This window comes from Ornithodoros turicata, chromosome 7 (assembly GCF_037126465.1).
Source record: "Ornithodoros turicata isolate Travis chromosome 7, ASM3712646v1, whole genome shotgun sequence".
Taxonomy (NCBI): domain Eukaryota; kingdom Metazoa; phylum Arthropoda; class Arachnida; order Ixodida; family Argasidae; genus Ornithodoros; species Ornithodoros turicata.
Genome location: NC_088207.1, coordinates 39,533,236 through 39,640,391, shown reverse-complemented (window position 1 = coordinate 39,640,391; position 107,156 = coordinate 39,533,236). Strand labels below are relative to the sequence as shown.

Sequence of the window (107,156 nt, the reverse complement as noted above, 5' to 3'; positions counted from 1 at the left end):
GCGGTGGAACCTATCTGCAATACTGTTGCAAACAGGGTGATACGCTGCCGTACGGAGACGGGTGGAGCCCAAGAGCTTCGTAAACGCCGTGAAGAGACGACTCTGAAACTGCGGGCCCCGGTCTGTGGCGGCTTCTTCGGGTACGCCAAAACGTGCAATGCATGCTGCCAAGAAAGTAGCAGCTACAGTCGAGGCCGTGCTGCCTTTTGTGCTTGGCCGTGCTTCATCTCTGGCCAGTGCGTGAAGCGATCAAGGCAGGGCAGAATATGACGGTTGCCATCGGAGTGTGGAACAGAACCAACAATGTCCACATGTTCTTTGGCAAATTGTGTAGTGGGTGGGATGAATGTGGGTAACGGCGAGATCGTATGACGACGGCAATTACTCAGTTGACAAGGCGCATAGAGCTCCGCACCCAGCGACGTATATCCTGCCGAACCCCTGGCCAGGCAAAACGGCCAGTGCCTAACTTGGTTGTAGCTTGGACGCCTGGGTGAGCGAGGCCGTGAATGTTGTTAAAACCAGGCCCGGCAAGAGGGGAGGGGTGCCGGGGATGGCGCCTCAGGGTCGGGGCCACTTCTGGGGCCCGCACGACCCAAGGCCTATCATATAGAGAAGATATATTGCCATCTTCGACTGGCAGCCACAGATCGCTCTAGAGAGCTCGGAGTTGTTTCTTTCTTCCACCTTCCTTCTTGCTCTAGCTCGGAGCGCTCTGGGCTTAGAGCGTTGGTACCGCCAGTCGAAGATAACATTAGACTATGTTATCGAGACGTCAGGAAGGTGCCCGGGCATGACCCATCCCCGGGGCCCGTAATTTTTGTTGCCGTAAGTAGTTTGAGGCTCTCGGTGTCGGACGTCCGCATGTGCTGTATTTCTATGTCGTTGTGCTGTGCTGCCGCCAAGCTCCCGAGGCTGACCATGGGCGTGTCCTCAATGGCATGGACCTTGGCTCCCTGCTGGAGGACGGCTCCTAAGTCCTGGTCTGATGCATCGACGAGGAGATGGGGGAGCGTCGTGGCGAAGGGCGGACCAGAAACGTTGCCTTTGCTATAGGGCCTGTTTGAGCGCGTCTAACGCCATTCGAAGGCTGTTTGTCCACGGCAACGACCGTGAAGGGGGCCGCGTGGACTTCATCAGTAGCTCTTCAAGAGGGATAAGCAGCGAAGCGCACGCCGGCACGAACCAGCGGTAAAAGTTCAGAAACCCCAGGAAACGGCACAGTTGACGCAGCGATTATGGAGAAAGTCCGTGATCTAGCCTCTCTGAGAGTGGAGAGATGCCATCTGATGACACGTGATGGCCAAGAAATTCGAAAGACAATTTACCAAACACTTCTGGACGTTAATTACGGTGCCGTGGCTTTCGAGGCGGCTGAATACAAGCCGCAGGTGTTGATAATGCTACGTCTCGGTGGTAATGAGAAGGTCGTCAATGTGTGTAGCACGGTGTCAATGAAGCGATGGAATGTCTGCGCAGCATTGCTCAAGCCGAAAGGCATGCGCTGAAACTCGAAATGCCGAATGGCGTAGTGATGTAAACAACGAGATTTGGCCGAGGCAGACCAACAATCAGGGACGGCACAGACAAGTAAGCCTCAAACGCCCAGAAATTAACGAATGCAAACAACTCAGGGAAAAGAGGTGCTGACGCCAGGAATCAGAAGAATCAGAAGACCCAGGTTCGATTCCTGGCGTCAGCACCTCTTTTCCCTGAGTTGTTTGCATGGCGTAGTGATTGCTGTTTTATGGAAGTCGTCCGTAGCCACAGCTATCTGATGGTACGCTTTCGTTAGGTCGACTTTACTGAAGGATTTTGCTCACTCGAGATTCGTTGTGAGGTCTTGGATGTTGGGTAGCCGATATCGGTCGGGCTTCAAGGCGTCAAGGTTCAAGATTCAAGGCTCGACAATCCCTACATGGACGCCAGTCGCCGGTCTTCTTGGGAACCATGTGGAAGTGGTTAAGCCTAATCGCTTGAAGACGGTCGTGCGATCCCCATTGCCATCATGTACATTCGCTGCGAGCAATTTTCCACTTTTCGGGTGCCAGACAACGGGGCTTGAAGTGAACCGGGGCACCAGACATCGGAATGTAGTGCAAGACGTTATTACGTACAGGCCTTGTCCAGTCTGGTGGCAATGAAAGGGAAGGAAATTCACGGAGCACCGCAGCAAAAGGGGATTGAAGGGACGAAAGTATCAAAATGGGGAAAGGAATGCGGGTGGTCGATCCTGTTCCCAAGGCGTGCAGTCTGGTTTGTGAGCATATCAGGGATTTCCGGTTGTCAATCAGTAGTCCGAAGTTTTGGAAGAAATTCACGCCGATGATGACGGTCGACAGCCGGTCACAGCCACATGACGGTCGACAGCCGCCACCTTGAAGATCCAAGGGAAAGGACGGCGTAACCCAAGATTTAATGTAAGCGACCGCTCCCCGCAGACGGCAGATAATGCCGCAGAGGCAGGTGAAATGCGATGTTGGTATAATATACAAGAGACGACCTGGGCTGCTAGGCGTAAGGGGGCCGCTCGTCACCTCTAGCGATACCCGGGGACGTTTCCCGGCCAGGAGCAAGGTATGGTGCGCAGCTTCAGGCTTGGGCGCCGAAAGATCAGTGGTACCAGCAGAATGGTGATGGGTTAGGCCGCGCCTGCGAATGGTCCAGGAAACGTTAATGACGTGAAGACGGGGAGAGGGCGTGAAGACGACGGGTTGTGACGCGGTGGCCGGTGTCGACAGGTCGCCGGGGAACGCCGGAGGCCACCAGCTCAGTTATGCTCTGAATATCAGCTGCCAGCGGCACTACTTTGTTATCCGAGTCCTTGGAGCGAGACAAACGCGACGGTACCGAAGTATGCATGGCCGGCATTGGAGAAGGCTCCAGGGACGAAGATGAATTGATGGCGTGCTCAGGCGGCTGAGCGTCCTCCATAGCAAGCAAGCTCAGCACTCAGGGAAATATTTGTTTGACGGTGGTGAACCGGGCAAGTTGGTATGGATCCATCGTAGTAAACTAGCACTAACGAACGAGGACTGACAGGGGAGAAGACAAACACTGTTCTAGCTCAACAACTCCTTGAGGAGCGTTTCAGCGAAAGTGGCCCTCCTGTCACCAAGAAGATTTTTAATGTGTCGCAGAAATTGCGAAGGCCGCCTGTCCCCCCAGATCTTTGGCGGACAGGATCTGCTGGTAACGACGGTCAAAGTAGTTGGTGGCTGGTTAGGAGGGTGGTAACACTGCGAAGAGCAGTAGACTGATTTACTGCGTGCGATGGTTGTCTCTACGTGCTCGCATAATTCGTCCCGCACACGTCGTCGGTAACGATGGTGCGCACTACAACGGTATCAGGATAATACCTCACCCAGCATATAGTCCAGACTCCGCGACCTATATGATTACCACCATTTCCGGTCCATGGCTCACTTCCTTCTTGGCAGATTATTCCTCAACCAAGGTAAGGTGGAAGCTGTGGTACTGGAGTCCTTTGTCGCTGTAAAACCAAACCCAAGTGGTATCAAGGCGGCGGGGTTCAAAGTTTGTCTCGGCGTTGACTACAAACCAACGAACATAATAGCATATAATGGAATTGTGCTTCGTTTTTCCTTCTATGTTCAGTTGCCTCCTCTACTACTATGATGATGGAACGTTGCATGGAACGGTGCTGGGTGAGGTAGTGGAATAAGCAATTAAATATAAAAGGACAAACACAACACAAGCCTCACAACGCCCAGTTGCATACCTGAATTGAATAATGGCAGTTATATGGCATATGGCCATATATGGCAGTTATATGACAGTTATGATGGCAAAGAAAAGGCAAGCAGTGGGGTTCCAACTCCACATCCTGCACCCCACAACCCACACCCGCATCTCTGGCCGGCAATTAGGGGGTATGGGGTCGCATCTCACTGCTGCTGCCTTTTCTTCAACTGCCGTCATTCAATTGAACATAATGGACTTCATTTCCAGCATTGATTACATGTGCTATTTCTATCGTAAAGGCGTACTACCACATCATCTCGAAGGTATAAGAATTTACGAGTCACTCCAGTATAGCTGCAAGCACTTCTACTTCATGACTCTGCCCGTCGCTGATTCTACAAATAATTCCGCTCTATGTCGCAACGTAGGGATCCCCCGGCCCCCGCTAGGCCCACACGCAATACCGACGTGGAAAATTGTTGTAATACCTTGCTCGGCATACCAAGACGACAGAACGGTGACCTCTCTTTACGTCAGAGGAAAAGTACTACAGCGGCATCTCCTTAACAGGGACTGGTCTAATAATTCATTGTCGAATACGGCACACTGTAGAAGTGATTACTCTCATACTATAAGACTATATATATTATAAGACATTATTCCTCCCACTTTACTCGACTTGCCAGAGTGAAACCCCGCCAGTTCCACATACTCGTGTGAAGCCTGTATACACTGCCGACGAATACTAAGAACAAATGGTACAAGGGATAGGAGGTATGTGGCCGCTTGAAATACGTGTCCGTGGAATGTTCCGGTTAGTGAGACGCAAATGGTGTCGAAATGGGGGAAGGGCTGCGCATGCGTTTCCTTGCCCACAGCGGCACTCATGTTCATGTCACGCTGTTATATAATAATAATTGATATCCCGAGAAAGGGAGAGCCTTCTAAACTATAGACCAGACTAGTGATATCCTACAGTGTTTTAGTTGAACACACAAACAAACAAACACTTGACTGAGTGCCAATGCTTCAGGTGAACAACAACAACATTCCCCTCTTGAGGTTGCAATTGGAATGCAGTCTACGACTCTGCGTGAGAGATCCCTTGCAGCAAAACACACGATGCGATCGGCTTATCGTGTTTTCGGAAGCGCTACCGTAAGCATTTTGGCATTTACTAAAACTCGCTATTGGATAAGTCGTGTAGCTCAACAGTAAACCAAAACTTTCCCTCTTCGCTTTGTCCTTTGGCGCCGCAGAACAGGTACACAGTGCTGACACCATCGATGGGGTACGACGACACCTCACTCTTGCGTTTGTCCTCTTTATGCGTACCTAGATATTGCTCACAATCCGTTACCGAATCCGAGCTACCGAAACTTACCTTAGCGAAACGAGCCCTGACTTCACCCCGTTCGTCTCCTGAAAGGTCTCCTGAAAGTCACTCAAGGTGGAACGGTGTCTGGGACAGTATACAGGCGCATATTGCCTACTGTTTTAAAAAGTAACTATATTTAGATTGCACTGCGTACATCTTCCAAGGTTATGCGAAAAACCCGTCGGAAAACGAGATGACGCCACTATATGTCCCTTGTCTTCAGAGCTCGTCTTTCTTTCTACTTGGGGTTTGCGTAATCACTTTCAAGAGGGATAGAGCCCAGAGACGACGTGAAGCGGCACAGGTGTCTTCCTCCTTGAATATGAAACAGCGCAACTCGCCAGTTCCTAACCGCCAACGACTACGTCATCCACGTTGTCTGTTTAATATTCCTTTTGGTATTGGCCCAGTAAGTCTCCTGGACAGTAACCCGCTGACTCGCAGATGATCACAGGTAGGCGCGTGTATCTTTTTTTTTATTTTCCAGTTTTTCTTTCTTTTTTCGCGATGGAAATGAATTATGGCAGTGTGTGCGATAAGCATCTCATGTAGTCAACAGAATCATAATGGTGCCATGGGAGGCTGAATGACTTCCTCAATGGTAAAAGAAAAGTCGCTTTTATACACTTTGTATTTTGCTGCCGTCGTCGGTAGTTGGTAACCTGTCCGCTTATTGATCGCGAAACTGCGGCTTCAATGACGTCAGTGAATTGGTGGCATGCTGCACGAGTTGCTTAGTCTTCCGGAAGTGACGCTAAAGACGCGGTGTCACGTGTCGAGGTCTGAGCGCAGGTATTTCGCCTCAGGTGAGGAAAAATTAATTCATGAATTAACCGCCGTTCATTGCTGTAGTTGTTCCGCGGCGTAAAACCCCCGAGTTATTGAAGCCGTTATGGATAGAGATTTCCGCAGGATTTTCGTACCAGGAGGCAATGACACTCGTATCGCTGCCGACCTTCCGCACTTTCTTTATACCTTTTTGGCAGCTATTTTGAGATATGTTGTGATATTAAAAAGGTCCAGTCCTTTTGTCTCCCTGGCACTAGGGGTTTATCGTTTTTAATTATGTTGTAATATTTTTGGGGGTTGTGGGGGATGCTCGTCATAGACGACCCCTTTTCGGAGGGTATATTACATACGTGAACCAGAGGAGGACCAGAGAGCAGGGTCCTAGAAGGCGCCAACGTCCACAAGGAACCTAAACCAGAACTGCGCACGTACGGCGCTGACAAAAAGTTTACAGAACACACGCATCGCCATTAAGGTATAATAAATAAAGCACCCAGAGACTTTAACGGGTCGACTCCTATGAATAGGTGTACGTGCCGCTTCCGTTCGTCGCCAGGGTGTCGCCGTCATAGAGGCAGTGACTATACGCTGCCGTGTCCAGTCCATTAGTCCAGTACTGTACCGAGGCTTCGTAAACCGTTGACCTGTCTCCTACTGAATCGAAATCAAACGGAAAATATTTTTCTTATAGACGAAATGTAGCGGTCTGAATCAAAACAAGATTGTGAAACGTCTACCGATCTGCGAAACGGTTCAGAACGCGCGATGTAGTGCTGTGGCGATTCCGCGATGCAGCGTGAGGTGATTGTTTCCTGACGTTTTTTAACACTTTTCCCAAAACATGGAGCGAACGTTTTTACGAACAGGATCATCGTTGGATTCCTGGGCAGCGCAGGTCAAGCCGTGATTCAACCGTGGGGTTACACAGTTGGTTTCTTAAGAGGGCTGTTTTTCGGTGCCTTCGAGGAATCCGTATTTTTGTCCTCTATCTACTCCGATCCACGCACTGTTCACCGATCAACGGAAGTCGCATAAGCGGTAAGCATCAGGCCACGTCAGTCAGACAGACAGAAAGGAGAACTGCGTGCTGCTGCAAGAGGTATACACAAAGGGGGGCAAGATAGCGGACGTTATTTCAGGAGTGAGGAACGCGTACTTTTTGTTAATTGTTACATCTACGCATTGGACAGAAGGCAGTGCTCGACCTTGCGTCCAATTTGGTCGCTTCCTCGTCACTGCCAATGCCGTTCCCTAATTGGCAGTCAAGGTCCACTCCTTCCGTTTAGAGAGTGCGACGTCACTCCTCGTGTATTTCAATTTACTTCATCATCTGCATGAAGAGATAACAAAAACGGGAGTGAACAACAACATGCGAGGTTCATTCAATTAATTTTCTCTGTGTCTGACTACATAACACTCCGTGCTGTGTATAGTGTACATCAGGGTGCGTCACGTATAACGTGTCATTTGACCTTTGTAAAAAAAAAGAACGGCTCAACAGAAAAATATGGGGTAAGCGGCTGCCTTTCGGCCATTCAATTTGCCACCTATTAAAAATGATTTTGCCGACTTTTAATTGAAATAAATTATTATTTTTTTATTTGAACTCGGAAATTTGCCTAGTCAATGTAACGTTTTTCTTGCTAAATCAGGTGGACCGTGGTTGAATTAGCCAAACCCACCGCAAAATACGTTACGTAGTACGGCGGTTATGTACAGAAAAGTCGTCCGAAAATTGAGGTTTAGTTGCGCATATTTCAGCGACGCACTAAGTCGGCCGCAAAACAGCGCCGTGATGAGGTATACCACTCTCCACCTGATAGACAGAGCAGCTGAAAAATAAGGGAAGGGTAGCGACAACGTAGTTTGCTGCTGTCTACGGATATTACACGTGGAGGTCACCGCCCTTGTTATCGCTCTGTCAGGTGGCGAGTGATATGCCCTCCTCACGCCGCTGTTTTGCGGCCGATTTAGTGCGTCGCTGACAAATGCGCAATTAAACCTCAATCTTCGGGAGACTTTTCTGGACATAACCGCCGTACTACGTAACGTATTTTGCGGTGGGTTTGGCTAATTCAACCACGGTCTATCTGATTTAGCAAGAAAAACGTTACATTGACTAGGCGAATTTCCCAGTTCAATTCGAGAAATTTAATTTACTTCAATTAAAAGGCGTCAAAAGTAATTTTAGTAGGTGGCAAATTGAATGGGTAGCCGCTTACCCCATATTTTTCTGTTGAGCCGTTTTTTTTTTTTTACAAAGGTCAAATGACACGTTAAGTGACGCACCCTGTATATACGGGTAAACAACTGTGGAAATACAAAGAGGTCTTCGTTTTTATCCACGTGCGAAGGAACACACTAATCATCATCATCGTCATTCAAATAAATTATTTTTATTCCTTCTTAGCACCGCGAATCAACTGTGGCTATGAGAGGCGTGCAGACGTGGACAGGTGGAGAGAGAACAGGAGGAAGCAACGGGAGGCGGTTGGTTCAGCCCGCGTCCCCGGCCAACTTCAGGGGAAGGGTGCCGACATCTATTAGGAAAGACTGCGAAAAATCCCAGGGAAAACCTCAGACAGCACAGCCGGTAGTGGGGTTCGACCCCACCACCTCCCAGAAGTACGGTAGTTCGATGCAATGTGTATCTTTGTCGAGCACTCTTCGCTCATTTGCCCGCTGCATGACACAGTTTCGCTGTTTCCGCTCAAATCCGACAATATCACGATGTCGAAGGAAGAAGCAGTTTGTGTGTGTCTTTGCTTGCGTAGTCACGTGTGTACCACGTGGTGCACGTGATACAGCGTGAGGCACTGGTAGCAGTGACATGACACGCTGACAGACATGACCGCTCCGAACTGAGCCACTCTCTGGAACCATAAACGTTGACATCCGCCATGTCTTACCATGTGGTAAGCAAGCTGTATAGTTGAGGGCATGCTGCGCTACAGCATTCAGCGTGACTAATTCAAAAAATTACCCTGCTTTACTGTGTCCTATTATGACCCGTTTTGCCCTGAAACAGCTTCAAATGTCCGTCGTTTATTATTAGGGTAACAGCTCATAGCGCATCTTGTTACATGATCGCAACCTTCTAGAGTTCGTTCTATTGACGCACGTCTACTGTATTCAGCACGGCTATACTGTGAGCACGAGTATGACCCGGTTGTCTCGACATTTTGCCAAACGAAAGATCAGGATAGATGCTTATGCAAATAAAGGGAAGATGGACAATATTTATGGATGACCTCTCACATAATAATTTCCCTTGCTTATTTAGCCTCTGGCTAAATTTTGGGTCTCCGTGCTGGTCCTGTTGACTCTACTTGGAAGCGGCTGTGCCCAAGGCAACCAGATCCAGCAGCTCCTCATTCAAATTTGCAGTGAGTCTTACAGAAACCTCTAAGTGTAGGATGTTCACTGATTCATATGAAAAAAAAAAAGTCAGCTTTGTCTTGCGCGCCGTATTAACTATGTTTCAAAGTCCCAGAACGAATTAACCCGTTACATGACCGCACGTTATCAACTGTATCCGTGCTTCGCACAGGCGAGAGAATGCTAGAGGTGTCCGAAGTCCTCATCGACTGTGCGGCAAGGGTGTACGGCGTCAAGGTTAGTCTGGTAACCTTTCCTGATTTAGTAAGATCTACATGTAATTTATAAGGTGCTACATGTGGGCAGCTGCTTGCAAATGAGGCGACGTCACAGCCAAGTGAAGTCCTCAACAGTTAAGGCACGTACAAGAACCTAGCACTCCTAAACCAAGAACCATATTTCGGTGTCTACATTTGACTTACTGAGACGCATTTGAAATGAGTTGGCTCATTTGCATATAAGTGGGATAAGATACACCGAAAGTTTACGGTTGAAGGATTTCGGATTTTGTGGGTTTATGGGTGCAAGTACAAGACACGTCCAAACATCTGCCCATGCGTACGTGGGAGAAGGACAAGGCGTTGTCTCTACAGCTAAAAAGCAGTAGCACAGAATTTACCTCAGGACCACTGCTGACTGGTCTGCGAGACTAGGCTGTAGTTGACAACTGCTTGCCGGCATCCAAGTGGATCTAACCTAAGGAAAGGGAAATCAACGTTATATTTGCAATACCGCCCCATGCTCCACTACTCTGTGGTGTAACTGTGAAGTTGGGTCACGTTAACTCTACGGCGCAGGATATCCACAGTAAACTGAGGGACTGCGTACTGGTGCACATAGGAGCCAAAAGTCCCGAGGCTGAAATCACCGTCACGCCTTCTGCAGTTCCAGAGCTGTGCAACATGACCAACGTCCATCACGAGGACAACGACGTGGACATTAAAGACGAAGAAATAGATAAAGTACGCACACGCATAGGGGTGATGAGACCCCCTGGTGGCGTAGTTGAGAGTGATAGCTTAGCTCCTCTAACGGCCTCAATGAAAGGCACCCATTTCCCGCAACTTTCTCTATAGGTCGTGCCGTACAGGGCTGGATCAACATTATACTGTGCCTTGGCGAATGTCAAGATTTCACCCAATGACCTACAGAGGGCGTACAACGTGAGTGGTGTTACATGCTTCGCTTACGTATGCATCACTAGTCACAGCACATATAACGGGTGCGCTGGAGAAGTGAAAATGTGGGGCGAGTCCGCATACACAGTCACTTTTCTTTGCGATGGTGAGCCCCACACGTCTTTGCCATGCACCGCTGGTACGGCACTTAACGACGTAGTAAAGGAGTAAGGGGAAGCATCGAATCTTTAGTCTCTTTGGTATTGAAGGCAGTGTTTTTAGTGCCCCTCACAACAAGACTCGGACACGAAAATTAAACTCTGGGGCCTATATATCTGAAACCTTTGCTGAAAACAAGAGACACAATTCATTTTGATGCAAACATCGCTACTGCTCAGTGGAGTTGTGGTACGAAAGCTTAATTGCTCCTCGATCATTCAAAACAGGGTGTCGAACCGAAACGTTTTTCGTTCAGGTTTTCGTTCCGGTTACATCATAAACGATCCGGTACCGGTTCTGCTCCGGAGCAAAAAAATAACGGTTCATACCGGTTTTTAACCGGTTCCGCTTCTGCTGGGAATATTCATCCCCACAAATAAAAAATCAACGTTACAAAATGTAAACCCGTTTATTCCGCATACATGGTATTTAATATTAATAGGCAGCTGTGAAATTGGTAGCTCCTGGTTCCTGTACGCTACTGTCTGTTCAAGTGGGCTTTCTCCTTTCTTGAAGCGCATGCTACAAACGGACTTGTTTGTCGTGATGTCATACGTAAAGTACTTTCTTGCTGGGTTGGAGCGATCGCGTCCCATCCGAATGTCTGTTGCTACTGTATAGCCAGCAAGCACCACCGAACGAGTACGACGCAAATCGAGGAACACCCTCTCTCACAAACGCGCTCGACGGCTCCGTTTTATTTTCTTCGTGTCCTGTCCACAAAAGAGTTGCCACTTCGCACGGGCTTGCCTCGCGTATACGTAAATGTATTCAACTTAGCTGCTCTCAAACAAGGGACGCGTTGCGCGACAATAGCGATAAAGAAGCCGTTATGCAGCCCCCTTGGGTCGCTGTTTAGTTGAGGGGAGTTTCGGGGATCAAATTAAAACGAACACTACGGCACATTGCTAGAGAGTCACATCTACCTCTAAGTGTGTGTGCGTGCGCGAACGATAAACCATTACAAAGGGAGCCTAAGGGTCATAGTATACCGACATACATTGCACCGTAACCGTAACCCTCGTATAGTATCCATGACATGACTTCAGAGCACACGACGTCTGTTTCATTCGCCTATCCGTAGTCCAAACCGGCGAAGTTTTTTCTTTGACCGAAAACCGTTAAATATATTTTTCGGTTTCCCTCCTGAGCGAAAAAAACGTATACGGTTTCGATTCCGTTCCGGTTCGCATCAAAATAGCGGTTTTTTTTTTCGGTTTTCGGTTCCGGTTTTCGGTTCGCTCCGACACCCTGATTCAAAACGTGATCTTCAAGACCCAAAAAGTGAACACGAAAGCCATCATGCACCCCAAGCGAGTGAACATGGTTGACAGTGTTCACCCGCAATGTTCAAGACTGTGACCGTAAGTAGTCCTTGTAGGCTTCGCATGGGCAGTTGTGACATAAATGCTGTATACAACTGCTGTAGTATACAGCTGTAGTATAAAACTCAAGAGTAATCTACTGTCAATCAGGGTTGCGGAGTTGCCACTCTGGAGTTGGAATGAATCCGGGATTATTTCAAATTTAGCGGACCCCGGAGTGGAATGGAATGGAATGGCAGAAACTGTCCTATAGGAATGAAATGGGAATGTAATTGGGCATTTTTCGCAGGAATGGAATGGGAATGGAATGGTCTTGGTGCCTCGGTGGTAGTTTTGGTTTCAACCCGCTGGTTTCTGCCCTTGCGCCCTTTGCATACACGCACCGCACCTGCACACGGTCAAGAGTGTGCTTTTTCCGTGCTGGGTAATGTCAGTCTCCTCTAACACTGCTGGGCTTGCCAATAATACGATTACCGGTCCCTTTTCTTTTATTGGTGGAACTAAAGGAATGGAATGGGTTTGCCAAGCCATTCCAGGAGTGGGAACTGACCAATGCCTTTTCATTCCCACGAATTGAAAGGAATGGAATTGGAATGGAATGGGGTTTCCCATTCTGCAACCCTGCTGTCAATGTGTCCTCTAAGGGTGACATTTTGATGCGCGAACAAAACTTTTTGTCCGTTGATAGATGTGCTTGGAACCTGCTAGAACCCCAAAGTGTTATAATGCGTGTAATGTGTCCCTGTAACTAATCCCTGTTAATGTTGCCATACTTATTTCTTCAAGACCAGGTTATAATTTGCAAGTAATATAATTCCCCATTTGTTCACCACGTGCCTGCAATATGTTTAGGTATCCGTTGCGGGTACATCCCACATCAGAAACTTATAACCCTTCCACGTTCGTTTCTCGTAGTATGAACACTGTTCCAATATCACTTCTTCTAACCATTAATTGCAGAAGAAAAATGTAACCTGTCATGTAATATCGTTTCATGTGTGACTATAATGTGCCCGATGACAGGATTCATCTACAAACACTCACTTGTGCGCGGCACAAAGATGCCGCACCACCTATAGACTGCCCCAGCACCTTTTTCTCCAAATTACATGCCTGCTTTTCATTAGGAAGGTACTGCCTTCCAGTTGTCGTATACTGAAGCACGTCAACTCCCGCTCTCTTTGTTCTCACAAATCATTCCTTTATTTCGGTGCATTTAAACATCCCTTCTCTCTGGATAGCGATCTAGTAGATATGCGTTTATGTAGACATAGACACACCTCTTCTGCGAAACCATGAAGATCACAAAAAGAGTTCTGTGGCGGGCTCTGGCGCTGGCGCGGCGACGTCTGTAGGCGGGGCCGGCGTGCAGTTTGTTGCGTCGCATTTATTAGAGAGGAAAACGCATGAAAAATTTTCGTAAAGATATTCGACTTTCATTCAAAATTATTTGTTTGAATTTTCTTCGTAATGACAGCTACTGACAAATTCGCTTCGACAAGGCGAATCAATTGCCGTCGTCATCGCCATTTGAGATTTGAACATGGCGAGCATGTTCAAGTTGTCGAGTCGAAGCCGCATGACGTGTTGTGTATGGTCGCATTTGTTCCCCATCGTCTTGCTACTCAACGTAAACTCACATTGAGTTGTTAGAGGTAAGCTCCGCTTTATCTTTTCCTTTATCTGCTTTTCTATTTAGTTTGCTGTTTCCTGATAAAGGCGCACGACGAGATCAAGCAAGGAAGTTTGGAGCTTCGCACAAACTTTGAAAAACGCGCGTGGCAGTTTTGTTTTACGCAGTACTATCAGCATGATACGACAACGTGTTTGCCGTTTCGTCGTCCGGCAATAGCCGCATGTCGTAATTTGTTTGTACACCGCGGAAGGGTTTGGCTGATAACAGACGCAGAGTATATGTCTGGGGCCTGCATCAAGATAGTACCGCACAGTGTTCAAGCAATTTGTGTTGTTGATTGGTTGAAGTGTCAAACAGGTGCAGAACACACCGAGAGTCTGCGTGGGCAGACAGTTATCTACCGCATGCATTAGCAGTGACGCAGTAATTCACTGACGCCGAAAGTTCACGACGTTTCCTAGGTAGGTGCTGTAATCAGGATTTTTCACAACCGGCCCGTCTGCTTCGTTTGCACTATGAAGTCATCCGTGAACGCTTCTTCGCTTGCTTGAGTTTTTATATATTTGCGGTCTTCCTTTTTTAACTTTTGTGTAAGTAGATGTTGTCCCGTGGGTATGTTTTCATACCTTCAGTAAGCACCTTGATGGGGTGGTTACAACAGTCCCCTGTGTTTTTTTTTTTTTTTTTTTTTTTTTTTTTAGCGCTAAAGCAGCCTGGGGCGCGTTGTTGGCGTTCGTGGGTGAGCGTCACCGTTGCTAGAGCAACGGCACGTCCGTGTGACACTCGTCGTCACGTGCAGCTAAAGCGGTGTTGGGCCACTTTCACTGAGTTCCACACCTTCGCTGCGCTCCTCGGTTACCGTCATCGGCGTGGGGGTGACAGACGACGGAATCTCATTCGTCGCCAGTAAGAGTCGCGAGAACTCAAACATGGCGGAGCTCTATGCATATTTAGCGGATGTGGGCATCGGTGAAGGTGATGCGGTTCGCGTATTTCGTCCACATACTTTCCTCTCAGGGCTCTGTTCCCTCATGTATGGCCATGCCGACACCTCCACCAGTGCTTAAGATGTTCGTTAGGCTTGCTGTTGCATTTCTGCGGACGCGTTACCTCCAGTTTTTTCATAAAACTTGCCACCCGGCTGCTGTTGTAACTATGCCGCCGAGGGAGTTTAGGCAGGAATCTATGTCCTCCTGTATCTGCCTCCTGTCTTCTTTGGTTTGCCCCCGCATGAGTTGGTTGTTGCAGAACTCCGGGTGCTGTACCAGGAAACTTATCAAGCGGCAGTAAAAAAACCTTCTTTTGAACTATTTTGTTTGTTGGAGATGCAGGAGCTGACAAGCGTCTAGCGATGTGCGTCGCAGCAGAGCGGCAGATCTAGCAGACGACACTTGAGGGTCTCTCATTGGCTGACTTATATTTATGAGCCAATTGTAGAACCATCTTCATGTGAGTGCATAAACGGCAACTTTATTCGATAAACAGAAGAATGACATTCCATGAAAGTACCGACATTTCTGTTATTGGAAAGATTTTTCATTTTCTGAAGCTGCAAATAGGCATGGTCATACCCTAACGGAAACCTAGCGCATCATGAGATTTATCTTATCACCTGTTGAAGACACATTGGGTCTGCTGGGAAGGGGAAGACCTTCCACAAGGGCGTTTTTATTTTCCGCGTGGGCCGCGAGTGACTGTGGATTTCATTGTCACCGCAGGCTACAGACTCTTTACTCAGGGAAAGGATTGCTACCACAGATCTACAATTTTGGGGAAAATAATTAATATATCCATATGCATAAAAAACAACAACAAAGAACTGGACACCTAAGTACCTCTGGGCTATACGAAAGAGGGTATAGTCATGTGCATACCATTGAAAGTCTAGCGCATACACTTGTATAGCGCGTTTTGTATTTCGACCAAGGCATTCTGGCGCCTTGAAATGTGTTCACTATAGCCATCGTGCCCAAAAGGACGTTTTAACAGAAAGAATGCGTTTACACATGGATCGATATTCGCTCTTCCTAAGGGAGGCTTTGGCACATCATGGCGTTCTCTTCCAGAGGAACCTGTGTATTGCCCTAAGAGTGATAAGTCCGTTGGCAGTATTATGAGATTTTATAGATGCCGCATGTGTGAAGCCTACGCTTATTGAAAACAGTGGAATCTGTAGTTCGGTATGAAACTTCCAAAACGCAGTGAAGGGTGATCCTTCTTGACTTTTTGCGCGCGCGCGGTTATGTTCTAAACAGGTGTGATCGGAAGTTCCGCGATACTTTCCGTCTTGCGCAACCATATAGTTCCTTGAGCCTTTCGTATACATCGAGGGCAATGTAACGATCCCTCCTGAATGTATGCATTTTCAAATACTTCGACTCCGCTTATGCGATGCGCACGGCAGCACACGGACTTGACGCAGTGACACCCGCTCATGGATCACCTCAGCACATATCACAAATACAACGACCTCTGCCTTCAAAGGGCTGCGCTTACACGATTTATGCAACGTTGCGTAATAAATAGCACCAAGCAAGGCCTAAATACGAGGCCTCGTATCGTAAGAATATATGAATAGGTGCTCAAGGAATGAGCGCCCTCCCGCGCGCGTCGCCGTTGTGCCAACGAGTTCAAAATCCTCCGTTTTTTGCGCTCCGCTATTGGTCCGCCATAAGGCCGACTGACGATCGATAGCAATCAGTAACTTTCTAGCGTCGTATCTATTGTCAATGTTTTATGTATACATGACATGTTCAAGTCTGATTTAACTTTTGTGGGCGTTCTGGTAAATTGAATTGAGCAGCGATGAGATAACGTTCAGCGAAAATATTTTGCATGACTGTATCTGACGGAGCTTCAATCCCAATTGTCATTTCAATGCTCATTTAATTCGCACGATGAGAACAGCGTACATTCTACAAGTGCTTGCATGACATCATACGAAATGAAAACTTCGTACCTCAGGGTAAAAAAGGTCCGACACGCAGTCACAAATCGCTGAACTATTAATGGTTTCTAAGATGAGGTGTTCTCCAATAGTGTAGAACCGGCGGCATTGGCGAGTTTATATTGTCAACTCATTGCTCGAAGATCCAAGGTCATGCTGAAGACTGGGAGTTGGTCGGTTCGAATCCAGCCACCGGCTGTCGGCACAGTACCCCACGAGGTCTACCTAGGACGCACCCTTCCTGCATTTCTCTCTCCACCCGTCCACCTCTGTACGCCGCCCAAAGCCTCAGTTTCACGGGAATTAAACATTTTGTGTAGCATATCTTCGTTGTATAGCTCCTTGCGTACCTAGATTTGAAATCAGTCCAGCTGCACATGCGAAAAAATAAATAAATAAATAAAGAGAACACCGAAGTAGACGGCTCAATTTAAGCTCAATTAAATATATTTTCTTTTTCAGGCATGCCAAAAGCACTTTCAGCGTATAGTTGGGGAGACTCATGGGCATGAAGACTAAATCCTACTTGCAACCCTACGCTTCTCCAGTTAATAAAGTACGCATCTCTGACATAATTGTGTGGATGTGTACTTGGCAGACACAACTCCGCGCCAAAATCATGCTTATTTTTTTTAAGTCTAGCAGTCGTATCAGTGGAGATAATACGAGCGTAACGAGCAACGCGAGTCAAAGGGTTACTAAAATAAAAGCGCAAGACAGAAAAAAAAAGAGAGAGAGAGAGAGAGAGAAGAAGGAAAGGAAACACACTGACGGAGAAGCGGGCAAGCAAATCCTCTGAGATGGTTTCTAACATATTTCTGTTTCTGTTACTTTTCCGACGTTCATGGAGCGACGAGTGGGTACCTCTTTCAGTTCGCTTCGGTGAAATAGTACACATTTCGTGGCTTAGAGCGGAGCTTATACATGAAAACGCGATTCAAGGAATGGGCGGCGTAAAGTCCCGGCGGCGCCATTAGTACTGCCTTCTCGTGGTTGTCACAGGAACTGTGTACGTGACTGCCGTTTGCAGAATTCCTTCATTTTCCCGTGTGTGTTTTCGTTCACTTTCATGTCCGTTCGTGTTCACGTCATGCACGTTCATTTTCTCCCACTCTGGAAGCGGTATAGAAAAGATATCGCGTCGGTCAGCACTCCTCACGTGAACAACTGTGCATATTGCACGCGGAAAAAACAGCACGTATATCCGGTGCTGTGCTCAGAGGACGAGGAGTCACGCAAAATGAATAAGCGAGCAAGCACCGTTAAACTTACATCTCGTTTTAGTCAAGTGTTAATTCCAATTCTTTACATCTGTGGCCCTCGCTCCCAAAACCGGACGCCCAATTAACCTGTAGAGATCGCTCCAAATTCGTATGGTAGACAAACCTTTATTCACTCGAAACCCTAACAAAAGGCCACGTCCCCCATGTGACCTGTTCTGTTCCAGGCACACGTCAGAATGTTCCCTGACAGTTTCTTGCTCGCGCACATCGTCGCCTTCAGTTCAGCGCGGCAGGTAACTGTCCCGACACCCCCCTTTCTTTGAGCACCGTGTCACTACCTTAGAGTTGTAAGTGATCGGGAGGTTTGACAAGTCGTCCACTTCTGGTCAGTGTTACTGAAGGGACGCCCGACTCCGAGGCGTTCCTTCCTTGGTTGTAGATGGCTCCGTGTCCGTCTGGTAGTTCCAGTTTCGGTACGTATGACATAAGACCGTGGTGCTGATGCGGCTGACACCACTGTCCCGTGCGCTGCTGCCCCGGTGAAGATCTTCACGCGCGTATTGGGCATCAGCGGTTCGTACTCCTTTACTCGCCGGCGCTTGTTGTAGTAATGAGCGTCCTTGGTCTTTTGTACTTCCAGACGTTTCCTATAATCCTTATCCCCCCTCGGCTGCAACTTGGCTGCTACCATAGGTACTGTGGGAGCTAACTAGCAGTCAGCCACACAGGAGGAAGCCCAGAGGTCAACTGTTTATTCTGCGGGCACGTAGCGCGTGCCCGCTGCTGCGGTAGTTATCGTCGTTGGTCCCCACAGGCACTCCCCTGCCTAGGCACAGCGGCAGCTGTGGTAATGCGAGCAGAGGCTATGAGCTATTGGAGAGGCTATAAGCAATTGGTGTATGTAGGGGAGTATGGCCAAGAGGACGCAGCATGATGTGGTCCAGGAAGGCAGGTGCGGGGCTGAAGGAGTCGTGAAAATGAATGCGTGCTGGCTCGATGAGTGGCATGAGAGGCCCTTGGCGGTGTGCGCCAGAAGGTATGCGGGGCCGTGAAGTGAGGAGGGAAACCGTGTTGGCTGCGCGTGGGTGGCGTTGTTCGCCGCGGTGGTGAGCTGCCGAGACGAGCGGGACCGCTCGGCGAGCACGAGGTTCTGGTGTCACGGCCGGCAGGTGATGGTAATGCGGGGTGTCTTGCGTGCGTACCTTCCAAGATAGTGTCTAGGCCTGATGACGTGCAGCTGACGACGATGGCTGCCGAAGGTGGAATTTGCGCATGGTGGTGGTGTGCCGTGCGGTGAGTGACCTGTGTTGCCGGGTGAAAAAGGCAGCTTCCTCCTGGGAATGACGTTGAGCGGGCCTGGGAAGCTCGGTGCAGAAGATGGAGAATTCAGGGTGGTAAGAAGGCCGAATAGTTCGAGGTGTTCGAATGTTCGGGTCACCAACTGTGGGAGCTAAGTAGCAGTCAGCCACACAGGAGGAATCCCAGAGATCAACTGTTTATTCTGCGGGCACGTAGCGCGTGCCTGCTGCTGCGGTAGTCGTCGTCGTTGGTCTCCACAGTACGTTGGTCTTCAACTTACGGCCCATCAATAGCTCTGCTGGGGAGTACCCCTCCTTTCCTGTGTTGCCCTGTGGGCTAAGAGAGCCACATGTATGTCGCTCGATTTTTAATGAGTTGCTTCGCTGTTTGAACCGTCCGTTCGGCCGCGCCGTTGCTCTGTGCGTAATACGGACTTGAAGTGATGTGTGTTATGTCCCACTGTTTTGTGAATGTCTTGAACTCTAGAGGTAAATTGAGGCCCGTTGTCTGGTCTGATAATATCGGGGGTCCCAAATCTTGCAAAGATCGGTTTCAGTCGACAGACAATGTCTTTTGTTGTCGTTTTGTGAAGCTTTACTAGTTCGAAGAATCGTGAGAAGTAATCCATACCACTAGGTAATTCTCTCCATTGAGGCAGAACAAGTCAGTTCCGATGACTTGCCATGGTCTCTGTGGCAGTGGAGTCTGTAGGAGTGGGGCTGGGTTCGGCTTCTTGTTCTCCTGGCATGTTGGACAATCTTGTACAAACTGCTGAACATGTCGTCCAATGTTTGGCCACCAGACCGATTCCCTTGCTCTGGCTCTACATCTAGTGACTCGTTGATGTCCTGTGTGGATGTTGCTGAGCACTTCATTGCGGAGGCTATGTGGTATGACTAGCTGGTTCCCTTTGAACAGGAGACCCTGAACTAGGGAGAGTTCCTCCTTTACCATTTCATAGCGGTGTAGTTCTGGAGGAAGTGTTCCTTCCTTGGGCCATTGCGTTGTAATGAAGTGCATTACTCTTGATAATGTGTAGTCATTCATAGACTGCCTCCTAATGCGGTTTGTCATACATTCTGATGCTGGAAGTAGTTCCAATGTGTTCCTAATGTTCCAAAGTACCTCATGTTCTTTTACTGTTTCGCCGAAGTCATGGGCTGGTGTGCTCAGTTCCGCCAGCGGCTTACGAGATAGCACGTCCGCTGTGTGGGTGTTCTTTCCTGGAACGTGACTCATAGTATAGTCGAACTCCAGTAGGCGCATACGAAAGCGTTGTAAACGAGGGCTTAACTCGTCTAGCCGTTTTGTGGTGAGTAGTGGTACGAGGGGTTTATGATCTGTCTCGATGTGGAACCGCGGACAGAGAAGATACGTTCGGAAATGTTCGGCCGCCCAAGTGAGTGCCAGCGTCTCCTTTTCAATCTGTGCATAGCGCTGTTCCGTTTCCGATAGTGTTTTTGAGGCGTATGCTACCGGACGTCGATGGCCATTGGTTTCCTGCAGAAGTACAGCGCCTAAACCGTATGCAGATGCATCGACTGACAATGTATGGTTGGCTCGTGGATCGTAGTGTGCTAAGACTGGAGTGGTAGTGAGCGCCTGTTTGATGCGCTGGAAGGCTTGGCTTTGGGCTTCTGCCCATATCCAGTCTGCGTCCTGTCGTAGAAGGTCTCTCAGTGGTTTTGTTTGTTCGGCTAGTCCCGGTAAGAACTTTGCGAGGTGGTTGATCATACCCAGGCACGAACGTAGTTCTGCTACGTTTTCCGGTGGCTGCATGCTTGTAATGGCCGTGAGCGTTGTGGGATCCACACTTACTCCCTGAGCTGAAACAACCTGGCCCAAGAATTTGATTTCGGGTTTCCGAATGGTGCGCTTGCTTGCATTCAGTGTGATACCTGCATCCTGCAGACGTTCTGGTACCCGCTTGAGGTTATCGTCATGCTCAAGCGGCGTTTTCCCGAAAACGATAACGTCGTCAAGGAGGCATGTCAAGCCAGGAAGCCCCTCCAGTACTCGGAGCATTTCCCGCTGAAAGAATTCCGGCGCTGTTGAAATTCCGAAAGGCAGCCTGAGAAATTGGAGGCGTCCGAAAGGCGTAAGGAATGTAGTATATTCCTGCGAGTCTTCGGTCAATGGCGCTTGCCAATATCCTGATCTGGCATCCAGCTTGCTGAATACCTTGGCTCCGGCCAGCTTTGCGAGACATTCTTCTACGGTGGGCATTTGAATTCGTTCGCGTACTACTTGTTTGTTGAGTTCACAGTAATCGACACAAATGCGCAGTTCGCCATTTTGTTTCTTCGCAACAGCCATTGATGCACACCATTGGGTTGCCTTAGTGATGCACCGGAATTAGTGCAATTCTGTACGACGTCTTCATGAGTCCTAGTCCTGACAGTAGTTTGGGGTACTCATCGAGGATGCTGTGCTCTGCTTGGCTGTTCTGTGAGGTTGTGACCTCGTGAAGATACTCTAGGATATGTAACGCCCTGATCGTTGGCCTTCCCAGAAGTGGTTCTCGTAATCCTTCAACGATGAACACATATTGTCCTTCGTAGTGTGTTCATACCATTTGATCGTCATGCAAGCTTCTCCTAGAAGCGATAAAACCCCGGTGCAGGGGACACAAAGAGACAACACAGACGAAGCACTGTGTGGTTTTATCGCTTTTAGATGTACATACCACCAAACAGCCCGGTTTTTATCGCTTTTTAACCTTCTCATAGAGTCTTGATGCGTGTTTCGCCAGGTCCCAGGAGGACTTTTGATGGCGGCTTCAGTTGAGTCATTTTGGTACTGTCATAGAGATGTGCTGGAAGGACTGACACATCGGCACCTGGGTCAACTTTGAATGTTTCTTCAGTCCCGTCAACCGTTGCTCTCACTGTCCACGGCTCCGTTCCTGTACCGAGTATTATCTGTCCTATATGTAGACTTCCCCAATGGTTGCGCTGCGCTGCTGTCTGGTGCCTATTGGTGTCGTCCGCTGTGATTGCGACTTGCACACAGAAGCAAAATGTCCAGTTTTGCCGCAGTTGTTGCATTGTTTACCGGACGCTGGGCACACATCTCTTTTCTGCGTCTGTACCAGCAGGATGGCCGAGTGGGCTAAGGCGTCCGCTCGTTGGTGGTAACCAAGGTCGTGCTCAAGACTGGGAGGTGATGGGTTCGAATCCTACCGCCGGCTGTGCTGTCTGAGGTTTTCCCTGGGTTTTCCGAAGACTTTCCAGACGAATGTCGGCAGAGTTCCCCCTGAAGTCGGCCCAGGACGCATACTAAACCCACTGTCCCCCACTCCTTCCTGCATCCTCTCTCCGTCTGTCCTCATCTGTACGTCGCTCATAGCCACAGTTGCTTCGCGGCGCTAACACCCAATAAAAAAAATTGTGCGCCTGTGCTGCACCGCATAGTCGTCGATTCTGTGGCGCATTTTTTCCTTTCTTGCGATCACGTTGACGTGCCTTGGTCGTTCGTACCTCTTCGACCCTTTCCTCCGCATCGCGGGACGAGCGCAAATCTCTCTGCTGCTGCTTTATCGTCTCCGAGTTTCTTGCAGCTGTTACAGCAATCTCTAAAGTGAGGTCTGGGTTAAGCTGAAGTCGCTCGGAAAGGTGCATATCCGCTGTCCTACGACGAGACGGTCCCGTATGAGTTGCTCTTTCAGTTCGCCGAACTGGCACGCTTCTGCCATCCTGTGAAGGTCCGTCATGAAAGATTCTACACTTTCATGTGGTTCCTGTCGTCGTTGATTAAACTTGGGTCATTCGTAGATGACGTTTGTGCGGGGCACGAAGTGCTTCTGAAATGCTGCCATAACTGCATCATAGCTCTTACTTTGTTCTTCAAGAATGTCTTCACTCTCGCGACCCATCGCGTATAGAAATGTGTTTACTTGTGTCTCCTGAGGGCGAAGATGTAGATCTGTATTGATGCGGTACCTTTGCCATCGCCGGAACCGGCCATCACAAACAGAACGAAGCAGTCCTGTGGACGTCCGCTGGATGTGCTCTATTTGACGGGTGGACGTCTACAGGGTGACCCAAAAAGATCCACGTGGCCGGAATTTCGGGATCCTCTGGATGTGTTAACATGATCCTGCCTGTTTGTCGAAGGAATGTGTATAGGACGCTACATCTGCGTGTAGCTACAGTGAATGGAACTTTTTTATTTGCTTTTTTTGAGAAATGAGCGCTTTTTTTCACACATTTAAAGGAGTACAGAGATCCATCCAAAATATTTTCATTTTAAATATCTGATGAACGTATATGCGTCGTTTTGCCGAACAGCACAAAAAGTTTTGATGCATCTAATTAAAGAAAGAAAAAAAACTTACACACAGCCGCGCTCATTCACTCTCGACTAGCCCTGCGGGTTGTAACGTGGAGGAGAAGGACGACTGATGACGGCATAACGTCTGCGCGGTCAGCGCCTGTCTTTTTCTTTTCGTGTGTGAGGGCTTTCTTCTTTTGTAGTCGGTAAACCTGGTTCCCTGGCGGGGGATTAGAAATTGAAAGGGTGACCGTGGTTCCTTCAGAAGTTCAGAGCCCTGAATGCTGACTAGGACACGATATACTCTGAACCAATCAGCGAGCGCGGACGGTGTAGCGTCAGTGCATGGTCACAGGCTAGTGCTGCTCTCCACCACCGTTGCGCACGGTCGCTTTTTCCGGCGTACTTTAAATTCAATTTCTGCGATAATTAAGACTTTGTGGTGTGAATTACTTCTCATGGCGCATTTTACTGGCCTACTTAACAGTTTTATAGAAAGAAACCAGGGTGTTAAAAATGACATACGTACTACATTAATTTTCTGTTTCTCTTCTTTGATCGATGTGCCATGTGTGGATGTTTCCATTCACGTGAAAACCCTCATGTTGGTGCTTGTTTCGCGCGGCGTAAGGCCAGGAATTATCATTGGTTGTTGCTCGTATTTCCCACAACGGACAATGAGCGCGGCGTTTTGAAGTGAAAAGAGAGAGAGAGAGAGAGCGAAATGTACAAGCTCCCCACTAAGACCAATCAGCTCACAAAGAAAGGCAGTGGCATCCCCAGGAGGCGCCCTCGTTCTATGCCATCAGTGCCACCTGTGGTGACAAGGATAAGTTGTTTCCAGCATTTATTACAGATATTTCGCAGTTTCCTGTAGTTATTTCATCAGGCATTGTACACATTCACTGAGGTAGGTCGAACAAGACAGAATTCACGCGATGACGTGCGAAATTGCCAACGTCGTCTTCTACGCTCGTAGAATATGCTGGAAAACTTTTCATCCGCCCGCCACCAGGGACGAAAGCCGACGCCAGTGTCGCAGTCCCAAACTCTAGCCGGACGTCCCTCACGAGCTCCTCGAGAGTCCTGTTCGCCTGCGAGTCAAAATGAAGGGTGGTCCACCGAGGGCGACGGTGGGGCGTTTATCTCTCTTTCGCAATAAATGCTCCATGTACCACCCCGTCAGGGACTCGATTCGGACAATTCTTGAAACAGTCGCTACGGGACATCCTGCGGGTATACGGCTGGGACGTCCATCCATGAAGCTCCAATCGTTTATGGACACCGGGATCTCTTTCGCACGCCCACAGGACAAAGTGTTGTATATATATGCTAATCCTTTTTTCGACCTTCACCTCCCGAAAAAAAAAAAAGAAACATAATAATAAACGAAATGGGAGTATCTTAGGATTAAGAAAAATTCACTGGACGATTACGACAGTCGATTTGCGAAATTTGAGCGCAGCCGTTGAGGTTGAGTTATGCACCAGTTTTTATTTTCCACACGTAGTACTCTCTTCAGGTAGCACTCCTATCCCAGTTCGTCAAGTCGTTGCCAACGTTGGTGAGGTACAGCCCGGTTATGTCTGTAGCGCGAATCAGTGCCACGTATACCAACTTTGCGGATGACTCTTGGCATAGGAGTACATGACATTTTCATAGGTGCCTCGCTGCGATTTGTGAATGGTGGTGGCACTCGCCTGCACAACGGGTCGCTGGCATCTCCACAGATATCTTCGCCTTCTTATCGATAACGCAGGTGACTGGTGCGCCTTTCGATAGGCATCCAATTTTGCTCAATGTCTCTGTTGGGCTCCCGTAACAGCCGCAATTTTGCGGCCGCCACGGTTGCAGTCGAAAGTTTGAAGCGAAGCTCACCGAACTGTAACCAGGTGCGTTTCGGCTTCCCAACCGAGCCCTCCTCCTCGCGCCGTACGCTTCACCTCTGCTTTCCTCCTCATGCCCTCCCGTACTTTCATCCTTAACTTCGCTCTGCCGGTTACAACGCCGGTCCACGAAAGAACAGGCGCCCGAGAGCTGTGCTCTAAAATGAGTAATGTACTAGGTTACTCCCCAGGTACTTACTTGAGGCTCCCCAATTCACGAGAAGGCCATGCCAGTGTGGTATAAAGGCAGTATTCCTGACCGATAATCAGAAGGGTCTAGGTTAGCGCTGCTTGGCTTTTTCGTTAATTACTTGTCGACTTTCCCCAAAGTACTTTAGATATACTGTACTGAAGTTACATGTCTGTTGTGGTATAGTAATCCTCAACTGAAACAGAAAAATATCCCCAGCATTTGGTCGGACAGCCGTCCCCAGAATTAGTTGGATGTCCAAATCTGGCAGGTGTAATCCCAGAGCTACTGAGGGTAGACACTTGAACTTTCATGTTTACCCTGCTGCTTTGCCACACAAATATGTCATTTTAGACACCTGTAAGCTTCACTCGAGCTGAAGCAAGGTATATAATTGAACACATAAATGCACAACATTGAAGGTCTGGAAAATTCTTTAAGTCACTTTATTTGTCAAGATTTTCGGAGACATGGAATTCAGGTCTCAGAACAATACAAACCAAAATGCTAAAACAAAGGAAAAAAAACCTATCACATCTTTCCTTTCTTAGCAATGAATGATGGTGCTTTTGTTTTCGTGTTCTCGATAACACATGACCATACTCCGATGTCTCATTTTTCAGTTTTAGTTCTTTTTTTTTTGCAGACTTCCAGTGACAGAATTGCAAATGACAAACCCTGACATTGCAAAAGGATGTGCGGTCTTACTACACACCAAAGTCCTAAAAAATGGTCACGAATACTGTTCAGTGTGCGTTTCACTCTCTCTCTCTTGCAACCTCGGGCCATGAAAGTTCACAGAAGTTGTCTTATTACATTCCATGAGCATATTCAATAAAAATGAAAAGGGTCTGAGTATTTGTCTGCGATCAAATACCAACACACACACACGCAGTGTCACGAGCATGGTATTTTATCTGAAGCCACACTTGTGCCATGTCCACATGCACTACTGCCACACCCTCCTGATTGTTGCGCTGAGTATAAGGCTGCCGTGAGAGTAAAACAGTGGCAACGCATCAAGCCAAAGACACCCTTAGGGTCGGTCGAGAAAACGCATACAATACTCGAGTGCCACACTGCAGAATCTGTCAACGAGTCCCAACCTGCAGTGCCCCTCCTAGCAAGACTGAAATCACGGCACATGAACAATGCACTGGGAGAATACTGATTATTGTACAAGACAATCTGGGTTGTACACCTGAATTGCAAATATACGATTCACTCTCTACTACGCACGTCCGACCATATGTTGTTCTCGTGCGTCCCCTTTCAATGTTGCTGGCCAGCTTAAAAAGCACAGTACTCTGGAGTAAACGTAGAGAAGTATCCCACATAAGTAACACGTCCACAACAAAAAACGAACTGCTGTAACTTTTTTTTTTTTGTAAAAATTCTGAGCATGCCAATATAATGGGATGTGCAAAATAAGTTAAATGCACATGATGAAATGCATGAGAATCTTAACAGAACGATGCATTATGGGCTGTGGGTATGTATGAAAATTCTGAGGGCATAAAAAACAACAATGTAAAAACAGTAAAACAAAACAAATACAGCCTCATAGCAAAGGCATTAAAAAAAGGGTGTCAAAAAAGTGGGGGGGGGGGGGAGGGCTCAGATCAAATCTCCTAATTTACAAACTTAGCCTTTTTACAATGAATCTAGACAAGTAACACAGCACTCACTTTCTTGAACACACAGAGACACACATCTTCGAAGAGCTTTCTTGTGCTTCAATGCAGTCAGGCTGAAACAGTCACTCAGAAACACAGCTCTTTCTAGACTCTTAGATGCTGTCACAGAACCAAATGGCAGAGTCACTTCCAGTTGTGGCACTTGATATCGAGTTTCATCACTTCACTGTGCAATATCGAGAAAAGTGTTCTCTGCAGACGATGGCAGCAGGTTTGGCTAATGCGGTTTCACCATGGCGGCATTTGCATCCGTCGGCAGCACAGAAATACGAAGGAAGGAAAACGTAATATCTTTTGTAGCATATAACGCCGAGTGTTTTTTTTCTTTTTTTTTTTCTGTCAAAGCGGTTTGTCTTTTTTTTGTGCCAGCAGCAAAGCAGAGCAGATGCTTCTAGGAGAGTTTAAGCAGATTCTTCGCTGATTACACAGAGAGACTGTGACAAAGTTCGGAGACGTGCATCAGAAAACTGCTACCACAAAAGGAAGCTGTACAAAAGAGATCTTGGTGTGCGGTCCCGTTCCATGAACAATTCTGGGCGAACACGTGCATGGAAAAAAATACTCCCATAGCTTTTTCGTCGGGTGGCAGATGCTCTGTACTGAATGAAAGCTGCAAGCTAACGCTAGATTCTGCCCCGAAATGCTCTAAACGCAAGCAAAGCAAATATAGACCACTCTAACAGCAAAGATACGTGTGAACACTTGCTAGCTACCAAAGTTCACCCTCACCGTGGGAACTGGGAAGAACAGTCAGAACTTGGCATCTCTGGAATAAACTGCTTTGTTTTTAAAAAAAGAAAAGAACAGACCTCCTCGCTGCCTTCTTCGTTTCTAATGACAGGGTGTACCGGATACTATTATTGCCTGCACCATTACCGCTTCCAGAAGAAAGAAAAAAAAAACAAAACAGTTTCTCGTACTGGAACTTTTGAAACAATTCCACGAAGCGAGATTGGGAGAGTAGTGATTGTACTTAGGAAACTTTATAGGAAGCAGCTTTTGCAAACAGAAGACAAGGAATGAACTGTGCCTGTTCAACAGCTGCCGCCCTGCTGAAGTTGATCTTGGACGACATGATCCTCGTGCGTCTTGGTTTCAGCTACGTGGTGCAATAAAAAATGGGAGATGTCACAAAATTCCTTAAAAGAGAGATAGGGTAAAAAATAAAATAACTGCTCAATAGAGACCTACTTCAAAATGAGACCAGATTATTAAACGCAGTCACTTTGTTTTCCAAGTACAACTGCAATAATGTTGGTAAAACTGGGGAGGGGGGGAGCAACCAAGAGCCAAAGTCGGGTCCCTTCGTCTAGCAGCTTCGAAACAAGGTAAAGCCTTATTTCTGAACCAGGGAATGAAAGAAAGGAGGGGGGGCGAACAACCACACACTTTGACAACCGATCCCCTCCCCCTAAAATTGTCCTCTGCACCAGGACTCTGAACAAACACGGATGACACTAAGAGGCAAAGAGATTGCTTTGCATATGGCTCTCCCAAACTGAACCAACAGGATGAACCTGGCAAGTGGCAGCGCGGGCACCACGGAAGCCTTCTCAGGTCCAGCTGTACGGCCCAGGCAAGTGGGCCTGTGAGTAGGTGGCAGGGCTCCCGGGAAGATAGTGGGACGCCGCTGTCGACGCTGCGTTGTGCGCGCTGCTCCCGAATCCGCCCGAAGTGATGCCAAAACTTGCCAGGGAGTGTTGGTATCCAAGAGATGCAAGTGGGTGAGGCAGGGAGAGAGGGGAGCCCAGAGACGGCAGTGGGCCCCCGCCCCCGCCACCCTGCTGCTGGGACGAGGAGGAAGGGGTGGCCCCTTGAGACTCGTCAGTGTGCTCGGAATGTGTGGTGGCGCCACCTCCGCCGCCCGGGCTGGGCGTGGATCCTCCGGAAGGCGGGTTCGAGTGGCTTTGATTGCCGTGGAAAGTGTCTCCGCTGTCAGAGTCCACGCTGTCGTGGTTCGGTGCATTCGACTGCTGCTGCCGTTGTTGTTGTTGTTGTTGCTGCTGCTGCTGCTCCTCTTGCTGTTGTTGCAGCTTGGCAGCTTGGCTCTCTGCTGTTTGCTGTTTGAATACAAAAAGAAAAGGTGAGGGGTGTGCCACAAAGAGGAAACTGAGGAACGAGACAGAGTGCATCGACAGTAATCTAAGTAATTATTTAAAAGCTTCTGACCGCATTTTTCATTCTCATCTTCTGTATAAGCTCCCATGTCTTTGTATCGACCCAGCTGCTGCCACATGGATCAGAAGGAGTCTGAAATCACATGTCCAGTTCACTGATATTAATTCAGTAGAAGTTACTGTACACAATGGTCATAATGTAGAATGAATTTCATGACACAATTTAAATTTTGCGCATGGCACTAGAGCTAGTGTTGCCATACTGTACGCCATCATGTGAATCCCCAGACGGCATTGTGTGAACAAAAACAACTGCTTGTTTTGACTGAACCCAGTTCAGTCACAGGTGAACAGGCGAGTCAACATTTCAGGCATCATGAAAGGAGGATAGGTTTAGTGGTACTTAACCTAGAGCTGTGTTCACCCATGGAGCTCATGGTCGGCTCTAACAGTATTTCATATTGTTACATAATGATTCTGACAACTGTGTTCATGAAAACTACTCTCCCATTGCAATGCCTGAAATGGCCTCATTGATTAATGGTTTTGCTGTCTAGAACCTAATCCTGTTCCTTGTTCCTTGCAGGAAAATAATATAACTTCATGAAAAGTTGTGCCTACTGCAACAAAAAAGCAGAGCTACCAGCTGCAAAAAATATGAGAGACCTGTTCTATTTTCAACTATTTACGAGGCATTTTACAAGTAGCAGGTATCACACCCCAATTCTACAGACCATGGAAAAAATCAGGATGTACAGCAAAGGTGTCTTTTCTGTTTAAGAGCAACACTATTCAGTGATATGTGATACGTTCCTTTTGATACCACATGGCTGAACAGCTTGATCCTACAGACTGAGAAGGTTTAGGCTTAATGTCATGTCAACACGGGTTACTAAGCTAAAATTCAGGCTCCAAGAACTTGTAGATATTTCAGATGAATTCATTAGTACCATTATGCGCCTGATCCAACAAATGCACACTCAGCACCTTAGAGCACCTCTGAAAATGAAGCTCACTCCCCCAATTGAAATGTGTGTTTCTTGTACAGCACTGTCACTCGAAACATAGGAACGTCACGACAGTAATGCCACTTAGAGCTAAATACAGTGGCAAACTTTACAGCAATACATCAATGGCAAAACAGAGCATACATTGCCTTCTTTCACAGGAAAGGTCACACCTGCACTGAATTCTCACACCCACTGCATACAGTAATCCACTAAATCTTGCAGTACATCTCGCACTTTGAGGCCCAACTATATCCTGAAATTTCGATCTGTAGCCCTGTGAAGTCCCTCTTGTTCTCCTTGGCCTAGATGCTTGGTCAAAATTAGATGTCACAAGATATATTCTGGCTGACACACCAGAAGTATGCTTTGTTGGGTGCTACTATTGTGTCAGGTGAAGGCGTCAGCAGTTTGCATGAAACCCACGCAGATAATTATGAGGATCTGGGTTCAACCACTACTGCAACTGTGCAACTACTCATCAACCACCATTCTATAATCAAAATATGGGAACACGCATTGTGAAGCTTATGGGTTGTGTTCATTCTGTGCTTCATTAGTCTAAAGTGCTCCTGCCTTACTAGACAGCACTTACTTGTTTTCTATTTTAGGATATAAGAGTAAAGAGAAGTGCAGTAACATGTATGAATAGGCTACTTCCCAGCAATAAGTTTTTACAGAAAGGAACAGATTGCCACCAATGCAATCCTACACTGTACAATGTCGGCGCTGCTGTCATGTCACATCTGCCGATAAAAGTTCCATTAACCAAGTTTGCCTTTGACATGCCCCATATGCAGGGTCTGACATGCAGGCTCTCTAGCGACCGAATGGGAAAGAAACGGAAGACCTTCGGGGCCTGGTGCGTAGAGGACGAAGCTCTAGAAGTTGCAAACAAGAAGGTATGCTACAAACGTCGACGAAGATACTAAGAAGAAACCATGTATGACGTTTTGGAGCACTGCGAAAGCCAGTTACCCAATGTACTCTCGACTGCCTCATTAAGCCTCTCATCTATCCCGAATACCATCGAAGTCATAAAGTCGGGGGTTGTCTTAGATTCGAATATCTGCGTCACAACGAAGTCAGGGGTGAGGCGGGCGACGGGGCCAGGCCAACAGCGCGACGCGACTGATACCACATGCTGCGGTTTTGTCAGCGCGAAACAAACTAAGCGATGCAAATACGGCAATATGTGAATGGCATGGAGACTGACTCCATTCACTGTCAAAGCGTTGTCACTCTGCTGCATTTGAATGCCACTGAATATGACGAGGCGGTTTCAAGTATCGGAAACAAATGTTAGAAGGTGGCTGAAGCAACAGGGAGAGGTCAAGAATCTCCCCAGCACAGTGAATTTTGGGCGCCTGGCGCGATGTGCTTGACGATGCTGTCGTGCGCGCTTTTAAAAAGTATGGTTTGTCTAACGCTTTGGACGGAACAGAGGACAACAATGAGCAAGAAAAGAGCAGCGAAGAAAGAGGTGATGAATAAATGGTATTGTGCATTGCTTCCACATGTTATACTGCCTCCTACTCTCTGTTTACTTTTTTTTTTCTTCATAATTCGTGTATCCTGAACTTTGTGGGTAGTCTTCGATTCGAGAAAATATAGTACCTTACCTAAAAACATACCTTAACCACATATATATATATATATATATATACCTTATTTACCATTTTCTCTGTAAGTCAATTGCTGAGTATTTCCAAAAGCATGTTTAACATGTATCGTTTCAAATCATGATTTATGTGACCACTACGGGGGAAAATAAATATTAACCCGATATTTATCCCACCAGTGTTACTGAAGAATATAACCCGAAAAAGTCAGTCCCTACTCATATGTTGCACTATCTGAGAAGCAGAATTATATCTGAAAGAAGGGACATCCTTTATCTGCTCACTAAAAGCCTGGATGGGTAAATAGTCAATTCCTCGCTTCGAGTTCTGAGAAATTAACTCTGCAACCGCACTCTTTTTTTCGGCTCTCTGGATTGGCCCTTCGTACCATAACCAGTAACAGCTATATTCAGCTATAGAGTGCTCCTCCCGTGTGCTGAAAAGGATGGAACTGAGTAGCCACTTCCCACTGTGTTTTCCCCTCCTCTATTCAGAGCCAAAGAAATTTTATCCCTAGTCGTGTTTTCATCATCTTGCCCTGCCTTCTCCCACTTCAGTTACCCACTCAAGGGAGGGAACCCTTACCTTTCTTCGATATTCCTCCATGTTCTGCTCATACTTCATCTTTTCCTCGTTTTGTCGTTCAACGTACGGTCGCTTGTCTTCTTCAGTCATCGACCTCCACCTCTCACCACCTAAAAGTGGGAAGTGAAGGCATACATGAACAACTTGAACTTGTAAACTTGAAAATTGCATTCTAGCATTCATAACAACACACAACAGAATAACAAAATCTCTGCTGCAATGTAGACCTAAAAGATTTATTTTCTTGAATGGTAGAGGGGCAAACACTACAAGATTAACTACCTTACCAGAATATTACTACCGTTTCATGAAGCAGATCATGAAAGATCTAATCAGTGCAGAGAAAACAAAGAAACAAAAAGATAAGGAAGAAAGAGTATAAAGCTCTACCACTTTTCCAGTTTACCCAGGGCAGAATGTACCACTCTCCGTACTACAAAGCTGCCAATCTTTCACCCCTCCCAATAGAAAAAGAGGTTGGCTTGGATAGCCACTGCCTCCAATAACTGAGTAGGTTTTTTTTAATTTTATTTATGCATGCTGCTTACTGCATCTAGCAGGCAAAGGTTATCTAACTCTTTCCCCTCCTGTCGTTAATTCCCAGGAATGTTAACTGCTTGAGTTCCATAAATAACACAGAAAAGACATGCTTTTCGGGTGTAAAGCTTCGCAAGAAAAGAACAAAACTGACCAAGTTTAGCTAGAGCTGCAACACCTCCCTCTGGTTCTTTTCCTGCCATTTCCTTTCGGAAATCTGCCATGAAAAGCATAAACGCTGTACCAGGACGTTTTGGCTTGTTTACGTCTCTCGCTGGTTTGTACACAGCCATCTGCAAAGAGAAAGATAGCAAACAATGCAAAAGTGATTTCAGATACACACCCCGCTCACTACAACCAATCTGCAAGAACGTGCGGTACCAAAACAACTCCACTCACTTCACGTTTGTACCGCTCCCTGTCTCTGGCTGCTGCGCTGAGGAAAGGCTGCTTGTCCTCATCTGACATTGTATTCCACTTTCCAGCACACTCTTTGCCAAAATCTCCAATCTGAAAACACATACACAAGAGCGTTCATTATGCACAAAATCCATTATAGAGCATAGCTGCAAAGTGACAATATCACATGCTCCAATAATATGCTTCAAGGAGCACTGACATGATCCCCCCCAAACGCCACCTAGGTACAGAAGGCCCGCTTGTTGCCTCCTCTCCTTCCTTCCCAACATGAACACACACAGTCAGAATTCGTCTGCTATTGTGACTTGCCGTACTGCGAATTTAAGAACTCTGAAATGATTGCAGCTAACTTGGAACCTGTAGACAAAAAGTGCAACGCACTTTCCAGAAAATCAGTCAGGACAAAGATATGGGACCGTTTTGTGCTTAATTTTAAAGTTTTTCCTGTTTACCACGCGGAGACGTTCCCTCGCTGCTCGCAGACGACGGTGGTTCGTCTCAATGGCTACGACCGCTGAAAGCTCGTTTGTGATTGGCTACTGCCGTTCAGAGCACGATCCTGATTGGATGACTCTTAGTTGTTACGTCACGTCGACGAGTAAGCAGGCTTTCTCTATCTAAGTGATGTTGACCCCCCCCCCTTCCTCGCTGTGGCATGGCATATGGCATGGAATAAAAATGAGCTCCCGCGAAAGAACGACAAGTGGACGTGACCTACAGGGCGCACCCTTCCGCACACCCTTAAAAAATTATCCACTCGTGAAAAGAGCATATCTGAGAACGAGGAAACGTGACGTAATGTGGTCCACAGGCATGTGCCTCACGTGACATAGAGGGGCACAGGCACAGCTGAAGCTGGTACAGGTTGGGACAAAAGTTTTAGGAACATGCGAGCGGCATACTTTTTCTTAGGTGCGACACCGTAGCGGCCGCTGTAAGTGGGTGAGTTCACTGTTTCAGAGGGGTGGAAGGGTACGCTGTTAGCAGCACGCTAGGGTGTGCGAAAAAGTACGCCGCTCGCGTGTTTCGTAAACTTTTGTCCCAAGATGTAAAAGCTGTGCGTCAGCTGACGAGAAAGAAACAAAGAAGGAAAGGACACAGGGGCTTCCCTACGTCACACGGCGATTGCGCCTGCTGTCCGCGGCTGCTTTCTCAGACTGTTCTTTTAAATTTAATTGCGCAGTTATAATACACCTCAGAGCAAAAATGTTCTGCACGGCGGCTTCTGATGGACAGCTTGACAAGTGAAACAGGGTTTCGAGCCACGTTATTGGTCCTTTGATGTGGCTCCTGCTTCCGGTATCCAGCACAAAAAACACAAGAACATGACGTCTAGAATCGGTATGTGATGCCTAGTACTCATCACTATCGACAATCTACGAAGCCCTAAACAGGAATATGTTTCCTCAACAAATGGTAGCTACCCAGACCACGAGTGAATGAGTCTGCAACTGCATTTACCTATTTTACCATTTAGCCTATACTGGTTGACCAAATTTTTGTCTTCAGTCAGGAGCAGAGTGGTACACTGCAAGAAGGAAGGAGGGCAGTCGTGCCAACAAGTGCCCAGCTAACAGTAATTCTTTTTGGCTTTTTGAATGACATGCGGGAACGGAAACAACACATTTAGGGCAAATTTGGTGCAGCAGCCTCTCCGTCTTAACCCAGGGATGAAGACCATTCTGGTATTTGATTTCCTCCTGGACGGTCTGATACTCAAACAGGCAAAAAAACTTTGATTTGACTCTCCCTCACTCCCCACCAAAAGATTAGACTGTTAAATGCGCTCAAGCGGGACACGGACAGACAGACGAGACTAAGACGGGTGCTACTTCCAACCACGACCCACTGGATTATGGCGACCACGTCATACGGACCCTTTCCCAGCGCCACATTCGGAAGCTAGCAGTGGCGCTACTCATCGGCCCAGTTATTGCTTCCTCAATTTCTACAGTATTCTGTACTTCAGCTTACCTTAGTATTTTTGTACAAGCGGTGGATGTCCAACGAGAGATGCTTCCTTCTAAAGTTGATTATCATCATCATCATTCTACGCGTTTTCATAGGAACTGTTTCTGTCGTCTGCTACGGGAATCGTGCGTCGGCTTCTGCGCGTTTAAATTTCAAATTTCCATCGTCCAATCGTGATGCAGGTCTCGCGGGCCGATGAGTAGCACCCCCAGCAGATCGTGCAGACGGGGGCTCCTCATTGGGTTTGCTGATTATGACATGGTCACTATAATCTCGTAGGCCGTGCTTCTGACACCTGACATTCTTGTCTGTCCATCTGTGTCCCGCTTGAGCGCTTAAACAGTCTAGCTATGGAGTACGAACAAGCCCAGATGTCCACCTTGCTCCACCGAAGAGGCTGGCTCGGAATTCCACTGACTGTGTCTGTGAGTCATTTAGGTTTCAGAAAACATTTCTTTTTTTTTTGTTGTTGTTGTTCTAAGCAGGACTGAAGCAAAAGTCTCGGACGATTCAATGATCTTGCACAACTTGATGCCGGAAACAGACCACTGTAGCACTGTCTGGCTTGTTCCTTAGTGAACCACTCATTGTCTCGTGTACCTTACAGGCAACTCAGTGAACTATTTTAATATGTTCAGTGTGATGCATACTGTAAACCACCTGCTTTCTTTATTCACTGCAATGTAACACATATCGTGTCTTTCTTGGTTGTCCCCGCATAACAATGCTGAACAAGGGTGAAGAGTATCAATCAAGAAGGAACAGACTGAATGTTGCTTTGGAAACGGAAACGTGTATCGAGGATGGCTCGAAAACAAAACACAGGCGGATGTATTTGTGCCATCCGTGTTTGCAGCTTGCCTCAGCTAATACACCTCTCCCTGTCTGTAAACAAATGACGTCATAGTGTTCGACAGCACCACCAATTCGATAGAGTTGTACTACACTCGAAGCTAGGGACGAATGAGGTCACGCCCGAAAGCCAGGGTCTTGAGGGAATTACAATGGTCCCTGGAAGGGATGCAACCTTCGGCCCTACTTTTCTTTCAATAGGAGGCAGCGAACAAACGCGCATTTGTGGAACTCAGCCCTCCCCTTCCGATTTGTTTCGGTTTCAGTCTGTCTACTAACGTCATGATGACATTTCTCGGGTAGAGGTCTATTCCACTCGTCAACAAAAAGTCGTTTACGCACCAGGGAAGGAATTAAAACATTATTATTTTCGACCTAACATATACATTTACCATATAGAGCTGCTAACAAAATGAGATAATAATGTGAGGTCCCAGAACTAGCGTTAACTATGAAACCTCTTTGTACCCCTGAAACAAGTTAAAAAAAAGAAAAAAGAAAAACTTAATACGAGGAGAAAAAAAAAAAATGGTATTAAGTGCGCCACGATTGTCTCAAAATTCGTCACCCTAACGTGAGAGAATGAGGCATCCTCATTTTGCCTTCCAAGAAGAATCAAGTGAACTCCTCCCTACGAGGCGTAATTGCGCGACAGTTAATAAACGAAAAACGGAAGAAAATTACGAACGAACAACACGGCGTCAAAACGGAGAACGGAAACAAGAGGGGGGCGCGAGCTTAAAATACATAAAAGAAAATACATACGAGGAGGGAAAACCGGCCAACGCCATCCCCGACATTGAACTCTCTCCCTTCCCTCCATTTCTACTTCGTGTTCTCCGCGACGCCTGCCGCAATTTTTCTCTCCTCCTCTGTGCAGCTTTCCTCCTCGTCCCCCCCACCCCTCTTTTTGAGAAATGGTTTCGGCTCCGCATTGAGAGCAATGCAGGGTGGAGCAAGTGGGGGGAGGGGGGGCGAACAGGAGGAGGTAAGAGGGGGAGACGGGTATGCTGGGTACCGCAGTAGATGCGAAGAGGGAGAATGCACAATGGAAAGGGAACCGAGAAACAAATCGAACATTTGGATGGTTGACGGAAAATGAACGAGCTCCAAGCGCCTGCCCGCACGTGTGTTGCGTAAATACGAACAATCGAGAGTTCTATCGTTAGCATTAGCGTGGTATTAAGCTATGGGGGATTAGCGCCTTTCCGGGTGTTCTATCAGGGTTGTTTTGTTTGTTTTTTCTTCGGCACGGAGCGTCAGCGTGACTATATTTCGTAAACTTTCGCATCGAGACTTCGATCGGAAACACCCTTCTCTCCCTCCCTTTGACATAGAAAGGCGCGACAAACACATATGAGCAAATCTATTAAGGAAGCACAATAGTATAATACGATTGATATACCACAGGTTTTTTGTGTTCCCACGAACTCGCGAAAAGCAATGCAAGCAGTACCGGACCTTGTGAAAATGCATCGGCGCAAAACTTTATTTATTTATTTATTTGCTGTCGTGCAGAAAACGTCATTCGCGAGGCAGCCTAACGCGCTTTGGATGAAAACATAAACGCAATGTTTCGGACCCAGCACGGTCATACAAGCCAGACTCAATGGACGTCTGTTGCAGAATACAAAGGACGATAAGCTACGGGTAATAACACGTGCTACAACCTTACAAACTGGTCAAAAGCAAACCGAACATAGACATAAATAAAAGAAAGAAAACGAAGAGAAAAACGGATGGGGGGAAAATAGCTTGAGACCAGCTGAAAACAAAGGACCATTGCCGGCGGCTGCATTCCCCCCCCCCCCCCCCCCCTTTTCAAGTTTCTCCCTTGGCCACTGCTCTCAACACGCGCGGCAGCGTGCCCGGCGCCATTTTTCTCTATAAAGCGAACGGTATTTTTCTCCCGGTGACCTTGTTTCCGTCTTCAGTGCATAATCAACGCCTTGGCGTGATCGCGTCACCCTCTTAAATGCCATTCACGAAAGGCGCTACTGACACCTTTAAATGCACCCAACGCAGGTGTCACATGAAACGCCGTTTTTCGTCTAGATATTCCATGTTACACTTGGGTTCTTACCCGACGAAACCCATACGTGGAATACAAGTTGGGTACATGGAAGTGAAAAGGCCATCATTCTTTTCAGTTTCTTTGGCGTAGTGAAGTCCGTGAAGCGTAACTAACGACACAATCATGACTCATTGTGTAGCTATAGCAGTAGAAATCACTAGCTTACACAAGGGAAGCTAGATTTTCATGTGATGGTAAACTAGCACAAAAACAAGCTAGTCGTATGGACACCCACCCGCCAATTGGCTGATCTCACTCAATGATCTGAATAATAATAATGATGATTCATTTGCAGAACGAATCAAATTATGCAAGAAGGCCAAAAGCCAATTAAACCATCTCCGGGCTTTAATTTTGTATGTTTGTCACAAACCAGCCCACCTGCCTTCTGGAGCAGTACTGACATAGGGCCTGTCAATGCCGTAAAGGCACGCTACCAAGAAGCTTCCTTTTATGAGGTCGCCACAAGCTGATATGTTTAACTACATTTATTCTGCTATGCAGTGCTCTTTATGGCACACCACAGCAACCGGAGAGATAGCAGTTATTGAGTTGTATGGAGCATGCTATCTAATTTTGCCCCAAGTTTCCTGTTACCATCAACTTGTTTCTTGTTTTAAAGCTGTCCCAGCTCTATACAACAACAACAACTTTATTTTGAGACGATGAATGAGGAGTTTCATCGCCAGGGGCGATACTCTACCCCATTGCTGGTGGTGATGTGCTGAATGAAAAAATGAGCAATAAACTCGTTGGATGCAGATGAGGCAAAACAATGACTAGCATGCAATATATGCTTCAATACTGCATCAAGCCATACACAGCCAGGCAACACCTAGAGAGTAACACATGATCTACAGACATCATAATTCCGTTGCAGAGCACATTACAGCCAGAACAGTCGGGAGCATAGAACCTCAAACTGTGACCAACACATACTGCCGTCAATGTTGTATGCACAAAATTTTTGTAATCATTAGAAGGAATGAAAATGACACTTCTGGAGCAACTGGAATAATCACAATACACAACCCGCAAAAGGCACCTGCCCCGCAGAAGAGGAACGGAGCGAAAACTCACCCGCGGAATCTGCCTCCCCGACTTTTTCATCTCTTCCCGGTACCACTGGGTAAAAGTGATGTAGGCCGTAGTGGCACGTTTGGGGGCCGGCACGCCGTCTTTGTTCACCTTGGGCTTCTTGTGCTTGAGCTTTCCCCCGGCCCCCATGTGCCCCATGTAGGGGTTGCCCCCACCGCCTCCCACCCCAACCCCATGGGTGTGGTGGTGATGACCACCGCCTTGCTGGTGCGCACCCTGGACACAACACAGGATATGTCACTGCGGCGGCAAAGATTTTAACGGTATTCTTGTCGCACAGCAGTACGGACTGGAAGACTTTACCCAAGCAGCACAGTGCACTGAGGCAGCCAGCGGGTGTGATATCGAAGTGGCGCTTCATTTTGCCAAGCTACATTCGACAAGAACAACCTTGATCTACCTATCCACCCCATGGGCACTCGCATGTTCGGTGCGTCGTACTGCTTGAGTAGCGTCTATCCAAGAATATTAGGTTTTTCCCGCATAGTTTCGAAAAGGTGACATCGTAGTCACCTGCAGAATCACAATGAAGTAGGGTAGCACTGAACACTTCTAGTCTGCCAATGCACAATGTCACAATCTAGGGACCCGGATTTTTGTCAGTGTTCTCAAGAGCCTTCGGCTACTCGGTGGGGATGGAGCAATATTGATACTTGTATCGATATTTTATCCAAGTGGTGTTATTGGTGCTTGAAAAATATCGATATTTTATCGGATACCGACGAATATAGTTAAAGTAACTGCATTTCCCACCCATGGATATCACCATATATAGATTCTTTTCTGGAAGATTATGATGGTTTTAATGGTTATTTTAAATCGATGTTCCGTTTCAGATCTCGATTATCGCCGATATTCCGAATTACGATATTTTTGCACCTCTACTACTCTACGAATATTGTGCTAGTCTTGTATACCTGGCGTACCTGCAGCATGCCCGCCCCTGCACCCTGGTGATGGTGGTGGTGATGCAGGGAGGCAGCAGCAGCAGCAGCTGCGCTGTTGGACAGACTGCCCATCGGCAGTCCCGACACGGCGGCGGCCATCTGGTTGGCGGCCGAACTCATCGACAGGTTCAACCCAGTGGGCAGCATAGGAAGCTGGGCCATGGCCGGGTGCAGCTGCCCGCTGCTAGCGGCTGACACCACGGCCGCGTGTTGTGCCATCGCGTGGTGGTAGTCATAGTCCGCTGGAACAGCAAAACAAATGCATACCCCACGATTAATGTTGTTGCGGCGAATTTCTTCCCACTGTGTAATAACGAGGGCCCGGAATTTTAGGCGTTTGCCTAAAAATGCCTATAAACGCCTAAATGCAAAATTTTCAGGGTTGCCTGCCTTTTTGTCGACTGTTGAGTTGTGGCCTTTTTTTAAATATTTGTAGATGCCATAACAGCCATTTTTAGATGTGCAAGTGCGAGCGCACCTTTCAAGCTCATGCTGCATTTTGCTTCTCGTTTCTGCATGTTTGTGCCTTTTTTTTTTTACAGTTTGATTCCCTTTAGTACCTTGGTTTTCTAGAAGGGGTTCATGTATATTTGATCAAAAGATTTGGCCTTTCAAGATCATCGTGGGCGGAGAAAGCATTGTTCAATATAGCATGGTTCTTGGCCACCCCAGCGGCCTGTATTCATGTGCCTTAAATCAAAGCTCTAACGGTTCTGTGGTATTTAAATGAGCAAGTTTTCCTGGATGGATCATTCTGAAATGCCAACAAAGAAAAAAGCATACCAGATTAGTGCACCTATTTTTGCGTTTCATTGCTCATTTTGGTGTTTTGAGGGCCTAAATGCCTGCCTATTTCCATCTTTTTTGATGCCTTAATTTCCGGGCCCTAGTAATAACTAGATACCCACACAAGACAGCAACTGAGAAACGAGCATTCTTGCACTGTATTGCGGACAGTGGTTCCAGCTCACTATGCGTGGCTCCAGCTCACATAATTTCGGGATATTACTAGGCCTCAGAACATTGTGTTACAGCAACAGCTCTTGGCACCGAATTGTAGACCTATATATTCTCTATAGACAAATCGTGGCCAAAACAAACAATGCAGCTAGTCTTAGTTGACTTACAACAATATTATAAAACCCAGGGTTGTTAGTGAACCTCATTGAGCAAAATAGCATATCTGTGCTTCCAGAAACAAATTAGGAACTGATGGAAGTAGCTTCAGTACCCAGTATCAAGCACTGAAAAACGTCTTTAGAATGCAATTAGATCTGGTAGTGAATCCCAAGAAAATACATTATGAAACTTCAAACACAGGTTTCTTACAAACAGCAAAACTAAACATTCCAGCAAACCTCACACAAACAACTTTCACTGAATGCAGTGAGAAAATAGGATGTAAAAAAGAACAGTAATGTAACACAGTCATGACAACATTATGGTCAAACAAAGTAAAATGTTGCACCAAGCAATACTTCCTCTAAACAATATATTTAAATGCCACGTACATTTTGGTGGTACGCAAGTTCGAGGAATTATGCGCACACAGGGCCCTGCGTATGCTTTTTGTGCCATGTCACTGTGATCACACAGTGTGCATAGGGTTCTTCGTTTTCGGGTTTTATGATTTTTCAAATTCGGGAGGGGAAACATCGGGTGCTATTTACACAGGAAAATTCGGGGAGAAATCGGGCGCTATGATCTCTGTTTGATACCTCACCGGGGAATTTTCGGATGACATGAAAGGCATATGAAACAAGCCACTGCTGTGACGAGAAACAATAATATTTATATTTCCGCTCGGAACTGGGACAGTGAATGACTGCAGTATTCAAACACATGCCCGAGCTCCACAAAAGCTCGTCTTTGACTCCTGCAGGAGGGGATCATAAACGGAGGACAAGTAGGTTGTCATAAATAGCTCTCTTTGCTGATATTATGATTCACTTTTCCGACGGTTTACCGAGAATGACAAGTTGATGGGCCGCAAGGATTTCGGGTAGATATCGAGTTTTACCTGAATTCTTGAGAATTTGTTCGGGGGGGAACTATCATGAAAAATGGGGTTTAACCCGAAAACTGAGAACCCTAAGTGTGCGGTATGTGGTGATGACAAGGCTATTTTAGCTCACATGTGAGTTATTTGAAATCTGCCTGGTGAACTCAAGTACATACAGAGCTTTCAAATCTTAGAAGACTGCTGACGAGCACCCTTCACATTTTCTGGGATGAAGACACATGCCACAAATTGTCACAAAATGCTCCTTCCCGAAGTGCAAGAAAACACTTATCTTATCACACAAACAGTTCGAGCTCCAGGTGGGGCCAGGGTAACTATGCTAACTCGTTAAACATTTAAGGCATAGGTCACTAGCGGCCTCAATACTTGTGGCCTCCCCACGTCATTTAATGCAGCACATCAGCTATTGACATTACAATGCAGCCATACATTTTACGTACCCAAACACAGGTGGGTAAACAGAAGACACACAGCACTATACTTCGAGTTAGTGTCCAATATCCTTTACATATTACGTTGTTAACAATATGTAATGCATAAAAGCTTTTTATAATCACCATGTAGATAGTTTTCCATTCCTGTCCTGTATTTTTGTTGCTGTTCTTTATGTGCCTTGTTCCAGTGATCTGAATGGTAGCATGCAGAACAACAGATAGGAAAAGAACACTACAGAAAATTGCAAAACAGAAAGTGGTGACAATATGATGATGAAAATGAGCAGGGGTCAGATCAGGAAGTGCAGGAGCATTACTGAAGCCCATCAAGGCGGCACACAAATGTTCACTTGAATTTAAAGGTCGCCTGTTTGAAATGCCAAAGGAATGCGAAATCGGGAATCAAGATCGACTCAGTAGTAAGGATTGCAAAATTGATATTAATGCTATCGTAAGATGCCCCATTACCAGTATTACATTTACATTATGATGGTAACAAAACAAAGCCTCCTCCATTCTCATGGATGTCATTATACTCACTACATCACCATAAAGTTCGCATGTACTGCTGATATCCCCTCTCCCACCCTGCAGTTAGCATTTTTAGCTTTCAAAGTGTGCAAGTTATCCTTGCAAGGCTATCTTTTTGAAGCTGTGCTATGTGCATTTTACTCTTGTAGGCAAATGATAGATGGCACAACAAACCACATTTCGAAGGAAAATGTTATGCATTGGGTTCGTACAGTGCAATGCAATTTCTACGTTCCAAACAAGGGCTTAATGAAATTGATAACTTGCTGCGTTACGCTAATTAGGTAACTCGCTAATGGGGTAAATTGCAGGCTGAGAAGCACAGAATAGCTGCAAAGTGCGGGACAGAGCTTTGCTCTCTGCCCTGCACTCTAAACATGGTACAGATGTAATGAGATTGACTGCGTTACAAGCAGATAATGTTAATGCACATAACTGAATAACCACTGATAAAAATAATGTACCCTACCAGAGGAACCACCGCACAACTATATCAGCTTATCAGGTGGAGGAGGCCAAAGAAATGTTATTAGAAAGTGATCGGTTGATGAAACAATTATAGCGTGCCATAATATTCAGCCGACCTCTCTTCATCAGAACTATGCCAATAGTGAAAAATGTGGTGTTCGCACAAACACACAAACAACAAGCATCAGTAAGTCTTTGATAGACAAAAGCATGGAGGTGGATAGATAAGAAGAGGGATGCATAAATAAATCACATCCATTATAGATTGCATGATTCGAAGGGGGGCACAGCCCAGGAAATCGTTGGAAAAGGCAGAAAAATAAATTAAAAAATAACATACTTTTTCAGCGTAGAGATTGCAACATTCAGATAGAGGACTGTCGTGGAAGGCTGTTATGCTATGTAGTTAATAACTAACTATGTACACGTACGTACATTCTGTGAAATTGTCATTGCCATGCGATCCTTATGGGGCCTACGGGGCATCCAGCGGGGCATTCTACGGTAATTATTACGGGAGAACTTCACCACAGCAAGGTACTTATGACCAGTGACACTGAAGGGAAATCTACGCTCAATTCTGGGCATCAGTGCAGTAATTATCTTTGCTAACAGTGCCCCATGCAAGATTTATTGAATTGGGACGAGAGAACGAGACGCGACTAATTTGAAGCCCACTAAACAAATAGAAATGAAATAAACTGTGAAGAGGATACTTTTGATACACATATTCCTTCATTATTGCTAAAGTATGCGGCTGTTTGAACAGACTTTCCGAGGAATATTTGGCCCTCAACATAGTGCAACAGCTACAGAATGCCAGCTGGAAGTTAAAAATATTTATAAGCTTCAGAGTGCCCTACTTGCTTCACAAGTTACCTGACATTACAGATAGTTTTCGATCTGAAACATGAGGCAGCCGATAACCTGTAAGCAACATGCTATAGACTAGGAAAATGTTTGAACAGTCTTTAAACTGATTTTCATATACACATAACAACCCATTCCAGGAAAAGCTGAGCTACAGAAGTGCCTCTGCAACTCACTGCAGATGGCACTGACAATTCTCTCATCAATTTTAATTATTTGGCTGTGATGTGCTTTTTGTCTTACTCATGAAAGCTCTCCGAAAGCACCTGTTTGGACCACGAATGTCAAATGTCTGTCAGTGTAACAATAGAGTAGTCTTTGTGTTTTTTTCTTCTTTTTTTTCAAAAAGCTCAGGTCTTTCTGACATTGAGGTTATCCTCCAGCATGCCTGCAATTATGCAGTGTTACCTCTCACATCTGTCTAGATGCACAACTAAGGACTAAATGTCATTGAGTACACATTTTCAATCAATACAAGATGCCAAACCTTCTTCCCTAGATTTGCAATATTCTAGTTTGCATGATTATTGCCTTCAATTTTATTAAAGGCTCAGAAAGCAACTTTGGATGCATGCTTAGTTCATGAATACAATTCATTTGACATGTTTCATTCAGACAGTTCTTTTTCTTGTATTTTGAAATGTAATGATAATTACACATGCTACCAACACAATGTTTTCAGCTTATTATTGATGAAGCCAATTTTGTGAAAACGTACAAAGCAGAAGATGCTAAGTGCAATCCACAGATCAAGACAACTTGATCATAACCAGAGCACAAATTTAAATTCTTGGTGCAAAATCCCAAGACCCTGCTGAATACAATTCTAAAACGAACAATATATGTCTTTATTCTGCACGATGCTGTTGCCAAGGCAGTTCAAGAATTGAAAACTAAAACAAATAGCTGGGTGCATAACAAAGATGCTTGCACCATCGATGTTTGATAAGAATGTCCTCGTAACAGAGAAAGTAAAAACTGATCGTGTTTCATATCCATTGCTGACCAATCAATAACTGTTGTCTGTGGCTCTTACACCCCATTAAAACCCTTTCTGTGCACTATTAAGGAATGAGAAGGACACATGCTCAAGAATGGACCTCGAGAGCATGAGTTTAAAGCATTTCAACCCTCCGAGAGGAAGCGCGCGGGGGAGCATTTGGAATGGAGAAATGCGTTCGAAACAGTCCGTAGCATGGACGCGCGTGCAGCAGTAGGCCATTTTAATGCGAACGATTATAGCATAGGCCGGGCAGGGAGGGAGCGAAGAAGGAGGGAGGTTGTAAAAGCCGCCGCCGACGACGAAAACTCCGTCGATGCAAAAGGCAAGGGGAGTGGAGGGGAAGGAATTCGATCAATAACGCAGTGGGACAGGCCTTTTTCCATTCGCATCCGCCCTACCACCATTGGGAAATAATCGACTCGCATGCAAAGTTCTATGTCACGAGAAAATCGCGAGCTCATCCCGCATGGCAAATACCACCACGTGGGAAACACTCGGGTGGTTCGCTGCGCTTCGGCAAAAATACCAGGGGAAAAAAAAGAGAAAGAAGTTCTGACAGAACGAAAATGCCAGGCTTTGCAAAATATGGTCACGGCCCAACTGCGAGAGATTTCAGAACTGAATACAGCGTAAACTGGGATTCGTATGTACTCAAAAGCAGAAGTTACCATCGAGAGTAATATGACATTCGATTGAGAGAATTACAAAAGCATGACTTCACTGCACTGACATGCCAAGTACCAAATGTAATAATTTAATGACAATAAAAGGCAGCGAAAGACGAAACTTGAAGCGCAAAGTGGAAGATGAAAATTTATTCCGCGGGCCAAAAAAAATGTTCTCAAATCCTGAGCAGGTTCGAGAAACTCCATTGTGCCTACACCGTAAAACAGCTTGAGTGTTAGGCCTAGCACGAGCGAAACGAACGGTCAACGTTCGAACTGCAAGTGATAATCTTCGATAAATAGTACCAGCTGATGCGCGGTCGCTGTCATCGCACTCGCCGGGCCAATTTCTACTACATACGAAACAATCACGCCTGTCCCTGACCTAATGAAAACGCTTGCGCTAGCGTGCGCATAGGCCTAACAATAGAAAGCGTACTTTCCTATTGGATAAACGTACGGTTTCACCAGCGCATCGAGGCTTGCCATTGGCCAAGAGGTGCGTGCGCGCTTGTATCCCAGCATGTGATTGGTCTCAGCCGTCTGCGCCTACGCTAAGCCTACTTCGTCCTTTTGTTTGAGGCTGGTAAACCCCCTTCTCCCGAAAAACGCGGACTTGGGGCAGCATTTTCTCCCATATTCGCAGCATTTCTCATCGTGCGCGTACGCAGGACGCATCACTGTGATTTTATAAGTGCGTACAACTACCGTATACAACGGACACTTGTCAGATAGCACGAAAAATGCTATCTAGATACTCATAAAGAATGGCGGGAAAGGTTGGCAGCTTTTGAATTGCAGCGCTTGGATAGCGCAGAAAAATTATTTTGCCGTGATCAAAAGTATCCTTCAGCAATCTGACCCCTCATTGCAAAGTGCAAATGATCATGCAAGATAAAAATACAAGTTTTACTCACCCATTTGTGTTTTTAGCCGGTATTTTACACTGTAAATTCACCTTGTATTTCGATCAAAGCGTCGCCGCACTACATCTAATCTATTGTGTACACTCTCTCTACCAGGCGTTTGCGTCACTGGTCGAGACTGTGGCGCACCCTAGCGGTGTTTTGTTTTTCAATGGCGCCGTGTTCGGTTCGTAGTGCGTAGCCAGCTGTAGGTAAGCGGCGCAGGAAATTCGCCGTTCTTTTTGTAATTGTCTTCTAATATCTGTTGCGGCGCATCAAATTTAGTTCACATATTCGGTGTATGTTAACAAAGCTGACCGTCCAATGTGTACGTCATTAAACACAGAGTTCATAGTAGTGTCAAGGGAGCGTGGTAGTGTTCTTCGGGCAAGCCAAAAAATTCAACATACAAAGAAGAGAAAGGTATCGTTGCACAGCCCCACATTTGCTTCAGAACAGAAACGCGTTGTCCTTGCGTCGAAATGAAATAACAGACAGTAGACGGGGACGAATATAGTCAGGGAACCCATCCTTCTCTCTCGTTGGTAATGTTATAGCTTTGTAAAAACGGAGCAAGCAGGACCGTCATGCTGTGTGCTCGTCTTTGCCGTTTTGGAACGTCGCACATGATCGTTCCTTGTTGTCTGTGTTACACATGAAATTAGAAATATGGAGTGCCGTTCGAGTGCATAATAAAAAATGGGAATCGGGGAAGCACCAAATTTCTCAACGAACTGCCTTACGGAGCCTAAACTTGTAATCAGTCCAACTTTTGCTTTATGTTTGCTTCTTTCAGGTCTCGCAACTATGTTCCGAGGTGAAGGGGATCCACCTGCACCGAAGGATGCACCACACCCGCCAACTGCGAATGTATTTGGCGTGTTGCAAGCAAAGAGCCCAGTATTTCAAAGCATTGCACATGGAACTTCTGCAGCGAAAAATATCAGTTCTCCGTTTGGAATTCAGTCAAGTCAAATGCAGTCTCAACAGAATCCATATGCGTCACCTGCCACAGCTTTTGGCCACCAGCCTCATCTCGAAAAAACCGTAGGGAACACAAACCTGTTTGAAAGACTCGGTACACCAACCGCGCTGCCTCAATTGACCGCAGGTGCTACACAACCAACAAAGCAATGTGCATCTCCACCATTTAGCTTTGGTTTGAAACAAGAATTTGTCACACCGAAGGCAACAGTGAGTGCAACTGCAGCTACTGCACCTTTCCCCAAAAGCCTTGTACACGCAGGTGCTTTTGGTACTCCGCCAGCAGCTCCAAAATGTGAGGCGGCGAAGCAACCTCTCTTTGGCAGCGTCAGTTCACCTTTGAAAGCCTTTGGCTTCAGTGTGGGGAAACAAGAACCGGGAAGACCGTCCCTTTTCGGAAATGCTCCGCAGTGCCAGCAAGGTGGCTTTTCTGCACGTCAGCAGATTGGAGCTACAGTTCCAGTGCCTGACAGTGGAACGAAACTGTGTGGTCTTCATGCAAACCAAGAAAGAAAAGTAGCTTTTGTGCCTGGCTTAAGTCAGCAGCAGCAGAGGTCCCTTGGTGAACAAGCTAGCATCTTTGACGCAAAGTCTAGAGAAAGTGACAAGGTTAAGTCTGATACAGGTTTCTCCTCGCCCTTCTCCACAGCCAATGTTGCAAAGCCAAGCATTTTTGGAGCATCTTCCGCACATCAGCAGGGAGCACAGGGATTTGCTACACTAGGTGCTGCTGTTTCGCACCCGGAGAGGAGCGTCTTTGGGAACGTTAAGTTTTCTGTTCCAGTATTTAGCATCCGCACTGGAGGCAAGTTAGTGACGGATGCACACGGAACGCACGTTGCAACTTCAGAACCTCCAGTTCCACCTCTGTTCACGGACAAACAAAAATACAGAGAACCTGGTACAGGTACTCCCACGGACGAGCCAGGGAGAAGGAAGTCTCCCGCCAACCCGCACGCTACAAGAAGTGAATCGAGATCGCTTGAAAGTAGCCACAGGAGGAGTAGCCACAGCTCACGAAGTTTGCTGGCGAGGGCACTGGCAGGTGTAGAGGGTGAAAAGAAAATGGGGAACAAAGTGGTGGCGACCCCAGAGGAGATAAGCACTTTGGTCACGCTCATGTGCACCAACATCCCAGCCGAGCACAATGACAGGGAGACGCTGCTGGAGCATTTTTCTCAGTTTGGTCCTATTGAACGCATTACCTGCCAACCACGCAAGGGCTGTGCATCCGTGAAGTTCCGAGACCATGTGAGCATTACTTCCTTCTGGCTCTAGGGATGGGTACAAGTACATTTTTTCATTTATATAAGTATAAATACAACATACTTTCATAAATACTACACAGTTCTCTTGACCCAATAAGGTTCGTGAACATCAGCTTTTCCTTCACTTCCCAAAATGTTTGTATTTTGTACTGAATTCCATATTGGTAGAAATGAGTCCCGTTGATGTCATTAGGATACTGACGCAAGGCTGAAATGAAGCTGTACTTGTAATGGCATGTGTGTTTATATTTTAAACAGTATTTGAAATATATGTTTAAATACTGCCCATCCCTGCTTCCGGGTGGCACTATATGGGCTAATCTCACTTTGTGACAAAAGATATTTACGATTGTTCTCTATTAGCAAACCGCAGAATTGGCCAAAAAACATGGAGCCCGCCTGTCAACCTCGTGCCCCCCACTCGAAATCTTCTGGTGTTCCAGCAGAAAACTTTCAACTGAAGGTGCGTTAAGAGTTTCCAGTTGTGCATATTTTCATAGAAGAACATTCTACTGGGGCATCACAGTTCTTGTCCCAAAAAGATGAGCTTCATCTGTGATTTCATAGTGCATCCTATTGTTTCCGTCCCTTCTATTCGCAATGGAACTGCACAAAATAATATTGCAGGTATCAGCCAATGAGACACCGCAATGAAATGGACACTAAATTCCCAAGTTCTACTTGAGAGGTCCATCAGGTAGCGAATAGTTCGTCCAATGACATTCAGAACTAATGAAACACACTCCTAATGCACCAGTCTCATGCATTCAGTGTCCCCACCAGCGTTTTTTGCAGCACCCCTCCACACCCACACCCTAACACCCTCCCCCCAAATACCTGTCAAGGAGGTCAAAACAGCCCGAAAAGCCAGCAGATACACGTGTTGCACATCCCATGTGCAACTCCCTGGTCCCCATAAGCGTGAAGAAGAGTAAGAAAGGAGAATGCCCACTTTAGCCCTTTTTATATTGCCCTGATAATATATATATTTATTACATTATTTATTATATACGTGCAGCCAAAATCGGTTGATCTAGCTCTGGCAATGGCATCTTTTACGACATCTTTCGTAAAAGATGACATAGCCAGAGCTAGATCAACCGATCGAGAGAACCTATTCCAAAGACAGCCCCGTGCCGATAAGAATTCTTCAGTAAGCCTGAATTGTCAGAATACTGAATATACCTACAATATGAAATTTGTATGCTATCGTTACCTGTTATTGGTATAGTAAAGTAGCATTCATTTGTTTCTACACACATAATTCATGACAGAGGCAGGCTTTTCTGTACAGGTGCAAAGCATCCATCATCTGGCAGCACAGACCGAGACCAAGAAGAGAGTGACATCACGGAACCAAAAATACTTCCAAGGCCAGAAGAAGCCCCACCGAAACATCCTTCTTTGGTGAGGAGAGTCTCAGAATCTGCAAGGAGTACCTCCCTGCTGGCTAAGCTGACGAAGCCGAAGTTGGCCTCCGCAAAGGCTCTGCTGCAGCGGAAGACAGCAGCCGAGAGAGATACAGTTGATGCAACTAAATGTGCCACTCAAGCACAGGATGGTAAGACGGATTGCATAATGCACTACTGCAGCATACACTATAATACGGGCCTCAAACTCAGGTCTGGAGATTTCCTTGTGTAAAGTCATTAACTCGCCTGGAATTATCTGAATGCAAATAGAACCTTGTGTTTCAGGGGTAAATCCAGTAAAATCCATTTTTGGTTTTACCCAACATTTTATATTACAGAGGCACATCTAATGGCTGAACTTAGACGAACAGCACACACTGTGGGTGAACGGTTCAGGACACTCGATGTGAGAGACAAGATCATAAGGCTGCGTACGTACTGCAATACACAAACCGCAGTAGTCTTGTTAGCATCCAGTTGTAGTGTGTCATTTTACTTATTCCAACTTGCAGTATGGCTCAAATTCCAACAAACAATGTGATGGCCTTTTTTCCCTGTATCTCTAGATTTACAGAAACAGTCTGATATTGTAACTGCAAAAGCAACACGTGGCAGCTGCCCTGATATGTGCCCAGAGAAAGAGAGGTACTCTCGTACGGACAAGAAATGCCTGTCGTCTTTCGAAGTTCTGGTAAGCTGGAATTTTGTTTATTTTGTAATGTACCATATTTGCTCACATATTGGACGCACTCCCGTATTGGACATCTCGGAATAAATTGCAACGATGAGGCACAATCGAGGCGTTCAGTTCCGGAGAGATTGCCGCAGATATCTCTAAATACATCGCAATGATGAAGCAGAATAAAGACGTTCGATTCCAGATAGATCGACGTGATATCTCGGAATAAATCGCGATTGTGAAGCAGATTCGCGACATTCGATTCCCGAGTGATCGCCGCGGATATCTCGGAATAAATTACAATTATGAAACAAAATCGCGACGTTCGATTCCGGAGATATCGCCGCGGATATCTCGGAATAAACCACGGTGATAAGACAGAGTCGTGACTTTTGATTCCGGGGAGATTGCCGTGGATATCTCGGAACAAAACGGGAATTACGTGTACCTTAAGTGTTGGGCTCCAATTTTCCCCCGCGTGTTGAACACACCCCCTCAATAAAGCGATGTTCTTGTGTAAAAAATGTGCGTCTTATACACGAGTAAATACGGTAATATAGTACGCTGCAGTTCAAGAACTACCGTTGTGGTTGATATACTTTCTAGCCAGGCAGTGATGGTGTGATGGACCCCAGGCGGATGGTTAAGGAATACAGTCGCTCGTCGGCTGATCAGGAGGAGCCTCTTCCACATGAACTGCGGCCTCCTTCTGTGCTTTCTCTCACCATGGACTATCTCATGTGCAACATCATGGACATACAGGAAAGCGTTCCTGTTGGAGAGTGGTATGACTTCATATGGAACCGCACACGCGCTATTCGCAAGGTAAGGTGTGCCAGCAAGTGCCGGCCCAGAAGTGATTGTGAAGAGTGCCTTACCCTTTGCAGGACATCACACAGCAGCACCTCTGCGACCTGATAAGTGTGTCGCTCGTCGAGAAATGTGCTCGCTTCCATATTCATTGTGCCGCGGTGCTCATCGAAGAGGACATGACGACGTTTGATTCGAAGATCAACGACGAGAACCTAGGCAAATGCCTGCAGACGTTGAAGCACCTGTATTATGATATTTCGCTTCGTGGCGTGCGTTGTCATAATGAGGCGGAGTTTCGTGCTTACGATGTGCTTCTTCATCTTAACGAGGGAGACATTGTCTGGTGAGTTAGACCTACATGCTCGTTCCTCTTCCTTGCAATACCTGGCACATGCAAGAAGATCGGGGTATAGTATTACATTTCAGGAATATGATTTTTCAGTACATTCTTATTTATATTTTTCATTCATACTTATTTGTACAATCCATTGCTGCTACAGAGGTTCCATAAATGGTGTTTTCTTTACGACAGTTTCTGGCTTTGTTCCGTAACTAGTGCTGAAATTCCATCACATTTTTATTCGCTTTTGAAAACCTTCACTGGTTGCATCCATATGGCATCCAATTTGATGTAGCATTTTGCAATCTTTCGGTGACTTCCTCTTAAAGTTGTCTGTGAAAGTGTTGTGCAATGAATGTTGTCCTATAATTATGGCACACCGATTGCATAGTGCGAAGTATGTATACATTATGTATGCGCAATAGTACGACTACATTTTAATCACTGAAGCTATTGCCGAACACAGTGTTAAAAGATCGTGGCGTGTGCTTGCTTCATTCTGTGACCGAAATGTGGCTTTCTAAAGCACATGAATCTGCTAGAGAAGTGATTTAGTAATCTACAAGATATTTCTTTGCATTTGTTACATACCTGCGCTGTGTTGTCTTGGATGCAGGCAAGTGCAGCAGCTTCCAGAGGATATTCGACGATCTCCCGAAGTGTCTCTCTCTGTGGCTGCTTCTGAAGCTCTAAACTGCCACAATTATGTGCGGTTTTTCCGGGTTGCAGCAGAGGCTCCATATTTGAGTTCCTGTTTGCTCCATCGCTACTTCGCACAAGTGCGCACGCAGGCCCTCCAGACCATGCTGAAAGCGTGCAGACCGACAAGCCACAAGGAAGAGGTAAGGGATTCATTTCAGTAGAGCTGTCATAATCCGCAAGAAGGAATTGTTCACTTTCTAGATTCCTTTGTCCACGCTCGTGGACCAGCTGAAATTCGACGATGCCGCGGAAGCGCAGGACTTTGCCACGTGCTTGGGGCAAGCTGCGGATGAAATGTTCCTCTACCTCGACCGTTCCTCACAGATGCAACTGGAGCGAGCTCCACTTCGTGAAGGAGGAGGAAATGTAATATTTTCAACGAGAAGAGGGTGGGAACAGAAAGGACGTTCAAAGTTACTGGTAGAGAACAAACGCACATGCTCCATTGGTGAGGTAAGTTCAGTTCTGCAGCTAGTTATATCTGTTTATTTATCTCCTGAATTCACATTAAAGGTTGTAAATGGAAGCCCGCTACCTTCTGATCCTCTTGACAGCTACATTCCCCATGATAGTTTCATGACAGATGGGACACTTCGTCCTGCTGCCTATGATGCCGGGGACCAAGTGAGAAAGTGTAAGTTGCAGTTCTGTAAAGCATGGTTCCCACTGGTAAAAAACACAACAAAAGTTCAAGATTATTTCGGAATGTCCGAGTGTTAATACGTATATTGTACTGCTCACGACATACTTCTCTGGAATCTCCCGCCTGTGGCGGAGCCGTCTCTTATTGGCGGTGTCGTGCGTGAAGGACCCGTACCATTATCATCTTCGATGTGAGGCCGTATTTCACACAACGCCACCAACTGGGAGAGGTCATCTCTGATACTTGGGCGTTGTCTGCTAGCTTGGGCGAGAAAGAACGCTAGTGGACGACGCACTAGACTCACAAATGATCTCTCCTGACTGGTGGTGGTGTGTGAAGCACGGCCTCCCCTCGGGGGCGATAATGGTACGGGTCCGCGCACGACACCGCCGATGGGGGACTGCTCTGCCACGGGCTGGAGATTCCAGACAAGTATGTCGCAAGCTGTACATGAGGGGGAGCCGGAGGGAAGAAATCTCTTCCTGTTTTTCATTATTGTTGTTATTTTTATAATTATATGCTGCTTAGTGGTAATATTTTGCTGCGCCTGCAGGTTGGGGAGAGAGCAGCTCAGAAACACCAGCGCAAGAACTACAAAATACATTTGCGGTGACTACTGCGTTCGAGTCTCAGCCTCCTTCCTTCGCCCCTCCTGCTCCGCTGTACTCGAATGAGGTGAATGGATTTGATATTGATATATTTGATATATTACATTCACGTATGTAAAGGCTTGGCCTTTGTAGTGCGTGTACCATAGTTTCTCTGTTTCTCATACTGTGTTTATGGTGGAATTTTGAACTGTCCCGTAGGCAATTAAGGATGTTGCACGTGACATCATCAATGAGACAATAGTTGATTATGCCTACTCGACGGGGCACGAAGTCATTTTAATGGAATGGTCGGAGCATTTGGCAAGGGAACTGCTGGAAGAGGTAACAGCTGTATCTGCGAGGCAAGTTATTTTTGTAGTTAAAACTTTGTTGCTTCTAATATCCCTTTAAGTGATATAATTGATGTCTCATGCATTAGGGAGCTTTCCCAAGAGGTGTATCTGTATGCAAAAGAGCAGAGACTGCAGGAGATTCTGATTGCTAAGCAGTTAGCCAGAGAACAAGCGCAAGAAGCTGAGCGTCGGTGCCATGCAGCACTCGTGGAAGAAATGACCTTGGAAGTTGTGAACGAAGATCTCGGCAGTTTGTGCAGGTAATGACACCCTTTGCCCAAGTACGCATGTTTGTGATGCACCTGAAGCCTTGAGTATGCTTATGCCTTTCCAGATCATGCCATAGGGAGGCACTGCAAGAACTGTGGGACAAACAAAGTGAAGATATAGGGAGCAGTCTGCTCTCAGATGCCATAGCATCTGAAGTGCAAGATGTCGCTGCCTCTGTATTCACAAAGGAAAGGGCACTCTATCATATGAAACTTTCTAGAGCACACTCATACAACAACCTGCGGCTCTTGCGAACATCCTTTAAACGGTTAGCCCTTTTCAAGATTTCCTTTTATTTTTGTTAGAGGCATTGACTTGTATCTGGGTTCTATTGTACTCCACTAAGTGTAAGGTGAAACACACATACAGTCTGTAGCCATTTCAGTGTCAGCTTGAAATAATAGAACCACAACAAATTATGCTCTTAAGAAAAGAGGCTCTCTTTCACTAATACAAAAGTGTGCCTCGAAAGGTAAAGTTTATTAGGGGAGAGATGTGCTCACTGTTGCTCCTACAACAGAGCCTTTTTACTCTGAAATAGACTCAAATCATGAGCAGCACTATGGAAATCCTCCATGCTCAGTAAGCACAGGGCAAGCAGGAAGAAAGATGACGATGTGAATCATATCATTGTGACTTCAGGATTTGTTTCATCTTTCGTTGGATGGACGGTACAACTGCACTCGATATGATGCTATGTGATACAAGTGTGTCATGCTGCATTTTTGCCATTATAGTGATTAGAAGTTTAGTTGCAGCATTTGTTGATACTGAAGCATTAATTTCTAATTCATGTTGTGTTATGTTACACCCCTGAACTTTGAAGGTGGTTGGAATACAAAAACGAGCAGAAGTCCCAGCGGGTTGCTCGTGAAACCTTCCCAGCTATTCCAAACTTGTTTTTTAACCTGAGTGATCCTGAACTGAGGATCTGCCCGAAAAGACAACGAGTGATGCTTGGAGAACACCGTCGTGTGGAGAAGTGTCTTGGTAAGTTGTTCGTATCACAGACACACAAAGACAATAGGGCCTTTAAATAAATAAATAGCAATTATTTTTGTATTGCATTTTCTTATTTTTAGGATTTATATTTATTTTCATCACGTTCAGTCATGCGGCTGTAAAGAGAATCATTATTCCTCACCAGATGTTGCAGTCACGCTGAAAGTTCTTCACGATGAACTGGAGTGGGCACCAATGGACATTTCGAGAGTTTTGAGAAAAACTCGCGGCACTTTCCAGTTTCCTTTCAAGTTGCTTGTGTCACTTCCAAGTAGGAAGCAGAGGGAACTTGATGACCTGTCTGCGAAGGTTATGAAAAAGCTCGGATTTTCTCGACATCAGGTGTCTTTGTCTCATGAAAAGGTAATAGCATGCATCTTCTGATCTTCTAATTTTTGCGTAATTTTGTTTCACCTAATCATGGAGAAAGAAGACTAAGAGGTGAAACTCATGGCAACCAAAGTGTGTCACACTGGGAGAGGGAGAAAAAGGCCGTTGCTTGCACTACGCTGTGTTTCGCTTTGCACTTTTGTATGGAATGTATTCTCTTCACGATTCATACGGCAGCTTCTACGGATGAAAACAAACAGAGTAACGTTTCTTCTCCCCTTTGGTGGTTCGAGTAATGTTCAGAGGTGCGGAGCGGACAGACAATAGAATGTGTGATGACACATTCGGTAAATAACAACTTTTAATTAGATTGCGTTACATCAGGGTGCACATATTCACCTGTTGAAGTCTCCTCGAGCACTCCTTCATGTCTTGTGACTCTCGTTTTTAAAGAGGGCGCTGTCCTTTTCTTCTCTCCGCCAGAGATGCCTGATCTTGAGGCTTCGGCATCTTTCTGGTCTTCAGGTTTCTCACTTCGAGCTCACACGGCCACTTCAGTTTACACTGAAGTGTAAAGTTTACTTAAGTTCAGTTTACACTGAAGTGGGGCCGTATCGGTAACTCTTTGATTTCTTGCCTTACACTGAGGGACGTGACAAGACACTGAGGGACGGCAATTAAGCGCTTCTTGTTCAGCGCAATCCACTGGAAACAGTTCCGTGCTCTTAACTGTCGGCTCTAATGAGCAGACGGTGGGAGCGCGATGACGGCAGCAGCGTTTGATGTTTTTGTGTTTTTATTGCGTCGTCTGCATTTGCGCCACTTCTGTCGATGGTGCAGCGTACCCATCTGCTAGGAGTGCACATTGCTAGATCGTCCTAAAGCCTTACATGAGCTGGAGGCAGTGGGAGACTCAAACACAAACGGCCAAGCAAACAGCGTCGAGCAAGGCGATGCTGACAGCGACAGCATCGTGTGGCCGCAAGATTCGTAAGCTTCGAGTCCTTGTGCAACAGGTGGCGCTGCAGGCTGGAGCTGCTCCTGATACGTGATCTGGTCATGGGAGAGTGAAAAGTTCCACCTCCTAGCCTTCTTTCTCTGTGCACCTAATCTGCTTGGAGTGAAAACACAGATATATGAAGTAAAATTTACTGCACACCTAAATGCATATTCATAGAAGGGTATGCATTTTACTTCCCTTGCCGCTTTCGTATTTAAGAAGTAAATTATGTATGGAATAGCGTCGATTGCGAGATAACGAATGTTTGCTACCGTATTTACTCACTTATAAGACTCTCATGTTTTACCCAACAACATCGTGTCATTGGGGGGGTGCGTTTAATACGCGGGAGACGTTCTGCCCGTACTACTGGTGTCCGAGATTGTTTAATATGAGGGGAACCAAAAAGTACCACCATTTCGACGCTCAGCTAGGGATGCATTTAGTGCACGAGTGTGTCCAGTATGTCAGTATGTCCAGTATGCGAATAAATACTGTACATGTTAATTCGTACTTTAATTTGCGAATCTGGGATGGCTTTCCTCCTTGCCCAGCCTCCCCCTGTGGAAGTGGGCAGGGGGGAGATGCAGATGGGAATAAATAATGAGGCAAGATCTTTACATTTAATGCTGGGAATTGTTTATAAAAAAACCCAAAACTCACGGATTTCATAATTCAAACAGCTAAGTGTCGCAATTGATAACAAGTTGCAAGTAGGGTGCGACCTTACAGATTTGGCATTGCCACATGAATAAAAAGCGCACACTCGTTATAATAGCATTCTTCAGTGAGGAAAAGAGTGAGTCCAGTAATGAGCAGCTGGTTTACTGTATGGCTGTGCATTATTCGTCACAGGTTACAACATACATTAACAGCGAAGAAGCAAACGTACCTTTCTGTATCACTGCAGTCAACTGTACCCCTCCTGACATGCCTTTGGATCACCTGGGGCGTCCACAAGCACTCCTCGGCACATCAGCTGTGCTCTTCATTGCAACACCTCAGTTTGAGGTACGTACATACTTACAAGGCTACATGTCTAACATGCATTCTCAAAATAAGCACAATGCTTGGCCACGTAATGCGTACATATTGTGTTGCAAATCTATTGACTTGCAAGTTGAATGGTAGGTTTGCTCATGTTTGATTGTTGCTCATGAACTTCCACGTTATTTATGTACGTTTTACTTACTGGCACAGCAGAGTTTGACAAGAATTTCTAATGCTGAGGTAACTGCAGCATATAAGTACAGGAGGGTGAGACTAAGGTTGAGCGTGATTTCTGTGAAGATTTGCCTTATGTACCGACATTCTATTACACGGAATAATGGGAGAACATTGCATTGCATGTGCATATATTGCACGCATATGCATTTGTGTATGCATACTGTAATGCAGTGATCTATTCCCGGTCCTCCTGAGTATACTGTGTGAGGCGTTACTGTGTAACCCCTCACAATTATTGGAGCCCCTGTGTAATTATTGGTATTCTTGTTTTTGTGCTATGATATGCATTGTGCCCCATTTCCTCGTTCTTGTAGGACAGTGTGCCGCGGCGCCTCAAGGAACTGGCTGTATCAATATCAAAACTTGATCCTGTTCCTCCAGTATGTCTTCTAGACATTTCGCAGGAAAAGTCTACATCTTCTGCAGCCATGAAAGCTTTTGCTTTGGACTGGCTTCAACAGCTACTCTTTCCACCTGAAAAGTTGCTTGTCCTGGGTCCTCATTCTGCGGAGGAGCGAGGGTTCAGACATTTGGTACACTGGATTTCTCTTCCTTTTCCCTCCTGACTAATGCCCCTGTTTTTCTGTGAGGCGCTTATTGCTCGTTTCAAGTATGTGCTGTACGTAATGCAAGTTGGTCAATTGTCAGCGCAGCTCCCCAGTTCCCCTGCCTTGCACTGTTCTAATGAAGGTATTATGATATACAGGGTGTCTCACGTAATGTGTCAATAAATTTTATTTGAAGAGAGCAATAAAAGAAAAACGACTGCTACTTTTCTGCTACTTGAGTTACATGCAGGTGCTACATGAACAGTATCACCTGTTTGTTACTCAAGTACCAGTAAGGTAATGGTCGTGTTTTCTTTTAATGCTCTCTTTAAATAAAATTCATTGACACGTTACATGACACACCCTGTGTATTATATTATATGCTCTACTATGCTATATTACATGAACTATACAGGGTGTTTGCTCTAACGTGTCTAGAAATTTTATTTAATGGGAGCGATAAAAGAGAAACGAGCACTACTTTTCAGCTACTTGACTAAGAAACAGGTGCTACTAGTGAAGCAGTATCTGTTTCTTACTCAAGTAGCAGAAAAGTACCACTTGCTTTTCTTTTATCGCTCGCTGTACAGTACCCTGTATAGAATACTGTGTACTATATAAGGTATAATATATAAGGTGCTATAATATAAGGAAATATGCTCTCCATTTCCATGCAATACCAAACCTGTCACAACAGAAAAACAGGGGCTATACCATTCCAAGTGCTACTTCAAATTTTGACTTGCGCAGAGAAGTGTTTCGCCTAATAGAGCATTCCTTTTTAAGATCGAAGAAGCATTGGAGTGGTGTGCAGCAGCGAGATCTAATGTCCCTGGGCTCTGTAGCGACTATCTGAAGGATTTTGCAGAAAAGGCTCTTGTTGAACTCTCCTTCGATGTCATTTATGGTGATATCATTGCAATGCAAAACAACCCGCAGGTAGGCCCTTTTAAGCAGCAAAATTTCATGAACATAAAGAGTCTTCCTTCTCTAGTTTCCGCACCTGGTTCTGAAGCTATACAATAATGCAGTGGAACACTTGGCACATGTTCTTGCTTCAGAGTCCCTTGCAAGATTAACAGTTGCACCTCCTGAACTGAATCTCTCATGTGAGTTGTCTGCTGTTCCTCCGTTTGCGCCAAGTAATCGCTCTAAAAGTTGTGTACTACTTCTGGCAGCGAGTCACAAGGAAATATTCAAATTGGTTCAGCATTTTGAGGCTTGAAATATGTTGTTGCTTTCTTTCACTATACAGTAAACTTCTGTTAATTCGACCCTGACGGGAACGCGAAATTTGATCGAATTATCCGAAGGTCGAATTAAAGAATAGGCAGAAAAATTGTAGAGGTCAATGTCACCTTTGTGCATTCCTCTGCTGTCGCTCACGCTTGAAACGCGCATCTCGACACATTGCACATAGAGCGCTCTCGCGCGCGCTAAAACATCGGTGCCAGGCGTGTCCTGCCCGCGCAAGATGGCGGAAGCGAAACTGTAGACGATTTCGCGGAAAGCTCGCAGTGTGCGTGCGTGCACGCACCCACCCACTGAATGCGCTCGGCGATATCGTCTTCAGTTTCGCTTCCGCCATCTTGCCCGGGCAGGACACGTCTGACGACGACGATGTCCACTTCCACGAAGTCATCGAAATTCGAAACTCGTCGAGCGCACGTTGTGTATCGGACTCTTGTTGCACGAACAGTTTCCGAACGAAAGCCCGGTGAAACGTAGAACAATAAACGGAAAGCAAACACGAGAAAGAGACGTTTCCTCCTCGCCCGGCACGAACCACCACCCACCACCACCAAATGAATTGAGTTTTAGTGCATCGTACGCCATTGGCTTTGCGTACGCAAGAGATGCGTGGTGGTTCTGCACAATGTGTGAAGCTCTATGTTTTGCGCGTGCGCAGAACCACAAACGCTATCGCTTACGTACGCAAATACGATAGCGTTCGGTGCACAAAAACTCGCGGTTATGGGAACGGATCGGTACTGTTCAATCGTCGTCTGCCGATCTGCCACCTGAACTTTAGGGCGAACTTTATCTTGTATGTGCGGTGCGGGCGACGCGGATGCCTGGTTCGCGGACGCATCGATCGAATTACACGATGTGCACTGATTTCACGTTCGAAATAACGAACTTTTTTATCAATAGAGGCATACGGTCATTTGTCGGGACCTTCGAATTCGATCGAATTAAGTGGAAAATCGAATTATCGGAAGTCGTATTAACGGAAGTCTACTGTACTATCTACATAGATACATTCAGTAGCTTCTGCTGACACAATATCAACACACAACCCAGGTAGCAGCACTGCTGCATTTCAAGACTTAGAAAGAAGGGGGGGGGGGGGGGGGGCTTGCAAGTTCTGCAGCACTTTTAAGCTATGGTACTATGTCAAATTTTTCAAGTTCAAAGAATATCTTTTCTGGTGACAAAGATCTGAAGCCTCTATGTAGAATTTCTCAATTTTGCCAAGCATTGATCCTCTCAGGACTTCACAGTTTTCTCTTCATCATCACTGTGTTGATTTACATCATTGCATCGTCATCACATTAGATTTCAAAACATGTTAAAATACTGTAACTGTAAAACTGTGAACTACAGTATATTAGCATAAAATCCTTCTCACTTTGAAGAATTTCCGCTGCAGGTTACAATGTCCACTGGAATGACCCGTCGTACCTATTGCGCTTGCACGACGTTGTACTTTCGTTGTGCCTTCCTCCTATTCATGGGGATCCCTACGAGGTGGACACTGTCTGGGAGTACATTAAGCATTTGTGCAAGGCTACAAGGTGCCAACACAGTGCAACAGTTCTCATGGCAAGGTACGCATGGTCTTTAGTACAGTCACTATGTAAGCTTCACTTGCTGTGTCCACATGCTTTTCCATCAATCAACTCACCGCCTGGCAGCGTTGATTCGCTGTGGGGAGAAGCGTGGTCTGCAGCAGTTTGTGTACAGGGAAGTGGACGTGCTGATGTTAATATAGAAATATTTGTGACTCATGCATCATGCATACGTGCGAAGCCCCTGTGTACACATATTTACTACTTATTGACGATGAACTAAACATTAATTACAGTCAAACTCCTTTATAACGAACACCTTTTTAACGAAAATACCACTACAGCAAATTTTTTTGCGGTCCCGCTGGAGCCCTATAGGTCCAATAATGGGCATCCTTTTTAACGAAAATACCTTTACTGCGAACTTTTTTTGCTGTCCCCTGAGTTTCGTTGTAAAGGAGTTTGACTGTATTCATTAATTAACTAATGGGCTGCTAAGTAGTCAGGTTCATGTTCAGGTTCATTCATCAATGAGCGCATTCTGATCCTAAGCTTGCAGGCTCAGACACTGCCTAGGACGCCAGTAACTTGGTACGAGTTGCTTGGGCATCATGTCCTCCTGCGCCTTCTAATACAATGCATCTTGCACAATTATTGTTAATGAACGATTATTAATAAACATTATCACAGTCACAGTCACATTATAAAGGGGTAGTTGACTACATGGGGTTATACTACAACAATGATCTGCTTTAGGTATAATCATTGTAAGCAACGGCAGTCACACAGTTTGCTATTGAAGGACTGCACATATCTTGCATCAGATGAGAATTTCTTGAGTGAAGCAGGAATTGGCATTGCTTTCAAATGTGCATCATAATGCTGCATGGCTCAGTGGCGATACTATAAGTTAAGCTTATGTGGTCACTGTATTTTGTAGTGTACTGTGAAGAGTAGACATTGAATGTCCCAAACTTGCATGCAAGTTTCAGCTGATGCCTTCTTGATCTTGTCTCAACTCAGCACACAAGAAGCGCTGAAGTCTCATGGTGGCCCTAAACAGAAGCAAATACCTTGGGCCAGTATAATCCACGACTGTCACTGTCACATCCTGAGAAGCACAAATTTTTTCGATCCGGTAGGTTCCTTGCAGGGTGTGGTCACTACAACCCTTGACCTCTCACCTGCCCAACATGTAATGATGCATTCGAAAGTTATCGCATTGAAAATGAGCCACTCTGTACAAAAGTCATAGAATAACATACTCCGATTTATTTTGTCTGGGAATTTACAAGGATGATGTTAATTAGGGCCAGAATACCTTAAGAAATTTCCTTCTAGGTTTAGAATACTAAAATACTATTACCTGCTTTCCCATCTTGCTGTTTTCTGTGAAACATTAGTGGCATGATGGTCAAATGGCAAAGCTGCCCTATGCAACAATTCTTCCTTTGTATTGATCTTTCTTATTTTTTAAAACTTCATTTGCAAATTCTACCGCAGTCCACTGGCAAGGAGTACATCGCACACTACATGGAAGACGAGCTGTACAGCTTCAGTGTTCCACAGTTTTGGAATGATGCCCTGCATTGGGCTTCCCCAGTTGGGAAGACTACATTGTCCATTCCAGTTTCTGACTGTGAGTGCTCATTACTGGGAGTGGGAGTACTGGGGTGTGTGTGCATCTCTATAACTGTGGGTGGGTATTACCAAGAACAACTTTCCATCCAGCAAAAGAATGCAGTCCTATGCAAGCAACCAGTTATGGCCGAGGGGCAGACGCTGTTACTTTGGATCAACTGGATGCGTTCCTCAAAAGACAAAAGGCAGAGTCCATGTCATTTACCTCCCACCTTGCAAAGTTAGTCTCGGAAAGCCCATTGGATGGAAGCTACTGTGGTCTGTATTATCATAGTTAACGTTCTCGCATTGCCTTGGATGCGCTTCTCTGTCAATTTAATTTTGGGTATTTGGGAAATACTTTTCATCACTTTGTCTCGTAATCTTACAGAATCAATGGTACCCGTCGAAATGAGCTGGAGCACTTGTGATGATGATAGATCTGATGCCGAAAACCTACTTAATCTTGCTGATGCTGTTGATGCTTTGAACACGAGGGTTCAATCCAGCAAGATGACCAACCGGACGATGACGAAAATACTTGAGCTTGTCTTGGGCTCAGGAGATGCTTGAGGCTGAGATATAATAATGTAATTATGTAGTGTATATTTTTCTCGCATACATGTTGTACACATTTTCCCACAAATCTCGCAATGAAATACATAGTTATGTTCTGTACAGTTATCTTTATTATGCCTCACATGGACTGACAAAGTGGTTTCTGGATCTGGTTCCAATCAGAATTATGTAGTTTTGTTATATGGCATATATACTGCCTTCCCATTTCTCTTTTGTGTAAAATCTTTTGTGCATGTTCGAAACTCCTGCAATCTTCCTCCTCCTCCTCGTCTTCTCTCAGATGCCAGGAAACACACCAAATATGTTCATATAACACTGGCATTATTTTGATCTCATACGGGAGCTACCATGAAATACAGTGAATGAAAACTATTTCCATTGCTTTTCTACAGCATTAAGATTGATAAATGTTGCAAGTGATGCCTGAAGAACCAGCACTGAACATAGAAGTAGAATGCGAGCAAGCTGCTGTAGATTCGAATATGGAATTGTTTCGTTGAGACTGAGCAAAAGAGTGACGCAACACACAACATGAGATACACAGGACAAGACTCGTAAGGATCTCCACTGTACTTCACGTTCTGTTACTATCTTCGAATTCATCAGCATGTTCCTTGGTATTGTAGCACATGGTGACTGTGGCATATACTATGCTAGCACTGGAGGCAGTGTATTTGCAATCAGTGCAATTTTATTTTTATTTTATGCATTGTGGATGCACCCAAGAATTTTGTTAACGCTTGGGAGTGGCAAATATCGACATTGTTAACGTCTGAACTGCTGTAACAGCATAACCCATGGCCGCAGCCTTGACGTTTTTATCAGATTCTGGGGATTTTGTCTGTATTCTGTATGACACTGTCATTACGCGTGCAGTTGTGTCGAAAAGTGCAGTTGAGCATTGCACATGTATGCTCATCTGCCTATATGTGCAGGCTTCTTCACATGCACTGTGTCAGTACAGCCATATGGTACAGCTATATTGCCAAAGTTGCCCAAAATATTGGGGTCGGAAAATACGTTATCCCGTACGTTCCGTTATGCGTTATACGACCACCATTACCATATTACTACCAAAATATCAGGCGAGCAAGACTAGAATACATGCAAGAAATGACCAGTTTCTTGGAGGATGATTCCTGAAAAGTCAAAAAGCCAGATTTTTGTAGCCCCACCAAAGCGGGTCGGCGATTGTTACAGGTCAAGTTTGCTCCTACTCCTACTCCTACTACTACTACTGCTACTACTACTACTCCTACTACTACTACTCCTACTACTACTACTAACTACTACTACTACTACTACTACAACTACGCTGAAGCGACAGAGACCTGGCGCCAAGGGGAAGGGGGACCCCCCGACCGTCAAGATGTCACACGGACGTCGCATATACGCGTGTGTCTGCGCTCGAATTTTCCGATAGTGCCCTACTTGCGGAAAACAAAAAAATCTTCAAATTGATGCTTGGCAAAAGGGACAAACTGCTGATTTTTGGCCGAGTGACTTCAAGGGGCACCTGGGCACGCTTGAGTCTCGGACGCGCAGTGCCCCACCAGGGCTATTGAGAAGTCTGAGGCCCGCCCTATTTTTAGCAGACAGGAAATGAAAATGATAGTCTGGTATTGAATTTGGGCATGGATTTTCACGGACCACCCCTACGCGAATTGGGGGGGGGGGCGAAAAACGCTACACAACCCTTCACACGACCCTGCACAACGCTAGCGCAAGACAGCATCTCCAGCCAAACGAGCCTTTCGGGCTTCCTCCGATTCAGCCTGAGGGCGCCGTCTCGCAGCCTCGGCCTTCGTTCGTCGTCGCTCCTCCGCACAGCTTTCATAACCCATGGCGCGCCCACGCAGCTGCACGCTCCACTGCCGACGCGCGCTCTCCTTCCCTCTCCACTCGCCGCGCCGCGCTGTGCCTACAGGCAGACCACGCCGCGATTCTGTCGTAGCGAGGGCTCTAACCAGAAAGGCCAAAATTGCACAAAGCAACAGATATGGGCGTCACAGCCCCCTACAGGACACCAACCGCCCCCCTTCCATCCGAGATGAAAATCCTGGGAATATATAGCTATTCCTGTTGTACGATGACATGAGTGACATTTCATTTTATTTTTGTGTTTTGGTGACTATAAACCTCTATCCGAGACAGACTATAAACCTCTATCCGAGACAGACCGAAACAGATCGGAAGGGGAGAGCTGGGTTCCAAGAATGGACACTTCCCCTAAATCCCGTGAAGACCGTGGCTTTCGGGCGCGACCTTGTTCGCCCCCATAGCTTCGAGCACAGTTCAACTCTACCAACTGGTGGCGCTGTCGAACACTATGACGTCATTTGTTTACAAACAGAGGTCTATTCCCAGTAATACAGAGTGTTACACCTAACGTGATAAAAAAATCGTAGTAAAATATCACTTGTCTGAACATTATGGGATCAACGCTATTTATCTCGGTGGAGATTGCTTCTGAGTACTTTTATCAAATTTAATTCGCGAGAAATTGAATTTTGCCAATATTTATCGCCAAAATTTGTCAAGTCAGCCTCACGTGTCACTCTCTTTTTCACAAAAAGCAAAGCGCACGTCGGATTTACCACATCGCAAAATAGTTCTCTATTACTTTGGTAACAGCTAAAAAAAATGCAAAAACTTCCGTTTCGAGGCGACCAAATTGTCGGCCGAGCTCAGTTTGCGGAAGAAAAACAGTCTCCCACCCCCTTCCTGTTTTCTTCTCACTCGTATTTCAGATAACTGGGTTGCAACTACGCTGCCGTTATCAGCAGAAGCTTGGAAAAGTGAAAGGACCGGTACATGGCCTCCTCGCGTCGCTTATTTCGGAGATCTCAGCTCTGGGAGATCTGAGCAGGGTCGGCCTCCTCGTGGTGAATGTATTTTGCAATAGAATGGGGGTGAACCCGACAAGTGCTTTCTGTTCCTCTCAACAAAACGTGAGGTTGACCTGGCAAATTTCGGAGTTCCATTGGGAAAATTCAATTTCTCGCGAATTAAATTTGATAAAAGTGCTCCCGAGATAAATAGCGTCGACACCATCATATTCAGACAAGTCGATTTTCAACATATTTTTTACACGTTATCTGAAACACCCTGCTATGTGCACTGAATACCATATGTATGAGTATGGCAAGCGCAATATATTGGATCTTTACAATGCGTCCGTCGCTCATGTGACCTACGCGGCATGTTCCACGACATTTAGAACTCATTATTCCATTTCACCGCATCACCAGCAGTAATGGGGTAGAGTATCGCTCCCCGGCGATGAAACTCCCCAATCGTAATCACAAAAATTCATTTCACCGTGTATATATTGCAGTATTGTTTACTACTGAGAGCGTCTGCCTATCTATGCAAAATTGCAAGGAGGTTTGGTCACGACCATCTTGAGTTGCTGGGCTCAAGAGAGTGAGCATGACACATTATGGGATAAAGACATGTTTCTATGGATTTTGACAATAAAAAAAAATCCCGTGAAATGTACGGATCCCACCGGTGCGAAATTACTCGTGTGGTGTGTACGCCTGGTATTGAGGCAGCACTTAGGCAAATTTGGATGCTGGCAGTGCTGAAAAGGCTGTCCTCTCTCAGCTCTAACAGTCGTTCCATTACCGGAAACAGTACCAGAAGCGTAACGGAAACGAAATTAAAGGGCTGGTATCAGAAACGGAGACGAAAATAATGTAGCAACGAAAATTGGAACGGTAACGAAAATATGCCCGTTACCCTTCCCTGGTGGTCATCTACTGGATGCCCGTATTGTTTATAACGTACTTCTTTGTGTGTGTATGTGTGTGTGTCACCACCCAAGTTTACATTTTCAAGTGCCCTTTTGTGTGTGTGTGTGTGTGTGTGGTGTACGCTGCAATTTCCATGAATTGTGAAGATTGTGTGAATTGTGAAAGCCTTCGGGTTTTTTTTTTTTTTGCGATAAATACTTACCATGCGTCCTTTCCCAAGAACAAGCTGACCTGTATAGGGCGAGCAACAGGTTTTTGATCCCCACGCGCAAACCGTCCCTCAACTCAGAGAGACTGAAAGAGGATGAGTGAGGTAGCGTCTCTCTGTGACGCAGTGGAGACGATGGGCGTGGTGCAACGTCAATCGACTCTGCTCCTCGCCTTCTGTGAATCCCATAAACTCCGCCGGAGATATCTTAAAGTGGGACTCCGCAACAAAATCACCACAAAAGTTGTGGTATATCCGTAACCTTTTGGGTTCTCAGGAACATGTGTACGAAATATCACGTTCCAAAACAGCGCAGGTCTTATTCAAACGATTTTATTATGAAGCGAGCACTTCGCCGGTATCCGGAGAACGCAGGTTTCGAAGCAGACGACAATGCAGGGTGACGTCACGGTATCCTCCTCCGGACGAACCTATGTAGTATGGAGCTCTGTTTTGTGCTCTTCGCATTTCGGTTTGCTGTTGTCACCATTTACGAATTAATTACTCGTGCAAAATGAATGTGAATGTTGCATTCGGTATCAGGGTGGTTCGTGTTTGGTATGATGCTCACCTGTTCTTTTCTTTCTTTCTTTTTTTCGAACGTCGAACGGTAACGTCTCTCTGTGACGCAGTGGAGACTATGGGCGTAGCGTGACATTAGTACAATTTGCTCCTCGCGCGCTCAGAAACCCCCGAATCCCATCAGAGATACTGTAAGAGGATGAGTGAGGTAACGTCTGTCCGTGACGCAGTGAGGACGATGGGCGTGCAGGCGTACGCCGCATGAGTAACGTCTCTGGGAAGTGCCTCGGCAAGTTTTGCAAAAATAGGCCTGTACCCGAGAAACGTCATCATGACGTTGGTAAACAGACTGAAACCGAAACAAATCGGAAGGGGAGTGCTGGGTTCCACGAATGGGCATTTGTTCGCTGCCTCCTATTGAAAGAAGAGTAGGACCGAAGGTCGCGCGTCCTTTGCAGGGACCATCGTAATCCCCTCAAAACTTTCAAGGCTTTCGGGCGCGACCTTGTTCGCCTCTATCCTCCAGCGTATAGTTCAACTCTACCAAATTGGTGGCGCTGTCGAACACTATGACGTCATTTTTTGCAAACAGGAAGGCGTCTCTTAGTCAAAGCTCTCGTGGCAAAGCGGTTGAGATATCCATGCAGAGACTGGGAGGGGTACGGGGTTCGAATGCAGTTGTGGGTCTGCTTGCACGAATGCTGAGGAAATTATTCAGTGGTGTCTTCAGTAGCTTCGGTAGTGCTTCGGGCACGCGCTGAACGCTACTCCCCCGTAGACCTCCGGCAAAGCTTCTGGCTCTGAGGATGGCTCTGAGGAAATTCCTTAACGCCATCCTCAGAAGCTCGTGTAAGCGAGCCGTGCTCTCTGAGCGCTGTCGTCGGGATTTCCTACAGTCACTATACACCTAAACTTACTACACTAAACCTACAAATTGGTGGCGCTGTCGAACGCTATGACGTCATTTGTTTACAAACAGGGAGAGGTCTATTGGGGAGGGAGTAATTAATTCAGCTACGTTGGTAACAGTACTATCTACCATTGCTGACATTTTGCCTAGAGCTGCAATACTAACAAAGCCCTTGCACAGGAGATAAAGGGCGCTACCAAACATTTTGGGAGTCCGTACGGGGTCTGAGGCAGACTTGTACATATTTGGAGTATTGTATTTAAAATACTGTATTTTAAATAAAATTTGCGGTATTTTGGTACTTTACTCAATACTTTTGTTTTGTGTATTTGTACTCTATTTAAAATATATTTTATGGTATTTTCTACTCAATACTCTAAGTACATATTTTGGATCTCCCTCTCAAACTTTGTGTCTCGTCTTTCCATTATCTTGCTTGTTCAGTGGAAATTTCCTGAGTCTCTCGGACTTGATACGGACATTGGCCCTTCTTGGAAGTCTCCATTTAGAGATCTTGCCCCGTGTGTACTAATCCTTTGCCAGTGAGGGTTCTATTATGTGTGCCCTGACGCCGTGACGCCGAATTCTGACCTCGCCGAGCAGGGACCTGCTAGAAGTTTGCTTTGTTCTGGGTCACATATACTTAGTGGAGTTATGTGGTATCTCTGTCATCTTTTTTTGGGGGGACTTGTGTTTAGATGACTCCTATCACACAGCGGCAGATAGGGTAGTGCGCGGGGTTTCGATGATTCATGTCACATAGCGGCGACTTGCGGCATTGACCAGTGACCGGTGACCTTTTGCGTTCAAGGATAAATAGTATCTTAATTGTATTTCAAATACTTTTTGAAGTATTTTGTACTCTATCTTAATTACTTTAATTTTCATGTATTTATACTCTATCTTAATTACATTCTAACGTTAGGATTTATTATCTTATCTTAAATACATTCTTGAGTATCTTGTACATGTCTGGTCTGAGGGAATCGCTGCCATCATGCATGCCTTTGTGAGGTGAAAGAAAACAAGAACGTGCAGTACGCTGCTCTTTCGCGGTGGCACAAGCTCATTGAAAGAAAGAAGAAAGTGTCTTCTGGAAGATTGTGACCGGCTCGGCGATGAAGGACGATGGGACGGAACAACCAGTCACACCAGAACCAAACTCACCGTCTCATCATCAGGCATTATCTTCAGTCAAGGAACGATTCAACGTCTTCCACAAATGCGGGCTCAATACGCAGACTCTTGTTTTGTTTCTTACCGCGGCATGCTTGGTAAGTGCGCTCTCAACTATGGGTGCTTATTATTCTTTGCTTACCCTATACATGTGGTCATTTCCCCCCACTCTCGTGTCTTTTAGGAATCTGTAATTCCCGCCGCGGGTGCTACGTCATTGAAGTTCATAAAATTGCTCGAGACACACAGGAACACAACACACCATGACGTTGGCTGCATATACAATTCACCGAGTTAATTCACCGATTATGTTTTTTTATCAATACGAGCAGTTCCGCACATATACTGTTAATTTTTCCGAAAGTCAGTTCTGTGCCGCAAGAAATGCAGGGTAATGCGGCAACCCCCCCCCAAAAAAAAATTGTAATGCTAAATGGACGGTGCACTCTTTAAAAAGAAAGGGTGTACTTTAACTCCTTTCCTTGCCACATATACCACTCCCTTTTTGAAGAGTACGTTTACTGTAAAAAAGGAGTCCCCTCACTCCCTGCAGACTCTTCAGAGTGTAATATTACTCTCCAGTAGGGAGTTAAAGGGTCTGAAGAAAGTGAGGAGACTCCTTTTTGAGAGTAAACGTACTCTCTAAAAAGGGAGTGACATGTGGCAAGGAAAAGAGTTAAAGTACGCCCTTTTTTTAAGAGTGTGGGGTTCATGAAGATGTGGGGGTGCTACCATTCGAATGCTATAAAGAATAACTCGATATTATCTTAAAATGCCACTACGGAATAAGCACTGCATTTTACGCAAATAACCGCATTATCCGTGTCACGGAAAATCTCCGGCACCCGGGTGCTTGTCGTCTGCTTCAAAGCCCCCATTCCAAAACGGGTGCGCGGGGAGTGGATCGGGGTCTCGCACCTCCCGGGTGCGCGAGTGATGCTTGTGTCGCGTTAAGTGCGTCGCTTCTGGAACCGTAGTAAAAGCTATTTACAGTACAAAACGACGTATGCATATACAAAACCCGTCATAATCATAATTTATCTGTTGTTGTTGTACCGTGCACTAAGGACACATTTCAACGCCGTGCTATAGTGGGTATCGTATTGGAGATCCGCTTGCTCGTAGCAGAACCCTCGTTTTCCCCATTTTTTCTTGCTTCGTGAAGACCCGTATACGATTTCTTTTTATTACGCGGTTCTTCGAATCTCCTCTGCTTCAGCGGTCACAGCTGTAAAAAAGCCTGTCGAAAGAATAAACAATAGTCAAAAGACGTTGCTCCGTCCTCAAGTCCACCGCCAACACGGGGACCGGGTCGGAAACGAATGGTCCGTGGTGGGATTCCGGTCCTCCGCGGACCGGAGAAGACGCACATTTTGATGACGTATAGGCTGTGACGTTTCCACCATCCGCGGACTTATCCCGGGGATGCGTCCCTCGTGTGAACCCACCCTAACAGTCTTCCAACGTGGGGCGGATACCGCGGGAAGGCGAGCCGTTGCCAGGGGAGACAGGCTAGGTCTCTCGGTGACGTCACCTACTCTTGGAGAATCCGAAACAAGTATTGCGGTGTCTTTCGAAAATTCGTGGAAACGTGTAATGTTCACTGACGCCACTTCTTTGAGCGCGGTAGACGCAATGAATGGTTGCGTTAAGTAGGCGCCCCTCTTTTGGCGCACTCAAATCGGGAGTATGACACTATCCGCGAAAAGCAACTTTGGATCACTACAGTGCTCGCCCCGTGATGCCGCATCCTGTTGTCTGCTCGTGCAGTACACAGACGTAGGACGTAGGAACGTTGGGAGAGACGACTACGGTTGTGAGGACTTTTCCTTGTAACAGCAGATGAAATGGAAAAGATGGAAAGTTGCAACAGACGTCATAGGAGCTGTTTACTGTGAAGACGGCGGCATGGCGTGAAGATATGGCTGCATTAAAGCACCGCATTTCCCGCGAATAACCGCCGATATCCGCGTGGAAGTTGTCCACTAATTGATAACAGTTATAAAAATACTACAATTTACTGAAATCGGAGCACTGATTAACATAGTAAGTTCGTATTTTGCTTCCGACCCCACACTTCGAAGGTCGTCCTGCCGGCGCTCAACAGGAAGTACGTCACGGAAAAGCTCAAGCACCCGGGCGCTGAAGAACATGAAACAACTGATGTTCTGAGGCTGGAACAACATAGAAGGGACAAATACATACAAATCCGATACAAACGATGAAAGACGAAAGTCACTGAAAAGGTTAGCCAGCTGTAGGACTCGAACCCACATCTTCTGGATTGCCGGTCCAGGGCTCTACCAATTGAGCTAAGCTAACACGCCTTCTCAGCCACTTCCAGGGTGCGTCATCTGAATGGACAAACCAGCCACTCTCTCTCACTCATCCTCCTTTCACTCTTACATTTTTGCTCACTCGCACGCACATTCATACGACGGGATCGACGCAAGCGGCAACTGATGAACATGAAACAACTGATGTTCTGAGGCTGGAACAACATAGAAGGGACAAATACATACAAAGCCTCAATTTGCCTAAGAAATGAACGATGAAAGATGAAAGTCACTGAAAAGGTTAGCCAGCTGCTTCAAAGCCCCCATTTCAAAACGGGTGCGCGGAGAGCGGCTCGGAGTCTCGCACTCCCGGGTGCGCGAGTGGTGCTTGTGTCGCGTTAAGTGAGTGGAGTCTGAAACACTCGCGCTCCGGGGCGCCTACTTAACGCAACCAATGCTTTACGCTTTTAACCAATGCGTTTATCGTGTAGTGCGTCAACTCTGTTGTGTTCCTGCTCCATTGCTTCGGCTGGGTGAGAAACAAGGAGTTCGACGGCAGACGCCTTGGTACGTGAAGCGCATCTTTCCAGTGTCTTCTCCACAGTTACTTTCACCGGGAAACAGATTTGTTTCGTATATGCGCAGAAGGAGGCTGGATCTTCGATGCCCTCTTCGGCTTGGAGTACCTGCTAGACGCCATCAGCGATGCCGTACTCATAGCGGGAATTGGTCTCGTAAGTTGACCGAATATTGCGCTCTTGAGTGTAATGCGGGCTCTCGCTTTCTCTTCTTTACAACGTGTAGTTCTATTGATAGACTTTCAGAGCACATAACTTAAGTAGTGCTTGAACATCCACAAGGCAACAGGGGGATATGTTAGTTTTACTCCCTTTCACTATTATTGTTGAAATGCCACAATTCACAAAACAAAATTCAGTACTGTATCGTAGTTTCGCTGTTTTATCATGAAACACGTGTTCGTCATTGTAACTACAAAAAGTCATTTTTCTACGCAATGCTAATGCATTCAACATGGCTAGAAGCCCCGTTTCATTAATCCAGTAGTCTGTCAGGGTCCGACATGCACAGTATTTTTGCTGTGCGGTGTATTATTACTGCGCAATCAAACGGCCCGGCGAACGGCGGCGAAAGGTCATTGGTCCGGCCAGATCACCTCGCGTGACGTCAGCAGACCTTCGTGATCATCAGGGAGGGGCAGCAACAAGCTCTCATTTGCCACGGAAACTCCGTGTGCTATACTGTTACCAAAGCTGCTAATGCCCTTCAGTCGCGTCGGGCTACGTCACGAGTCATGTGACCAGCCCTCCCATCGGGACTGCGTACGTCCCGGAATGACGACGACTACCCACGTCCACTGAAACGGCTTTTGAAGGAAAGGAGGGTTCCTAAGATGTGTAGAGTCCTCTCGCAAGCCAGCTGCAACCTTCGTTCACTTTATTTGTTGCACAACGCGCCGCAGCTTAAAAACATTTATGGAGCTGAACATTTTACTGCTGCTTTAAAATGTGACAGCAAACAGCCATTTTCGCTGCAGAGACTCGCTCCTCCTCACTCGCGTTGTAAGTCGTGAAAGACACTTTCATTCAAACTAATCTTTCTCAAACATGGGGCATCAAGTCTATGAGGCATCACTTTCCAAATCTCCCATAAAATAAAAGAGTAAGCATGATCACGGTTGCTCCTACACAGCCAACTCTGTCAAATTAACCACCACGATTGTTTAGCCGGCAAGTTTTCGCCTGTGAGACCAGCACGAAATGCAAATGGTAATCTCAATGAATTGTAATGAATTGTAACGATAACGTGCGAGAGAAACAGTCATGTTGCAGCAGAGCTCTTAACAACCCTATACTTTGAGAAGCTTTATCAATGTTTTCAGGAGGATCCTGGCAGTCGTCATGGTGGTCGAAAGGTGCGTGCTTTCTCGTATGTTGAGAAATAGCCATACAATATTTTTTTTTCTTTTGGCCCGCTTCAGGTCTTCCCGTACATTTTGAAGAGGTTCATCGCGTGGAACACCGTGTCTATAGTTTTTGGCTGGTGTGCTTCCTGCTCATTAGCTTATGTGAGGGAGGTTCAGGTATAGTTGATGTGTGCTGGCGGATTCTTGATCCGTATTACAGCGCACTGTTTTATGCAGTACGACGGGCAGTACTCCTACTTTTCCAGCAACGGGACGAGGCCAGCAAACGCTACTGCAGAGACGCAGCAAAAGAATGATGACTCCAGCTCTGTAAGTCAGATTCACATAGCTGGCGCCATATTAAACGAGGGAAAATGAAGTCGAGAACACTTGATGTCCTGGACAGGCTACTATGTACAGGAGATATATTAGCGGAGTAAAAGATGACGAAGGCAACTATTTTCCGCGGTTTATTCACTGACGTCACCTCGACACCATGCTGTAGGTCCCTCGAAGCTATATTCCCGCATTCGTTCGCTGCCATATGCTTTTTTGATTACTTTTAACGTCGAAAACATGGAAATTACTTAGATATGCTACAGATCACACAGCACAATAACTTAACCAAATATACGGTGAGTACGATATGGGTGACTGCTTGGATGGGACCTACAATATGGCGAAGGCTGCACATCTGCCTGCTAGCGACGGTGGCGGTCTCCTACGGATGACGTCTAATGAATAAACTCTGTTGGGCACCATGTCAGCACCAATGTTTTGTGCTTCTCGAGAAGGAGAGAAGAGAAAAGGAACAATAGCGTGCAGAAACGTATATGTGAGACCGATATAGTAATCAATGGTTCAGCTTCAGTCTGCTTGGCCAAATTTCTCTTCCGAAAATAGCTTACATATTGAGAGCGAGTTCCAAAGGTTCGCACTGCCTCTGCACCTGAGGAAGCCCCAGCGATGGTAACATCATGATTACGTGGGCCACCAGGCTCACCAATGGGGGCGCGGCGCAGGCGATTGTCTCCGAGCTCGTCTGCTTGCGTTCGCATAGCAATATATTAAAAAGTCCTCTGTAAACCTCGCCGATTTTCGCCTATGAGCGCCAGAACACGGTGTTATGAGAGGGACACCTAGCTGTACGAACACGTCCTGCGCTAACCCAGAAACTACATTCCATAAGCTGTTCCCAGATCTCCGCGTCTTGCTGGCGCACGCGCACACGCCAGCCCGCTTGGCCCGGTGGCGCTCCCTGATTGGACTATGACGTTTCCTCCGAAGTTCCAGAGAGGGAATCCCGCCATACTCTCAACGTCCGGCGTCTGCCCTTGCCGTGCATTGCATAAGATTGCACAGACATTACACCACGAATTCATGTCGGACGAAGCGTAAAACGGCGCTATATATAGTTTCAGAGTCGACCGCGGATGCAATTTTCCTTTGCGCGTAAACTAGAAACGATGCCCCGGATAAATCCCGTTCCTTTTATACTGCTATCAAGGTATCAACATCCTTCATTCATATACGAAAAATTGTGGCGAGCTTTGCCTTACTGTCTGTGACAGACATTGTAGTCTTATTTGACTTTGTCTGCAAAGAAAATCGAAAAGAGCGTCTTCACAAGTCGGGGTTGGGTTAGTACTGTTCTTTATTTACATAGGGGGAAAGATTATACACAATCAGAAACATTTACGCATTACATTCAAACTCAACCTAGACACAGGGAAATGAAACTAAGCTGGTAAATGCACTTTTCACGCCGGGAAGTCACAATGCGCAGCGTGACTGTCGGCCATACGTTTACGTATCCGCAGACAGGGTCCCACCGACATTCTTATAGGTATGCTGTTGCACCGTTCAGCAACCTGTGTAATAAAAAACAATGATCCTTCGATTCCAGATTCCAACCTACGTGGTGGTCGACCTTGTCTTCACCGTGCTAGCGTTCATGAAGGTAATACTTTTCTGTGTCTGAAAAAAAAAACAGTAAATAAATTACTTCGTATTATAAATCAACCTTGCCGAAAGGCTCGGTATGTAAATCTCGACACGCACCCGTACCGCACCCGGCTTCACACGTGGGTTATGCGGATGTAACCACTGATCCGCACTGCAGCACATGGGAGTGCAGTAAAACAGCAAAAGTTTGTCTTAATTATTTTAGTGATGTACGGCCAAACGGCCCACTTTCTCACTCTATGTACAAGTTAGAATATGCTACAGCGAAACATAGAACAGCACATAACCATTGTGAAAAACGGTCATCAGATGATTATAAAACGTTCCGGTATAGTCCACTCCTAACGAGACAGATAGGGTGCATGCAAGCTGATAAAATTCCGTGACAAAAAACCGGGAGGCACTGGCACGCAAAAGAGGGAGACACGAGATTTAGTCCTTATATTAGTGGCCTGACAACAAGTTTCTCTTGTGTACAGCTCTGCATCCTATACGGTGTCTACTACATGTACCTGCGTAGCCTTCCAGACGCAAACGAATCTCCCCAGCTCTTCGTCAAGACCTCCCTGTCGTCTTTAGCTCAAAGCCCAAGGTCTCACCGGCCATCGCGGACGGAAAGTGGCAGGTGGAAGGTGTCACCGTTTCCCTCCTGGGGGGCACCCACAGTGTCCACTTACTGTCCGGCACCCGAGTGGAGTTCCAAGACAGACCGCGTGAACCCTTTCCCCGAAGGCGGGACTCCCGCACAACGCAGTGTCTACGCCATCGCAAGTCCAAAGCCTGCGTATTCGTTTGACCAGTTAGGGAAGTCCAAGGATGAACCACTGCCGGTTTTGCCGGCTGCTTCGGGCCCTACTTTGGGTCATGCTTTGCCGGCAGAAGTTCGCCCATCGCAGCTTGATGTACGTGAAGCACCACACCAGTACGTTCCCACGCAGGCTGTAGCGATGGAGCAGCCAGAAGTTGAGAGCTCAGAGTCTCAACAACTACCACCCTTTTTTGTCACGCCCAACAACAAATAGGACGCCATTAATGTTCCGTGTTTGATGTGCAATTGTAATCTATAGTAATTGTATGCCAGCAATAAAAATTGAGAATTTTGGTTATTCCTGCAATAATTGAATTCGTACTACGGTCACATGTTTGGGTCCGAGACCCCGTGAAGCTGCTCTCAGCGGCATTTTGTCCCGGGCTTCCAAATTCCAAACATCCGGCAGCGAAAAATATTGCAGCAGTGGTACACATTGCCTAGGGCCAGAACATGCCAAGGCAGGCACGCCGCCAGTTTGAAGCCCTTGGTCACCATGCCTCGGAAGCAGTCGGGCGACACGATCCACAATACCAATAACAGCGGACTGAAGAACTGCTTGGCGCATTAACTCATTATGATGCAACATTTGTGTTTCTTACTCGTTTTGGTGTGTAAGGCGTTTAGTTCTTTCATCGAAAGTCGAACTCACTCCGCGATGCGCCTTGCCATGTTTTTCTCTCTCCCGCGATAATGCTCCACGTAACATCACGTCAGGGGCCCTAATTGGACAACTCTTAAACCGGTCCTTACGGTACATCCTGCGGATGTACGGTTAGGGATGTCCATTCATGTAGCTCCGAGGGATGTCCACCTGACATCCATTTCAGGACGTGGATGTTGCGATCTATTTGGGACATCCGCGCAGGAGTGTGTTCTGTCCGGGCATAGGCTGATGCACTGCGGTGGACAACTTGCCATTGGGAGAATCGTGTTAAAGTTTGTCCACAATGCGTAGCGACGCAGCTGCCGCTGTACGTATTTCAGCTGCGAGTGACAACGGTTGCACAGCAACAGCTGCATACGCGTCGTTCGGCACTGGATAGTGCGCTGTGTATCCCAGATATCACGTCAGTCATGGAAGAAGCGCCCTGCGAAGGTGGCATGATGCGAGACATTGGGTATCATGTGAGGTATGGTGATGCAGGTGGCGGGAGCGGAAAGCTACATTAAAATATAATGATATTCTAAGAATTTTATGTAATGGACATTTTTCACATACGCGTCGTATCCTAGTGGCTCTCCAGTGAACCACGCTCGGCGCGCTCCAAAACAAATCCACGTGGGTAGCACAAAGGACCAAGACCGGTCCCGAGTGAGACCGACGAGCTCGTGGGCTCGTGCGGTTTACCCACTGGTCCCCACTTCTGTCGTCCCCATACTGCGTCATCTAGTGAGGATGGAGATAACACTCTCCTGCGCCTCAAGGTCATGCGCATGCGCATAGGCTGTTGCGAAAAAGGTCAATTTCTGGCATATTATTAGTTGTACGGCTTAGATCTACTCCAATCTACGAGTAACCCTATCTTTGATGTGATATCAGTGATTTTCATTTCAGTAATTGTTTGGGGACAATCTTCCAAAGACCGCGCTCTTCAGGTTAAGGTTCGGAGTAGAGTAGAGTAATGATCACCTAATCCCTTTTGATACAGGGCAGACTTTAAAAAATAATGTCACAGGTATCAGTGATTTTCAATTTAACATTTGTTCGGGGACAGTATCTTTTTGTCAAATTTTGTATTGTCCCATTCGGCTAGGCGGCGTTGCACTCGCCTGTGCCACAGAGCTGAGCCACTCTCAGTTCTTCGGATTCGTGGTATAGCTTTGCGATAGCGTCCTCCTAGTCTGCCATTTCCTCGGCTTCTCCTAAGTTTGTACGCAGTCCATGGCAATCGAGTAGGATGTGGCGTAGTGTCTCTGCTGCCTTGCCACATAATTGGCAGGTGGGATCGATGTCTCCGAAGAGTTCGCTTTTTCATGCATTTGTTGGCGGGCACTCACTCTGTCACCTCCGTATTCGCGGGAGACGCTTGGTTTTGACTTGAGCGGCTCCCGTCAACTTTAATAATAACACTGAAGAAAAAAAAAAAATCGGTCTCTGGACCGAGACGCGAAATTTCCGGAGCGCGATAACAGCCACCATTGGGCGTAAAACGCTTGTAACGGTGACGAGGATGCGTATTTACAATTAACCCGTGCATCCTGGGGCGGATCCAGACCATTGGTTTTGGTGGAAGCGGTTTCCTTGTTGGAACACGTAGTGGGGAGGGGAGAAAGGGAAATCCCATGTATAAACTGACGTTAATTGTAGGGTGGGGGGCGATCGCCCAACCGCCCCGCCCCCCTTGGATCCGCCACTGCGTGCATCGATCTGCAATACGAGTCAAATATACCCAACAGCTTTCCTGACATATCTTCCAGTCAAATACTGTGTTTTCAATCAGAGTGTCGTTCCTGATGTGATTACTTGGGCAGAGCTGTTAAACCAGTTAGTTTACTTTGTTGTTTGAAAAGTGTTGCGTGTAATACTTTGCACAGACAGCAACACGGGAACTATTGCAACACCTAATGCTTTCACTTGTTTCCCCTGTACTCTACGCTTACACAAATTATTTTTGCTTGCTCCCTGCACTATGGAAAAACAACCATGAAATTGACGGCCGGGACAAGGTTTCATGAACGTCCCACATGCATTCGTGTTCTCTAGATGACATCCTCATGACTTCCTGCAACGTTCAATCGGTGACCAGAAGGTCTTCTGGTTACCTCATGGATATCGATCCCTGCGATCAGATAGTGTTACAGACACCTGGAGCGACATATCAAGACTGGGTCAAGCTTTGCAAGAGCTTGGCTGGCCAACCTGTGCTTGTTTGGCCAACGAGCTCGTTTCTGGGTGATAGTGGCATATAACAAGGACGGACAGAAGGAAAGTGCTAAACTTAGCAAAGCCAAAAAAGAAAAAGGTGGTGGAGTGGCAACCTGGAAGTTTTGCAATGTACTTAACTGCAAGCGAATCTTAAATGCTGACCAGATGTTTTATCCCCATCAGATGTCCTTTTGTGGATTTTGGCGAACGTATGCGTACCAAACATGGTTACCAAACTTTTACCAATCTTTGGCTGGACAAAGGTTCATATATCTAAACAAATTGAAGGACGAAATATGCTGTGGAAATACGATAGCATTACATGTAGCCTCAGAGGTTTTTTTTTTTTTTGTGTGTGTGTGTGTTTACAGCCGTCCCGCCACCCACCCACTACTACCATCCATCTACCCACCCCAAACTATCACTAACTGTTGCCAATTACACAGACACAACAGCGGCGAAATTACGGAATTTCGCTCCCCGGCGAGCGCCCCGTTGCCCCTTCGCCGCTCTGCAGTAGAGAGAGAGAGAGAGAGATCTTCCCTCTACAGGTGCGCATGTGCAGCGGTGCAGCACGCGGGTATGGGAGGAGGGAAGGTTGAGAGGGGTTTTCTCCTAGGATTCACACATCCATCAGACAGTCACGATCTTCCAACTTGGGGGTTCTAATGCTTTCGCATTAAAAGTTGCGCTGTTCGCCAAGCAAGCTGTTGGCCACACATTTGCCATACGTTCGCCAATCAATGGCAATTGGCCACTGCCCGCTTGGGGGGTCGGTGCAGTCGGTGCGCGGCCATCGTCAGTTACTACGGACATATGTGTCGCACGTTCTCCGATAGTCTTCGAAGCGGCTGCATTTGTTTGTTTGAGATGTGTCAGTTTAGGCCAGGAAAGTAGTCTATGCCGTGTGTGGACTACGATGGAGTCTGTACCTTCGACCAGCGACGCAGAAGCTCGCCGAGTACGTCGGGCCGAGCAGCAGCGTCTTCGGAGACAGCGGCAGCGGCTTTCTGGGAATCCGGACATCCAGCGTTATAGGCGAGCAAATGCTGAGGCAATGCGTCAGAAGCGAAAATCCGAGACTGAAGAAGAGAAGCAACGTCGTTTAGCAGCGGTAGCTGAGGCGAAGCGTCAGAAGCGAAAAGCTGAGACCGAAGAAGAGAAGCAGCGTCGTTTAGCAGCCACAGCTGAGGCGAAGCGTCAAGCGCGTAGAGCTGAAAGTGAAGAGGAGAAGCAGCGTCGCCTAGCTGCGGCAGCGGAGGCAAAGCGACGTAAGCGCCAGGAGACTGCGGCGCAGTCGGTGCGCGGCCGTCGTCAGTTGCACTTCGGACCTGGAAGAGGTATAAAACGTATAAGCGAACGAAAAAAAAAAAAAAGAAACTGGGGGAAAATGCATGAGTCTAACACTGACGCATTTCCACCGCATTAATTACATTAATCGTCCTTCAAATGTTTATCCTGTCTCTTTCGCTCTGGACCTTGTGGCGTTTCCTCTGCTGTACTTTCTATCGTAAGTTGGTTAGTTGGTCAGTTAGTTCCTGTTGTTGGTAGGCGGGGTGTTTGAATTTCGTTTCCCTCCGACTAGCCTTTCGCACTGTTTGATGTGACGTCTTGGGGTGGGCCGCTGAAGCCCAGGGAAAACTCATTGCTTCCTAGGTTCAGGTTCGCTTAATCCCTTTCGAAGCAGGACAGGTATCTGACCAAAAGCAGATACCACAAGCGAGGATCTAGACAAATTGTCTAGAATGCATGAACATGAGCATGTTAGTTAGTTAGTTAGTTCAATATCCTGGGCCCTTTTGAGACAGGGCGGGCACCTGGGTGGCGCCTCAGGACTAAATTTCGCACGGAACTGTACTTCGAAGACACACTTGTGGGTCTACTGTCCTCTCTTCTTGGTCTCTCTCATTCTTCGTTCCCGCTCCAGTAGATGGCGCTGGGTGGTATGTGGGAACAGACGTGTAGTTTCAGTTTCGTTCTGGTCTGGGGATCCACCTGCTGGTTCCGGGCAGCTTCCGGGCATTCCAGGTTTAGGAGGCCCAGTGCTATGGCCTTGTTTCCGTTGCATTTCTTGAGCTCCGTCCGTGTATTGATATTTCCTATCGGTTCTCGTATCTGAATAAAATGTGATCTATGTCGTCCTCTTCCTTGCCGCAGAGGAGGCATTCCGGATTTGCTTCTCCAAAGAGTTCATGTGTTCTCTTTTGGGTTAGGAGGGAACCCGCCTCCTCGCTTGAAACAGCAGCCCGCTCTCCCTGTCACCATTGTATGTTGGAACCAGTGTCGGGGCTTCTTTGTATTGGGCATATGTGGCAAGGCTCTTCTTTTTCTTTAGTCCTTTCCTCCAGTGGGTTAATTGCTGTCTAGAGACTTAATTCTTTCTTCACGGTCCGAGCCCATTCTTTTTCGACTTGTGCCTCGTTGTTCCCGCACTATATATTCTATCTCGTACGGTTATTCTTTGGACCCATTGTGTCTGGATGCCACGATATCTTATGAATTCATGGATCCTTCTAGCGTAGTTTTGTCTTGGAAGGTGGGATAACCGGCCGAGGTATGTCAGTTTTGAGCGGGTCTCTCTTTCCCTAAATGGGGACCACCCCATCTCTCCTGTTACTGCCAACTGGGCAGTTGCAAAGTTACCCCCGAGGAGCCACCGGCCCATCTCGTACTGGTATTATACTGGTATCTGTCTAGATTTTTCAAGGTTTGCTGCTTGCAGACTAGTACATCGTTCGCGTCCGCGTGGGTTGCACTTGGAAACTTGGAACTACCACAGTTTTTCACATGAACAGCGATAGGGGGCAGCGCTACAGGCTCCTGATATTAGCCACACTTTAGCCACGCGAGTAGCCGGACAGCAAGCCGGATGGTGCGGTGTCCCGCGTTTGTTTACGAGTCTCTAGTTGTTTGAAATGTCAGAACAAATTTGTTTGTGACGCTTTTACTCATGAAATTGTGCCAGACGGAGGTGATCTCTGTGATTAGTGTTCCCACTGTTGTCCACACAGATGGTAGACTATCCATGCTGGTTGCCTGTCGAGCGTATTCACAAGAACAGGCCCTTTAAACGCAGTTGAAAGGCTTAGCCTATCTTAGGCAGTGCATCTGAACATTTATAAGCAAGTCCACCGTTATCAACTATGTGTCACCGTCAGCAATCAGTCTAGTAAGTTTGATACTCAACCAAGCACACAATTCAGGAGGTTATCCACACGTGATATCACCTGTTCATCTGCTTCTCACGGCAGGGCACTCGCTGTAGTGTTCTTGTGACGTGCTGGTTTTTCTTCCTCATTTTTTAAAGACGATGCGGGTGTCACCACCGTTCCAAACACACCATTAGAATGTCTATCAAAACATTGTCGTTCTGAACTACAAAGAACATGGACGTAAACGGTGGTTGATCTCTGACGTTGTGCTCCGGCTTTGAAATCGTTTCCCATTATAAGCTATTCCATGTTGTAAATACTGTAGTCACTGCAAATCGCAACGTAATATTTCATCGTATCAGTTGCTGAAGTGTGAATTATACCAGACATAAAAGCAAGTTGCCGTTGATAGTAATGAGTCACTTGTTTATCTCCAGTAGCACTCTGATAAATCCAGTCAGGTTAGCGAGTTTAGGCCATAGTGCAGCCTATACAGCAGCCATAGCATATATAGGAGGCTATGGTGCAACTACATCAGTATGGGCTGCTATTGGGAGGCATCCTCTACGCTTGTCTGAATGCTCTACTAGTGCCTACGTGATTTACAGTGTGATCAACTTTTGAGCTACTGTTTTTTATTACCTTGTAACATATACTAGCGTAGAAAGATACAGATTTTGTGTGTTGTTCTTTGCATGGTTGAAAAGGTTAGGAACCTGGGTACGCATGACATCAAATTGAGTAGTAGGCTGCGTTGACCTTGAACTACATCGTGGAGGTGTGCACAAAAATGAATTATCATAATGACAATAAAGTATCCACAAAAGTAAGAACAGGAGCAGTGTTCTTATAAAGGATCCAAACCGTGCATTTGCATGAACTCCACTTGAAGTACTAAGAGAGAGAAGTAGGCTGCCTTCTCACGTTGGTTATTGAATTAATGAAAAATGACGCGAAGGAAAATAGGTAGATCTTCACGTACGACCATGTCGATGTTCAGGAGGAATAAAATAATCTCTTCTATGCACACTGTATTGTCGACGTTGCTTGTGGTTCTAACTTACACAGAGAGGCATAGAAGAAACAGAGAGAACACAAGGAGACTGAACTGTTTTTACTGACACTGGATAGTTTCATGCCTTCTACGTTAGTATAACAGATGAAAAAAAAAAAACACACGTTCCTTTCTAATTGCTCATGGATGATACTCAGAGAGGTTGCTCCAAGCTTGTGAAACTCAGTTTAGTTTACGTAAATATTCGTAGTTGTTCTTATAGGTAGCTTGCTGTGACCGCAACTTAGCCTTGTTGGAGGTCATGGGTGAAAAGGAGTTCCCACGTACATATGTGCTGCCAAACATGGACAGCACTAGGCCGTGGAAGCAAAAAGAACAAAGAAAAGAAAGCTTCAAATCTGTTTGTGTTGGTAATTCATCATAAAGTTTTTGTGAGGCCCGCATAATTCTGTTCAGTATGTCAGAGGCCATTGTGCTCCAGAATAGCTGATCGTGGGCTTCGTGTTTGAAACTCCAACTTTATGACACATGTTCTCCTAGGAGCTTTGCAGAATGGAGCAAAAGCATTTCACATGTGTCAGTCTCATTGGTTTCCTGTAGTAGGAGACCTCTCTCAAAGCTGCTGCTTGAGGGGACTTACTGCTTCATCAGACAGTCAATCAATCATTCATTTTGCAATCAAGTAGGGCACTGCTCCATTATGATGCGGCAACATCTGCTTTGATATTCACAGATCCAGCTTTGAAATGATTTTTATCCCCCATGCTATAAAACTTGATTTCATGTTTCATTGCTGCAATTTGATATGGAATAAAGTGCTGCGGAAGCAGTCAGAACAGCTTTAAGGCAGACCGCAGGTGAATTTTGATGTCCTCACCATTTGTTGTGTGCACTAATTTGACTGTTCTTTAGGTGGTCACAAAAAATTGTCAAATTTTACTCCAGGTAACATGAGCAAGACAGGGGAAGACCTTGCTGATGTCCCTGTAAAGTCAGAGGGAGCTCATGCAAATGGTACTCATGAGCCAGTATGTGACTCCAAGCTTGATGGTGAACAGTTTGCCAATGGTCAAGGAGAGGATTCAGTTGCAGCTGAAGCACTGGACGCCTCTTCTACATCATCAAAGCCTTCCAAGGCAGAAGTAAATGGCACCCAAGATATTCTGCGGGAAGGCTCCAGTGAGACTAAGATGGAAGTGGACCGAGAGCCATTGAAATCGGAAGCTGTCAAGGAGGAAGAAAATGTGGTGGGGAAACCCGAAGCCAGTGATGAGGTGACTGAAGAGGCATCTGAAGGCAGGACTAGTAACAATGATGGTGATGCAAACTCTGGTGAAGCAACACCCACCTCTACATCTCCTCGCAAGGTAAAGAAGAAGAAGAAGGTGACAAAGTTGTCCATCATGCATGCAATAGCAGCCAGGCTCTCCAATCAAGGCAAGGCAACTAAAGAGGACCCCAAGGCAGGAACGGTGTGTGCTGATTTTTTTACTGTTTGTTCTTCCATTGATGGGCTCAAGTGGGGTGGTTGGTTGAAGTACATACTTAAAAACTGCAGCAAAAGGACGCGGGTTAAGACAGTAAACGACAGATAAACCTGCAGTAAGTGACAGATACTGCAGGTCGATCAGTCGTTTACTGTCTTAACCAGACGTCCGCGTCTTTTGGCTGGAGTTGTTACTTTAGTATGTTCTTCCATTCCTGCAGTGCTCTTGTGCGCAAGCAGGTGCTATACTGCATTACACATTGTTGCGCGGTCATAGTAATATAGTGTAAAGGGTATCTAACAAAATGCTGAAGGTAATTATGAGCCCACAGCATGCATGATATGGAATCTCTTTTGTGACTTTTTATATTTCTTACAGGATAATTCCACTAAACAAGAAAATGATGGTCCTAAAGAGGAACAGAAAGTTGCAGTGGAGGCCCCATCAAAAGAAACTAAAAGTTAGCACTTTTGCTCGAGCCTTTGGTAAATGTTTGAAAGTGCATGCCACAGTTTTAAAGGAGCTTTCGAATGCCCCATAAACAGAACTCAGATTACTTGCTTCTGTAGGGCAGTCAACGATGCAGGCATGTTTTCATGCTGCAGCAATGTTGTGCTGCAGTGTGGGGTAATCAGTCTTAAGAACTGAGCTTCTGAAGACGGGGAGAAGAAGTATAAGAAAGTAGTACTCCCATACATACATTCGGTCACCCACAGAATTGAAAAAGTAGAAGAAAAGCACAGGGTTGCCGTCATCCCAGCAGTAAGGAGCAAGCTGGGTTCGTTGCAAGGAATGTTCAGGCTTGTGCTTGCGAACCAAGGTTCGATTCAGCTGAAATGATGCGAAGGACCCGTGATATACACGTAAGGCATGTGGTAGAAACTGTATTGATAAGAAATCTCGGTGAGGCGTGTGTTAGCACTCCGATGATGACCTAGACAAGAAAACAAGAAGACTTTGTCAAAACTTTTCGTGCAAAAGCAGGGAGGCTGCTAAAGGAAGGAAAGGGAAAAGGTGGGGTTGGGGTTTCAAATGTCTGCATAATCATTGTGAATTTATGTCTATTCAGTAAAGGTTGTAGGTTTGCGGCTCGTGTCATGTTTGTCGTTTTGTCATTGTTCCTTTCGCTGCTGCACCATGTGGATATCTTGATGATAGACCAAGTTGTGGTGGAAAATCTTTTACACTGCTACAATTATGATTTTGCAGTTTTAAGTAATTTAATTAATTTTATGGCCATGTGGCTGCAATTGAAATTCAATTATTTCAAAAAGCTAATTTTTACAGGTTGCTAGCGAGGCTTTCATTGCTCCTTTAAATTTTGCTCTACAAATTGCAAAAATATTGATTTCTTTGCCGTATGAAGCAGTATCTTCTATGCTTGTTGTGGTCATAATCAGGTGCTGCAGAGTCCAAGCCTGAAAGCCCTTCAGGACCTCCAGAAAGTGGAACAGCACCGGCAAAGAAGACCAGCAACACCTGTGCTGTTTGCTCTGCCGTTAGTACCCAGCTTTACTATTCCCTTGACTTCTCCTAATGTTTTTGGGAATCAGTTTCACAACTGCACATGCTACGTGGTATGTGTATGTGCATTTTGTTTTTCGTTAAACACTTTCTTGCAAGTGCTTTCTTATGAGGGAGGTAGCAAGAGTAAGATAAACTGTCCACATGAGATAAATTGGAAACAAATTGTAAAGAATTCCTTCACTTGTCCTCTTAGTTAGAAGCTGCTTTTGTTTCTTTACTCAAGCTTGTGTGGCTCTGTGGCTTTTACTGTGTGATGAGAGGAGATTTTCCATGGTGTCCACACTGCCACTTCAGGAATCTAAACATATGACCTTTTGTGTAGCTTTTATGTCATTCTAGAGGGTCATCTATGTTTCTGCTATGTAAGTTGGTCGTGTGAAGCAGGGATGGCTCCAACACGTTTGTACGTGCCCATGCTTTACACATTGTGTAGTGTGGCAACACATTGCCTGTATGCTATTAGGTTGCTCAATGCCATGCGGTAGTATCAGCAACACGCAACTTTGATACCATTTGTGAATCAGAAAGTCATGGACCATGTTGCCATGGAAATACGTGGAAAGCATGTAATCTGCACGCACACGACCTGGCAAAAGTTATCGACACGCAGACAAATGTGTTCCCATGTTGCAAAGAGTTGTCTCATTTCTCTGTGTGAGAGCCTCATTGCACCTGCATGCCGAGAATTTCAGCAAACCAACACGAGGCTCTTAGGGAAGATGTTATAGTACCTAACAGCATTTTCAAATTTCTAGAGAATACTTCACTTTGTCAAGAATAATGTCTAATGTAATGTAGCAGAATGTCTGTTACAAGTGATACAGTGGTTCGCTCTGATTTTGTGTCAGCCCATATGTCCTAGGTAAAGCCATCTTTGAGAAGTGCAAATTGTCCAATTTCAGACCAAAGGGCTACGATATCAAGTCCTATACCAGGGCAAGACTCAGTTCTTGTGTTCAGATGGATGCTTCAAGGCATTTCGGAACAAGCAAAAGCTGGCTCCGAAGAAACCAGTAGAGCGCAAGGACCAATGTGCTGTATGCCAGAAGGAGATAGCTGAAGGCAAGGGCTACTTTCCTATAGCAGGGGAGTGCAAGCCAATTTGTTCAGAGAATTGCATCAAGAAGTACAGTGAAGTGAGTTGTCTCTTTTATTGTCTATGTAAACATGCTCATTATAGACGTTACATTCATGTTTCCAGTGATCCGCTTTATTATGTGTGTCTGTTAGAAGAAGCACAAATGTTGTCTTTGCAACGCAGTATTGCTTAGCTATATTTCACTCCTGCATGAATGCACCCTGTACATTTCAGCTTATGCTGCTTTATCTTATCTCTTACTTTTGGTATCACTACGAAAATTGTTACACTGTATTGTAATGTACAAAATTGTTATTATAACTACATAGTATATGCAGTTGAAACATTACTGCATAATTATCACGTTGCACAAAAATGGAAATAGGCCACGTTCTATGCCAACATTTTTATTGCATGCTTGAATGCTACAATTAAGTGATATGGTGTGTCGAACAGTAGAATAGGTATCTGACCAGAAACTGCATGCATCTGGTGCTCATGTCCTACACAAGAAACACTCAAATTGGTACATTTGGGAACTTACTACCCCTCACAACCGTAGTTGCTCCTTGTCTAGGACATTTCTTACGCCTTATTAGTTCCGTGTCCTCGTTTATTCACTGGCAACTTATGCACAATGATTGATATTACCCTGTTGTGCTACTACGAGTCCCAGCAACGGAGTGCTTGCCAAATTTCACAACCTCACACTCTCTTCCTTCCAGCGGCATGGAAACTGGCGTGTTTGTGCCCATTGCAGTCACAAACTGGGTGCAGAGGACAACAAGTTCCTCATCTGGGAAACAATGGAGTATTGTGGTGAAGAGTGCCTGAGCAAGTATCAGACAACCTCTGGATCCCACTGCTCACATTGCAATGCGGTCGTCCCGCAGACGTCCCTTGGAAAATATTGTGTCCGTTTTGGCTCTGACATAAGGCAGTTCTGTTCAGGGAAGTGCCTGGAGGAGTTCAAAAGGGGGCTTAAGGCAAGTTGTTTTGTCCAGGTGTAGAAACCTCACTTGTGTATTATTTGTTTATATGCATGCAATGCTGCAATAATCGTATAACACATGAATGTAGCCTGCATGTTTAGTGAAAACTTCTGCTGAGGAATTCAGAAATTTAGTGGCATTAAATTTGTACCTAAATTAATTATCTTAAGAGATTCTAGCTGTGTGTATCTTGCTGACATTGTGAAGTATATTCTCGAGTGATGACGAGGAACAAAAATTTAGATCATGCTGTAATCTATCTAAACCAGGAAAAATGTAGAAAAAACACTGAACTTGCAGAAAGTCTATATAGTTGACATCGTGCTTCCTCTTTTGATTCAACAATGCAGGTTTGCTGCCTATGTCAGAAGGACCTGTCCTCGCAAACAGAAGGATTCCTGGCGCCTGTCGGTGAGAAGGGCCACTTTAAGGACTTCTGTAGCCAGCAGTGTCTGGAGCGGTACGAGAAAATCAATGCAGCGTCCTCTGGAGCAGCCCCCATCAAAAAATGTTCAGCGTGCAATAAGGATGCTCCCGTCAAGTATGAGGTAAGTCTGTCAAAGGCAGCACATAGTTGCTGACCATTTTTTTACATTTCTGGGGGCCATCAAATTAATCCGACTGATCGACAGTCTAAATTCTTAGTAAAGGGGAAAAACTTTTTCTTTTCTTAAGCATTTATTCAGAATAGCTAAAAGAGCTGCAAATGCTGCTCCGCACTCAACAAACGTGAGAAGATGCTTTCGGAGAGTATAGTATAGTATAATATAATATAATATGGTAGTATAATAGCTTCATTAATAGGTGCGATGGCAATGATCGCCTTGGTCACCGCAAGAACCCCTTCGCGACATTAGCGTGCTTCAGCCCGCATTGTACTGTTTGTGCAACTCGGCCTGCAGCTGTGTAACCTTATTTTGATGATGATGACATAGGGCATAATAGTTCAGTACGATCCAGCCAGCTTGCCATCTTTTAACACAGCCAAAGATGCTGTTGATGCTGCCGTATGCACTGTTGATGCACTAGAGTACGATGTTGACATGATTCGCAGACTCTGCATAAGTGGAGAATATTGACATCGCGATAACCTGTTCTGCTGTTACATCTAAGCCCACGACCACATCTGGCATGGCTGTTGCCATGTTGTTTTCCTGACTTGGCATCAAGGATGATGCATTAGTTTATGTTGCCCATATTTAGGGCCCTGTGTTTTCAGGTTTTATGTTGTTGTTTTTTTTTCATGGGGGGGGGGGGGGGTAAAAATCTGGTTTTATTTCAGGAGCCGTAAAACAGGGTAAAATCAGGTGAGATTGGGTGGAAAAGTATATTTTGGGGTAGAAAATACAAATAAAGTGTTTCTCGCATTTTAGATTGACAGAAGATGTGGAACAGCTGTGCTGAGTGTCCAATGCATAGTGTTCTCCAGTATCCGTATTGGTGGCTGAATTGGCACTGTTCCAAGTTCATTTTCGGGTTTTACTCTAAGTAATGATGGTGGGTAAAAACGGGTCATACCCTAAAACACCCGTATTCCGAAATCCACTTGCATTACGTTCGTTGCCAGCCAGCACGAGTGTGTGAGCTTCTACACCTATGCACAAGCTTCTGGGCGTGGGTCACTTCCACACAATCACCGCAGAAATTGCCCGAAATATCAGGATCGGAAACCCACTGTTCGTTGTGCGTGCTGCAGTTCATGCAGCGAAAAATCTGGCTAGTTTTGGGGCTACAAGGTACAATCGCATGCCAGTATCTGTGCTCTTCCTTGAAGAAGTGGCCCGAAACTGGCTTTGCAAGTAAACTTAGACATCGAAATTCCTCTGGCGCTGGTTCGTTTTCAACGTGGTTTTGAAATTTTCTGACGTTAGGTGTGGTTCCTAATGTGTTTTCTGTTCTGTTTGTGTAGGTGCAGTTCAAAGAGGAGACCCATCCTCTTTGCTGTGAACTGTGTGTGGCTTCGTTTCGGTACAGGCATGGTCTGCATTCAAATGTGTGCGAGAACTGTCATCAGCTGTTTGATGGCAGCAGCAATCTTACGGAAGCCAAGGAGGGTCGGACAGTGCTCCATGAGCTGTCACCGAAGCAGTTCTGCAGCAAATCGTGTGTTAACCTCTTTGTGCTGTCTCACCGAAAGATTGTTCCCTGTTCATGGTGTAAGGTAAGCGATAGCAAAAGAAACTAGCTTGCAGAAATGCTCGCAAAATGCTGTTGGAAGTTGGGTGCACCCCTACTTCAGAGAGAGGAACTATCTGAATGTATGAACTGGTGGGACACAGCTCTCCGCCATACACATCCTCATAGCATGTCCATTGTACAAAAAACAATTGTCATTTCCTACCATTTACTTCAGTTCTGTGACACTCCACCCAATCTTCTTATTGGGTGATGAACCAGCACGACCTTTTAAAAAGTGACTTTTTATGGATAGAACACGTGAAGCTGTGATTTTGTGTTTATGCTATATCCTTCTACGTGCATCATCTCATTTTTACGGTTGTTAACTTTTGCAGTTTAGTCTGCTACTTTACCCTTGTTTGGCACTTTTTATGGTTTGTTATGTTGGCGAGTGCAGGTTACATTGTGGAGGCTGAATAAAAGACTAGATATCTGTATTATGTTGGAGAGTACAGGTTACATTGTGGAAGCTGAATAGAAGACTAGATATATTATGTTGGCAAGTACAGGTTACTGTAAACGTATTTTTATTAGCGATGTATTAATGTTCGCGAATTTCGCGTACCGCTGAAAAATCGCGAAAGATTGTACTCGCGAACACAGCTTGACGTTTAATCTGCGACAGGAAACAGCCCTGGAATCGCAAAATCAAATACACGCGAATAATTTTGCAAATGACTGAATGCGCGATTCGCGAAAAATAATACACCGCGAATAAAAATATGTTTACGGTACATTGTTGAGGCTGAATAGAAGACTAGATATATGATGTTGGCGAGTACAGGTTACATTGTGGAGGCCGAGTAGATGACTAGAGTTAATGCGTCCCAAATAATTAATTACAAGCCACAATTCACAAATATCGCCATGGCCATAATTGCCCATGTGTCATGAAACACCAACCTGTCATCATCAACACAAATGTTATTGTTATTGGAAAGATATTGAAAGCTTTCCTTTTGTTTGCCTTCTTATTTATTTATTTAACATACGTTAGGGACCCCCTGGGGGTGTTACGTAACAGGGTGGGCAAAAAAGATGATACAGTGAATATACAGCCCAATACAAATAAATGTCAAACAATGCAAATTGCTGTAAACAACCTCATAACAACATAGTGTGCTGATATGAGATAATGAAGTAATAAAGTGGGAGAGGTGCTTTTGCATTCATTTGCACAACGATACAGCCTAGTAACTCGCTACAACAGTTTGTCTCTGCGCATGGGAGAGGGAAAAAGTCTGGAGAAACCATGTGACAATGTGTCTGTCCATTCACAAGGCAGCAATAAGCGGGCACTCATAGACCTGCATGGGTACACACATGAAACCACGTGCGATTCACCTTGAATCTCAACCGGGGATGGCGCTTGTGCGGAACGGAAACAAGATTTCTTCCTTGCTCGCCTGTGGAGCTCAGTGTCGCTACTCTGAAGCGAAGCTTATTTAGTGACTCCAACCTTGAAATGTTGCCCCTTATCTGGGAGAGGGAACAATGAGGTCGCTCCACGGGCAACAGGGGAAAGGGGGAAGCTGGGGAGCTGCATGGACAGCTGACCTACTTGCATAGCATAGCACAATGTGACATTTTATTGTGTATGGGTAGCCACGGAAAGACTGGGAACGGGGACAGGGTGTCTTCCCATTCTTCCTTAAACTAGACCCCTTTTTCATCATGCACACCAGCTAGCTTGGCTTCTCCTACTTTGTTCTTCCTAATAACCTGTAAGGTAACCATTATGTTTAGAATGCACTGTCCGAAATAATCAACTTATGCGGTGTTCACGAAGTGAGAAACGTCAGTGGTGCTTGACGTGATCGCACAGTATCACAATTTTTTTTCTTCTCTCTCTTCCATTCCAGGTGAAGAAGTACAACTTTGACATGATTGAGCGTGTAGGTGAGGCCGGCGCTCAGGGTCAGATGTTCTGCTCACTCAACTGTCTCAGCTTGCTGAAAGCAAACCAGAGTGCCTCTTCCTCACGAGTCGTGCGGTGTGACCACTGTGGGAAAATGCAGGGAGCGCAATACCACTTGACCATGAGTGATGCTTCTATTCGCAACTTTTGTTGTTACAAGTGCGTGCTGAACTTCCAAAGCCAGTTCTCAAATCTACCTACCCTTACGACTTCCGCACCTACTGCTACCCAAGCTGCAAACCAAGCCGCCACTCAAAGTAAGGGGCGCAGAAGTGTGTGGATGTTTCATCTTTTGCCTGTCTACGTTCTGAACTAGAAGGCACCTGGTGTATGTTGAGGCCCTTGTGTTTTCGTGTTCTATGTCTTTTTCTGTTTTGTTTTTTTTAATCGGGTTTTATTTCAGGGGCTGTAAAATAGGGCAAAGTTGAGCGACATTTGGTGGAAAAGCAGGTTTTCAGGGGGAAATTTGAAAAAGTCACTTGTGTTTGAGATGAGCATGATAAGCCGAATAGCTGTGCTGAATGTACACTGTTTAGCATCCTCCAGTGCATGTATTGATTAATGAACTTGCACTTTGACAAGGTTACTTTTAGAGCTTGTCGGGTTTTACCCACATTGACAATGATGCAACTTCGGGGTAAAAGCGGTTCTTACCCGGTTTAACCCTAACGCACAAGGCTTGGTGTGTGCTATATTTAGGGTCTGACTTTTTGGGGTTAAGTGTCTTTCCCGGTTTCGGGAGCTATTTTGAAATCTCAAATTCGGGGTGAGATCGGGTGTTATCGGGCTACGTTTTTCGTTCTCTCCAGCAAGCGGCCAGTAGTTAGGAGCACACATTTGCCAGACGTGCATTCCTCATGATTTATATTTACAAACACCACATGGGTTGTGTTCCAGAACTAACTCTCAGGTAGGGGTTGATCACGTGGAGTTGTACCATGTCACCATGAGAGTAGGGGAACCCTCGGGTAGGTTGTGGAACGGGCGTGAGTACGATTCTCGACATGGCGACAGCAGACGACAGTGACATCAGAACCGCTTGCCGCTGCTTTGTACGCTTTGGCCGCTGCCATGACAGTGTTGACTTCAGTATGCGTGTGTTTATCTGCGTGTGTTCGTAAAGCATTCACGCCACGAATTAGGGGTATTTATCGCACATTCCAAGAAATGGTAGTGCTGTTCTGGTCCGCAGCTAACTTGAAAATGCATAGAAGCAGTTTTGGATCTTCACATGCACTGAGCTGATGTGTGTTGTATGTATGATTACTGCTCTGAAGAACAACATCTGGAATTTCCGGGCATCCGACATGATGCAGCCGAGACGAGCTGCAGGAAAAGCAGACGACCATAAATTTCTATGCAGACGACAGCTCTGACGTCACTACTCTTAGCTACCCCATCTGATAGGGAGTAGCGCGAGTCGATCCAGAGTCGCTACCCTTGGGTAGGCGACCCGTTTTAGGAACGCCGGTCATGACATAATCGAGTTTATTTTGGAATGCAGCCATGATATAATATTAAATTTGCTCCGCATAGTTTATTGTTGCACTCAGATAATATTTTCACCAAACGTGTGCGCAGATTGCTACTAAATTGTTTACGTGATACGTGATACAATGTAATATGTGATTGGAATTGAAGCAGAAATTGAGTTTAACCCGAATTGTTTCGAAACCCATTTGGGAGGGAATAATCGTACGGAATCGGGTTTAACCCGAAAAAGTCAGACGCTAGTTATATTGCAGCGTTGTGTACAACCATAATATTTATTTATTTTATTTCTCACAAACTGCAGGCCCGAAGTGCCCAAGCAGGAGTGCATGCAGAGACATATATTTTACACAGCGTACGCAACACCACACTCGTACATAACAGGTGTGTGCACAAAGGTGCTGCCCAGATTAGCTATCAACTAGAAAACGTTCAGTAAATGCTGAAAAGGCTTCGTCGGAGTCAAATGCTTCTGATGCTAGCTTGTTCCAATCTTCAATGGTTTGAATGAAGAAGGAATACTTAAACCGGGTAGTAACAAGCAAATATGGGTATTAGAGCGTGGCCATGAGTGTGTCTGGTTGTTCTCGACGTTCTCGAGGATTAGTTTTTCAAGGACATTCTCAAGTGTCAGCCACATAAACGATCGGAAAGACGTAAATTCTGCGTAACAAAAATAAATGGTTTATTTTACAGTTGCACAAATGCATGCAGTTGCAAAGCATATGTTCACTGCATTGATGTTATTTGAGAAACTGGCATTTATGCGTTCCACATTTGAACGCAGCAAAAAATCAGGGGGGCCGCAACTCTACACCCATCATCTCGAGCATCATGTCCTTGGCACCTAACTCTGCCCACAATGTGGTGCCTACGACCTTACAGCAAGTGGATGCGGTCACAGGTTCGGCAAAAATGCCCAATCTTACTCCGGTTGTCAAGGTCAGTGAAAGGGCAGAATGCAGTGGACTGCATGGCATTATGCCGAGAAAGCTGGCACACGGTAACATTTATTTGTGCCCAGGTAACGACGAGCAGCAATGCAACACACTCCGTGGTGATGAAAGACGTGACTTCACCCACAATCCTAGCTAAACCGTCTGTGACAGTGACTCCAACATTAGGAGGACCTCCAGTGGTTGCTATGTCATCTGTGGTGGGAAAAGACCAGTTGCCCGTCACAGCACGAGAGATCATTGTACAGTTCCCTCCTCCAAAGCTTGTGAAAAACAAGACCATGCAGTGCAAGCCCGTCACACAGTCTAAGGGTATCTCGTGCAGGCCGCATCCTTTTCACAAGGATACACAAACAGGTGAGTCTGCCTCGGTTGGAACTCAGTTGGAATTGGAATATGTTCAGGATTTTGAACACCGGCCCAGTATTTCACTACCTATCGACCTACCACTTGTTACAGTCTGAATTGCTTTAAAACTGGACTGTTCTCAGGACTGTTTCTCAGGTGTGCCACCTTGTTAAGAAGAATGGGCTGAGCAACATTTTCAGGGGTACTGACTCAACCAGCCATTAGGAAGTGCTATTTTTATTGAATCATACTCGGTTTGTTACTGGGACGTATACTATAGTGCTTCACTTTCCACATTGATCTGATTAAGTAATACCAAATATCTGTCCCTTTTTTCTTTTCAGAAGAAAGTGGTGATGCACCAAAAGCTCTAAAAGGGATAATTCCAATTCCCGTTCCCATATATGTCCCAACACCAATGCACATGTACACACAAACAGTGCCCACTCCTATTCCTTTTCCCATTCCTATCCCAGTGCCTATCTTCATACCCACAACAAAGGAAACCACTGATGAAATCCTGGAAACCATCAAGCAAATAAGAGTAAGATAGCATTTGTTTCTTTGAGCCTTCCTCACCAAAATCGTTTCAGTCTCGTAGGCTTCTTCTTAAAGGGGGTGGTTGAGTGCACTTCTCTTCATAGAGCCTGAGGTTTTCGGGAAATATTTTTTTCTAAATTCGGGGAGTAAAAATCGGGTAAATAAACATGTTTAAAAAAGGAAGTCACTGAAAAGGTTAGCCAGCTGTAGGACATGAACCCACATCTTCTGGATTACCGATCCAGGGCTCTACCAATTGAGCTAAGCTAACACACCTCCCCAGCGACTTCAAAGGGTGCGTCATCTGAAGGGACAAACCAACCACTCTCTCTCTCATCCCCCTTTAACCCTCTCATGTTTTCTCATTCATACGACGGGATCGACGCAAGTGGCAACTGTTGAACATGACGGCAATTGATGTTCTGAGGCTGGAACACATAGAAAGGAAAAATACATACAAAAGCCTCAAGAAGGCTTGAGGCTTTGCATGTATTTGTCCTTTCTATGTGTTCCAGCCTCAGAACATCAATTGCCAAAATAAACATGCGCTCTAAATCCATGCAAATTCGGATGGAAAAACTTCCAGTATGCTACATTTAGGGAGAAATCGGGCTCAGTTACTCAAACTAACTGAACGGGTTCAGTACAAATGGTGATGTAATTGTGTTTGCTGCCAAACATGTTAATGTGCATTCCTACAGACGTCTCAGTGGGGGCAATTTGCCGGGTAAAAATCAGGTTCCACCATAAAGAAGCAACCTCATATTCGGGGTGCAAATTTGGGGGAGAATCGGGTTAAACCCTAAAACCTCAAGCTCTATCTATTTGCCGTAGTATTAAAACAACAAGAATTTTACGATTTTACAAGTGGTGACTGAACACTATCATGATGTGCACCATTCACCATACAGGACCACCTGAGAAGTAGTGAAGTCTACGATCAGGCTCTGTTGAATATAGCTCACCTAGTCACGGGTGTCCCAAAAGCTTCATCACCGAGTGAGCAACATCAGCAGGAAACTAGCGCAACAGAAGGTAAGCTGGTATTGTTGGCCACAATATGCAAGCTTCTGAATACACATTGCAATGGAAGTTATTTCCTTCTGCTGACAAGTATTGCCCTTTCATAAGTGCATGCTTGCCTTCCAAAACAAGACCACATTTTGTATAGCCTCAGAGAATTCTTTTCAATACATGATAAGTTTCGTGTCACGTTATGCATTAATTATGCTGAATTATACGGTATTTTAACTAACGTAACTGAGCAGATATCATTTGTGTACTTCCTGCATTACTATGGTGGATTTCATCCCCACATCACCACCAGCAATGGTGTAGAGTATCACCCCTGGCAATGAAACTCCCCATTCACAATAAAGTTGTTGTGTAGAGGTCTTGAAGCTTTTAACCATTATTTTTGGCATGCGATGACAAAACCTGTGAGATGTAGGTTTTACTGCCATCAGTTATGTAAAAAATTTGGATATATGCAATTTTTCCTCAGAATATTTGCATTTCAGTAGAAGTTTCGTTAGCTTCTACCAACTGTCAACTGTTGATACAATTACTGTACTTTGCTACGACTTACAAAATGACAAAAATTACTGCTACAAAATTGCTGCTACTTTTTACTCTATGCAGATTCACCAAAAGAAAGCAGTGTGAACACACAAGAAGTTTGTGATAGAAAATTAAAGAGGACTGCTGATAGTATGGACAAGGACTCAGAAGCTGGCAGTGAGGAACCACTGAGTAAAATTCCATGTGTCTCTGATGAGGACCCTATGGACTACCCTGACTACATTGAACCGGCAATTTTGGAATATCCATCTGATCAAGAAAGGGAGGACGATATCACGGACTACGACACCTTGAAGGTCTGCAGCGTGTTCTAACACTGCAGTGCTTTAGTTTTGATGCATTTGACTTCACCGAGTAATATCTTCACCAAGTAGAAGGATGTTTCTATGGAAGTGTCAGTTTTTAGTTTGCACCAAGAGAGCTTTGTTTTTTGTTTTATTGAGCCTTGGAACAGGAGGGCCTACAATTAATTGCTACTCAAGTTTTTAAAATATTTGACTCTAATTTCGTAAAATGAAATTTCACCCTTTGCTATTAACTCGTGAAGAGTCAGGGTGTTTGTAGTTCTTTCACTATGCTGATTTTGCAATGCCTGATTGATATGCACAGAAGGAGTTTGGAGTGGAATCCTGGTCAAACTGGGTGAAGAAGAAGAACCAAGATCTAGAAATGGGGTCGCAAACGGGTTCCCGAAGGCTGAAGTTATTCAAGACCGATCTACTGAACATGACACCTGAAGAGCTTAATTATGCTCTTTGCCTTTTCATCAAGGAAGTTAACCAGCCCTCGGGTGAACCTTACCCTCCAACATGCATATATGTACAGTGCCTAGGTATGTCACAGTTTACGAAGTAATGCATCACTGGCTGCATACTGCTATGTACCGTAGAACTGTGATGATCTGGCTTTTCGCTTCCTACTACTGTGTTTTTCTCGCAGTCCTACCAAATGTGAGCATAATCTATGATGAAAGCATGCTGCTCAATATAAAGCTGCATACAGTACCCCCTTCTTTTGCTTCCATTATGCCTTCTGCCAACATTATGCAAGCAGGTTCTTGCAGTTCAACGTATCATTTCTGATACGTTCTTTTCTTACTCTTCTGTGTCCCTGCTATGCCAGCTCTTATTCTAGTGACAAGTTTTGGTTGCGACTTCTATTCCGAAACTCTTCCACGTCTTTGTGCGAGCACACACTGTTTTGAGTGCGACCTATACACAAGTGTCACGCTTTTTCGTAGGTTGCCAAAAGAAAGAAAATGTACTTAGACCCTACGTAAAATGTTGCAGCAAGAGTAGCACAGTGTTCAGTCAATAATTTCTACGAAACATTTTACCTTTGAACACATACTATTATGCTAAAAAAGGCTAAAAAGTTGTTTCCAACTTTTGAATACTATTGATGTAGTGCAAATTTTGATGATGGTCTTCGTCTCCTTTTCAAGGCATTCAACAGTACTTATTCGAGAACGAACGACTCGACAATGTCTTCAGCGATCCACAGTATGAGATGTTTGCAGGTTGTTTGAACAGCCTGTTGTGTAACGTTCTTGAGCGTCCTGCAGAACGTGAGTTCCTTAACCATCGATGCTTGCTGCTATGTACACCTTACAGCACTCGTCGTTAGAAGAAAAAAATGTCTCCCTCTATTTCTCTTCTGCAGCTGTCCCCAGGATCAGTGAAGAAATGCTGTGGGAGGCCAAGCAGTTGGGAGCACACTCCCCATCTGTGCTGCTCAACACGATCATGTATTTTAGTGTGAAGCACTTCAAGCTGAATACAGTGAAAGAGAATGTCTGCCTGTCCTTCACCAGCATTTCCAAACAATGGCAGAAGGTTCCCAAAGCCCGCTCAATCCGCGTGTTGAGGTATACAGGAAGAGGGCAAGGTGCGTTGATTTGAAACATATCGCTGTTGTGTGAATGTTGTACTACTCCGCGATCGTGTTAGGCGCGCACGGGACGGCCTTGGGTCACCAAACAAGGTTTCCTTCAGAGCCAGTACCACTGCCTCGTCCCGCATAATGTTGGAACGTGAGCACGTAGCGTATGTAACGTGACTCACAGATACACTTCTACATTTTCCACTTCAATACATCGTTGATTGAGCACTGCAATTTAAAAAATTGGTTTGTGCTTATGTCCGAAATGTTGGAACAGGGCACAAAGCGGAACGTTTTCTTCGTAGTGCCAAGGCTGTTCACAGCTCCTGCTTGAAAGGTTGCTCAACGGATGGCAAACTGAAATATGTGTTCTCTGCCTTAGCTATAAGCCCGTTCCAAATGATGTTGCGAGACTAACTTGTCGTTTCATTAGTAGAGTCCCGCCCAGTTTTTGATTGGAAGGAATTCAAGTTGTTCAGAAAATTGTTCTTCTTTGACTGTGTTGAACTGGAGATCCCACATTTCCCGCACGATGCAAAGCAAGTTCACCTCATCTTACGACTGATGAATTTGCGTAACCGGGAGTTGCACAAGCTTTAGATTAGAGATTTAGTATGAAGTATTGCTTACACAATTGTCAGGAAATTTTTTTCTGTCTTACTATCAGCTTCTGTCTTAGCTATTTTTTCTAGCAAACTCTACTCTGCAAGCAATATGAATGAGAGCTGTATTGTATTGTATTGTATCAAGTGATTGTGTAGTGTTTCCACCCAGGTAACAGCTCTGTTAAACCAAAGGAGGAGTGTGAAGACCAGGTAGAAAATTTGGAGGATCCTCTGAGGTGTCCCATCAAGCTCTATGAATTCTACCTATCAAAATGGTATGTATTGCATTTTGGAAAACATACCAGATTGCAGTTTACTTGCTTCAGCACCTTGAAAAGAAACCTGGAGAACGGAAATTGTACTCGCCTTCTGATTTTGTCCATCTTTCTTTTTCCATACCACAGAGTTAAGAGAGCTTTGGCCTGTGCTTGTTGGTATGGCATACTGTTGTTGTCCCATGTGTAAAAGTAGTACTACTCTACAGCATCCCCATATCTTGTAAGAAAGAGTACATTGGACAGACAGGCAGGTGTATTAATGACCACTTGCAGGAACATATCCTAAATACCTTTGCGACCAGTTGACAGAATCTGGGAATCTAGCATCCCATTGTAAGAGGTGTAGCTGCAACACCAGGTTCAAAGCAACCCCAGTTATAGCCAAAACAAAATGGAAGAACGAAAGAGAGATAATAGAGGCGTACAGGATGATACGGCTCAGTTTCTGTTCTCTGTTGTCTCCCTTTCATTCTTTCCTTTCGTACAATTCTTGGAACAGGCAGGACAAGTGTGCACACTTGAATGAAGAGCACTCTCTCCCTCTAACATTGTATAAGTAACTCATTTGCCCACATTGCATTAAACAGTTGCAGTGCTGCACTGCTGCTTCTGTCCTTGCTTTGCATTTTTTCTGTCCCCTTTCTTACCTTAGCATGAAATTGCTTCATCCCCCAGAGTTCTTTTTCAGGAGATGTTGGCATATATTGTGAAACTTTCAGATGTGACTTCAGGTAGAAATTTTCTGAAAAGTTGGTCAAAAGTATTCGCCTCAGACCAACTGTAAAGTCTCATCCGCTATGAGTAATTAGAAGCATTGCATATTAATACGTGTCAGGAAAAGAAAGTCTCGATCTCCCAGTAAACTCGGGTACTGGGCTCTTCCTGATCACTTGAAGATCTTGTCGCGATGTTTTGGTAGAAAGCAGGACACATTTATGGACAATTGAAGTTCAAAGTCAGAAGGGGACTTTAGAACCCCTTCCTTGAATTCATTTTGTTGCCACACTGAAATGCATTTTTGTACGCTATCATCTTGTTGAAACAGTGATGTAGGAGCACTGTATGCTGTCGTTATGTGACGCTGCCAAAAATGCACCTTCTGACAGCGCCATGTGTTAGATCGAGCACAGCTCTAAGGGGCTGCATGAATTCAATACAATAGCCAAATTCTTGCAACAGTGTATTTGGACATTTTCATCACTGAAGAAGCACAGTACCTTCCGCACACGCACACACACAGTCTATTCTTGCCCACTGTCCTAAACAAATAGGTCAACCCAAAATCTGCCTTCGCATGCACGCAAGTGTGTGAAGGCGCGGAGCATACATGCTTAACTGCTCCACTTGAGATGTGGCGACCTCAGCTTCGGACCTCTGCAAGATGATTGGTGGTCTGGCCGCCCAACATGGCATGTGTGCTGCAGCCATTGGATTGGCAGATTATGAAAAACTAGAACGTTATGCATAAGGCCCTTCGTTTTCCGCGATTCCGTGATTCCGCGAAATTCGGAATTAATCGCGGAATCCTTCGTATGGCACAGAGTTTCACGGAATCCTTCATTTTTAAGGGTGTGTGAATATTAGAGTTCTCAAGAGAATCGAATATCAATCACTGGATGTATACGATTCGCGAATCGAAATACTCAATATTCGGGTTTCCGAATAATTGGACTTATTCGCCGAATGCGGACGACACCTCCCGAAAGTGGGCTTCACCCGATGCTTCCCTGCATGAGGTGAAGCCGCCCCTACAAAATTGAAGCCTGCTTTACGAAATTGTTTATTGTGCAGGACAAAACAGACAGATTGTAGTGCAGCTCAGGATAACATTAGCCCATGTTTATTGTGTATACTTCACTCGAGGAATGGGCAGCGTCCCTCTCGTATGCAGTTTAGCGGTAGCAGGGGGGGATTTTGATTTAATATCTGGGAGGTTGCCTTCAAGAAGTTAAGACTATTAAATGATGGCTACAGCCGAAGAACAAAAAGGGGTGTACTAAAAATGTAACTTCCCCGGGCATGTATCGTAAACTACTTCCTATAAAGTTCCTATGTACTCTGTAGATGCTGAAAGATCTTTCAGCAGGTATAAAATGATTTCAGGCAACAGACCGCATCAGATGAGAACACAAGATATCGTGTATGTAATGCTGAGCCACAACAGTGCTTTGAATCTGTAATTTTATAACATTTTTTGTTCCCACATTGTCCGAGAAAAGAAAGTGTGTCACATTTCAAGCAGCTGTTGACTGCTCGCCGCGGAGAATCGCAGAATTTACTAGTCAGTGCCGCGGAATTTTGAATTTGCCGCAGCAGAAAACAGAGGGCTTTAGTTATGCACCAGACCCGCCTTCTATCACGCATCATTTTGTGCTATGAAAAGATAGCAACTACAATGTGATTCCGCTCGCCACACTTAATACTCTTGTGAACTCGTGGAAGGGAAGGACACAACTGGCGAACAACTTCTGCCATGCTGGATTTCCTAAGGACAGCGTAAAAGAAAGGAGTGCCAGCGTAGACATCACTGGCAGCAGCGGTTCAGCGGACAGCCCAGCTTTGGTTGAAGACCTCCGCTCTCAGGCACGACAATCCCATCTGGTGTAACATTTGATATGTACACTAACCTTGACAGTCGTACAGAATTTTTGCCCAGCAGAAAGCTTGGGCGAAAGTGACGAGGATGTTGATGCTCCCCTGTCGACTGCGGCAATAATTGCAGCCATCAGTGCACTCATGATTGTGTTCAGTGAGGCTGCTACACTGGCAGAAATTCGTCAAGATGTGTTGTCCAGTGTCCGTGCAGCAAAGCAGACACGCATAGGCAGATTTTTGAAGCCACTTTTGAGTATTCTGAATAGAGACATTTGAAACAAAGTGGATTTTTGCCATTGACTGAAAATTCATATTGATTCTGTGGCTCCCAGAGATCTGAAAAATCTGTTGGCAGCTGTATCGCCCCCCATAGACTGCATTGTCATACACCCCAACTGATTCTTTTTCTCTGTATGTAGCCCCGATACGGTAAAATGCAGGGAGGACGTGTTCTACATGCAGCCAGAAAGGTCCTGTCAACCGGATGGCGCAGTGTGGTACTCCTCACAGCCTTTGGGCGAGGAGGTGATAGCAAGGATGCTCACTCGCTTCTGTATGGTAAAGGAAGTACAAGACATAAGGAATTATCTTTTCAATGATAGGTGATTGGACTTTCATCACCACCTGCAGATGCAGGATGTACACACCATTCCACATCATCGTTTTGACAGGCATTACATGTGTCCTTCATCTTGTTCAAGCTGTTCTCATGGAGGTGCTTTAGCAAAATAAAACAATTTTGAAATGTGTTATTCTGACCTGTTTTGCGATTCCCACTAACAAGTTTACACTAAAGAAGCATCATGTCACTTCAGAAGCTCGTTATAGTGGACTTGTGATATATAAAAACACATCAGAGCGAGGTGAAAGGGAGAATCGTACCTCTTGGACTGATTCTGCAGGGTGTGCTCGAGGAAAACTATATAAGGGGACAAGCACAAGGTTTCTCCTCATCCTCCATTACCAATTATTACACATGGACAGGAGCGAAACCATTCACCAATTCATGCCAAGGACAATAGAAGTGACTTTGGAGTTCGCATGTGCTTGGTTTGTTCGAGAACAGTCCACAAACCAATCAAAGGCACTGTGTTTGACAAACTGTATAACAGTGTGTCACCGTGCATGAAAGGAAGTAGACTGTGGAGAAACCACAACACGAAGGTATTCGTCCACTCACATGAAAGCAGGGGGATTAGAGGGTTCAAACCCCCACCCCGAAATATTTTTCTCTCCGCCATCCTGCGTGCCATCAACGACGGGGTGCTCGTAGGCTTCACTTCACAGGAAAGGCCAGTGCGTCTTTCCCACTACTGACTAAATCTTGTGTCTCAGAATCCTACCAAAGTTATGTTACTGAAATCTTCTTGTCTCACTTTACATTCCTGCAAAATATTTTGGCTCTACATGACGCGGAAGCTAGAGAAAATTAGTTTTTATTTTTGAGAACTGTGACGTCATGTTAGGCTCCGACTGAGCGCCCGGCTCTCATCTGGCAACATTGTTGCCCTTCGCGTGTTCGGGGGGGGGGCTCACTTTTTGCACTGCGTTAGCCAGTGGCATTAGCGGAGCCCCACGTGACATACCCACCGACCCCTCCGACCTTCGAGCAAACACAAGTAGGGGAAAGACATCTCTCCCATTTCCCCCTCTTTTGATCAGCGTCACGTGACTTCTCCACCACGTGACCCTTCCCGGACGCCGGCGTCGTTGCTAGGAGACATTGCCCTCTCCTGAACATGACATCATTGTAATTTGTGGGCTTATGATTACGTCACCCGCTTCTCGCGTCATCGAAACTTGTGGAAGCTCAGCAAATCTTAAAAAAAAATGGCAGAAATGCACAGCGTTCGTAAGCAGGATTCAAATTTCGCGTATAGAATCCATGAGGCAAAATAAACGCTGTTCTGAGTCCGGAGTGGCACTTTATTTGGAAGGAGGGCCAATGAGCTCGCTCCCTTTGCATGTGGGGAAAGAGGGAAACTGTGGAGCTGCGCAAATGGTTGACCTTTTTGCGTAGTACTTGTATTCGATTTACAAAAACACCCTGAAAAGTCAGCCTTGTGCCTAGCGGGGCGACCTTAGGGGAACGGCCCGATTTTTCTTATGACGTTGAATCAGCAGCGCCACCCATTGGATCCCCCACGTCGTGGGGTGACGTCAACCTCACTCATCCTCATACGGGCTTTCCGAAGGAGCGGAGGGGTTTCTATAGCTCCGTTTGGACCAAAGATCTCTCTCGTGTGCGCTCACACTATATCATACATCAAATACATCATACCATATCATATATCAAACACATCACCTACGATATGTTGTTTTCAAGTTAATTTCTAGTTTTCGTTTCGAAAAGTATGACGTCATGTGGTGCACATTCTGCAATACATCTGGCAACATTGCTCCGCGATGGTTGATTTCAGTCTCCTCACAGGCCTCACCACAGAAATCATAATTGTAGGAGTTCTGTGGTCCTCACGAATGGTACTCACCACAGCTGCATGCTGACAGTCTTTCGCGCTGTTCCTAGGAGGCACGGTGATGTCACATACACTTGGAGAATCCAAAACTACGAAGTATTGCGGGTTCTTTCGAAAATTCGTAGAAGCGCGTAATGTTCGCAGACGGCATTTATATTTTGCGTATCGAGTCTTTAGGTGAGGTTGATTTACAATACGAACTAATTTTTTTTTTTTTTTTATCTGAAATGGCTAACGATACGTTGTGAACGAAACTCCATCGTATCGGAATATTTCATGGTCTGTTCGGTTTCTGCTT

The 107,156-nt window shown here is 45.7% G+C and overlaps 5 protein-coding genes across 12 annotated transcripts; 4 read left to right on the top strand and 1 right to left on the bottom strand.

Moving 5' to 3' along the window:
• Window positions 1–8,623: 8,623 nt before the first annotated feature.
• LOC135401082 (uncharacterized) lies at window positions 8,624–17,070 on the top strand. 2 transcript variants are annotated; one of them, XM_064633241.1, is made up of 6 exons: window positions 8,624–8,787; window positions 9,156–9,258; window positions 9,423–9,487; window positions 10,048–10,212; window positions 10,327–10,413; window positions 16,588–16,830. In XM_064633241.1, the coding sequence occupies exons 1-6, from the start codon at window positions 8,773–8,775 to the stop codon at window positions 16,813–16,815; spliced, it is 663 nt and encodes a 220-aa protein (XP_064489311.1). In that variant the 5' UTR covers window positions 8,624–8,772; the 3' UTR covers window positions 16,816–16,830. The 2 variants fall into 2 exon arrangements, with proteins under 2 accessions (XP_064489311.1, XP_064489312.1); XM_064633242.1 differs by lacking the exon at window positions 16,588–16,830 and adding an exon at window positions 16,958–17,070 and having other exon boundaries at window positions 8,626–8,787.
• On the top strand, window positions 13,548–64,442 carry LOC135401080 (germinal-center associated nuclear protein-like). 4 transcript variants are annotated; one of them, XM_064633235.1, is made up of 26 exons: window positions 13,548–13,567; window positions 47,988–49,426; window positions 49,807–49,906; window positions 50,738–51,004; window positions 51,194–51,286; window positions 51,422–51,546; window positions 52,141–52,359; window positions 52,422–52,690; window positions 53,304–53,529; window positions 53,591–53,842; window positions 53,903–54,023; window positions 54,586–54,707; window positions 54,842–54,984; window positions 55,062–55,235; window positions 55,310–55,513; window positions 56,072–56,235; window positions 56,393–56,610; window positions 58,433–58,588; window positions 59,119–59,337; window positions 60,139–60,291; window positions 60,347–60,461; window positions 62,006–62,183; window positions 63,168–63,282; window positions 63,648–63,783; window positions 63,876–64,043; window positions 64,156–64,442. In XM_064633235.1, the coding sequence occupies exons 2-26, from the start codon at window positions 47,999–48,001 to the stop codon at window positions 64,335–64,337; spliced, it is 5,547 nt and encodes a 1,848-aa protein (XP_064489305.1). In that variant the 5' UTR covers window positions 13,548–13,567; window positions 47,988–47,998; the 3' UTR covers window positions 64,338–64,442. The 4 variants fall into 4 exon arrangements, with proteins under 4 accessions (XP_064489305.1, XP_064489302.1, XP_064489304.1 ...); XM_064633232.1 differs by lacking the exon at window positions 13,548–13,567 and adding an exon at window positions 47,316–47,403; XM_064633234.1 differs by lacking the exon at window positions 13,548–13,567 and adding an exon at window positions 47,340–47,399.
• LOC135401081 (high mobility group protein DSP1-like) lies at window positions 25,791–47,311 on the bottom strand. Of its 4 annotated transcripts, none has more exons than XM_064633237.1 (9): window positions 47,204–47,311; window positions 42,873–42,941; window positions 40,263–40,534; window positions 39,328–39,561; window positions 33,330–33,440; window positions 33,085–33,223; window positions 32,394–32,503; window positions 29,232–29,312; window positions 25,791–29,122 (listed from the first exon to the last, which is right to left on the bottom strand). In XM_064633237.1, the coding sequence occupies exons 1-9, from the start codon at window positions 47,205–47,207 to the stop codon at window positions 28,616–28,618; spliced, it is 1,527 nt and encodes a 508-aa protein (XP_064489307.1). In that variant the 5' UTR covers window positions 47,208–47,311; the 3' UTR covers window positions 25,791–28,615. The 4 variants fall into 4 exon arrangements, with proteins under 4 accessions (XP_064489307.1, XP_064489308.1, XP_064489310.1 ...); XM_064633238.1 differs by having other exon boundaries at window positions 40,272–40,534; XM_064633240.1 differs by lacking the exon at window positions 29,232–29,312.
• Window positions 64,443–70,779: 6,337 nt separating the features above from the next.
• LOC135399866 (uncharacterized) lies at window positions 70,780–78,200 on the top strand. Its single transcript, XM_064631601.1, has 8 exons — window positions 70,780–71,015; window positions 73,685–73,760; window positions 73,839–73,927; window positions 75,094–75,126; window positions 75,193–75,294; window positions 75,355–75,447; window positions 77,024–77,077; window positions 77,562–78,200. The coding sequence occupies exons 1-8, from the start codon at window positions 70,860–70,862 to the stop codon at window positions 78,102–78,104; spliced, it is 1,146 nt and encodes a 381-aa protein (XP_064487671.1). The 5' UTR covers window positions 70,780–70,859; the 3' UTR covers window positions 78,105–78,200.
• Window positions 78,201–83,601: 5,401 nt separating this feature from the next.
• On the top strand, window positions 83,602–105,133 carry LOC135401078 (zinc finger MYM-type protein 4-like). Its single transcript, XM_064633231.1, has 19 exons — window positions 83,602–83,928; window positions 85,872–86,398; window positions 86,792–86,873; window positions 87,814–87,911; window positions 88,843–89,076; window positions 89,744–90,004; window positions 90,361–90,558; window positions 91,920–92,171; window positions 94,051–94,363; window positions 96,385–96,539; window positions 96,622–96,910; window positions 97,246–97,445; window positions 98,353–98,476; window positions 99,083–99,318; window positions 99,632–99,854; window positions 100,467–100,589; window positions 100,685–100,909; window positions 101,678–101,783; window positions 104,801–105,133. Exons 2-19 carry the CDS (start codon window positions 85,877–85,879, stop codon window positions 104,985–104,987), a joined length of 3,828 nt encoding a protein of 1,275 aa, XP_064489301.1. The 5' UTR covers window positions 83,602–83,928; window positions 85,872–85,876; the 3' UTR covers window positions 104,988–105,133.
• Window positions 105,134–107,156: the final 2,023 nt, after the last annotated feature.

Excerpts from the sequence above, each read along its gene's own strand:
- LOC135399866 (XM_064631601.1), top strand. The coding sequence starts at position 70,860 with ATGAAGGACGATGGGACGGAACAACCAGTCACACCAGAACCAAACTCA. Across the intron at positions 73,928-75,093 it reads TCATAGCGGGAATTGGTCTC|GAGGATCCTGGCAGTCGTCA; the intron begins GTAAGTTGACCG and ends CAATGTTTTCAG. Across the intron at positions 75,127-75,192 it reads GTCGTCATGGTGGTCGAAAG|GTCTTCCCGTACATTTTGAA; the intron begins GTGCGTGCTTTC and ends GGCCCGCTTCAG.
- LOC135401082 (XM_064633241.1), top strand. Across the intron at positions 9,259-9,422 it reads GCTCCTCATTCAAATTTGCA|GCGAGAGAATGCTAGAGGTG; the intron begins GTGAGTCTTACA and ends TGCTTCGCACAG. Across the intron at positions 10,213-10,326 it reads AAGACGAAGAAATAGATAAA|GTCGTGCCGTACAGGGCTGG; the intron begins GTACGCACACGC and ends CTTTCTCTATAG.
- LOC135401078 (XM_064633231.1), top strand. The coding sequence starts at position 85,877 with ATGAGCAAGACAGGGGAAGACCTTGCTGATGTCCCTGTAAAGTCAGAG. Across the intron at positions 86,399-86,791 it reads AGGACCCCAAGGCAGGAACG|GATAATTCCACTAAACAAGA; the intron begins GTGTGTGCTGAT and ends TATTTCTTACAG. Across the intron at positions 89,077-89,743 it reads GCATCAAGAAGTACAGTGAA|CGGCATGGAAACTGGCGTGT; the intron begins GTGAGTTGTCTC and ends TCTTCCTTCCAG.
- LOC135401080 (XM_064633235.1), top strand. The coding sequence starts at position 47,999 with ATGTTCCGAGGTGAAGGGGATCCACCTGCACCGAAGGATGCACCACAC. Across the intron at positions 58,589-59,118 it reads TTGCAACACCTCAGTTTGAG|GACAGTGTGCCGCGGCGCCT; the intron begins GTACGTACATAC and ends TCGTTCTTGTAG. Across the intron at positions 63,784-63,875 it reads GTCCATTCCAGTTTCTGACT|CAAAAGAATGCAGTCCTATG; the intron begins GTGAGTGCTCAT and ends CTTTCCATCCAG.
- LOC135401081 (XM_064633237.1), bottom strand. Across the intron at positions 32,504-33,084 it reads TGCAGCTCTAGCTAAACTTG|GTGGTGAGAGGTGGAGGTCG; the intron begins GTCAGTTTTGTT and ends TCCCACTTTTAG. Across the intron at positions 29,313-32,393 it reads TGGAGGAATATCGAAGAAAG|ACTCCTTCTGATCCATGTGG; the intron begins GTAAGGGTTCCC and ends ATGTGATTTCAG.